Source organism: Sciurus carolinensis, chromosome 10 (assembly GCF_902686445.1).
Source record: "Sciurus carolinensis chromosome 10, mSciCar1.2, whole genome shotgun sequence".
Taxonomy (NCBI): domain Eukaryota; kingdom Metazoa; phylum Chordata; class Mammalia; order Rodentia; family Sciuridae; genus Sciurus; species Sciurus carolinensis.
This window is the reverse complement of record NC_062222.1, coordinates 85,984,031-86,128,209: the sequence shown is the minus strand read 5'-3', so window position 1 is coordinate 86,128,209 and position 144,179 is coordinate 85,984,031. Positions and strand designations below refer to the sequence as shown.

At 36.8% G+C, this 144,179-nt stretch overlaps 1 protein-coding gene and 3 pseudogenes across 4 annotated transcripts; 2 read left to right on the top strand and 2 right to left on the bottom strand.

Moving 5' to 3' along the window:
- The first annotated feature begins 7,746 nt into the window (after positions 1–7,746).
- On the top strand, positions 7,747–9,465 carry LOC124994276 (40S ribosomal protein SA-like; annotated as a pseudogene).
- Positions 9,466–28,848: 19,383 nt separating this feature from the next.
- On the top strand, positions 28,849–60,235 carry Ythdc1 (YTH N6-methyladenosine RNA binding protein C1). Of its 4 annotated transcripts, none has more exons than XM_047566424.1 (17): positions 28,849–29,236; positions 37,149–37,250; positions 37,563–37,891; positions 38,013–38,439; positions 42,244–42,333; positions 42,797–42,850; positions 43,473–43,567; positions 45,012–45,120; positions 45,214–45,331; positions 49,918–50,002; positions 51,025–51,191; positions 53,685–53,767; positions 55,072–55,108; positions 55,181–55,244; positions 55,354–55,416; positions 56,958–57,092; positions 59,212–60,235. In XM_047566424.1, exons 1-17 carry the CDS (start codon positions 29,209–29,211, stop codon positions 59,434–59,436), a joined length of 2,211 nt encoding a protein of 736 aa, XP_047422380.1. In that variant the 5' UTR covers positions 28,849–29,208; the 3' UTR covers positions 59,437–60,235. The 4 variants fall into 4 exon arrangements, with proteins under 4 accessions (XP_047422380.1, XP_047422383.1, XP_047422382.1 ...); XM_047566425.1 differs by having other exon boundaries at positions 28,850–29,236; positions 55,205–55,244; XM_047566427.1 differs by lacking the exon at positions 42,797–42,850 and having other exon boundaries at positions 55,205–55,244.
- An 18,480-nt stretch (positions 60,236–78,715) lies between these two features.
- On the bottom strand, positions 78,716–93,885 carry LOC124994275 (UDP-glucuronosyltransferase 2B31-like; annotated as a pseudogene).
- Positions 93,886–98,514: 4,629 nt separating this feature from the next.
- Positions 98,515–128,129, bottom strand: LOC124994274 (UDP-glucuronosyltransferase 2B31-like; annotated as a pseudogene).
- Positions 128,130–144,179: the final 16,050 nt, after the last annotated feature.

Below are 144,179 nucleotides of genomic sequence, written 5' to 3'. Positions count from 1 at the left end.
CAAAATAGCTTCTAATTATGTTTTGTATTTCGGTCGTGTCTGTTGTGATATTTCCTTGTTCATTCCGAATTTTAGTGATTTGGGTTTTCTCTTGTCTTCTCTTTGTTAGTGTGGCTAAAGGTTTATCAATTTTGTTTATTTTTTCGAAGAACCAACTATTTATTTTGTCAATTTTTTGTATTGTTTCTTTCGTTTCAATTTCGTTGATTTCAGCTCTCAGTTTAACTATTTCCTGTCTTCTACTACTTTTGGTGTTGGTCTGTTCTTCTTTTTCTAGGGCTTTGAGCTGTTGTTAGGTCATTTATTTTTTGAGTTTTACTTCTTTTATTAAATGCGCTCCATGAAATAAATCTTCCTCTAAGTACTGCTTTCATAGTGTCCCAGATATTTTGATATGATGTTTCTTTGTTCTCGTTTACCTCTAAGAATTTTTTAATTTCCTTCCTAATATCTTCTGTTATCCATTCATCATATAGTAGCATGTTGTTTAATCTCCAGGTGTTGGAGTAGTTTCTGTTTTTTACTCTTTCATTAATTTGTAACTTCAATCCATTATGATCTGATAGAATACAAGGTAGTGTCTCTATCTTCTTGTATTTGCTGACATTAGCTTTGTGGCATAATATATGGTCTATTTTAGAGAAGGATCCATGTGCTGCTGAGAAGAAAGTGTATTTGCTCTTCGTTGGATGGTATATTCTATAAATGTCTGTTAAGTCTAAATTATTGATTGTGTTATTGAGATCTATGGTTTCTTTGTTCAATTTTTGTTTGGAAGATCTGTCCAGTGGTGAGAGAGGCGTGTGAAAATCACCTAGTATTATTGTGTTATGGTCTATTTGGTTTCTAAAATTGAGAAGGATTTGTTTAACATACATGGATGAGCCACTGTTTGGGGCATAGATGTTTATGATTGTTATATCTTGCTGATTTATGCTTCCCTTAAGCAGTATGAAATGTCCTTCTTTATCCCTTCTAACTAACATTGGCTTGAAGTCCACATTATCTGAAATGAGGATGGATACTCCAGCTTTTTTGCTGAGCCCATGTGCATGGTATGTTTTTCCCCATCCTTTCACCTTTAGTCTATGGGTATCTCTTTCTATGAGGTGAGTCTCTTGCAGGCAACATATTGTTGGATCTTTCTTTTTAATCCAATCTGCCAGTCTATGTCTTTTGATTGATGAATTCAGGCCATTAACATTCAGGGTTATTATTGAGATATGATTTGTATTCCCGGTCATTTGGTTCATATTTAAAATTTTTGACACATCTTGGTTCCTCCTTTATTTGACTGTTCCTTTAGGATAATTCCTCCCTTTGCTGATTTGCTTCTTTGTTTTTTATCTCTTCCTCATGAAATATTTTGCTGAGAATGTTCTGTAATGCTGGCTTTCTTTTTGTAAATTCTTTTAGCTTTTGTTTATCATGGAATGATCTTATTTCATCGTCAAATTTGAAGGTAAGTTTTGCTGGGTATAAGATTCTTGGTTGGCATCCATTTTCTTTCAGAGCTTGAAAAATGTTGTTCCAGGCCCTTCTAGCTTTTAGGGTCTGGATTGAAAAATCTGCTGATATCCGTATTGGCTTCCCCCTGAATCTAATTTGGTTCTTTTCTCTCACAGCCTTTAAAATTCTGTCTTTATTTTGTATGTTAGGTATTTTCATTATAATGTGCCTTTGTGTGGGTCTGTTGTAATTTTGTGTATTTGGAGTCCTATAAGCCTCTTGTCCTTGATTTTCCATTTCATTCTTCAGATTTGGGAAATTTTCTGATATTATTTCTTCAAATAGATTGTTCATTCCTTTGGTTTGTTTCTCTAAGCCTTCCTCAATCCCAATAATTCTCAAATTTGGCCTTTTCATGATATCCCATAGTTCTTGGAGATTCTGTTCATGATTTCTCACCATCTTCTCTGTTTGTTCAACTTTGTTTTCGAGGTTAAATATTTTGTCTTCAATATCTGAAGTTCTGTCTTCCAGCTGTTCTATCCTATTGGTTATGCTTTCTATGGAGTTCTTAATTTGGTTTATTGTTTCCTTCATTTCAAGGATTTCTGTTTGGTTTTTTTTCAATATCTCTAACTCTTTATTGAAATGATCTTTTGCTTCCTGAATTTGCTCTGTTAACTGTCGATTGGTGCGATCGTTCAATGCCTGCATTTGCTCTTTCATCTCATCGGTTGCTTCCCTAATCATTTTAATTATGTACATTCTGAACTCCCTTTCTGTCATTTCTTCTGCCATGCTGTCGTTGGACTTTATTGATGTAACATCTAGATTTGTTTGGGGCATTTTCTTCCCTTGTTTTCTCATATTGTTCAGGAATCAGTGGGTCATTAAGATATTGCAGATTTCCTCTATCAACTTATAATGTCCCTGAAGATTGCTAGTATATCCCCTCTTATCCTTCAGTAGCCTGAAGTCTTGGAGGAGGTTGATAATGCAGAGCTCCACGAAGAAGCTGCCTCTCTAGGTGTGGTAACCCTCAGGTGGCGTATATTCCCTGCTAGTGGGCAGAGGTGCCTCCACTTGTTGACCAATGGTCATCCAATGGGGAACTAGACTGAGGACTGAGGCAAGGCCTGTTTGTGCCTATGTCTCTGGCTTTACCGTCCCTGTGGGAAAACCTCCCCCGGCAGGGAAGAGTCACTCGGTGGGGACGTCTTGCTGGTCAGTTGCCCTCCTAGAGGTTCCCCTCAATCTACAACTACCACCTGGGCTGGGCTGTCTTCCTCTGCAACGATCCCAGGGGCCCGGACCTACGTCCTGGGCCTGGGAGCCTCACCCTACGCAGGCGAGTCTCCTTAGGCTGCCTCTCCCAGAGAATCTGCCCGCCGCCCTGGAAACTTCACTCAGCCCCTAGGCGTGTCTCTGTGCGGCTCCCCCAGCAAGAAGCCACCCAGCCCCTGGGACCCTGCTCCGCACCAACCGCCCGGCCATGCAGCCCCCCCCCAGCCACCACCTGGAGCCCCGCACAACAGCTCCAAGACCCAGAGACCCGCCACACACCCCCTCCCCCGGACAGCCACCCGGCCCCCGACGCAGTCACCAAGAGTCCAAACAACCCACCCCGGGTCTCCTCCTCCCGCCAACCACCCGCAGCCCCAGGCAGTCACCCCAAGTCCAAGCGACCCGCCCTGCTCCCCCCCACCCCCCCGGGCAGCCCCCTGGGCGTTCAGGAGCGGCGGCTCCGAGACCAGGCGACCCACCACGCTCCTCCTCCAGGCAGGCCACCGGCGTTCAGGAGCGGCCCCCCCCCAGTCCAATCAACTCACCACTCGCCTCCTCCTCCCACAACCGCCCGCGGCTCTGACGCAGTCACTCCCAGACCAAGCGTCCCACCGCTCTCCTCCTCCAGGCAGGCCACCAGCGTTCCGGAGCAGCCGCTCCGAGTTCAAACAGCTCGTCATGCAGCTCCTCCTCCGGCAACCGCCCACGGCTCCGATGCAGTCACTCCCAGGTCAAGCAACACACCGCGCTCCTCCTCCTCCTCCGGGCAACCCCCCGGCACCCAGGAGCGCTGGCTCTGAGTTCAAACAGTCACCACGCAGCTCCCCCTCTGGCAACCACCTGCGGCTCCGATGCAGTCACTCCCAGACCAAGCGTCCCGCCGCGCTCCCCCAATTCCTCCGGGCAGTCCCCTGGCGCTCAGGAGCGCCCACTCTGAACTCAAACAGCTCACCACGCAGCTCCTCCCCCGGCAACCGCCCGCGGCTCTGATGCAGTCACTCCCAGACCAAGCATCCCGCCGCGCTCCTCCTCCTCCTCCGGGCAACCCCCCGGTGCCCAGAAGCGGTCGCCCTGGGTCCAAACATCTCGCCACGCAGCTCCCCCCCAGGCAGCCGCCCGGAGCCCCAGCGGCTGCTCGAGTCCAAGCGCTAAGCTGAGCCGCCTCCTCTACGATGATCCCAGTTGTCCGTGTTTATCGCTCCAGCGGGGGGAGGGGCGTCTCGCCGAGCAACTCCACTTCACAACTTCCCTGCGTTCCGGGGCTACCGCCCCATCCGGGACGCCTCCCCAACGGGAGAGACTCACCCGGCAGCTTTGAGTTGGTCCCAAGTCTCTCACTATCTCCTCTTTTGAATCTTGCGTCCTGGAGCAGTGTCAAATGCAGCCGCCCTCTAGTCCACCATCTTGGCCCCCCTCTCCATTTTTTTTCATTTTGAGACAGGATCATGCTAAATGCCCAGGCTGTCCTTGAAGTTGGTGATCCTTCTGCTTAGGTCTCCCAAGTCACTAGGATTGCAAAGCCCAGCACAATTATTATTTATTAATCGCACAAATAGATATATTAAATTTGGTTACATAACTGATTGTGTATAATATCTTTGAATATGGAAGTTATTGTATTTGCCATGGTAAAACTTGCTGGTTGCTGTGAACCATTATTCCCAAACTTCAAAGACTTAAAGTTGCAGACCAAAGTTGGTCTGGCAGCTGTGTTCTGCAGCTCTCAGATGTTTACTTAGTGATGTTCCACTTTTCTAAAACCCTTTGATTACAGTCTCAGGACAGTAGAGAGAGTCCAGTTCTTCAAGTGACACAAATGATTTATACCTACATTTTATTTCCCAATGACATCACTGCAATCCACTTGATCTAATTGAGAAGCTTTTAACTACAGCATTCCTATATGCCCAAGAAGTGGAAATAACATAAACACAATGGAATATTATTCAGCCATAAAAACGAATGAAACTATGGCATTTGCTAGTAAATGGATGAAACTGGAGGCTATCATGCTAAGTGAAATAAGCCAATATCGAAAAACCAGAAGTCAAATGTTCTCTCTGATATGTGGATACTGACTCAAAGTAGGTGGGGCTGGGGGGTGGTTCACAGGATTGGACAGGGAGAATGGGGATAAGGAAGGGAGGATGGAAATAGGAAAGACAGTAGAATGAATTGGACATAACTTTCCTATGTTCATACATGAACACACAACCAGCATATCTCTACTTCATGTACAACCACAAGAATGGGAAGTTATATTCCATGTATGTATGACATGTCAAAATACATTCTACTGTCATGTATAACTAAAAAGAACAAATTAAAAATGAAATTTGTTTTGGTAAACAAAATTAATTATATAGAATGCAAGGTTAGATAATTTTCTCCTCTATCAACTGGACACAGACTTCTGCTAATTTCTTAGTGCTAAATTTCCCCATCGAACTACTTCCCCTGTGATGTTTGGTACTATAGTGAGGTCACAGAACAGAAGAAAAAATAAAATCAATGTCACTACAGGGGATATTCTATGGAATGAACTAACTAAATATGAACTCCATTAGTGGGAGATGGGGGCAAACAAGTGCAAGATTAAGTAATACTAGTGGGATTACAATCAAACCCAAGAGTTATGGAAACTTTATGATTCATGATCAAAATTTACTGTGAGTTATATAAACATAGCTTCTTAAATCAGTATATTAAATATCTTTGATCAGTGGGAAAAAAGAAGTGGAAATAAGATTGGTGAGCATCTAGGAAGTTTCTATCACAGTCCTTTTTTCTGACCACTCATCCCTTTTATTCATACTCCCGCACATGGAACACATTCACCCCTATGGCTAACACGAATCCCCAGTCACTGACTACATTAGCTCCAAATTCAGTCTTTCCAGTTGTTACATAGTCCTTTCCATTTGATTAAGATGTGATGCCCCAGGCTCTGCAGACCTATGAAATAAAAAGACAAGTAAGTGGATTGCACCCAAACACATATCTAATTATAATAATGGACCTGGGATAAGATAACCACAATTAACACTTTCATTGGAAAACTGTTTTGGGACAATTTTGAAATCCTAGCAGGACTCCTTTATTCAATGTTCTCACCTTCTGGAAGATTCCCCTTCATCCATTATTCTTCTTGGCCACATCTGGTGTGAGTATTGGGGAACATGCCCCTTTTAATGGCTCTATATATTTAAAATCCTGCGGTCTGCTTGAAGATTGGGTACAAAGCAGGTTGTATTAAATCTTAACATCCTTAGTGTATTTTATTGTGGCTTCATAGTTCTCTTGCCAAAATAATTTCTTCAAAAACTTGGCAATTTTCAATCTATAGTCATGTACTGCATGATGACATTTTTAGTCAAGAACAGAAGGCATATATGATGGTTGTCCTAAAAGATTTTAATGGAACTGGCAGAAATCCTACCACCTAGTGGTGCTGTAACTATTATAACATCATTGTGCAATGCATTACTCACATGTCTGTGTTGATGCTGGTGTATACAAACGTACTGTATTGCCAGTTGTATTAAAGTTCAATACATACAATTATACACAATATATATTTGATAACGAAAGTAAACAACTATGTTCCTAGTTTACAAATTTATTATATTGTACTTCTATCACTATTTTAGTGTAATTCTTCAACTTAGATAAAAAGTTTTCTATAAGACAGCATGCTGTGACACCTTGCAACAACCTCATCTTATATCTCTTGCTAACATTATGAAACAGCTAACATTATGAAACAGCCACGTTGAGTGATTGACCAATACAATCCAAGTTTGTGTACACACCTTCTGTGATGCTCACACAAAGATGAAATTTCCAAATGATGCATTTCTCAGAATATATCCCTGTTATAAAGCCATGTGCAATTCTATTTGTTTCCAGTCAGATCCATGTGCCAGTAACAACACACATATAGTTTTTTTGTTTTTTGATTTTTTTTTTTTTTACCTTAGAAATGATTCCAGTTAGATTTGTGTTGCTTCTTCACTCCATGGTTCCTCTTTCTTTTTTGGGGGGGTGGCGGGGGGGCAGGGGTACCAGGGATTGAACCCGGGTATGCTTAACAACTGAGCCACATCCCCAGCCCTTTTTAATATTTTATTTAAAGACAGGATCTCACTAAGTTGCTGAGGCAGGCTTTGAATTTGCAATCCTACTGCCTCAGCCTCCTGAGCCTCTGTGATTATAGGAGTGTGCCACCATGCCTGGCTCATGGTTCCTCTTTTTATTTCATGGTTATCATCTTGGGACTATCAATAGAAAAAGATGTGAAGAGCCTAAACGGATCTTTTCTGTGAGTACCTTTATTCAATGATTAAGTCGTAGTGAGCATTTAAAAAAATCATTTTAAATTAAATTTTTATTGATATATAACATTGGCTTTGTTTTTGGTTGTTTAGCCTTTTTTTGTATTGAATATTGCACTGGGACACTCTAACACTGAGCTCAATCCCCAGAACTTTTGTTTATTTTTCATTTTGAGACGGGGTCTCACTATGTTACCCAGGCTGTCCTCCAATACGTGATCCTCCTGTCTCAGTTTCTTGTCCTGGTCCTTGGAATACAGGAGTGCACCATGGTGCCCAGCTTGATATATAATATTTGTACATATTTATAAGATATAATATGATGTTTTGATTTATGTATTATATTGGATGATGATGAACTCAGGTAATTAGCATATTCATCACCTTAAACTTTTTTATTTCTCTATGAAGAATACATTCAAAATCCTCTTCTTAAAATATTCTGAGATATATAATTAAATATTGTGAATTATATTCATCCTGCTGTGCCATAGAATACCAGAACCTATTTCTCCTAACTGTAACTTTACACCTTTTTTTGGTACCGGGGAACTGAATGCAGGGACGTTACCACTAAGCCACATCCACAGCCCTTTTTACATATTTTATTTAGAGAAAGCGTCTCGCTGAGTTGCTTTTAACTCACAATCCTCCTGCCTCAGCCTCCTGAGCCACGGGGATGACAGGTGTGCACCACCTGCCCCATACTTTACACCTTTTGATCAACTTCTCCCCATTCCCCACCCTAGTCTCTGGCAACCACTCTTCTACTGCCAACTCCGATGAGAAAAACTTTTTTAGATTTCTCATAAGTAAGACCAGGCAGTATGTGCCTTTCTGTGCCTGGTTTATCTCACTTAACATAATACCCTCCAGGTCCGTCGTGTTGTCATGATGACAGGATTTCATACTCTCTTGTGGATGAACAGTATTCTATTAAAAAACAATATGGAGGTCTCTGCCTCTAGAAAGTTGTATATAAAAACATTTTAAAAATTATAAAGATATCAAAAATTGAAATTATTGCTAGTATTATAATAATGCAATATCAAGAAAATAAGATTAATAGATTCTTGAGATTCTACTTTGTATTTATTCAGATTCTTTGTATTTTTAATTTATAGACTGAGAACACAAAATTGAATCAATCACTTTCCATTTCATTTCATTTCACACTATCAGCATCCATGCAATACATGCTTTTCTCTTTATCCTTCCCTCCACCCCACTGGAGATTGAAGACCGGACTGCTCCATCACTGAGCTGTAGCACCAGCCCTTTTTGTTTTTTACTTTGAGACAGGGTCTCAGTAAGTTTCCCAGGCTGAGCTTGAACTTTTGATCCTTTCACCTTAGCCTCCCAAGTCTCTGGGATTAGAAGTAGGTGCCACTAAGCCCAGCTCCAACATTTGTCTATCATTTCTATGTTTATTTAGCCCACATATATCCTCAAAAATAAATGTATAGTATTTGTGCACTACCCAGGGAGGGGTCCACATGGTGTTGTTCTTGATTCCTATCATAACTTAAAGGGAAAGTGTCACAAAGACCAGAGCCCTTGATGTCCTGCAAATGAAGGAGGATGTCTTCAAATTTCTTGCAGCAGGAACCCACTTACGTGGTACCTACCCTGCTATCCAGGTGGAACCATATATCTACAAAAGAAAAGGAGATGACAGCTACATCATAGATCTGAAAAGGACCTGGAGAAACTTCTGATGGACAACTTGTGCCAGTGTTTCCAGTGAAAACCCTGCTGACGTCAGTGTCATATCCTCCAGGGACACTGATCAACAGGCTGTGATGAAGTTTGCTGCTGCCACAGGAGCCACTCCTATTGCTGGCTACTTCATTCCTGGAACCTTCACTAAGCAGATCCAGGCAGCCTCCTGGGAACCATGTCTTCTGACCCCAGGGCTGACCACCAGCCTCTCAGAAGTGTCTGATGTAAACCTACCTACCACTGCTCTGGATAACACAGATTCTCCTTTGTGCTATGTGGATATTGCCATTCCATGCAACAACACGTAGTTCTCTCTGTGGGTCTGATATGGTATATGTTGGCCTAAGAAGTTCTGTGCATGTATGGCACCATTTCCTGTGAACACCCATGGTAGGCTATGCCTGCTCTCTACTTTTACTGCAATTCCGAAGAGATCGAAAAGGAAGAGTAGGCTGCTGCTGAAAAAGCTGTGACCAGGGAGGAATTTCAGGGAGTGCAAAATGCTCTAGTTCCAATGTCTACTTGTACTCACCCTGAGGTCCAAGACTGCTCTGAAGTCATGCAACACCTATCCAGCAGTTCCCTACTGAAAACTGGAGTGCTCAGTCAACCACTAAAGATTGGTCTGTGTCAGGGTCCTCTCTGTCACGTCCCGCGTGGAGGAGGAAAGGGTTGACTGCCAAGGAGGATGCTGGCGGTTTTTCTATTACCCAAAAAACTTATCTACTCAGTAAACACACAAGATCCAATACTCTTTTTTATGAGAGAGGGAGTGTGACAGGTCCCGTCCATAACAACTCTGGTCTCTTTACAACTGTTTATTTGTGAATTTTTTATTTCAATAGTAGGATACAAACTTCGTGGCATCTTCTTTCCTACTCCTGATCAGTTTTATCAGAAATTTAATCAATCCTTTAAAAGAAAAATCATAGAACTTTATTACAATAATGTAATATTTTACATAGAATTTATTGATCACGTTTTAACAAAATAGTGGTGAGGCTTATCTGGTACTATAATATGTCCTATAAAATCAATCTTTTAAAATATTGGGTCCAATACTGCAGAATATTTTTTAGGGACTTGCTTTCAATTAGCCGGTCTTGCCACTAGATGGAGAGTGACGACAATTTGTGGGTTTGTGGTCAACATGGCCTTTAAAAACAGCTGTTCAAGTATAATACTGTATGTGCAGGATTTTTGTCTTTATTTGGTAAAAAGTATTCTAGTTTCAAAAGTGATTTTAGAACAAGTTCCTTTTTCTCTAAATCACTAAATAGGAGTAAGACAAACCTTTTCCTATGTGCCTCTTCTAAATCTCCCCATACTTACTTGAGAAGGAAAGACAAGATGATTAGCCCCAGAAGTACTTGACCATTATCATCATCATCAGCATCTCACCATCATCTCACCGTCTCACCATTTCTGGCAGGGTACTGTATATTCTGCCTGCTAGAAGAAGGGAATCTGGGAGGTGTTATTCTAGCAGAGTGAAGATTCCCAGAGAGTTCATCTGGCCTCATTAAATCAGGGAAGAATAGTTTTATTCCGCAGCATCTCCGAATGTTAGACCGTTTGGACTTCCCTGAATAATAGAGCTCTTCCTTACAGAACTTCCTCCTTCCCATGGCCTGTTCTACGAGTAGCTGGACATTCATAGCCTGGGTCTCAGGACAAGTAAATCCAAACCCATAAAATTATACTGATAGATATTCAAATACTTATATCGCAAGTCTATGATTTGCATCTATATCCAATTGACAGTATCATAATTGAGTTATATAATCTTGCTTTTAAATTGAGGCCTACAGAATTCAACTGAGTTTAATTATAGAGTCATTAAAGAGAAGAAAATTTTTGATATATACATGAAAGAGCTAAAGAGGAGTTTTTACCTACAAATACAGAGCTACAAATACTGGTGTCACCAGATCTTAGAGTTATTTATTTCACTAGTAAAAATTACACATGAGCCAACAAAGAAACCAGGTTAAGTTTCCTACCATATGAGATTATTTATAAATTCATTTGTTATGGTTTGAATGTGAGGTGTCCCCCAAAAGCTCACATGTGAAACAGCACAAGTAGGTTTAGAGGAGAAATGATTGGGTTATGAGAGCCTTAGCTCAATCAGTGAATTAATCCCCTGATGGCAGTAACTGAGCGGCAGCTGAAGGCAGGTGGGGAGTGGCAGGAGGAGTCAGGTCATTGGGGACTTACCTTTGGGGTATATATTTTGTGTCTGGCCAATAGAGTCTCTCTGCTGCTTTTCTCCACCATGTTCTTTTGCCATAATGTTCTTTGTCACTTCGAGCCCTGAGAAATGAAGCTGGTTCTCTATGGACTGAGCCTCTGAAACTGTGAGCCCCCAAATAAACTTTCCCTGTTCTACAATTGTTCTGGTCAGGTCTTTTAGTCGCAGCACCAAAAAAACTGACTAGAACGGTATTGCTGAGAAATATTAGGAAAAACGGTAGGCCATTGACATAATTATAATTCACCTGTTGTGAGAATTAAAATGTTCAAACTTACTATCAAAAGAAACTCAAAGTTTTTAAATAATACATCATTTTATATTTTAAAAGTACTAACAAACGTATTAATCATGACTGACCATATGGAACAGGGTTGGCTGTAAGGAGCATAAACTCGTATTAAGTTTTCAAGAGGGCAATTTTGCAATCATCAAAAACTTGAAAAGTATTCATATTGTTTGACTCAGGAATTTATTGTATTTATTTGGATAGAGAAGAAATGTTCAAGCAACCTATAAATCTAAAATTCAAAGTATGACTAAATAAATTATAATATATTACACTGTTTTAACTACATTCAACTTATCTGTTTCTGTGTGTCAGATACTGGAAAGTAAAAAAAACTGCATTTCCCAGGTGCCCTCACAGGGTTGCAGACAGTTTGGGTTTCCATGAATCAGACCATGGGATCTGTGTAAACCTTTTTGGTGGTGTTTGCGTTATTCTGCCTGCCACTGTCCTTCAGGTTTGATGGTTTCCTGTGGCAGTGATGATTCAGTATCTCAAAACTGGCAGTGTAATTCTGACTGTGGAAATTCTTCCCAAAAGTTCACTTAAGCACCAGCTCCTACAATTTTGTGGTTTGTAAGCCATCTAATACCCACAGTAATAGATTCCTGTTTAATTATTTCTCCTCTAGGTTTGATCTGCAACAGAACCATATCCCATAGTGTATCTATATGGTAGAATATGGTACATCAGCTTGAAAATCACACTATCAAATAATGGTCAATGGTACAAGAGTAAATTCTGCAACTTTTTACTGATTCAAATTTATTTACTGACAATTTGTCAATCACTATTTTCTTAAAGGAGCTCTGCATTATTTTAGAGCAAACAAATACATGTGAGTAGACAATCTGAGTCATCTGCTTGCTGTCCTTATTCTTTACAAAAGAGGAAGGGAACATACAGCTTTCTTTTCCCTCTGCTCTGAAATACATCACTTCCCTTAGCAGGTAGAAGCAGCACAGTTGATTTCAGTTTTAAATGGTTATTTATTTTTTTCTAGTTCCCTTACCCTAACTGCTGCTTTTCATTTGAAGGATTTGAAAACATTTTCTAAAAATATTCTTTTAAAATTTTTTCTTCAAGATTTTAGAATTTTGGATAAATGTACTTTGTGCTCATGAGAATTAGAAGAGCTAACCTGATGTCCTATTTAGACCACTCAGGAAACCACCTTTACTTTAGTCCTCTGAAGTGTCAGGGGAGCAGTTTGGTATGTATACTAAGGTGGGAATTTGAGATCAAATAGTTCAGGGTTCATGACTGAGGTCTTGTCTGGCTAAATAAGCAAGAATTCATTTTTAATGATGAAGACTTCTTTAAAAATGGGAATTATAATAGTACCTTTCTCATGCTTGGGTTATTATGAAGATGCAATAGAAATAATACATTTAAATTCTGGTATATAAAAGTATACGACCCTAGGAATATATAAGTGGTGAAGAAATTGAACCTCCTTCTAATTCTGACTTTCCCTCTATATTCCTTATCTTTCTTAATAACATCTTTTAGATGCTTGATGAGAGCAGACATTATTTTCTTTCTCTGGACTAGATAAACTTTGGTTCTTTTAAAATAAGCAGAGAAAAGAAAATTTCAGAACAGCAATAATGGTAGTACTTCCTACTCAAGAATTTTATAAGTAGATCTATGGAAATTAAAAAATGAAATGATTATTAATGATAAAATTAATTATTAATGATATAATAAAATGATTAATAAAAATTTCTGCCTCAAAGGAGATAATTTAGTATTTAGAATGCTTCTCCCTTTTAAAGCAGCTAGTCATGTTCCAAGAACGGACCACTTACTGTGGGCAAAACTTTTTATCTTACCCATCTTTGATCTAAAAATGGGACTGTTTCTGGAGGCTGAGGCAGGAGGATCACAAGTTTGTGGCCAGCCTCATTAAAATAATGAGACCCGGTCTCAAAACAAAAAATAAAAAGAACTGGAGTTGAAGCTCAGGGGTAGGGTGCCCCTAGTTTCAATCTTTAATATCAAAATAATAATAGTAATAATAAAATAATAAGTGGGACTCTCTTACAATGCTAAGTATAAAAATAATAATTAATATTGTTATAGTGACCATTTTTTGAGCATTTACTGCTTTGTCGGATAACACACATGCTTTATTTGCTAAATCTGCAAAGTAATTCTGAGGAAGAGGCTCTGATTCACGTGTACCCTTACAGATAAGGACGCAGGTACAAAGAGGTTAACTTCACTGGTTCAACAAACTAAATAACTTTTAAGTGGCAGAGTCTGTCTTTGAACAGAAAGCCTAATTTCAAAATTCAAAAAAAGAGACATAAAATCTTTCTTAGTTGAGCTATCCACAACCTAATAACAAGGTGTTCTAATAATTTTATAGAAATTGGTAGAATTATCACTCAAAATGCAAATCCAATTATTGCCTTGAATCACTTAAGATGCTTGTTAAAAATGGCGGATTCCCAGACGTATAAATAACCTCTGAATTTGATCTCTAGGATGAAATCCAGGAATGGGCATTTTCGAAACAGTTTACTTGTAAACCTTTACACATTATAGTTGGAAAACTTCTGATCAAGAGAATCAAGTATAAACTAACTTATTTTGGCATGAAAACAACAAGACCTTGGGCAGTGCTTGCCATGTAATAACAAAAGCTCCCAGGAAAAAATAACGAGGAGACAAGGAGGGAAGGAAGTAAAGATGGTTAGTTAGGCTGCTAAAGTTTTGGATAAAATTAAGGCTTGAGATGGAGGCAAGGAGGGCAGACTAGATTCTCTACAGAAAGACTGCACATATTAATTTCAAAATTCAGTCTACTCTCTGCTCTGTTTTTCTTTCTCCAAAAGGTTAGGTAGCCCTTGGAAAACAACGTAATCATTAACTAAATGTAAATTTAACTAGTCAACTTTTAAATGCCATTTCCTCTTTCCCTCTTTTTATTGCACCTTTCTTCACTTGCACTGGCATGTGAACTGGTTGTTCTGGTCAAATGAGTCAGTGTAGATAGGAGCATTAACTTACAGAAGCACACTTGAAGTCCTTTAGAGGCATGTAGAGTCACAGGCACAAAAGTAGGTAGCTATGTCTTTGCATGTGGTGTGTGTGTGTGTGTCTCTCTCTCTCTCTTCCTCCCTTCCTTCCTTCCTTCCTTCCTTCCTTCCATCCTTCCTTCTTTCCTTCCTCCTCCTCCTTCTTTTCTTCTTCTTCTTTTCTTCTTTTCTTCTTCTCCTTCTCCTTCTCCTTCTCCTTCTCCTCCTCCTCCTCCTCCTCCTTCTTTTCTTCTTCTTCTTCTTCTTCTTCTTCTTCTTCTTCTTCTTCTTCTTCTTCTTCTTCTTCTTCTTCTCTTCTTCTTCTTCTTCTTCTTCTTCTTCTTCTTCTTCTTCTTCTTCTTCTTCTTCTTCTTTTCTTCTTCTTCTTCTTCTTCTCCTTCTTCTTTTCTTCCTCCTCCTCCTCCTTTTTCTTTTCTTCCTCCTCCTCCTCCTCCTTCTTTTCTCTCTCTCTCTCTCTCTTTCCCCCCAGTACTGGAGATTAAACTCAGGAATGCTTTATTAGTGATCTATATTCATGTGGAGTGAAGGCTATGCCCTGCTCTGAGTTACTCCATGATATATAGAACAGCAGTTTTTAGGCTTTGTTTAAACCTGTTACTCCATTGTGTGAAGCAGTAGTTTGCCATAAACTACTCCATTTTGAGTGTCAGTGCTGAGGTAGAATGACTCTATACCTTCTTTATATAAGGAAACAACGACCATCTGTCTGGCACAACCATAAGACACAAACTAACAAACAAATTTATCATGCCAATAAAAATGACCACCTGTGAAGTTACCAAATTAATCAGAAATACATGAATACATGGGCATATCCAACTCGTTCAGAAAAGTCAGGCCCATGAGCTTATTGAACACACCAGACCACTGAATGAAGCAAACCCTTAACTCATAGCCCCTAAAAGGAGGACCCTCCCCCCACCAGACTGTTCATGGTGATGCCCTGACTCTGTCACCTGGTCACTCATCATGAGCCTTGCCCAGGAACATTGCCATAGTGACTAACCTCCAAATCTCTGTCTCGGGTTTTAACAGAGTGCTGTTTCTCCTATCTGTGATGAACCCACTGTAAGCTGACATCTCAAGTTGACAGTGTGAAACTGCTGTGTTTCTGGACCTTGGCCTAGAATAAGGTCCTGTGCTTTGACAATTCTGCACCCCAAACAAGTTCTTGGGCTGCTTCGTAATCTTACTTAATCACTTACAGTGACTCTTTGCGTGTTTACCTATCCTTTGCCTTTGCTCTCAGTTCAGCCTCCTGAACCCCTAGGGCTGCCTAAACCTTTTCTTAGCCTTTCTGTAACCTATACATTTAGAATTGTGTGAAGTGTGATGTGTAACTTGAGTGTTATAGATGTTAGAAATTAAGACTGGATAAAAGAACTTGTGTTTACCTGGCTTATGACTACCAGGTGACCTGCAAGTATTCAGTGAACTGCCACTGATTAATACTGTATAGTCTGTGAAATTATTGTTATTCAACAAATTCTGACACCGTGGAAAGACACAAACATGTTTGGTATATGTTAATGACATATCTCACTCATGACAATCCACAGTCTTCTTTAGTTTTTATTTGAGAAAGGGTCTTGCTAAGTTTCCCAGGTTGAACTTGAACTTGTGAACTTCCTGCTTCAACCTTTTGAGCTGCTGGGATTACATGAGTGAATCACCATGCCCTGCTAATCCATACAAATTTCTAAATTTGAAATTTGAAAATTGTCCTAGAAGTTCTTTCAGAAAATCTGGCACAATTTAAGTCCAAACTTACTCAAGTGAGAAGTTTCTTATTGATTCTTTCAACTACTTCCACCCCTGACCCTCACTACTGATCAAAGAGAGAGAGAGAGAGAGAGAGAGAGAGAGAGAGAAAAGGAGAGAGGTATTATTTTGCTATATACCACTGACTAGAATAATAAAAGAATTAAAGCTAGAAAGAATTTTTAAAATACTAAGAGCCATACTTAACGTGTCTTTTTGTTTGTTTGTTTGTTTGTTTTGTTTGTTTGCAGTACTGGGAATTTAACCTAGGGCTTGCATGTGCTAGGCAAATGCTTTACCACTGAGCTACAGTCTCAGCCCAAGAGTCATACACAAAGTTTTATACTATTTCATACTCAAAAATGAACTTTCACATACAGAACTCACTTGATCTTCATACTAACTTTATGTGGTTGATTTTGTCTTCATTTTCTATGTGAAGGAACTGAAGCTATGCAACTTGCCCAAGGCCAAGCAAAGCTCTGTTCCAATTTCTTATTTGACAAATGAGAAAATGAAGGCATAATGAGAATAGTTTATCGAATGGATTGAATGAATTGATCACTGGCAGAATACAGACTTCCTAATATCCAAACCTCTTTTCTTCTGTTTATTCCTTTTTTCTTCTCTTCCTTAAATTCTTATTTGATTTATCTTATTATCCAGGTAGTCTCCTGGGGCTCCACAATAGCTTATAATTTATCTACCAATTATAATCATTATAAAGGAGATAGGTAGAAATGCAGTGGGAATGCAAAAGAGGCATCTAATTCTATCAGTTATAGGTTATTAAGAAAGATTTCCTAGTTGAAATGCAGAGTGCACTGAAACCTGTACAGTAAAATGGTGCTTCCCAGGCAGTGTCAAAAGAACATTCCAGAAAGAAGGAGCATATGAATAATTCATGGAGCTACTCCCCTGTGGTATGTCTCCTTAGTATTGCATATTAGTCCTGTAGTAACACCTCCACCTAGAGGTGTAAGTTAGCCATTGTCTGTATCTCGGTTCCCTTTCTCCTGCATCTCCCCTCCCCCACTGTACTGCAAATGCTGGAGGTGCCAGGGTCAGGAGTGGAACCTCACAAGGTTCAGTTTGCTGCCACCCAATAGAGTCAATTAATTGAGAGGCAGAGTGACAGCCAAAGAGATTTATTAGCAACAAGCTGACACTGTTGGAAGATGGTTGGCTCTTGCCTTCAATGACCATCTTATCTCTTGCCTAAGGGAAAATCTTTTATATGATTTTTCAATGGAAAGTATGTGAGTGCCAGACAGATGGGCACTTCAGTTGTCCACTGTTTCAAAAAGCAGTCTCCTCTGTAATGTAGACTGTGTATATTGCTTCTTCACATATGCTGGTCAGAATTGAAGTTCAGTGGTTATAAAGAAAACAGAACAAAGTTTCTGTGTTAATCAAAGTGTCTTGTGCCCTTGTGTCTGGTTTTTTTGTTATTGTTGTTGTTGCTGCTGCTGGTTGTGTGTGTGTGTGTGTGTGTGTGTGTGTGGTCAATAGGTGTGAACTTCTCCCTTAATATGGAACTAGGGAGTGTTAGGGAGGGTTTTATACATTCCTAGCTGACTTTAGTGTACAGTTAATATATAAAACAGAGCAGGCAAAGCAAAGAGAAACTTATGAAAAGAACTGGGTCTCAATGTGGGGGTGGGAGGTTGGGGGGATGTGCTTTCAGAGGCAAGATGATTCCCAAATTTCTTGCATAAACAAGTTAGTGAACAGTGAGGGGATTGTGGATCCATGGGGTTGCTGTTGAACTTTTTAAAACTGAACTAGGCAGGGCTGCAGGTGTAGCTCAATGTTAGAGCATTTACCTAGCATATGTGAGGCCCTGGGGTGGGGGACCAGGGTGGAATGAGCTACTCTTGAGACATCCAAGAAAAGATATCAAAGACACAATTGACATTAGATGAGAAATCTGATTGAAGTAATCTGTGCTGTACAGATGGTACACATGGTGATTAAATCACAGGAGTCAGACCATGCCAAAGGAGAGCTATTTACCTTTCAATTAACTCAAAACAATCTTGTTTACAAAAATAAGCAAGTATAACACAAGTTACAGTAGAATCTAGGAAGACAGAACAAAGTTTCTGTGTGATAAAAGTGGCTTGTGCCCTTGTGCCTTTGTGTGTGTGTGATATTTAGATTGTGAATTTGTCAGAGTTCAAATATTTATCCAAATGTTCATTATTTACCAACAGAGAACAAATTGTATAAGCTATGGAACAACTGAACATTTCTTACCATGTTATACTATCATCATGCTAATATTAGTATTTCATTTTTTACTCTACGTTCATCCTTTTTCTTTGTTTTTCTTCTTTTTTTTTTCTTTTTTGCAAAGGACAAGAAACAACTTCAGGAATTTTAAAGGAAAGGGAAAATTATTACAAGTAAGTAAGGTTATCAGCTTACGCCTGAGGAGAATGTAGTCAGGCCTCTGGAAACACTACCTCTGAAAACTTAATTTAGTAACTAGTTAATTAGTTTTTATAGTGCTGGGAACTGAATATAGTGGTACTATATCACTAAGCTTTATCTCCAGTCCTTTCTTACATTTTATTTTGAGGCAGGGTTTCTTGAAGTTGCTCAGACTGACCTTGAACTTAAAATCCTCTTGTCTCAGTCTCCTGAGAGCAGGGATAACAGTCATGTGCCACCATGCTGAGTAGAAATCTATATTTCTTTAAGACAACCAAAATGTGTATTTCCCCATATCTGTTTTCCCTTTGTATCTCTTTATTATTCTTAATGAAAGATAAATCTTACCTGTTCTTCAGATCACATTATGGTGATCTGAAGCTACTAGCTGTAGCTTCAAATATTCAGGAGTTATAGTTTCACTCACACAGAGAAAATTATTTCTAGTCTAACTCATTTCCAAATTCTGAGGCAAGTGGCTTGGAATGTATTCCTATCCCTACTTACTCTCATCAGCTGTGGCTAGGTTATAAGAGAATCTCATATAAACATAAGGGACAGAAGGACAGTGGTGTGCTGGAACCCAATCACGATGACTTACAAGAAACAAATTCCAGAAAATTTGAAAACTGGTTATTAATACAGGGATTGTTAAAAATCAAATTATATAAGCTTACAGTTAACAAATATTCAAGTAACAAATATTCAAGTAACAAATATTCAAAACTTACCACTTCCTCTTTCTTTCAACTAAAATTTGTATTATCTGTTTTTGAAGTTATTTACATTTATATCTATTACAGGTATGTGATAGGAATACCATAAAATGAAATGGTCACTGTGGTGCATATTTGTAATCCCAGCAACTTGAGATGCTGAGGTGGGAGGATCACAAGTTTGAGGTCGGCATCAGCAACTTCATGAGACCGTGTCTCAAAATTAAAAAATAAAAGGACTAGGAATTTAGCTCAGTGATATGGTGCCCCTTGGCTCAATCCCCAGGATTGATCCACCCCCACCAAGAAAATACATAAGCTGGTGTGTTACTGCACACTTATTCCCAACTCCATGCTCACTGATGTAATGTTACCTTGATTATTTGAATTTTTTCTTGGCAGGAGTGTTTATACCACAGAAATTGACAGACATTACAAATAGTTGTCCCCACTTCTGGACAGCTTGTTGTTAAACACTTACCATCTCACCACTGGCTAAAGGAGTAATTATCAGAAAATACCCTTTACCATCAACTAGTTGTATAGTAGGCAGAAATAGTAGATGGTAGAGTTCACGTTAATTGCTTACACACTAATTCACACTGATTCACACTGATTTCTTTGCACTAATTGATTTCATAACATAATTGATCCCAATATACTTGTTTCTTCTACAATTTTTGACATTCTAATTAAGTCATAAGAAAGCTGAGCATATACCTTGGTTGCCATGATTATAGTTGAATTATTCATGAAAATTTAATTCTTCATGATATTTAATTATTTATCATTCTGCTATAATCTGAATGTTTATATTCTCCCAATATTCACATATAGAAACTCCAACCCTCAAGACAATGGTATTAAATAGTGGGGCCTATGACAGGTGATTAGATGATAGGGTAGAGCCCTCAAGAATAGGGTTAGTGTACTTATAAAAGAGGTTCCAGGCAGCTTATTTGCCCCTTCTGACATGTTAACACATAGCTGGAAGATTTTTGTCTATGAGGAATTGGGCCCTCATCAGACAAAATCTGGTAGCATCTTCATCCTGAACTTCCTAATCTCTAGAACTGATAGAAATCAATTTCTGTTGTTTATAAGCTATATGGTCAATGGTATATTGTTTTAGCAGTCTGAACAAACTAAGATACACTAACATACAAATGTTATTGGGGTTCAATATCGACCAATCCCCAGAGTGTCAAAGTGCACACGCGATAATGCAAGACACACAACGAGGTTTTGCTTGGACTGCAACCAGCCTCTCAGACCACTACAATGGCTGAGTGGGGAGTGGCCCCAAGGGGTGAGAAAGCACTCTATTTAAGAGATTTTCAAGCATTCACACACAAAGACCTGTATATTATTGGTTAACATTTGAACAGCTAAACATTTGTCCTCTTTGGTTGGGTCCCGCCAATCTATTTGATTCTCATTGGGTCCCACCAGAACTGAACGGTCCTGGAGGAAGAAGGGAGGAGGGAAGGGGTGAACTATGTAGGAGATGAGTCAGGGGTAGGCCCCCTTGTCCTTGATAGATAAGGTTCCTGGGCAGCTGCCCATTTCTTGGACAGATATCTCTTAATAGCCTTGATAAACTCCGGGGGGCCCAGTACGTCCTGTTTGTCCTGTATTGGCTCTTGAGGGTAGTACCTGTGCGCCCTTTCCTGGGGGGGTTTTATGGGCCAGTTCCCGAAATGGCTTGTTCATACAACATGGCTGCACAGATGTCACCTTGTTCTCAACAATGTATTCCTTATGGTAGAATTTGTTCTTGAAATGACTCATAATATTTCCCTAATCTAATTGTCAGTGACAGTAAAGGATAGAGATTAAGTACATAGACCCTGAAATCAGAAAAAGTAGGTTCACATTGTAATACATAGGTCCAATCTGTAATACATAGCAATGACATTCAATGTAGCTGTCTTTAAACTGAAGGTTTGCCAGGCATGATAGTGCATGCCTGCAATCCCAGTGGCTCAGGAAGCTGAGGCAGGAGGATCACAAGTTCAAAGCCAGCCTCAGCAACTTAGCAAGGTCCTAAGCAACTTAGCAAGATCCTGTCTCAAAATAAAAAATAAAAAAGGGCTGGGGATGTGACTCAAGATTAATGTAGGCTATCCCCTGAAAGCTCATGTGTGAGACAATGCAAGAAGATTTAGAGGTGAAATAATGGGGTTATTAGCACCTTAACCCAATCAGTGAATTAATCCTCTGATAGGGATTAACTGAGTAATAACTGAAGGCACGTAGGTTGTAATTGGAGGAGTAGATCACTGAGGGCATGCTTTTGGGGTATGTGTTTTGTGAGCTGAGCTTAGTCTCTCTCTGCTTCATGGTGGCCATGTCCAAAGATGCTTTCTGCTGCTGTACTCAGCTATGATGTTCTGCCTCATCCTGATTTCTGAGGAATGGAGTCAGCGTCTATGGACAAAGACCTCTGAAACTTTGAGCCCCAAAATAAACTTTTCCTCCTTTACAATTGTTCTTGTTAAGTGTTTTAATCACAGCAGTGAAAAAGCTGATTATAACAGAAATTGGTAACAGGAGTGGGGTAATTGTTATGACTAATCAGAACATGTGGTTCAGATGCTTTTGGAGATTTTTGGAATTTGTGGGAGGAATTTTGGAAAGTTTAGCAAGGCGAGATGGAAAAAACTTTAATTGTGAACAGAGTTTAATGGATATTTCTGGTGGGAGCTCAGAAGACCAGAATGCCAATAGGGCTGAGCACAGTAAAGACAGGGCTCAAGAGTTTTGAGAGGAAAAGGAGGACTCTATTGAAAATTGGATTAGCAGTCATTTATGTCACATCCTGCTGAGAAGTTCTATGTTTTTCCCATGTTCTGAGACTTTCTGTGAGGCTGACTTTAAAACTGATGTATTTCTTAATCTGGCAGAAGAAATTTCTAGGCAGCAGTTTTCAGGGGATGGCACAGATATTACTTGTGGTTTTATCTGAGTTTATTTTGACATTCAAGAACAGAAAGCAGAGCAGACAGATTTGAAAAACTTGGACTTGCAAGGTAGGAGTAAAATGAGACTAGGGAAGTTGTTAAAGACCATATAACCACTAAAGAAATGCTAAATACTTTGCTTAGAGACAATAAAAGAGATGGCTTGAAGGCATCTCAGGAAATGGCGTGATCATACCCATCTCAGGTTAAAAGGAGTAAAAGTAAAAATGCGTTTGGGAATAGACCAGTGGGGAACACTGCATGCATAGAGGAGCTGAGGAACTTTTTTCAACATGCTCAGTCACCTAGGAATTCAAAGGTCAGGGTTCTGGAGGATAGACTGTTGCTTGAGGTGGTGTCAGACCTTGGCATTAACCATGTGGTGCTGGTTCTGCAGGAACGGAGGATGCTGGAGTTAGGGGGTCATGGAGGCTTCCACCAAGTTTTCAAAGGAGACCAGGTAAGTTGCAGCAGGATCTGAGTCCCTGTGGGCTGTCCCTGAGTAGACAACGTGTGGAGATGTGAGGAGGAAGCCAAAGATGTAGTAGAGACTCCCAAGATTAAGAAATGTCAGTACCATGGAATGTCTGCGGAGGAAAGCCGCAGGAATTCAGTAAAGACAAGCCAAGAGAGGCCATGTGGACTGCAACCCGAAAAGCCATAGGGGTGGAGGTATACAAGCCCTTTGCAGAAAACATAGAACTATGGGACTTGTTTGCCCAGCTGTATTTCGGTCTTGCTTTGGTCCCATTCCTTCTTTCTATGCTCCTGTTTTTCTAAATGGAAATGTTTACTCTATCCTTTATATTTTAGATACTTTCAAATTGCTTTTGATTTTTACAGGAGCTCACAATGTGAGTTTGTCTTGAGTGTCAGAGACCTTGGACTTGAACCCTTGGGCAATCTTAGACTGTTTTTTTAGTCAGTTATTATGCTGCTGTGACTAAAAGACACGACCAGCACAGGTATAGAGGAGGAAGAATTTATTTGAGGGCTCTCAGTTTCAGAGATCTTAGTCCACAGAAGGCTGGCTCCGTTCCTCAGGGCTTAAGGTGATGCCAAACATCATGGTTGGGAAAGGGTGGCATAGGGAAGCAGCTCATATCATGGTAATCAGAAAGCAGAGTGTCTCCACTTTCCAGATACAAAATATATACCCCAAAGTCACACCCCAATTCCAATTTCCTCTAACCACACCTTACCACTTCAATTACCACTTAGTTAATTCCCATCAGGGGATTAAATCACTGATTGGGTTAAGACTCTTACAATCCAATCATTTCTCCTCTGAACCAGGAAGTATTGTCTCACAAGTGAGCTTTTGGGGGGATACCTCATATTCGTAACAACTGTTGAGACTATGGAGACTCTTGGAAAAGGACTAAATGTATCTTTCATTGTGAAACTGTCATGAGATTTGGGGGCCAGGAGTAAAATGTTATGGTTTGATGCGAGATACACATCATGTATGAGACAATGCAAGAAGATTTAGTGGTGAAATGATTGAGTTATGAGAACCTTAATCCAATCACTGAATTAATCCCTGTTGGGAATTAACAGAGTGGTAACTAATGGCAGTTAGGGGGTACCTGGATGAGATGGGTCATTGAGGGCCTGCCTTTGGGGTATATATTTTGTTAGCTGAGCTTAGTCTTTCTCTCTATGCTTCATGGTGGCCATATCCAAAGCCATTTGGCTCTGCCACACTCTTCTGCCAAGATGTTCTGACTCACCTCCAGTCCCAAAGAATGGAGTTAGTGGTTTATGGATTAAGACCTCTGAAACTGTGAGCCATGAATAAACTTTTCCTCCCCTAAAATCGTTCCTGCCAGGTCTTTAGTCACAGCAGCAAAAAAGTTGTCCAAAACACCTGTGGTCCCAGCTACTTAAGAGACTGAGGTACGAGAATCACTGAGCCCAGAAGTTTGAGATCAGCTTGGAAACAGTGAAGGTTAGAATTAAAAAAAAAAAAAAAAAAAAAGTAATACAGAAGACTCAGTAAATATTAACTAGTTACTTTAACATCTAATTGTCTGGTATGTTTCCTTCATCTCTAGTTTCCCTAATTCTCCCCACACACGTGTTTGTGGGTATGTATATAGATATATATTCTTCAGTCCTATATTAAACTATAGCCTCAATTTAATAGGCCATTACTCAATTAAGATTTCACGGTTAGAATCTCAAGTATTTATTTACCAAAAATGTACTTTGAGTTTTCACATTTGCATTCTACAAATATTTATTGAGCAGCTATTGCCTTGTTTAGTAATGGAAAGAATAAAACAACATATGGTATAAAGATCACACATTTGTTATTTTCCTAAAGACTTTCACAATTATTTACCATTTTTTCCTTATAAATACTTTGTAGAAATCGTACCACTTGGCACTCAGATTACATGTATCCCAATTTTGGTTCAGAAAGTAGAATGGCAGTTTTAAGAGAGGTTACTGCGCACCAGAAGATAAACACGTTGGTCCAGACAGATATGTCTGGATATCCATATATACAAGCAATCACAAGAACAGTCTGAGAGGACCAGACAGCAGGTGTCTTGAGACTATAGAGGAGGTATTGTTCGCTTACTGGGCTGTTATCTTAAAAAATAGTCTAATGCAAGGTATACATATTAATTACAGAAAACTGATTAAAATTAAAGTTAAATATCAAAAAGCAGATTGGGCTCTTTTATAAGGAAAAGTGAGGAACCTACTTCACAGTCTTTTAGCTAAGTGCCAAAATAAATAAATAAACAGGAAGATAATTTACAATATAGAATATTCTTGATTATCTCACAAGAGTTTTGCTGTCTCAGGCCAGATACTATGGTGCAGGCTGGTAATCCCAGCTACTTGGGAGGCTGAGACAGCAGGATCACAAGTTGGAGGCCACCCTCAGCAATTTAGTGAGACTCAACAACTTAGCAAGACCCTGTCTCTAAATTAAAACACAAAGAAGACTGGGGATGTAGCTCAGTGGTAAAGAACCCTTTACCCCTGGGTTTGTTCAATCTCCAATAACCCCTCTGCCCCCGCCAAAAAAAAAAAAAAAAAAAAAAGAGAGAAATGAGGCTGTAGGAAGAAGAAGTCAATGAGAATATTTATACATATGCAAAATAATGATACAGTGTACTTAAAAGAGAGCAGGGAGAAAAGTTACTTTGACTACATCATTTGATTAGACTTGAATGAGAGATAAGAATAAAAAATTAGGTGGTACCAAAAGGTTTAATAATTTATTTGGAAGAATAAGGAGCTATCTATATGTTGAACAGAAAAGTAGCATGATTGCAATATTTCAGAAAGATTGTTCTGGTGATTTTAGGCCTGATAGTATGGGTCAAATAGGAATCAGAACAACCAGTTAGGCAATCAATTTGAGCAGTAACAATGAAAATAGGACAAATAAAGAGAACTAGCAACTCATTCTATTTCAGCAAAGATAAAAGATGGCTTATCAAAAGTACCAGATAACTCTGGTTTGGAGGGACTTTAAAACCTATCAATATTTGGATGAGTCCCATCTCTAGACTTGATTTTTAATGGAAGGACACAATAGTTTTAGGACAGAGACATATCTATAGATGTTTATTATTTTCACTCTCTACTAACAAAAACAACCAAAAAAAGTTCTAAGCACTGCTGATATTTCTTTTACCACCTGTAGCCCAGTTTTTGAATGCAAATACTCTCGGGCCAGAAGCCAGTGTGGCTGGCTTGTGGTCTCTGGGGCAAACACGGAAGACTTAGTCTTGTAACCTATCTTGTGGACATGATCAGGTGCTTTCTTTAAAGGTATGGGAAGGCATGCTCTCCCTTCCTCCCTTCCTCCCTCCCTTCTTTGTTTCCCTAGGTACTAGGGATTGAACCCGAGGGCACCCTCCAACTGAGCTACATCCTCAGCTTTTCTTTTTTTCTTTCAGTTTTTAATTTCAAGATAGGGTCTTGCTAAATTGTTGACACTGTGAGCTTGCAATCCTGCCTCAACTTCCAGAGTTTATGGGATCACAGACTTATGCACTGTTCCCAGCCATACCCTTCTATATTCTACCAGTTTACTTCGAAACAACTCTGTCATATAATTTCATCTGCAAATATTTGTGTATCTTGAAATTACAAGAACTTTTTAAAAACTAACATTACAATTAAAAACAACTAACTACAATTCCTCAAAACCATCAGGAATTTACTCGGTATTTAATATATATATATTTATTAATGTGTGTTCATATATTCCAAACAGTATCCAAACAATTCAAGATGTCCATAGTGTCACATTCCCTCTGAAACCTACTAAGGAAGAGTATCATTACTTGTCTCTTCCAGTTTTTGGTTTTTGCTTACAACCCTTGGTATTTCTTCGATGTATCACTCTAATATCTGCCACTGTTGTCACATGGTAGTCTTCTCCCTCTGTGCCTGCCTCTCCTCCTCTAAGGACTCCAGTCTTGTTAGATTAAGAGTCTACCCTATTCTGTATGAAATCATCTTAATTAAGTACATCTGAAAAAAACTATTTCCAAATAAGGTTTAACTTTGAGGTACTGCAGGTTAGGACTTCAACACATTATTTTGGGAGAACAAGGTAATACATAACATCTATGCACTACAATTGGTGTATGTCTTTTTATGTTTTAGTAAATTTATTTTAATCTATAGGTTGTCCTTACATTTTTTTCAATACTGGGGATTGAACTCAGGGATGCTTTACCACTGAGCTATCTTCCTAGCCCTTTTTGAGAGAGTCTCATTGTGTTGCCCGGGCTAACCTCAAATATGCAATCCTTCTACCTTAGCCTCCCAAAAGCTGTGATTACAGTGGGTGGCACGGCATCCAGATTCTTCCACCTTTCTTTACTCTTATATCACATTTTATTTTGGAGACACTCGTTTATCTGTCCTATAGTTTCCTGCTGTCTGGATTTTGCTAATGGTATTTCTGTGGAATTGCTTAACATATTCACTGGTACTCTACTATTCCCTGGGTTCCTTAGCCTGGGCTATTGGCATTTGATCATGGAATAATTATTTGCTTATTGGGGTCTTTCTTGTGCACTATAGGATGTATAGCAGCATCCCTGGTTCCTACCACCTGCCAGTAACACTCCCATTGAGGGAACCACAAATTTCTCTGAATATTGTGAAATATCCCCTGGGGCATCACCTCCATCTCTTCTCAATCCCACGATATCCTACAACTTCTATCTAGAACCACTAAGCTAAAGTCTTTGTTCTGGAATAACCCATTCCCCAGTATATGAGAACCAGCCCCAAGGTATCATTGAGACCAAAGAAAACAGGCAGATAGATTCAAAGTTGTTGAGTGCTATTTATTAGGAATCCACTGACAGTATCATGGTTGTGCAAAACCAGATTCCCATGATTTCGATCAGAAGATGGAGGCTTATGAAGTGGTCAAGACAAAATCGACTTCATTGAAGCCAGAATGTAACTGGTTTATCTCAAGCTAGTATCAGGTCAGGTACACCCCTGGGGTCAGGTTCTGGTCACAAAGCTCTACATTCTACTTTAAAGATTTTTGTCTATTTATAGTGTGCTAGGAAACTAAGTAGAGGATACCCACTAGGGTTACTCAAGGGTTAAAATCACTGTGGTTATAACTTAAGATTGTTGCAATCATGGCAAGTTGAATCCACACAGTCTTTATGACATCCAGGTTCAATTTTTTGGCAAGATTACTTTGTAGATAGTATATGTACTTCTATCAGGAGGAAGATAGCATCTGATTGACTTTGTTCTATTAATAAGCAGCTGGCACAGTGGGTATGTCATTAATCCCAGGGACTCAGGAGGTTGAGGTAGGAGAATCCCAAGTAGGAGGCCAGTCTCAGGATCTTAGTGACAGACCCTGTCCCAAAATAAAAAATAAAAAGTGACCCAGTGATAACATCCCAGTACCTCCCCCAAACTGCATTAATCTTTTTATTTCATTGATGTTTGTAAAATGGTAACGTCCTAGTTGTTACTGCTTTGCTCTGACCAGGTATTAGCTGTAATGCTTCAATCACTTCTCATCAACGACCTGCTTGATAACCCTGAAATATGGTTCTACTTTATTTTAAACTTTTGTTTCTTTCATAGAATTCACAATTTTAAATGTTTACTTATACCTTGCCTCTAACTAGATTGTAAACTAAGCTTCCGTGAGGGCAGAGAACAGATCATTTTTTAAAACTATGTATATATAATATATATTATATACATAATACAGATCAGAAATGAATATTTGGGAATAACTAGAAACTTAATAGTTGAATGAGAACATCACATAACATTGTTTTTAATTCAGTCTCTTCTTACCTAACCTTTCAAAGCCTGCCAGCTCCTCCACTAAGAGTTTCGGGTGGGAAGTTCTGCATCACTAGGGAGTATGCAGCACAACACCCTGTCCGTAAACAACCTGGCGACTAACATTACTAGAAATAAGGCAGGTTCGGGGACATCCGGGCTGCGGAGGGCGGGGCGACGTGCTGACGCCACGCCACGCTCCCTTACCGTCCAGCCTCTGCGGCCCTGTCCGCACTGTGACGTTTCCAAAGAGGAACGGAGCGTAAACAGCGCAGGGCATTTCGGGAGCGGGATTGTTTCACGCAGGAAGCAGGCTCCATTTTAGCGCCGCCCGCCGTCGCCATCTGTTTCTCTTCCCACCCCCTTACCCCGCCCGTATCTGAGCCCCAACGGGAAGGCTGGGCCTAGGCCGTCGGAGGCTGGAAAAAGGGAAGGGGATAAGGGAGGAAGGAAAGAAGAGGGAAGAAAGGGTGAGTCGAGGAGGGTGAGTGGTAGCGGCCAAGTGCGAAGCACGCAGCTCGTTGGACGGACTGACGGACGGGCTCGTGCGACTGCTGCCGCGGCTGCGGCGCCCGCGTGAGTCGCGTCCCGGCGGCGGTGGCGGTAGCGGCGGCGGCAGCAGCGGAAGCCGGAGGGGAGCAATGGCGGCCGACAGCCGGGAGGAGAAAGGTTAGTGCGGAGAAAGGTGACGGGCGGAGGCGGGGTCGGGAGTGTAGTGCTGGAGCGGTGGTCCTGGTGCCCGGCGGGGTGGGGATTTAGCCCGTCTGGCGCGGTGTTGGTCACCCCCCCCCCCCACCGAGACACTTGGACTCATTGGCGGAGAACCAGGCCTGCCCTTTCGTCCTCAGTCTCCATATGGCCTAACATTTCATCTCGCATAGGGTTTTTCTTTGATCCAGATTCCGCTCCTGACTTTCCATTTAGCTGTCTTGGGAGTGGCTGAGCGAGGACTTGTTCTGAGTTGCAGGCCCCTGGGCTTATTTCCTGGTAGGATTATGCGGATGTAATGCGTATTTTCAGAACAACGTTTTTGTTAGACCAAATTTCGTAAACCCTTAATGCCACAGTCAACGCTGGTAGTCTAGTTAAGTGAGAGTGTTTAAGAGGTACAGGTGGATTGTTAACCTCGAGAAATATCTACAAATAACTTCTGGCTGTTACTGTTAAATAGGGGAAGTGGCAAGAATAGGCCGTTTTGTTCATAGTTTTATTTTTTAAAGAATTATGCTTGAAAATATAATTATGTGACTCTTAGGCCTTTCAAAAAAAAAAAAAAAGCACCCTGGCAGCTATTCTGCTAGAAACGTGCATATCTTCTAGGGAGGGTACAACCAGGAGCAAGTACTTGCAAGTTATGGAGAGTTGGAGGGACAAAATGGATGAACCAATGTTGGATGAATACCTGTGTGCAGAGTGGTCTAGGTTGGCTACTGCCTTAACATCATTTTCTACCGTTAGATTACCTTGTTAGCCTTGGAACAATTCTAGGTCATGAAAACATCATGGAGTTGCTGCACTGTATTTCTCAAGTCTCTTATGTGTGGCTAGCTATTTTGAGCTGGGAATTTTTTAAGTGGGTTCTGGAATCAGTTTGCATTAGGCCTGTGATCCTCCTAAATTTTTTCTGGTTGCTGGCTCAGGAAAGTCTTTGTTTCAGTGAATGACTCTGTGCTAAGAGTAAGCTTGGGAGGTGGAGTTGATGGGAGTTATGTTTAAGATAATGACCTTGTCCTAAACCAGTTTGTTGATTAGATTATAGCGGTTTGATTTTTATTTTTTCTATCTTGAAATTTCCTGAAGTTTCCCCCTTTCTTGAGAAATTCAGAAGAATGTGAACATGGAGGTATGAATGTTATTGAGTAAAGGAAACTTCTTTTTAAGTGAGATGATGTTAAACAACAAGAATTTCATTCAACATTTGATGGCCAGGGTGTAATTTATGAGCTACATGTATGGGTGGTTTGGTGGTTGTGGTAGACCAGATGAACCAGACACAAAAATGAGTAAAATTGTCTGTTAAGATGAAGATACTTACAGTCATAGTGGAGAGAGTAATGCACATTGAAGAAGAAAAATGATATTGACTTAAAAATTTTACTTTAGAAATGGATTTAGTGATGAGGTCAGTCAGAATAAATGAGAAGTAGTATTATTGAGAAGTAGTAATGTTACCTATCAGTAATACTTGGGATGACTTTCCACCTTTTGGAAAGGTTTTTTGCCTGGTGTTTTTATCAGTGTTTTGTTTTGTTTTTTTTTTAAACTTAATTTCCATAACTGAACTCTGTTTTTAAGATTCTGATATGTGCTTATATTTACAGTTTAAAACAAAGATTATTTCTGAATAACATAAATTTAGCACATACTTATGGAAGTGACATTTAATTTTTGAAGGGTTCTAATCTACATCACGTATCACTTGATCATTGTTATGCACAGAATTATAAAGGATCAGTATTTGACTCATTTCTTAAACAAGGAAAAGTGGGAATATAAGTACTTTAGTGTCATCAGTTAACTTCTACAAAACATTAGAAATTTTATAAATATTAACCCCGTAAGAATCTTGGTAACACTACAAACTTTGAGTCCCTTAAGATTCCACAAATCATGTAAAATTTGAATTGAAAAATGAGTGTAAGTTGCAGAAATTTGTAGTAATTGTATTATTTATGGAACGTTAAGAAGATTATTGTAGAGTTCTTGAAATACTGAGCTTTGTGCATTAGCTATGTAATAAACATTAATTTCTGTAATGCTTCTATGATACTCCTACCTAGAAGCTGAATCCTACATAACTGGACATATTGCCAGTTCCCTGTGATTCCTGTGGTAGTTATTTGTCAAAAAAGTGGATTTGAAAGATGTTGCAATGTGTTAATCAACGGTAAATAAGTTTTTCTGTATTAGGAGAAAATACACATCTTTTCTTTTACCATAAACATCTTGTTTTATTGCTTATGCTCTTACAGAGTTCTCTGTAAAGAGCATTATAAAAATATGAACCAAAATGTATATGCCCTTACACTTTCTAAAGTAACAAGTGTTCCACATTACTAGACTAGAAGCTCCAAGAGGGCAAGAAGTATGTTTTTAATGTTTGCCAGGAACCTTTTGTGCAGTAATTGTGCCTCCATGCTTAAATATTTGAGTGATTGGACTTCATTAATAAATGACTAGTTAAACCAGTTCAGTAGTGCATACCTGTAATCCCTGTGACCTGGGAGGCTGAGGCAGGAGGATTGCAATTCAAGGCCAGCCTGGGCAACTTAGAACCAAACCCAATCTCAAAATAAAACTTGGAGAGGGGAAGTCTGGGGATGTGGGTGAGTGGTAGAGCACCCGTGGGTTCAATCTCTGATTCCACAAAGGGGAAAAAAAAAATGGCTAGTTATATGATGTGTGAAATATAAAGCCCAAAGCTGAGAGTTTGTTACAGACATAAACACACAAGCATGCATCTTACGTTGTTAAACACACACATATATACATACCTGGCCTTCACTATTTAAGTCCTTACAGTTGCCTTTCCAATTCTCTAGTTAGGGCTCCAAAACATCATACTCTATGTAACTGATATCTGTTTTTATTCCACGTAAAATAGAAGTAACATGGAAAATTAAGAATATAATCCTTAAACTTCAGTTGACCTGTTTTGGAAGGTAGAAAATTTGAATGGGATGGAGAATCCAAGTCCATACTTCATTTAGAAGAATGATAGTTTTGAATGACAAAAAGGTATTTGAGAAACAAATGTAAAATGTACTTTGCAAGATAATAAAAGGAGAGGTTCCAGGAAAACTTGCTCCATTGCCAAATCCCACTGAAACTATGTAAGTAAACTGAAGTTTAAAAAAGTAGTGTGCTTTGGTGCATGTGTTGGTAAACAAAATGTGTAGTGTATTTAACCTCTTTCTTTAAAATTTCAGTCTAAGCTGCCGCCCCCAAAACCCCATTTTATAACGTATAAGCTTCCATGGTTAGAAAAATGACTTTGTCTCAGATAAAGGTTGATTTTCTACACTTTAAGTTAAAATTTTTGTCTTTTTTGGGCTAGGAATTTCAAGATTAAGCTAAATTTCTGGTATAATGGAGAATGCATTGAGTATGAATTCAGAGTTGAGAGGTTTTGTAGCCTTAGAGGCTACACTACTTTGAAAACCAGTTCACATATTTACCTAAAACAAAAATCCCACAATTAAGCAACAGAAAATTTAGCCTTTTTACTTTTAACATCATTTCAACCTTTTAACAAACTAAAAACAATGGTTTTTGTTCTTATTTCCTTGTTTTACTTCCTATACCTGGAAACCAATGTCTTCATCTCAAGCAGTTTGTGGAATTAGCCAAGCTTGAGCTAGCTTGTATCAGTAAATATAATGCAGTTCATAAGCATAAGGTACTGTGAATGTAAACATTAAAGCTAGCAGTCTACTTTTTAAAAAAAAATTGGAACAACATTTTAATTTGGTTAACTTATTTATTGCACTACTGGGGATTGACCCCAAAGGCACTTTACCACTGAGCTACAACCCCAGTCCTATTTTCAAGGCAGGGCTTAGACTTGTCTCAAACTTAAGGTGCTCTTGTTTCAGTTTGCTGAGTTACCAGGATTAAAGGCATATACCACCTCACCTGATTGAGGCAATATTTAAAAGTCAGGTAATTCTAAATAAAAATTTGGACTTGGTATTACAATTGAAAAATGTGGAAGATGTGACAGTAGTGCTTGCATTCTGTCAGCACAGGAGATCCACTGGAATAGAATTGTCTGCTTGAGCCTTCCGACACTCTTACAAAGTAGTCATTAGCCCCAAAATAACATTTTAGTCAAAAGTGGACCTCATATATGATGATGGATCCTTAATATTTTATCAACTAATGATGTTGTACCTTCCTTAGTCTGTGAAGATAGACACTTCTGCCAGCAGTAAGAAAGTGCACACCCTCCCCCCCTTTGAACCTGGATAGGCTTTTATAATTACCTCTGTGACTAAAATACTGTTCTAAGTGTTGTTGGGATCTGCCTGGTCTTTTCTGTGTTGGAACACAGACATTTAGATCCTGAAACCACCATGTAAGAGATACCCCTACCCTAAAGCTGCCATAATGAAGTTGCTATGGGGTGAGAAATGCTGTCCTAGTGTTTTGAGTCTTCCAGCCCAGACCCTAGCCAGACATGTGAATGAGCAAGTCTTCTAGGCCCAGTCATCTGACTGCAAGCACATGAGAGAACCCTAGTTGATTCCCAGAACCACGAATAACAGTGAAAAGTGATTGCTACTGTTTTCACCCACCAAGTTTTGGGGTGATAGCTTATGCAGCAGTAATTAGGACATGCATATACTTATTTTATCAAAGAAAGAATTTGGTTTTGTCTTCTGGACCAGGTTTTACATATCATGTAGCTTGGTCATTATATAATCAAGAGGGACTGGTCAAGTATGTTAGGATCTGATTGTGAAAAGGAAAGACTATGGGTTGAAAAAGTGCATCAGTAGATTCAAAGAATTGTCCTTTCATTTTCTTAGGTACTAATCTTTTTGTTCTTAAGACTTCTTATTAGAACTGGAGTTCAGAAATACTTCAACTTTGCTAGTACCTAGCTCTTAAGGGACAGCCCAGATGGAGAAAAGTAACTTAAAATGTGGTAATTTATATCAGGGGTTAGCAAAACTTATTTATAAAGGGCCGAATAGTCTTTGTGAGCAACAGTAGTCTCTGTATTTCATATATGTATGCACATGTATGTATGTATGAGACACAGGATGTGACATGTAGGTGTATCACCTTAAAGAGATAATTTTTTCTTTCCAAAAAGGATATTCCAGTGATGATTATCATCTTTAATAGCTGCAGCTTGTAAGACTATGTGAGAGAATGTGTGTGTGTGTGTGTGTGTGTGTGTGTGTGTGTGTGTATGTATTCAAACACCTTAAAAACATGCTTACTACTTGCAGGACATACATAAATAAGTCTTGGGCCAAATTTGTTCAAGATTTAGTTTGCTAATCTTGTGATAAAACTACACAGGTTATGACTCTAAGAATAACATGGATACAACTATATATGCCATCAAGTGTGGATGCTACAGATGATTTTTAGTATTTTTAGTATCAAATAAATTAAAAGTGTTGTAATGTTGGGAATACTGAGTTTTCTGATGTCCTAATTTCAAATTAATTTAGTGCATACTACCTTTAGATTTTTGCATCTGTGTTTTGTACTTTATATATCGTTTAAAAGTGCATTTAGTGTTCTTTCATTAAGTGACTGTACGTTTTGGAAGCCTGAACTCCAGACTTGCATCCTCTGTACTAAACAGATATATTTGGTCAACTTGAGCTTCTGAGCTCCTTTTTAATCTGCAAAGTAATGAATGATAAAACAGTCCTTAATTGCCTCATATGATACGTCTATATGATATATGTGAAAGTACTAAAATGTTCAAGTGATAAGATATTTTATTAAGTTAACATTGGTTAATATTTATTACACTTAAAAAGTTGGTAGCTGCTTTCTAAAACTATAACCAATTCCTGAATTTGAATTTGTTTAAACTTTTTTAAGCAGTAAACTCTTTTTAAAGGAGTAATATGATTTAGGTACGTTGCTGAAATTTAGCATACTTTTTCTTTATGTAGCACATTATATAATTTCATGTGAATGTTTAGGCTTTTGGGGTGATATTTCTAATTGAAATCATTGACTTCATGAAGAGATGTGTATATCACTATAACACTTATTTGTTTTTGATAGTTTTTCAGTTTTTGTCTTACACAAATGTATTTGATTCTGTCAAAACTTGTTGATTCCACTTTACTGATTGGAGAACTTTGAGCCAATAATTACTAAACATCTGCAAAATTTGTATTGCTGCTATCAAACTGTTTTAATGTTTTTAATTTTTTACCGTATAGAGCCTAAATTTGGTACTTGCCAATATTCAGATCTTGAGAGAATTTTTTCTTTAATGAAAACATAAATCTAGATGAGAAAAGCTTTTTTGTTTGGTTTATCGTGATTTTCAATGGCATTTAAAAAATAATTGAACAGAAATACAACTCATAAAATATTCATTTTGGGAAAATAGTGAAGTATTTATACCACCCAAAAAATCAGTTGTTATGCTGTTCTAGACATAGTAATTTTCAAATATCCTTAAATAGAAACAGTTACCATTTGCATTTTCTGTGTAACCATGCTTTTCTTCTTATTGCCTGTATTAACTTTTTGAGGTCTCTTCAGTCAGGAATTTCTTTTTCCCTTTAGGGAAATTTGAAAACCATCTAACTTGACTGTAGACTCCATGCTAATCAACTTCACTTTGAGTGGGCTTTGCTTTTTGGCTATAGCCATAAATATACTTATTTTGTCGTATCAGTTTTATAACTTTATATGTCCTTTGCCACTGCTTAAATTCGAAAAGATTTTTTTTTTTCCCTGCAAGGTGCTGGGGAATCGAACCCTGGCCCTTGTGCATGCTAGTCAAGCACGCTACACGATGGGCTATATGGTCAGCACCTCGAAAAGATTTTTGATATTGGAATACTTAATGTTAAAACATTTACCATTCTTTAGTGCATTATACTAAAAAAAGTCAATTGAAGGTGGCATTTATATATATTTTTAGGATTGATTTTGTCCTGTGTGATAGGGTAGGGAGACAAAACTGAGTTCTAAGTTTTTGTAATCATGGATTATCAACATAGTTATATAGTTGTTTTTTCTGAACAAGTGGTACTTTTATAGTCTATACCAGTATCCTCTAAACTTATTTGATTGTATAGCACATCAATAGTTTTTTTGTCTTTTAACTTTTTAATTTGATATAATTTCAGATAAAAAGAATACCTATAGGAATATGACAAAGAAATTTTTATAAACTTCAGTCACATTCTATAAATGTCAATATTTTATTGCATTTTGCTTGTCTCATTCTTTGTCTTCCTCCATCCCCCTTTTCTCTCAGAGTATGTGCATGAATATATGCACATAGGCACACTTTTTTCCTTGAGTATGTGTTTCCTAAAATTAAGAATTTGCTGCTTAATCATAGTATTATCAAAATTAAAAAGAAACACTGATAATCTGATCTACAAACTTTATTTAGATTTCATGAAATTTTCCAGTTACTATCAGAGCATGGACTGTATTCAGTTATGTCTCTTTAATCTCCCTAGAGGTATTTGGATGCCCTTTTATTTTGGTTTGTCTGATGTTTCCTCTCATAATTCAGATATTGTGTTTTGTATAGGAATGTCATAGAAGTTTTTCTATTCTTAGTGCATCATACCAGAAGGTTCATGATGTTGCTTTGTCCCATTACTGGTAATATTGTTACTTGAACAAGTTGGTGTCTACTTTTTTTTTTTTTTTCCATACCTTATGAGATGTATATTCCTAACTTTGTAGACTAGAGCTCTGTACATATATTTTACCTTGTATGGTTTTATAGGAATTAATATTGTGTTTTGATCTGAAATAAATGCTCTTTAAGGTTTATGTTCTCATACTTAAGTACTCAAAAATAAATGCTTAATGATAATGATTTTCCCCTAATTTTTAAATTTATTTGCAGATGGAGAACTTAATGTTCTAGATGATATTTTAACTGAAGTACCAGAACAGGATGATGAACTTTATAATCCAGAGAGTGAACAAGATAAAAATGAGAAAAAGGGTATGTGAGATTTCTTTTGTTACTGTTAAAGCACCAGTGTGAGGAAGTAAAATTTCTTAAGAAGATGATGGTACTTTTGTACTTTCTTCGAAGTTAATACCAAAAGTGCATAAAGTTATGTTCCATATAACAGAACCTATACCATATAAATGAGTAATCTATATATATTTTTTAAGTGTACAAATTTAGTTCAATAGTTTTCTCTTAGATTAATTCTAGAGTGAAAATGTTTCAGAAGACATTTTGAATCTGTAAGTCTTTGGTGAAATTAATGGAGTACTTTTATATGTCTTTTAAAATTATATTTTAAAGGATCAAAAAGGAAAAGTGACCGGATCGAATCTACTGACACAAAACGACAAAAGCCTTCTGTCCATTCAAGACAATTGATTTCTAAACCCCTAAGCTCATCTGTTAGCAATAACAAAAGAATAGTTAGTACTAAAGGAAAGTCAGTCACAGAGTATAAAAATGAGGAATATCAAAGATCTGAAAGAAACAAGCGTCTAGATGCTGATCGAAAAATTCGTCTATCAAGCAGTACCTCCAGAGAACCTTATAAGAGTCAACCTGAAAAAACTTGTCTACGGAAAAGGGATCCTGAAAGGAGAGGCAAATCTCCTACACCAGATGGTTCTGAGGTAGTAAATATTATTGCAATTATAAAACAGAAAGCAGTTCCTTTTGAGGGTTTAGAACTGTTTATTCATCTTGGCTTTGTCTGTTATGTGACTGCTGATTCCCTTTTTCTTTAAACATCAGAGAATTGGGCTTGAAGTTGATAGACGTGCAAGCCGATCCAGTCAATCTTCTAAGGAAGAAGTGAACTCTGAAGAATATGGCTCCGACCATGAGACCGGCAGCAGTGGTTCTTCTGATGAGCAAGGCAATAACACTGAAAATGAGGAGGAAGGAGTAGAAGAAGATGTAGAGGAAGATGAAGAGGTAGAAGAAGATGCAGAGGAAGATGAGGAGGTGGATGAAGATGGAGAGGAGGAGGAGGAGGAAGAAGAGGAGGAGGAGGAAGAGGAGGAGGAGGAGGAAGAGGAGGAATATGAACAGGATGAGAGAGACCAGAAAGAAGAGGGAAATGATTATGACACTCGAAGTGAGGCCAGTGACTCTGGTTCTGAATCTGTTTCCTTTACAGATGGTTCTGTCAGATCTGGCTCAGGCACAGATGGATCAGGTACACTGTTTTATATGTAAAAAAGTTTAAAAAAAATTTTTTTTAAGGACCTGATTGGTTTTGTTCTTGAATGTGTTGAAATTGGAGTATAAATTTTTGAGGTTATGGGGGATGTAAATAAGATAGTCTTGTAATTTTGTTGTTGTGGTTGTTGTTAATTGTATACTGTTGGGTATTAGCAATACATTTTGAAAAAGATTTACGTATCAGTAAAGGTATTTCTTGACTCCAAACTGATTTTTTTTTTTTTTAAATAATTTAGCACAAATCCAATTGTTTCTCTATATGGAAGAATTATTTCAGGTTTTAAGTAGGGTTCTTAGGATTTTCATACAGTTGACAACTTGTTTTAATACTGATGTACTTCAAGTATATTTACATGGAAGCTTCCCACTAGGTATTACAGCATTTGCATGGTAGAATGATCCTAGATTTTCATCATGTGACAGCAAAACCAAACTACTACTTCCTTTTTTCTTTGGGATCACAAGCTTACCTTTCATTTCTATACCTCTAAGTTGACAGAGACAAGGGTCTTTAGAGGGCCAATGTGTCAAGGTTTTAAGATGGGAAAAAATAAAATAAAATTCTTGTGCAAAGATTGGATAAGTCATTTTGTATCATACTTCCTCTACTTCTATTTGATCCATGATACGAAAATGTCGTCTAGTTGGTAGTTGAAATCACTAAGCTGAGGGGACCCTCTCTTTGGGGGAAATTATAGAAATCTTTTTTGAAAAATATTTCATCGTAGAATTTTACCATTGGTAGTACTTTATTAATAAATTATATTTGATACGTATAAATGTTAGAGCAGATGGCCAGCTAAAAGGTTTTTCAGCTTTTATTCACTTTGTGTTCTGTGTTTTAGAGTTTAGACTTATTTTTTAAGGGGTTAAAAAGTTTAACCAAATAAGGTGAATAGTTGAATTTGATATAAAAATTTCCAAATCTCTCTTCCTATCATGCTTTTTGCAAACTAATGGAATATATATATGTATTATAATTTATAATGGATAGGGAATAAAAGAATACATCAGTTATATGGATGAATGTTCTATTATTGTCGTGGGTGTGTGTTCTCTATCACGCATGGAGGTAGAGAATATTCTTCTCTTTGTTCCTTTTCTTGCTTTTTGCTTACTCGTATGCTAATACTGGGGATTGAACCCAGGAGAGCTTTACCACTGAAATATATCACCAGCCCTTTTTATTTTTATTTTGAGACAAATTCTGGCTAAGTTACTGAGTGCGTTCTCTAACTTTGAATCCTACTTTCTCAGCTTCTGGAGTCATTGGGATTATAGGCATGCACCACTGTGCCTGGCTGAGAATATTTCCTAAACTTCTTTTTGCCATCTCTGTTAGGAACATATTTCTCATTCTTGAATGCTGGCATTAAAGTCAAATAATGTGAACTTATTTAAATGGGTAGGATCTGAAATAATTTAAATGAGCTTCAAGATAAGCCAGTTCAATATCAGGACATTTGATGATACTTTTCAAATTGAATGGTAGTCTATAATTTTTATAATAAGTGTCTATTAAAATTTGGTTAAAAGAAATGTACTGTTTTAAAAGAGATACCTGGATGGATATGGTGGTGTACACCTGTTATCCTAGCAATTTGGGATACTGAGGCAGTAGGATTACAAATCCGAGACCAGCCTCAGCAGTGTAGCAAGGCCCTTAGTAACTTAGTAAAAACTGTCTCAAAATAAAAAGGACTGGAAATGTAACTCACTGGTAAAGCGCCTTTGTTCAGTCCCTAGCACCCCACCCCGCTGCCCCACAAGAAACATGGAATCCTTACTTTCCTTATTATTGGAAAGTTTTTCTTAGAAAATTTCTTATATTGAACCTGTTTTAGATACTATATAAATTGCATGCACTTATTTTTCTTAACAGTGTTTCTTTATAATACATGCAAAAAATGTATGGATTTGTAACTCCTTGATTGGGAGATGTCAGTTTTTAATGAAATACAAGGGATTATAATTTACTTGTAGTTACCATAACACTTCTAGACTCCAGTTACTTTATTTCCTCAGAATTTTTAGTAATTTACAAAGGCTACACACTGGTTGATAACTTTTTTTTAGATGAACATCTTTGTTCTTGTGATCTGAGAATAATAATTGAGGGACAGGCCCATACACTTAAGTTACTTATGCAAAAAAGATGAAAATTCTTTGGAGATTTCTCATGCCACATTTAACAGTATAAATACAGTTGGACAGGATTTTCTGTTATTTGTTCCGCATTTTCTCAGTAAGAGATTTTTTTAGTACTTTGAACTATAAGGCATTCTTTTTAATGCTTCCCTCAAGTTTTATCAATTCCTGATGCTTAGAATCTTAGAAGGAAATATCCAAGAAGAAACAATTGAAACAAACATCACAACTTTTTAAAGAAATAATTTTTTAAAACCCCTAAGCTAGCTAAACCTATGACCCCCCCCCCCCCTTTTAAGAATAGAGTAAAAGTATCTTTTTCATTTACTCAGTAAGAATAGAGCTCAGGGCTTATAATCTCATGTTTGAAGACATTGAGTCTAAATGTTTTGCTGCTCAGGAACTGTTGGGCCCTGGTCAAGTAAGTTGAGGTTTCCTCATCTGTACATGAGAGTATCTCATGAGTTTGCTCTGAGGATTAAAGGAGATAATACATTTAAAACTTCTGAAGTAGTTAGCTGTTATTATATAGTAGGATATTGTGTGTGTGATCGCCGATTGTTCTTTTTCAGCTTTCCATTGTTTTTATAAAAATAGTGTGTGCATTTTCTCTCTTCATACCCTTTATCTCCCAACTGAAGAGTTAAGGAGCTTATTATGATATGATTAAAATGACAAGAGACAGAAGAGCTTAATTCTATTTTTAAGACTTCTTATAAAGTTCCAGATAAGCTTGAAATGGTTCTTATATGATGGGTTATGCACACTTTTCTGTCCACTGAAGATTCTTGCTTTTCCTATAGTAATACATAGATTGTGTTACTACCATTAATATTTTAGGCATAGCCTGCAGTAGCGGGATAATCCCCAGCAACTGGGAGGTCAAGGAAGGAGGATCTCAAGTTTAAGACCATCTTGGACAATTTAGCAAGGAGACCCTGTCTCAAAAAAAGGGCTTGGGTTTTAGATGTAGCTCAATGGTAGAATGCCTCTGAATTCTGTCCCCACTACCCCACCACCCCAAAGATTTTAGGCATGATTTTAAGTTAAATTAGAAAATAAGGAATCTAGGGAGGAAATGGTTAAAGGGAATGGCATTGAAGAAACTAATGTAATGTGCATTGGCAACAGAAGGGAATCACTAATTTTGGTGTAGCCCCCCCACTCCCCGTTGAAAAGCTTTGGTGTCTGTTGCTCGTCAAACATCTTAAGAATCAGAGTTGAAATTGTGATAAGGATGGGTGCGTGGTTAAATAAACATAAGGACTTAGAACTGTACTACCTGATACATAGGAGTAGTTACACTTGCTTTTTATAGTTTTTCCTCTTAGAAGTTTATTTTGGACTGTCTGTATATGTGGGGCAGTTAAGTACTTGATTTCTGTTACATTCATATTTTTATTGATTGAAATTTGTGAACGAGACAAAGTGTCCTTTATTTTTTAATAGTATTTGTAAACTGGAACAACTGAGAAAATAGAGGGCATTAGAGAATAAGCAGTGACTAATACCTCAGACCTTTATGAGAACCAGATATATAATGATAACATTCCCATTTGAATACTTGTGTTGGTTTTCATTTTATGTTGTGACATTTTAAAACTATTGTTTGGAATTTTTTAATTTTTAGATGAGAAAAAGAAGGAAAGAAAGAGAGCTAGAGGCATATCACCAATTGTTTTTGATAGAAGTGGAAGCTCTGCATCAGAGTCATATGCAGGTAATACTATTTTACTTCTGTGATCATATCTGACTGATTCTAATGTAATCTGCTTTAGAAAGTGTGTGGAGGCTGTAGTTTAATGTGAACTTGTTGATGTCTATTAGTATTGATTTTTGGCATGTTCGGTGTAATAATTCTAGAGGAAATTAAGCTTTTTCTTATTTTAATCCTGTTATGTTACTGCTTAAGTGGAATTTTCACTTTTTTTTTCCTTGGAAGATGATGATTCAGTGACTAGTTTTCTGAGTGGGAAACTGTTCAAATATATTTTTAAAAAAATTCAAGCAACCCAAAAAAACAAAAACACTCGTACACATTGAGAAATACATTTTTTGTGTGTGTGGGTGCGCCAGGAAGAATAATTTGTCTTGAATGAGAATTTTATGTGACAAAGACTGTAGAAATTTTGTCTTATCTCTATTAAGCTCAATCTGAACAAATGTACTTTGGCTAAATACAGGTTCAGAAAAGAAGCATGAGAAATTATCATCTTCCGTTCGTGCTGTCCGAAAAGGTATCATTTAAATTTGAAATTGTTTTCATTGCATGCTTCATAAAGTCATTATTTTGCCTTATTGGTTCTCCATTAATAGTTGTTTTTAATGTAGTAATGTTCCGATATATTGCTTTAAGGAAAAAAATACCTTACATAGTAAGGTTCATGTTCCATGTCCATAGAAAGTTTCATGTTCCTGCATATTAACAAGCATTTCAGGATATTTTAGTTTTTGACCCAGTGAGCTGGTATGTGTGCGTGCGTGCACGCGCGTGTGTGTTTATATATGTATATTTAACAAGTTTTAATGGTCTAGTATCAATCTTTGAATCTGATTAAAAAATTTACAAAAAATTCAAAACTTAGTAGTCATTTTTATACTATAATATTATGGATCTGATATATCGGAACATCACTAGATTAGGTTTACATTCTTGTACAGTGCTGGTTGTTTTTTTCTTAGCTTTGCTGATATTACATGTTGTGGCTGAGCTTTTCAGATTGGGTGATTATTGAGTTTTAAAAGTTTAGCTGGGTTCTGGAGGTCTGATTTCAGTTAGTACAGTTTAAATCATTTTGTGTGATAATCATCTGTGGTTAATCAATTTGGATTTCTTTTTTCTCCCTCCCCTCCTCCCAGATCAAACCAGTAAACTCAAATATGTACTTCAGGATGCAAGATTTTTCCTCATAAAGAGTAACAACCATGAGAATGTGTCTCTTGCAAAAGCTAAGGTATTGTCATTAGTTCTGTTTAAATCGTCCTAATCTTGAAATTTTTAAATTGAAAGGTAGACTTATCTCCAGTTTAATAAGATATTGTGATTTTTATTAAAACGTTAAAGATTTACAGCCCATTTTCCTCTCGGGCTCTGGTTTATGGCTAGTTAGGCAACTATTAGTAATCTGAGGTCTGAGTATTATAATTTGAGGAGACACAATGTTCAGTGTTGAAGGACTATATATAATTCATACTGTTAAAGGTCTGTTTTTATTTCTATATCCAGTTGCTAATATATTGTACTAATACTTGTAATACTTTTTTAACTTAATTGGTTTTTGTTTTCATTGATGCTTTTGTTTTATACCTTGAGCTTCTTTATAAAGCTAAACATTCCTTTATGTAGATTCTTTATATTTTTTAGAAGTTAAATTGCTTGGATTTAGAAGAAAAGGGTTAGCTTTAAAGTTCCACCTATGACTGTAGAAGATATGCCCAGTTCCTATAGGATATTGTGAACCTAATTTTCTTTTTAAGAAATCTAAAATGTATTTGTATGTTATACCAGCTATTGTAATGTTTTGTACTTCAAGGTTTCAGTTGAGTAACAACATGTTCAATTGATCATCAGAATGTTAAACTAAACATTTTTCTAACTGAATTTTTGTTAGTATTAATATTCTTCTTCTAAATGAAGTCCATTTGCAAACACAGGACAATACACCAAAAATCCCATCTAGTAGTATATGTATTCTCTTACTCAGTGTAAGTAGAATTAGGATGAAGTAAATTTAAGCTCTTAATATGCATTAGAAAATGTAGTTTGTGTGAGCTGAATTAACTTTTGCCTTACTTTACCAATCCATCTCTTTTTATCTTTCATGAATGAAGTATTGGTTAAAATGTTTCCAGAAATCAGTAGACAACTACGTTTTAGTGTTTTAGGTGTAGGTGAAAACATAGACTTCTTCAATCTATTGATATGTAAAAACTTGAATTTAAATAGAAAAGTTTGAAAAATGTGAGATTTGAAATTCATCCTATTTGGTTTTACTGATAATTATTTAAAAATTTTTTTTAGATACACAATTTCAGGAAGATGAACATATAAGTTGTGATTAACAGCATGTATTTTTACTAGAGCAAATGGTTATGATTTTAAAATAACACTGTGTAAAGTTTCATTATATAGAATTCCAGCCTTTAAAATTTATCCCCAATTCTACTAGTTCCTTTAATGATTTTGTAAAATTGGTAGTTTTCTCCACTGTTTTTTTTTTTTTTTTTTTTTTAAGTTTTTCATGAGCTATTCCTACATTATTTTGACAGCTAATGAAAATAAGACCTTTCTTTATTCTAGTGTTGAATTTAAAGCACACTGAAGTCAGCAACCTTTGCTCTTTTGTAACTATAACTGGGTTTACAGTTAATTTCAATTTGTGGTCTTTATTTTTATAGGGTGTGTGGTCCACGCTCCCTGTAAATGAGAAAAAATTAAATGTTGCATTCAGATCCGCACGGAGTGTTATTTTAATATTTTCTGTCAGAGAAAGTGGAAAGTTTCAAGGTAAGAATAAAAATAATTTGGACATATAGAAACATTACATTAGCATTAGTTATATTAGCATCTTCATATTATTTTGTGATATGATTCCCTTAGGGTTTGCAAGACTTTCTTCAGAATCACATCATGGAGGATCTCCTATACACTGGGTGCTTCCAGCAGGAATGAGTGCTAAGATGCTGGGAGGTGTCTTTAAAATTGACTGGATTTGCAGGTAAATTTTACCCATTAGTGTAAATAATTAAAGTTGCCATTGTTTTGAATGGGCTGCCATTTGGAGATGTTAAAATTCAACAGTCATTTCATTTATTCTCTCATTCTTCTCCACCCTCTTTTTTTTTTTTTTGGCAGTGCTGGGGATTGAAATCAGGGCCTTGTGCTTGCAAGACAAGCACTCAACTGAGCTATCTCCCCAGTCCCTCCACCCTTTTTTTTTTTTATGTCTTTCCTAGATTGCTATAAATTCATGAAATTTAGCAGTGTTAAAAACGACTTCACTTTCTCACTGCCTTCATATTCTGTTATAGGATGCAAAGATTTATTTAGTGAAGAGCTTTGTGTATTTCAGTTGCTTGGAATATTGTCATGTTTGTAAATATAATGGATTTAACATCATTTATTGTGGAATGGGGAAATAATTACTATGACTTGGCTAATAATTTTGGTTATAATATAGTTTTGAACAATTAGGTTTTTTTAGGGAACTTAGCAGTTCATGTTTAGTTGAGTTTTTGATCTTTGAAGCAGGATTAAGTAAGGCTTAATTGTTTATGAGAAAAAGTCAGACTTATTTGAACACTGAGTTATTATTATTTTTAGGCCCCTACCAAACCATTGTACATAAACTGCTAATTATGTAAGTCAACTTTTCATGGCATGCACACATCTTGTTACCTATAAAATTGATTTTAAAAACCTACAAAGCACTGTATGAGTTCTTTGTTATAAGTTAGGGTTAGGGTGCTGGATATTAATAAGAGTGCAATAAATGGTTAAGAAATAAGAGGAAAAATTGCTCTTTATATTCAGGAAAGCAACATGAGTATGGAAGCAATGGTGGGGGGAATATAGAGATTGGATAGAAACCTTTTTGTGTGTGTGCGAGGTAGACAGGAAGAACAGAAGGTAAAAAGTGACGTGAACTACCCTCAAGTATGAATAGTGAAGAACGGTGAAGACACATGGGTAATGAAAGAGTAGGAATAGTGTGAGGGTGATGGTTGAGTATGCAAAAGAGTAGTCATCCCATCTTACTTTCTATAAGAAAAATATTAACGTCATCTAAATTTTCCTAAATAGAAAATTGGTTAAGTAAGTTTGTGTTTATCTCTTAAACATAATATTATATAGAAAAATTGTTCATGTACCAACATAGAAAGATAAAACAAATAAAACAAATACATAGTTATACATAGTTATAATGTCAAAATGTAGCCTGAAGATAGTGAGACTTGGCATTATCCCTCTATTCTGTTGCCTCCTTGGGTTATATGTGTGTGTGTGTGTGTGTAAAATTTGTTAGAAATTAGAGTTGTAATTATAAAGTATGTGACAAGTTTTAGGGGAAACAAGTTGATGAATCTTTAGCAGAGCGATATTATTATTATTATTATTATTACTATTACTATTATTTTATTTGTGTGTGTGTGAGATTGTAAAACCAAAGAAAACATTGTTGTAAAATGTTTGGAAATGACGCTTTCTTGGGAAAAGAGACAAAAATGATTATATCCATTTTTAGATAAGTTAAAGTGGATGTTTTGAAGGTTACTTGTATTAAGCTTTATTTTCTCATTGATAAGGATATTTATTTCTTAATTTTAGAAGATGAGTTTCATTTATTAATAAATTAATCTTTATTATTCCTCTTCAGTGACTTACTACTTTACTAACATGTTTGAAACACATAGAGCAACAGAAAATATAAAGACAGACCCAAATAGTCTGTGGTACTAATATTGTGTGCAAAATTTTGGGTAGAACGCTTTGGGCTCTTAACTGGTTTTTAGCAAATTTTAGATTCATCAAGAAATAACATTGTAAATAAGGCTTTCATTTTAATTTTTTAATCCTCTTAAGTTTTGTTCAAGTGTAATTGTGGAGTACTTGACAGTTTTGGAGGGCACTTGATATTCCTTGGTATAAGTACCTTGAATGTTCCAAGTGTAAGTTTTCTGTATATAATAAGAATTACATTTGATTCTCCTGAAAATAAATTTTAATGAGTGTAAATGCTAAGGACTTTGCTATAATAACATTGATTGCTATTAATATTCTTCCTTTTCAGATATGGTAGTCATTAGAGTTTTATTTAAATGCTCTGTGGATTTAATAACTAAACTCAAGTTTTTTGGGGGTGTAGTCCATGGACCACTTGCATCAGTCGTGTCTGATTGTTAAAATGCAGAATCCTGAGACCCCATGTAATGTGTGGAATCCCTAATGGCTTAGGTACTTTCTAGTCACATAAGAAATTTCAGACCAGATAAATGTATGTTACCAGATACGGAAGGCATAAAAAGTGACTGATTTCAAGTTGCTGCCTGGATTTAGCTCAAAATAAGGTTTCACAGTTTTCTTTGATAAACTGGCTGAGATATAAACTAATTTGTCCAAAAGGTGAGCAGAATCTCTTGAATCAAGTTAGAGCCAGGGCCACCAACGAATCTTGACCCCAATGATGCATCCGAGTTGGCACATGCCTCTACTTTGGATCTTGGGCATTCTATTACTAATACTTAAGTGAGAATAGTAATAATATGGTAACCTTCCTATGTTTTATTGGCTGAAGGTTTTCATTTTTTTTTTCCTGTAATTGTTTTAAACTGGTAGGTAGTTTAGAAGAAAAATCTATTAAAATATTGGACAAAGTACAAATAAATATTAATGAGAGCTCTGCCTCTGAATATTTTAATCTTTTGGTATGTTCTTAAAGATAATCTTTCTACCTGGAATAAAGGTTGGAGAAACTGCTGTTTTTCTTATTCATCTTTATATGCTCTTTTTTTGAGCAGTTTCATTTGTGTTGTTAGGTACAGTGAAAATTCATTAGTTTGACATTTGTTTATGTATGAGTAAAATCTTTATCAACTGATATTTTTATTATTCCTTGGCAAATAACAAGTGCTTATTATGTGTCATCTTTGTGTTCAACATTGTTAGGTTGAAAAGTAGCTATGAAAATAACAAAATTCTTTTTAAAATTTGTTCTTTTTAGATATACATGACAGAAGAGAGTATTTTGACATATTATATGTTCATGAAGTATAATTTAGAATATAATTTTAGGATTCCATTCTTGGGGTTGTACATGATGTGGAGTTTCACTGGTTATGTACTTGTGTACTAACATAGGAAAATTATGTTCAACTCATTCTATTGTCTTTCCTCTTCCCATCTCCCTTCTCTTCTCTTTCTTCCCCTTTGTCTAATCCAACGAACTTCTATTCCCCCCCTTCCTTTATTGTGTGTTAGCATCCACATCTCAGAGAGAACATTCAGCCTTTGGTTTTTGGGAATTGGCTTATTTCACTTAGCCTTAGACCTTATGCCCTGTGGTGTAGAGAACTTAGAGCCCCATGTTATTAGTGCTTAAGGTAATGCCTTTTAGTTTTAAGTTGATGACATAATTGGTACACATGTAGCATATGCAACTTCATGAATAATTTATTGTGTAACTCAAGAACCATTCCATGAGTTGTGAATACTCCCTTCTTAATGAGGGAGCACACTTCCTTCCTGCAGCTCTGAACTTAGGAGAGGGACACTTGTTTTTCATTTGATGTTAAAGTTCAATTTCCTACTAGTTAATAAGTACAAGTGTTTGAATACACAAGGAGTATATTAAATGTTTTATGTGTCATTTCATTTACAAACTACATAAGCAACAGTGATAGAAATAGTCATCTCCTTATTTGTAAAACGAAGCAACTCAGGCTGTTGAAGCTGGGGTTTAAACTGTAAATTGTCTTGCTTCTTAATTAAGCCCATGCTTTGTGTGTGTGCATGTGTCCTTTTTTAAAATTTTTTATATTTTTAAGCCCATACTCTTAAACACTGTACAAAGGTTCTTGACTTAGTGTAGCTTGACTTTTTTGATACAGTTCTGTGAAAGTGATAATTATTCAGTGGAAACCATAATTCAAATTTGAATTTTGATCTCTTCCCAGTCTGGTGATATTCTTGTTTTGCTAGATAGGTTGGTGAACTGTAGCTCCCAGCCAGTGTTGCAGTCATAAGGATAAACAACCAATACTCTATATTGTACCACATTGCTAAGCTGCATTTAGTAGGCTGGGTGTATTAAGTGCATATTCGACTTGAGATATTTTTTAATTTACCATGGGTTATTGGGATATAACCCCATTATATGTAAAGGAGTAGCCGGACATAGTGGCACACTTGTAATCCGAGTGACTTGGGTGTCTGAAACAAGGAGGATCATGAGTTTGAAACTAGCCTTAGCAACTTAGTGAGACCCTGTCTCAAAATAAAAAAAAGAGGAGGTGCTGGGGATATAGTTCAGTGTCAAAGCACCTACAGTTTAATTCCCAGTATATAAAATAAATTAAAAACAGGCAAGGAACTTCTGTTTTTTGTTTTTGTTTTTCAAGGAAACTGAAGAACACAGAAGGGTCTGTTCCTGGGGCTGTTTGTAGGGGATATGCTGTACTCTGTGGTTTTAAAAAATTTTAGTCACATTTGTCACAGTTTAAATAGGGGTTCAGTACTGTAGTAGTTTAAGTATAATCCTTATTTGGGTTTTACAAAAGAGTGTAATTGATACTATTTTGTATTTAGGCGTGAATTACCCTTCACTAAGTCAGCTCATCTTACCAATCCTTGGAATGAACATAAGCCAGTAAAGATTGGACGTGATGGACAGGTTTGTTATTTTGATTAATCCTTTAAAAACATAAATTTGACTAACTGTATTAGAAATCTTGACATTTTAAAACACTTTAAACCACTTCTGAAGGGAATGAACTATGAAAAACTAAGGGGAAATATTCTTATTTGGAGTTTATGATAATGACTTAACTGTTTCAGGAAGATAGCTATGTTGAAATATAGATAGCTTTATCTGGTACTTTCATTGATAAAAGGAAAATGATCAAAGTGGTGTATTTTAACTTTTTTCATAATACTGTCATTTTTTAACAGATTCCACACTTGCATAACATGTTTTAGAATAGTCATTTAACATCTTTGCTGAAGTTTTTTTTAATAGAAAGTAGACTTCTGAAAAGGCACACACACACTTACACCTACACACTCAGATGTTAAAGTCTAAAATTGTACGTAGTGATTGAAAAGATATACAAACCTTTGACCCTCATAAGCTCTCATAGATAACAATAAGTAGTATGTTTTCATCCTCAAAAATGAAAATGTTGGTAGATGAAAATAAGACTAAAGTTTTAAAGTTTAGTCTGCCTTTGTAGTTAATCTATTTCAGTGTATTAATTGAAAATAGCATTGAATTTTTAAATGTAAGTTTGTGCCTTTGTAATTATTCTGATAATTATCAAAGTTTTTAGCACACACACTAACGTGTATTTTTCCTTTACTGTATTAAGATTGATGGCTTTGTCCTGATACTTTTGTATTTTACCCAAAAGAAATATTCCTTTGATTTTAGAGGATGATTGTTAAAGAGTTAAGCAGCGGCATTTGTGTATTTTACTGTGAAGATTCTACACTTTTAATTTCTACCCTTCATGAAATACTTTGAGAAGGTTTTCTGAATCTTTCATAATACTTTTTGATATTTTACTGGAATCTCATTATCATCAGCCTTGGGAAGAAATCCTCCAAGTCAGTTTTTGTTCTTTTACATCAGGAAAATGCAGATCTGAAAAGGGTTCTCCTGTTTTTCTCTTAAAAATTGCTACTTTCCTATTCCAGGAAATTGAACTTGAATGTGGAACCCAGCTTTGTCTTCTATTTCCCCCCGATGAAAGTATTGACTTGTATCAGGTCATTCATAAAATGCGTCACAAGAGAAGAATGCATTCTCAGCCCAGATCAAGAGGACGTCCATCCCGTCGAGAACCAGTCCGGGATGTGGGAAGGTTAGAAACGTTCTTTGGACTGATAATAGGCACATGTATCAGGATAACATGATGGAGGAATTTGATTCGTCAAAAGTTTTTCCTGCGGTAAAGAAGAAAGAGAAAATCCTCAAATCAAGCTGCATGGACTAGTTTGTGGCTTCATTGAGGATTTCACATGGTCACCTTGGTCTCAGTCATTTTTCAAGAGGAAAATGGGGATCTTTCCTTATGCAGAAAAAATTATTTGCTAAACAGTGATAATCAGTTTAGATTAGTTAGTACTCTGATAACACAATACACAAGTGAAACGAGGTAGGCATTTGTTGCTAAGAACAGGCTAGAAAGGAGGAAGAGGCGGAAGTCTTTATTTGCAAAAATTGTTAATATTTTGTAAAAAGCCCTTTCTTTCAGGTGTGTCTCTGGATAATCATTATCAGATATGGGACTTTTATAAAGGATCACTAATATTTTTTCAGAAGATGACGCCTCATTTAGAGGATAAAATATTTTAAGTTATTTTGATATTCAAGAAGAGCATTATTGGGACTGTTTGAAATTTTGTCACCGTGATGTGTTAACCCCATTGCCAAATATTCTCTAACATGTACCCAGTGAAATCATACATCTTGCCGAGCTTCTGAAAACCATAGGTTCTTTCCAAAGGGGATCAAGTGGCCCTGGGAGACCCGGCAACAAACCAAAACGAAGGGCTGTTGCTGTGTCTGTTTACAACTTTTCCAGATGCTGGCAGTACCTGTGGACTTAAAGTGTTTTTTAGAGGATCGCCATGGTTATTGATCACTACTTTATGAACTTAACAGCATTTTCCAGGAAAAGGGGGTTTAACTTGTTACAGAATTGGAGAGAAGTCTTTGCAAAGGACTGATTTAAGCCCTTCTACCCAACACCTTCCCCTGTATAGATTTGCATACAGCTAAATCTAAAATATTCTGCTAAAGACTATTGGATGTATGGTTGATGGGATGAAACCTTTGGTTAAGTTTCCTTTTGGTGGAAACATCCTGCGGTAGGTACAGATAATACAACAAGAGCCCCATTTCATTGAGCTTAAAAAGGACACTGTCGAGTAGGTAGGAGGAAACCTGGCAGAGCCCCTTACTTTTGGCCTAAAAGGACTGAGCACCAAGATGTCTTTTGAAGTTTAAGCTAAAAGGTTTCCAGTGCAATACAGTTTGTACAAGTGAAGTTTTTACCTCAGTTTTGCAATGGACTGCAAACTATACTTATTACACCACTACACCTTCTCAAGCCTGCCAGGGCCTCCATTTATGTATGTGGCTTACAGCTTAAAGTCAGTAGTTGGACTACTATATGAACTGTTACTATCATGTTTTATACCGGTCGTAAATGCACTCCCCAAACTACAAGAAAGCGGTATGTTTATTTTTTAAACCAGCTTTTAATTTTCATAGTATTTATTGTAGATAAAACTGTTTTTATTCTGTTGGGGGTGGTTGGGATTATTGCACTTTGCAGTGTGAGTGAACCTTGTATTGCAAACATTAATAAAAGCAGTCAGTGTTCAGAGAAGTAGCTGAAAAAGCTAGTGATGCTAGGTTATTACAGTTTTTATTTGACATTAATGTTAAAAAGACAAAATTTACTAAATTTTTCTAAAATTTTGCTTAGCTCTTTATTAATGCCAAATAAATTGCAGTGTATTTTATGATGTTACATTAACCATCAAGATTTATGAAAGACAATAAAGAGCAACCCTCTGCAAACAGTAAAATTTCACCTTATAAAGAATATACTTTGAAGTTTCATGAATTCTGTTAAAGCTTATGAGCATTACTGGCGAATTTATATTGTCTCTGGAAAAAAATTCCCTTAATTTCTTAATGTTATTAAATATAGAAAGAATAAATGCTAATAAGAAATACTGAGAAATTAATTTTTCAAAGTACTAAGATTTTATTTAGAACTTTCCTGTACAGTAGCTTCCTAAATACTACTTTCTGTGTGATCATATGAAAAGTGTAATTTGTGCAAAGCAGAGGGAAAATATTTATGCAGTTCTTAATTTTGTGTAGACTTAAACTAAAATGACATTAATAACTTTAAATACATAGATTTTAGATATACTTATTGTATAATGATGGTATGATTCCCCCACCCACCCACCTTTCTTTTTCACCTGAATGGTGGCTTTATTTGAGAAAGTGTTTTGTTAATCTGGATATATTTGTTTAGACTTCTAAAATAATGATTTACATGTTTTGATCAGATTACTCTTTGTGGCTGTCTCATCATAGCATGATATTGCAGAGAATGCCTACATCCAGTGGTACTTTCAAGGTTTGGTTTGTAGGAAATAGTTTGAAATTACAATTAAGAATTTTTAAGATAATTTGATTACAAAAAATTAATATGTTATTTAAAGGAAGTAATGGGCTATTCTTTGTACTTATCTCTGTCAAAAACTCTTGCTTTGCTGTTTGTTTTCCCAGCAGTTTTTGGTTTAATTTCTAATGTGTCTAATTTGTGTAGGCGTCGACCAGAAGATTATGATATTCATAACAGCAGAAAGAAACCAAGGATTGACTATCCCCCTGAGTTTCACCAGAGACCAGGTTAATATTTTATAATCCTGCAGATATTTGACTTAAAATCATTAAACAAAACAAAACAAAACAAAAAATTTCTACCATAATCCTGTAGTTTTAAAAATGAAGACAATTTAGGACATGACTACTTAAACCTTAGGAAATTATTAATATTTCTTATTAATTAGTAGTTCTTCCCCTGCTCTGATAAGATTGTTTAATCTGTTCAAGTGTGAGTCATCATAATCTCTTAATTATCTGAAATTGCTAATTTTGCAAAAATGGAAATATATCTGCACACGGGTTCAAGATTTAAATGTAGTTAGGGTAAATAGTGACTGTATAGTTTACTATGTTTTTTTGTTTCTGTGATACTTAGTGTTTTATTATGTTATATAGCTTTAATTGAAAATTGAAGTTATATTTTATTTTTTTAAATAAAAAAGCTTCATAATTTTGCAGAAGAATGGAAAATATCTGGTTTGTAATCTAACTGCAGCTTTTCAGTTAGTCTACTGGAATTTTTATAAAAGAATTTTTATTCAAGAAAGGATTTACTGACATTTTTATAAAAGAATTTTTACTCAAGAAAGGATTTATTTAGAACACAGTGATAACACTTGTAAAACTGGCAGTTTGGGACTTGGCAGTATAGTGCTCTTCCATAATAAGTGGCTTGATGTAAGCCTTATTCCTTCCTAAAATGGGGTATCATGTTGCAGTAGTGCAAATAGATTTCCCCCATTAACATGGCAACTCAAATATATTTATGCTTTGGTTTGCTGGCTTTTTAGTAAAAGAAGCTGGGGAGAAGGATATTTATTTTCTCTTACCGTGGTTTTTTCATTTAATATGTATACATATTCATTTTTGCAACTTTTGCAATTTGTTACCCTCCACTTTTGAGTTCCCGTTTTTAAAAACATCTGCGGTTTACTTAGCAAGGCCTGTATGTATTCAGTGTGAAAGGTAAATATTTGCTTTAAGAAAATCCTGTTACAGTTTCCTCAAGATAGTTCCTCTTCTCTTTACCTTTCCTGTGGTACACAATGAAGAAATTTTTTCCGTGGCAGGATTTGGGCCATGAATGTAGAAGATGCATATGAAAACCTCTCCAGTAGTTTACAATTCTGTGATATCACTAAGTTAGTTACTTCCTAGATTATCTCATTATCTAAGAAGAAAATTTGAAAATGGAATAATAATAATAGCAGCACTTAAAGTACATATTTTATGGAAAGTATTAAAACAAGTGGTAAGGAAGGCTTAATTGTAGTGCCATAATAAAAATATATAAATTTGATTTACTAAAATGCTTGATGTTTGAACAGGGTATTTAAAGGATCCACGATACCAGGAAGTGGACAGGTAAGTTGGGTTCACTCTTGCTTAGCTTTAAATTACATTCTTGGAACTAGTTTATGAATTACCTGAATTTAGTTTCACAAATCTTATTCCCAACAGACGATTTTCAGGAGTTCGCCGAGATGTGTTTTTAAATGGGGTAAGCATTACCTTTTATATATTTAATGTAGATAAAAGCAGGGTCTGATTTGTTTTATAGTCCTGGGATGATTCTTATTCATTATTGACATTATCATGTTTTATTTTAGTCCTACAATGATTATGTGAGGGAATTTCATAACATGGGACCACCACCACCGTGGCAAGGAATGGTTTGTATTCTATTTTTTTCACTGAATTTAATTTGCAGTTCCTAATGCTTTTAGTGCTTCCGTGTAACCTGATGATTATACTTATCTGTTAAGAGACTTAAAATACAAATTTTGAGTAAATTGCATGCTCTTTGTAAAGCTAAGGACTAAAGAGTATTATTTGTGTTAATAATCTAAGCATAATTGAGATTCGTATTAGGGTATTATGGTTAGTGTGAACTGCCTGGGTTTAGATATATACCCTTCTCTTTCTAACTCTGACCTTGAACAGATTTCATAATGTATCTCATTTGTAGAATTCTATTCTTTGGCCCATCAAACCTATTTAATACTCTGTGCAGGGCAATACTTGCTTTAGGTATACAGTGGTGAATAAAATGGACATTATGCCTGTCCATTTATAGCTTAACATTTAATGAATAGCGTCAGTCTCATAGGATTGTTGAGAAGGTAAATTTGCCAGAGACACCTAAATTTAGTTTAGCGCCCACTCTGATACTCAGTAAATTTAGTTTTCTATTCAAGGTAAGATTGGTTAAGTCCTGAGAGTTCCTGATTTTTAATAATTTCCATTCTTTAGGAATACTGGATGTTTTAACATTTTATTTTAAAAGTTATGTGTTATGTGACCTCTTCATTTGACTTTTGTTTCACTTAAGATACAGAGTTTTATACTACTGCATAGAGAATTTGAGATTTCTTTCCTTTGGGGTCTATGAAAATAAATTAAAATATTTAATATATGAGCTTGATATTATGAAAGTAATTTTTGTGCTTTATTCATTTTATAATGGCATTCAAAGGATCCTTGTCTTCTGGATTTGTTTTTTGAGAATAGATTTGTGCATAGTGGTTAAACAGGAGGTGATGGGTCTCATGATGGTCTCGAAAATGCTCTGGATGCAGGTGTTCAGATGGAGAGATCCCTCATTACCATGTTCACAAAGAAACACGTGACATAGTTCTTTTAAAAATTTTGTGACTCCAACAGGACTGGAGACACCAAAAATACTCTGATGAACAGTAGTATCAAGTGATGATAATCATCAAGTGATGATCAATGATTTTTGTACTAGGATGCTTGATGTACCTGTGGTGCCCTTAACTACTAGCACTGTGACTGTAGGCAGTTTACTTGGTGCCTCATTTTTTTTTCCCCCCATCTTATAAACTAAGAATTTTTACCTATCTCATAGATTTTTCTGTGACAATTAAACGAGCAATATTTAAAGTGCTTTAGGACAGTACCTGGCTCTTAGTAAACACCATATGTTTACTCTTTCTATTAGAATTTAAATGATAGAAGTAAAAAAGTATAAACATGTTGAAATCTTTAAAGATGTGTGACTAGAGGGATTATCACAAATATTTTGTTTTCAACAAACAGGATATTTTGAAGAACTTTAATGCCTTCAAAGTAAATGACTAGTATAAAAAATTAAATTATTTGGGGTTGGTGCTTTGGGTGGGGGTATTTCTAAAAATGGCTTATTTTCAAGGATATTTGGCAGATTCTAATGGTAGTGGTTTTCCATTTTTAGCCCCCTTATCCTGGAATGGAACAGCCTCCACACCATCCTTACTATCAACACCATGCTCCACCTCCTCAAGCCCATCCCCCGTACTCAGGACATCATCCAGTACCACATGAAGCAAGATACAGAGATAAACGAGTAGTAAGTGCATGAGAATGCAAAGGTGTGAGGGAACTACTTAGAATTCTGTAGGTAATTTAAATATGGGGGTACTATATTATGTTTAATGATAAACCATTTTATATTCTTTACACCATTTTGGAGTAACTTAGTCTTTTTTATTAAAAATGACTGATGAATAAGTCTTTGGATTATTGAGGCAGACATTTCTTTTGCTAATCAAATCAAAAACTGCTTAAGTTGGAGTAACTCCTACATGTATAACTCTTAGATAATATCAAAAATAAATAGTACCTGGGATATTTTTTTTCTTCACTGAGATCTTAACTACAACTATGTAATTAATATTATTACTAGGTATTAGTAGGTATTACTAGGTTTTTATATATTCTTTCTGTTTTTATGGTGTTGATGGTTTATCTTAACAGATAATCTTAGAAGAATAACTCTCTTTAGTAATTGGCTCTGATAATTACATGATTATTCGATGTGCTTGATGTATAAAAGGTTTTTTTTTTTTAATCACCAGAATAAACGAAAGCTAATCTCTACTTCTGAGCTTTCCAGGTTTTTATTACATTAGTAGACTTTTTTTTTTTATTCCATTTTATTTTAAAAATTTATTTTTCTGTTTTTAGAGTTAGTTTTTTTCATTTGTTTTTTCTTTTTAGTTACATGTGACAGTAGAGCACATTTTGACATATTTATACAAACATGGAGTACATCTTTTTCTAATTAGGATCCCACTTAGTATTTTTTAAAAGTGGAAATTATCTTCTGGTACTTGCTGGAAGGGTAATTATTATGCTTGTAAGTTTGATAGTTTTAATTGTTTAAAAAGGATAAAAATAGTGTCATCCCCTCCCCCCCAAATAAAAAAATCTTGTTAGGATGAGGAGTTTGTACAGGGACTGAGCATCTTTTATCTTCACACTAAGCTGAAGAACATACACATTCTAGTTGACCAGGATAATAGATTCCTAGCCCATTTTTGAGACTGTGTTGTCATTTCTTATTCTTATAAGATAGTAATCATTCAAAATAAAATCTTAAACAGGACCTTTAATATTACATAAACTTTTTTGAAAATTCTAATGAATGGATTTGAAAGTGGTGGACTTTTTTCATTTAAGTCACATAAAAAACTATATAGAACTATGTATGATGAAATCTTAGTTGAGTAGATGGGTTGTGATACCTTAAAAATGTGTTTGTAAGTGACAGCCTGATTTTTAAAATAAGTTTTTCTAGGATTCTTTTACTGAAGTATATTTGTACTTTTTAACAAATTATGTTTTATGGAATTTCGTGGTAGGTTTTTAAATTAATGTGTATGCATACATTCATTATGCTTATGTAACATTCACATATTCCTTACACATGAAAGGTACTATGGGATTGTTTTGAACCTTATGTTCTGTACATTTAAGCTGACTTGAAAACAAAACATTGAGTAATTAAAGGTGAACTGAGAACTGAGAGTAAAAAGCTTAAACTAGAGCAGGGGTCAAGCTTTTAAAAGTAACCATAACTTTTACTTTTACTTTGTTGTTCACCTTACCCTTAATTTTTCTCTTCATCCGTCAGTGCATTGTTAGCTGTGTGTGTGAAAGGCCTCTTAGTCTTACTAAAGTGCTTATTTTCTTACAGTTCATCAAATTTCATGAATTATTTGTAAATAATTTCATCTGTAAATTGTCATTAACAATTTAGTTTGAAAAAAATCTGGAGCATAAGACTTCTTAAATCCACCTTAAGAGGGCAGAGTTAAATATTTTGTAGAGTTCAAGGAAGGTAAAAAGGGTTAGTCTGTGTATAAAAAAACATTGACAATGTTTAGCATAATGGGTAAATATGATAGTTGATAGTCATGACCAAGAGTTTATTTTGGCCTAAATCTCATTAAAGGGATAGGTAGAAGAATCATTAAACTTGAATAGGAAATTGCATGAAGAAGCTTGAATTATCTGTGGCAAATGTCTAATTAGTGAGCCATCAGGATTCTTTTTCTCTAAACAGTCAAAATATATGTTCTGTGAATTAATTCATTATTACATTTTTCTAAAATCTTCCTCTTTGCTAGTGCTTTTCAAACATTTGGCATGTTTAGCCCAATTTTTTCCTTTCTTCCCTTCTCTAGCATGATTATGATATGAGAGTGGATGATTTCCTTCGTCGCACACAAGCTGTTGTCAGTGGTCGGAGAAGTAGACCCCGTGAAAGAGAGCGGGAGCGAGAACGAGACCGCCCTAGAGATAACAGAAGAGACAGAGAGCGAGATAGAGGACGTGATCGAGAAAGAGAAAGAGAGCGATTATGTGATCGGGACAGAGACCGAGGGGAGAGAGGTCGATATCGAAGATAATGCGCTTTTGGAATCTCTGAAGATAAAAAAAAAAAAAAAAAAATCTTTTTTTTTGTTTTTTTTGTTTTTTTGTTTGTTTTTTTGGTGTGTGTTTACAAGTAGTAAATTTATTTTCAGCTGTCTACTTAAAGTCCATTGTGTAGAAGGATTTATTATTACCCCCCTTCGTTCCAAGCATGCAGTATAATAAGAACTGGAAAAATTCAAATCCTCCAAAAATGCACAGTTGGCAGTTAAGTTGACACTTTTATTGGGGCAGAATGGAACAGTCCAAGAATGTAGATATTGATTCATTCTCCAAAAATGTTCATCTTATAGCTTATTCATCTAGAGTTATATTTTTTTGTTCGTTTTCTTTCAGATCTTGATAACTGCCATGGTATTTTGCTTTGAAGTGTTTCTACATGTAGTTGCACATGGTTCAGTAAAATAATGCTGCTATCAAGTATGCAAATCTTGAAGTATGATGGTTTGACTATATGGCAGTGTTGTAGCAGCCTCTTGGTTTCTCTTTTCCCCTCTTTTTTAAAAAAAAACTTATAAAGTCACTTTTATTTTTCTTTAGTCTTCAATGATGAGAGCAATATTACGAAGACATTGCTATCTAATTTTTAATCTTTTTAAAGAAAAGATTCCTATGTTCAGTAGCATGGTTGATGCTATTGTTTAGCCTTCCCCTCTAAACTGTATACATTGGCTTGGAATGTTCACAACTTGCGTGTGTGGCAGCAGAAGATAATTCCCATATTCTACATTGCTACTGTTTTGTATAAAATAAATTGGTAAAGATTGACACTTACCTGTTGTTACTTTTTTTCTTGTCTGATTGCCAGTTTATCCTATTATACATTAGTAGACATAAAATAATGCTTTCTCTAAAATAAGAATTTATGCAATATCGTAGAATTATGTTGGTATTTTGGTTAAGTTTATATATCTGATAACATTTTTGGGTCTACCATGATCACTGATTTATTCTCTTATTCATTTTAGATTTTCTGTTTTTGTCTTCTATAAGTGAAGTACTTTGTAGAGTTTTCTATTTTACTTCCTAAATGGACTTAAAATTTAGCCCTCCCACAGTTATTTTCATATATTAACTGTCAGTCCCTCCCACTGGTAATAAGCTGTAATAGAAATAGAGCCACATAACAGTTTATTGAAGAATTTTTTGCATTTCAGGTTCTTGAGTTATATATGAAATTTTGTCCTGTATAAAGTTGAATTTTAAATGTTTGACTACTTTGTTTTGTTTTTTAAACAGAGTCTGTGCCCCAAGACAGTAAGTTTTACATTTAACCCGTATTTATTGGCCTGAGAAGGAGAACATAGGAGCTTCACTCTTGAATATTTAAAAACTATACTTTTACTTCCTTCATATTCAGATCAGCATTTAGAATATTTTCCTTTGCACTTACATAGAATAAATTTATTTGCCTATGTCAAAAATAAAGCCTGCAGATTTATGTTAAATCTATGCAGTGTGGTTCAGGAAAGTACATTTGACTTTTTAAGGAAACCATGGTTCTAGCTTTGGAATTGCCATTTATTGTTTGATTTGGATAGTTGGTGGTGGTAAAAATGCCTTGGCCACTCCTATAGGATATTTAGATCTTTCCTTGTCTTACCATTAAAAGTCTTGAGTTCTTGAACACGTCGGGTTTATATGTAGTAGAGGAAGAAAGAAATGTGAATAGTTGTGAGCACTTTTCCAACAATGTTAGGATTCCCTGACCCTGAGGTAATGTTGGTTTGACACACAGAGATCATTTTTCCTGACTTTTTTTTTTTTAAGGTACCAGGAATTTAACCCAGGTCACTTAACCACTAAGCCACATCCCAGCCTTTTTTCTTTTTTCTTTTGGAATAGAGTTTTGCTGAGTTGATTAGGGCTTGCCTAAGTTACTGAGGTAGGCCTTGAACTTGGGATTGCCTTCCTCCTGCTTCTGCTCCTGAGTTATTGAGATCACTGGCATTGCCACCACATTCAGCTTATATGATTTAAAATTTTTCTTGTTTAATTTGGATAGGAAATATTCCTAAGGCAGTTGGATGCACAAAATTTGAAGCGTTTGGGACAGAACTGTCCCAAGCTTAGATCCCAAGTTCCTAATAGTAGGGATAGGAATCTTAGCATAAACAATTCATAGTATTCTTTACTGTCATTTAAGTCATTTTTATCTCTCTACTTTTCATCTCTCCTTTCCTTTGCTTCCAAATCTTATTCTCTGTGTTGCTCTTTTAGTTTTTTCTATGTCCTAAACTTGAATGTGGCATCTGAAAGACTTACTCAGTTTTTCTTATAATCATGGTATAACGGGTCAGTAAACTATTTTAGATGGTAGGTCTCTCTGAGGACAAAGGAACTCTGTTTTAAAATTATGTTGTTAAAACAGGTGACTATAGTTAATCTTACAGTATTACCAAAGGATTTTTAATAAGGTTAATGGTTCTGAATGTGAGCTCAGTTTAATCAATCATAACCTGTATTTTGACTGGAAATATTAAATTGGCAAACAGCTGATTTGTGAAATGTAAAAATGCCTACTTCCTACAGCATTTGTAGTGGTCAGAAGTTGAGAATTTTTATACAAAATTAAGAATCAAATGGTTTTTATGGAAGCATCCAATTTAGGTTAAAGAAATTCTGTATTTCTTTACTATGGAAATAATCATGTATTTTGCCTGTGTAAATTGTGAGAATATTACTGGGATTTAAGCTCTGAACACTCAATTTTTAAAAACTTTTATTTTCTTAAGTCATTTAAGTGTTCATAAAATATTTCAGGTATGCAAACTGCTTTTTAGGGATTTTGTATAAGGTTAAATCCCCATTGATGTCATTTCTGACTTCAAATCACAAATATATTTTCTGCAATAGAAAAAAGGTTTATTCAAGAACTGGGACGCTTCTTGTGTTTGAGAAAGATCTCTAGAAATATTCATTATCTTTGCTATGCAGTTTTCTATCTTCACTGCCATGGGTGAGATAATTTGAGAATAGACTCCATCAACTTCTCATTTTACTAATAAATTATAATAGTTAACAGTGAATGTCATTGATTTCTTATAATAACATCGCTTCATTCATTTGTTCTTCCAAGACGGGTCTTTGCTGTCACTCAAATATCTTTCCCACTCTGCCTGAACCTATGTGATTCAAGTCCTCAGAAAATGGACTTGCTTGATTGAGTAATCTCCATTCCTTTAGGAACTCTTGGTCAAGGCATTCATTTTTCAAGATCTGAAGACTGGGAAGTTTATGGTACTTAGACAAATGAGAGGATAGGAGACTTTTTCTGAGGATTTCTGGGAAAGAGCTTTACTTGCTTATAGGAGAGGTCCAGTAAAAGAGATGCCTTTCACCTCCGGGCACTAAATTATGCAAATATGAAGCATCAGGGAATTGGTTTAAGAATAAATAGATAAAGCCAGAACTACCATGCACAAGAGAATGTTTTGTTACTTTTCTACTTCATTGGAGAGGAAAGACCCTGTAAGTACAGTCATTGACAAAACATTGGGAGGAAATCATAGATATGAATAAAACAAGGTATAATTATAGGGACAAAATATATCCTGCTATAACCAAGTAGTACACTTCAAGTCACAGGGATATATTTTGCAACTGAATTTTTCTGTCTCTTCTGTTTTGAGTTGAGGAAAGATGCTCAGAGTATATTGGAGTGGGAAAGGATAAATTAGTAAAGGAGGAATAAAGAGGGGGATAACTGGGGACTGGGGGGAGAGCTCAGTCGGTAGAGTGCCTTGCAAGCTTGAGGCCCTGGGTTCGATCCCCAGCATGGCCAAAAAAAAAAAAAAAGGCGGGGAGAACTTCTGTGGTGCCATATTCCTCATCTTTCTGGTAGGCGCTTGTGGACTTTTAACAGTCTAGCATGTAGTGAATGAAGCTCAGAATTTGAGCTACATTGTTTTACTTTAAAAGTCCACAATCTTCCGAGAAGGAAAGAACATTTCTCCTCTGGTAGTATGTTTTCTGGTACGATCTGGGAAATAACTCCATATGGGATGTTGACAGGAAAGAAGGAAAGAAAATTATTTTTTGTGTGTGGGGATAGAACTCCAGTCCTCAAGCACTTAATCAGTGAGCACTATCCTCAACCCTTTTAATTTTCAAATTGTCACACTAAGCTGCTCAGGCTGGCCTCAAACTTGAGATCTTCCTATCAGTCTTTCTGAGTAACTGGGATTACAGGTGAGCGCCACCACACCTGGCTTCAACAAGTTTTTAGAAATTGTTATATTGAACCTTCTTAGAGCTTCCAGTTAAAAATGGAGTGAAATTATGAACCAGTACAGATTTTGAAAGTATGTTTAATTAGCATGTCAGTAAACTTAGATTTAGCAAACTTACCAAGTACTTCCAGTGGGACATTTTGGGAGATACATAGATATAATTGAATGTCTATCTTGAAAGGTTTTTACAAGGAGATACATGTTTATGGACAATGGATTCTGGAATTTGGATGGTGAAGCAGCATTGATTGGAGAATTTAGAGATGCCGAAGATAAAAAGGGTGACGGGACTGGAAAATGAAAGTGAAATTAAACTGTTAGAACCAGATGGCCTGAAATTATTTGCTATGGTTTTACTTTCCCTTTCTGTAAAGTAATGCCCTGGAAAATTTCAAAAACAATACCCATTAAGATTGCAATAGTAACACACATGCCTTTGAACAAATACTAAGAAGTACAAAAGAAGGTAATAGTTTGACTTTCCGTGCTAACTTATGCAGGTAACCAATGTGATGATTTTCCCCCAGATGTTTTTCTAAGCTTGTAATATTTGCATATATAGTGATGTGTGATGTATGTGGTATGTACAGTCATGCACCATATGAGGATGCTTTAGTCAGTGCGAACTGCATATATGACTCTGGTCTTAAAGATTGTATCACCTGGCGAGGCTGTAGTCATCTTAGTTCGTGTAAATACTCTTCATGATGTTCATACTGTGAAGAAATTGCCTGATTGCATTTCTTATCATAACACATGAATTTGTATATATTTCTACCCAAAGCTTTTTTCCACTAATATCTTCATATCAAAATGTCTTCATTTGATTATTTTAGGGCAGTTAGAGAATTTTCCTTTTATTACAGTGCTAAAATGGATAATCTTGTGTATGTATTTTTATACTTACATTATTTTTTTGTCAGGGAGAGATCTAGAAATGTGGTTTGGTTGTTTTACATTTTGATAGAATATTGTCAAATTATCCTCCAAATAGTTGTACCATTTTACCAGCAGTCTGTGCGATTTGGTGGTTTACTATATAGTCTTGTCAGCATGGGAAATTACAAAATGCTTAAATTCCTGCCAACCTGACAGAAGCATAATGCTATTTCATTTTTGTACTAATTTGCATTTTCCTAATCTGTAAATTTGAGTATTTTTTCCACAAATTTAACCATTGGTATTTCTTTTTTCTGATAATTGCCTATTCTCATCCTCTGTACATTTTTTTATTATAATTTGTATGTATGAATGACTGATAAAGGATATTGATTATTGGCTTGCAATATGTGCAATGTTCTCTACTAATGTGTGGGTTGTCTTATTTCATTTATGACATCATCCATAAAAGAGTTTGCCTCTGCTGGAAGCAGTGGTACGTGCCTGTAATCTCAGCAACTGGGGAGGTTGAGGAGGAGTACAAGTTTTGAGGATATTCTCAGCAATTTAGGAAGCCCTAGGCAACTTAGCAAGACCCTATTTAAAAATTAAAGAAAAAAAAAATTTTAAATTCGGGTATGTAGTCCAATGGCAAAAGCATTTGGGGTAAATCCCCAGTAATTCCCACCAGAAGTTTGAATCTTTAATGCTTTTAAATATGTAAATTATTGCAGTTTTTTTTTTGAGGATTTGTGCTATTTTCAAGATTCTGAAAAGTGTTCTACAGATATTTTGAAACTTAAAGTGTATTTGTTAACATTTAAATGTGTAATCCTGTCTGAAACTTGTTTTTGTGATGATAATGACATGGGGGATCTTATTGAATAAGTGCCCTAACACCATCTATAATATGGCAATTATGTCTAAATGATTTTAGACACCCCCTTTTTCACATGAAGTTTCTACAGAAGTGTGGGTTTAACTTGAATGTTAGACTGTTCATTGATATGCACATCTGTTTCTGTACCAGTGTATTAATAGCTATGGTGTACTAACAGCTACAGTCTATTAGCATGTTCTTCAATTTTTTTCTTATTTTTGTGTGAATGCTATTCTATAATAGCATTGTGTAATTCTTTAGTGCCTCTTGAGAATACTTTGTTTTTAAATAAGTGTATTGAACTCATAGAATTATTTGATGAGAGTAAGACCTTCACAGATTCTTGCTATCTTCTTGCCTAGATAGTAACTATTTAACAGTTAAGAGGTATTATCACATTATGGGTTTTGATTTCCCTGATGATTAGTGAGATTTAGCACCTTTTCATATACCTGTTAGCCATATTTATGTTGTCTTTGGAGAAATGTCTATTTAGGTCCTCTGCCCACTTCCTATTTGGATGATAATGATTTTTGCTATTGAATTGCCTGAGTTCCTTATATATTTTGGATTTTAACTCTTTATTAGTTTATAATTTTCTCCTGGCTATAGGTCACCTTTTCCTTTTGTTAATTGTTTATTTTGCTGCAGTATAGTCCCACTTGTTTATTTTTGCTTTTGTTGCCTGTACTTTGGTGTCTTATCCAAAACATTGCCAAGACCATTGTTAGGAGATTTTCTCCTGTTTTCCTCTTGGAAGTGTGTTCTTTTCTTTTTTTTTTTTTTTTTTTTTTTTTTGATTTGTTTTTTTGGATAGGTAATTTTTAGTGTAAAATTTAACTGGTTTTAACATGCGTTGATATTGTATTCTGCACCTTTACTGAATTACTTGAGGTTTCACGCATGTATAATTTACATTTTTCTATATGTAGGATCATGTCATCTGCAAATAGGAATATTTTCTTTTCTGATTTAGATGCCTTTTATTTCTTTGCCTTATCTGATTGCTCTTGCGAATACTTCCAGTACCCTGTTGTATAGAAGCAGTGAAAGTAGGCATTCTTGCCTTGTGTTGGATCTTACCGGAAAACCTTTCAGTTTTTCTCATTGATTATGATGTTAGCTGTGACCTTTTCACATGTGGCCCTTATAGGAACTTCCCACCTACATCTAATTTGTTGAATGTTTTTATCTTGAAAAATGTTGAACTTTGTTCTCTCTATGGGGATAATCATGTGGTTTGTATCATTCATTCTGTAAATATGGTATAGCGTATTGACTAATTTGCATATATTAAACAACCTATGCCAGGCATAAGTTTTGTTTGCTTATAGTGTATATTTTTTGACATGTTGTTGAATTTTCTTTGTTACATATTTTGTATCTGTGTTCATAAGAGATACTGATATAGTTTTCTTGTGTGTCTTAGTTTGTTTTGGTGTTGGCTCATAAAGTGAATTTGGATTATTCTTTTTTTTTTTTTTTTTTTTTGAGAGAGAGTTTAAGAATGATTGGTATTAATTCTTTTGAGATTTGGTGAAACCCAGCCATTAAAACATCTGATCTTGGGCATTTCATTGTTGGGAGATTTTTAATTACTACAACAGTCTCTTTGTTTTTGGTTTATTCAGGCTTTCTGTTTATTCTCATTTCAATCTTGTTAGTTTTCTAGAAATTTATTTATTTCCTCTATCCAGTATATTGACATATAAGTAAGTTATTCATAATAGTCTTTCATGATCCTTTGTAATGTCTCCATTTTTGTTTCCTATTCTATTTGTGTATTCTCTCTTTAAAGTCTTAGTCTAAGTTTTTCAATTTCATTTCATCCAAAACCTAACTCTTGTTAATTTTTTCTGGAGTTTTCCTGTTCTCCTTTTGATTTATTTCTGTTCTGATTTTTATTGTTTTCTTTCTTCTGTTAAATTTAATTTCATTTTATTCTTCTATTTGTAGTTCCTTGAGATTTCCCTCCCGTCCTCCTTCCCCTTTTCCCTCCCTTCTCCCATTATCCTTCCTCTACTAGAATTCCTTTCGCTCATCTATTAGTTTGTATTTTTTATTGGTTCTTTGTGCTATTCTATCCTTCCTTCCCTTTCTTTTATTTTACTCTAGCTTCCGCATATGAGACAAAACACTTGACCTTTGAGTTTCTTAGTTTGGCTAATTTGACTTAGCATTATATTCTCCATTTCCATCCCATTTACTGGCGAGTGTCATAATTTCATTTTTTTTTTATGAATGAGTAGATCCATTGTGTGTCTGTATTTTATATATTTATATATATATAAAACCACAGTGTATTAATTCTATTGATGGGCATCTGGGTTGATTCCATAATCTAGCTGTTATGAATTGTGCTGCTATAAACAATGATGAGACTATAGTAGTAAACTGATTTTTAGATCTTTTGGGAAAATACCCAGGAGTGGGATAGCTGGGTCATATGGTTCCATCTCTAGTTTTTTTCCATACTGCCTTCCAGAGTTGTGGTACTAGTTTGCAGTCCCACAAACAATGTACAAGTGTCCCTTTTGCCCCCACAATGTCACCAGCATTCTTGTTTTCTTGATCTTTGGCATTCTGACTGGAAATGAAATCTTTGTGTTGTTTTGATTTGCATTTTCCCGATTGCCAGAGGTGTTTGATATTTTTTTCATGTATTTGTTGGCCATTTGTGTTTCTTCTTTTGAGAAGTTTGTTTAGTTCTTTTGCCCATTCATTGATTGGGTGAGTAATTTTTTTGATGTTAAATTTTTTGGATTGTTTGTATATTCTGGATATTAATCCCCTGTCAGAGGAGTAGCTGGTCAAGATTTTCTCCCATTCTGTAGATTACTTCTTCAGTCTTTTCATTGGTTCCTTTGCTGTGCAGAAACTTTTTAGTTTGATGGCACTTACTGATTCTTGGTTTTATTTCTTGTGCTTTGAGGGTCTTAAGGAGGTCGGTGCCAGCACCTGTATGATGAATTGTTGACCCTGTTTTCTTCTAGCAGTTGTAAAGTTTCTGGTCTAATTCCTAAGTCTTTGATCCATTTCAATTGAGTTTTGTGCAGGTTGAGGGAAAGGGGTCTGATTTCATTTTTCAACATATAGCTATCCAATTTTTCTAGCACCATTTGTTAAAAAGGTTGTCTTTTCTTCAAGAGATATTTTTGGCAAATATCAAACAGCTATAGGTATGTAGATTTGTCTCTGTCTTCTATTCTGTTCCATTGACCTTCATGTTATTTTGATGCCAATGGTTTTGTTATTACAGCTCCATAGCATAATTTCAGATCAGGTATTGTGATGTCTCTTGATTTGATTTTCTTGCTTAGTATTACTTTGACTTTTCTAGGTCTCTTCTTTCAAATGAACTTAAGATTTTTTTTTCTAATTTTGTGAAGAATGTTATTGGTATTTGATGGGATTTTGTTGAATCTGTATATTGCTTTTGGTGGTATGGCCATTTTGAAAATATTGATTCTGCCTATCTAAGAACATGAGATGTCGTTCATTATTCCTTCAAACTAACATGTATATACATGGTTACTTGTTTCAAAAGAATTAATGTAGTTGAACATTTTTCTTTCTGTCATAGTAGTACTGGGGATTGAACCCAGGACCTCACACATGCTAAGAAGGTCTCCACCACTGAGAAATTTTGTTTTTGAGATGGAGTTCACTAGCTTGCCCAGGCTGGTCATGAACTTATGAACCTCCTGCTTTAAGACTTGAGTAGATGGGATTATAGGTATGCACCACCAACACCTGGCTCATGTTTTTTTTTTTTTTTTTCCTGTTTATAGTTTTCTAATTTTTTGGCCTTTAAGTGGTGGCATGATTGCATAGTTAAAGTTTAATGAAAAAAGTAATTGTATCTTTCTTGTATATTATTATCTATATTTATATTTTGGACGTTATTTCTTTTATTTTTATTTTTAGTTTCATTAATGATTATTGCTAAAATGGATTTTGTCATAAGTGTTTTTTTTTTCTTTTTTCCATAGTTTTTATTGGTGCATTATATTTGTACATAATGGTGGGGTTTGTTGTTACATATTCATACATGCACACAATATAACAATATAATTTGGCTAATGTTATTCCTCAGTATTTCCCTTTTTCCTCCCCTATAAGAAGAGTTCTACAAAATTTTTTCCATCTTACAAAAACGAATTAAGTCTTTTTTCCATCCAGTTGTTCAAACGTATATCTTGTCAATCAAAAGAACTGCTCTTAACTTGGTTTATTTTTTTCTTGGTGTTTTACAGTTGTTCTGAATTCACTATTTAAAGACAAGATTTTGAGATCTTTTGGACATATAAAATACTTTATATCATAGGATCTAACAATTGTCCTATATGATATTTAGGGTTTTTTTTTTTTTTTTTTTTTTTTTTTTTAGGGGGTACTAGGAATTGAACCAATGGACATTTTACTACTCTGAACTACATCTCCAGTCTTTTTTTTTTTTGAGACTGTCTTACTAAGTTGCACAAGTTGGCCTTAAACTTTTCAATCTTCCTGCCACAGTCTCCTGAGTTGCTGGAATTATAAGCATGTACCACCACACCCAGTCAATATTTGTTTCCTGATTCCACCTTCAAGTCATTTCCCTATGTGTTATAAGGAAAGGATTGGTACTTTTCACATCAATATCCTAGGTATTGAAGTAGTTGCAACTCTGTTATGAGGAGATAAGGTTAAACAGTGAGAGATCTTATATGTTACAGGAAGAGGGACATCTACAATATAAGGTACTTTCTACATTATAATCCAGAGGAACTCGACTGGGCCCCACTTGCCAATCCTAATTAGAAACAGCCTCTTCAAGTCGTCTTTTTAATCAATTTCAGTGGTACATTTAATAAAGGAAGAACTCAAGCATATTAAAAAATATGTAAAAAGTGTCTTTCTACTCAATATTTTATTGGGTCACATATTTTTAGATAGGTAGCTAGTTAGGACCATTCAGAATTTCTGAAGCAATATTTCCTTTGAAAAGTGTTTTGTATATTGTGAGGAGTGAACTAAATTTCCATGCTGCACAAAGAACTTGACTAAACCCTGAGCTAAGGTGCGCGAACAAAGTTTAAATCTATCAGTGACCCAAACCACCATGCTGAATATTTGTTCAAGCAAATGGGATTCAACTCCAAATACATAATTTCCAACCCAAGCTTGTCAAGCCATTTCAGTAATTTTTTACTTACCCCTCTGTAATTTTCCATTTCCACAAATCTTCAAGAACCGTTTTGGTCTCCCTGCTTTTTACTTACCTGTTCCGTTTGCTTCCTTTTTGTTCTCCCTTTAAGAACCTCAGTTGCAATTTGTCTTAATTGGAGTGGAGTTCAGTTTATACAGGAGTCTCTCTCCCCTACTACAAGTCAGAATAACATTTGTCATGCCATTTTTAAGTAGTGTCATGTTCTGCTTTTCTTTGACAGGAAAATATATTATACTTGATTGCATTTTATTGATATAGTATTTCTGAAAGCGTACAGTGAAATTATAAGACATCATCATCTCAGATCAATAGGCTAAAGCTCCAGTGAGTCTCCTTTAAGAAATTACACATCAGAATTAAAGTAGATTTATTTGAGAATTTTTGCAATTAGAATTGTACATTGCTTAATGTTGAACCAAGATTAAATATTTGGGAAATCAAGAAGGCACATGTCTTGGAAAACATGGAAGATAATCTTATTTGATAGTTGACCGAATTAAACAAAGGTCTTTCATGTTTACTGACCTGCATGCATTTTTTTTTTTTTTTTGCACGGTACTGGGGATCGAACTCAGGGCCTTGTGCTTGTGAGGCAAGCACTCTACCAGCTGAGCTATCCCCCCAGCCCCTGACCTGCATTCTATTTACTCTTTTTCTATTTTCCTATCTTTGCAAACTTTTTAATCAAACAACCATTTATAAAGAGGAGTTAGAATTACAACCTCAGGCCACTGCAAAATTGTCACATAGGCTTTTGGCTGTAGGCTGTGGATTGTAGCTGACTGTCTCCTTTGTCAATTCAGAAAACTGCTAGATTAAGAGCCTTTAGAAATAAAATGAGAAATGTACAATATAAGGCACCGAAAGACGCAGGGTGTATTTTTTTCTAGAAAACATATACATGAAACTGCATTACATTTGATTTCATATCTCAGAGTAGGAAGCACCTAAGTCCAATGTGAGAAAAGTGAAGGCTATGTGGAAGAGAGAATGTGTGACCTGAGACTTAACAATGAATGCAAGATCGGTAGATGGAAAAAATGGAAGAGCATATACTGAAAAAAGCAGCAACATGTGCCAAACAAAACAAAACAAAACAAAAAAACCCCAAAAACCAAAAATGGAGATTCATGTAAAATGCATTTTTTTATTTAAAGAAATGGTGAATTCACTTAGTATTATAGTGTGTCCAGGGGAGTGGGGTGGAGTGGGACTTGACTCAGAGGAAGGAAAAAGTCTTTCATAGTGTGAAATGTTATGACTTCATGATAAAGATTGTGGATTTTTTTTCCATAGAAAATACAAAGTCACAGATAACAAAAAGGGATTGCTATTTTTCAGTGGCATTTGAAATACCCCTATGGTACATAGGGGTAGGTATAAGGTTGCAGAACAAAGAGATGAGACAATCCAAGAAGTTTTTGGAAAATTCTCAATTATAAGTAAGTACATTTAAAATAAAGGACTTGGACTCTCGTCATAGGGAATGTAAATGTGTATAAAGAATGCTAAACTCTTATAGTTTATCTCCCCCCCCAGAACTGGAAAATTACTATAAAACATTTAAATGTTCTCTTTGAATTTTCTATTAATAAATATTCAATAAATTTCTTTCCTCTTGAACTATTATCAGTCTGATGACTGTTATGTTTTCAGAATTCCTAGAATATTACAAAGAAGATCATGTTGGGGAATCTGTACAGCAGAGGATTGGGTCCTAAGGTATCTGGTATATTGGCACCAAATATCTGTATGACTGATTAAAGAAAATATCTTATTATTTGAGTTAGATTTCAAGTTATAGCATGCTAGAATTCTAAAGATATTAAGAGATCACAGTAATGCACTTAATATGGCAGATAAGGAAATGAGTATAAGAACTGCTGAAACTGATATAAATGGGAATATTCATAGTTCCTGTATGTGTGTGTGTGCTGTTTGTACTGAGGATGGAAACCAGGTGCACATAACCTCAGCCTTTTTATTTTTTATTTTGAGGCAGGGTCTTACTAAGTTGCTTAGTGCTTTACTAAGTTGCTAAGGCTGACCTTGAACTTGCAGTCCTCCTACCTCAGTTTCCCTAGTTCTCAGTTTCCCTGTAATTCCCTGGAATTACAGGTATGTACCACCATGCCCATCTCAGTGTTTATTTTCATATGGAATCAAGGTGTGGAATGTGATCTTAAAATTTCATAAATAGCAGCTTAGGCAAATGAGATTACCAAGACAAATTTGAATATTTAAGAAATTGTTAGGCAATCCTTGAAACTCCAATGCAAAAAACCAAAGAAAAATTCTAATGGTTTACACATTTACTTTTTTGTACATATCTATTTTTGGAGTAAGCTCTCATTTTCCAAATTAAATATAACTTTTTAATTTTTTTTGAGTGACAGGAGAGGGAGTTTACTCATGTCTACTTGTTCATAAGATAATTAGAATTTTAGAATCTTGATTAATAAACTATTACACAGTAGGCCACCTGTGAGAATTAATTGTTTAAAAATTTAACTTATTTTTAGATACAAGTTACTAGACACTAATTATAAGAATAATGTTAAAGTGGCAATTTTTTGACAAGAATATAGTGTATTAATATAATTGCTGGGTTTATAAATCCTTGAAATGTAAAATAGAAGAGCCCATTTTTAATTTATAAATAAATCATATTTATTTATAACAATAAATAATTGGAAAAAATCCAATAATGCCATGATGCTAAATTTTATTCAACTGACATTTAACACTTTCATGATGTAATAATACATGGAATTAACAGTAGTAATCAGTGTGGTCCCTTATGGCCAAGGCTTTTTCTTTTTCCCCTGGTGCTAGGATGGAATCTAGGGCCTTGAGCATGCTAGGCAAGTACTCAAATCGCTGAGCAGCATTCCCATCCTTCAAGACTTTTCTATTCCCAGTACCAAAGTGAGGTACTGATTTTGAAATTCCCAAGCATTCCTCATAAACTAAAGGATCATTTATGAGTGTTTAACTTATATGTGCTATGTGAGTGTTAAACTATCTTCAAGTTCTAAGCAAAAAATAGACATAGGTAATTAGGAGGCAGTATCAGAAAGAAAACTGAAATGTAGCAAATGCCTATAGACTTCAGGTGAAAGTATGATTAGAAAATAAGTTACCATATATTTAACAGTGGGGAGTATCTGATCTTCCCATGTCATGCTTCTGCTAGACTTCTTGTATTTCCTCTCCTTCCTTAGTAGAAGGAGGTATACATCTGATAAGTTAGAAGAGAGTCCTGTAGAGCCACATTTTACAATGCACAGGGTACAACTTAAAGGCAGGATCCTATCTCCACCTTTTATTACATCATCCAGTTTTAGACATTGACCAAGTCCAGTTTTCTCTAAAGCTAACTGACTGGGCAGGACCTAAACTCATAGTTGGTGAGCCCTATCCATCCTTTCTCTGAATAAGCCTCTGAACAGCACACTGAATAGAGTTTTTCCAAAATTTAAAGAATGTTCAAGTGGCTGGGATTTAGTGGTCAAGCCTAAACTATACCATTCAATTCGCTTTTTCAATACCTGCTCAACATTATTGTGCCAGTGTTTTAGTCAGCTTTTTAACTGCTATGACTAAAAGACCCACCCAACAATTTTAGGGAAGTAAAAGTTTATTCGAGAACTTATGGTTTCAGAGGTCTTAGTCCATAGAAGGCTGGCTCCATTCCTCTGGGCTCAATGTGAGACAGGACATCAAGACGGAAGAGTGTGGCGGAGGGAAGCAGCTCACCTGCAGATCAGGGAGCAGAGACAGGTTTCCACTTGCCAGATACAAACATATCCCCCAAAGCACACCCCCAATTCCCACCTCCTCCAGCCACACCCTACCACTTCAGTTACCACTCAGTTAATCCCATCAGGGGATTAATTCACTTATTGGGTTAAAACTCTTACAATCCAATCATTTCTCCTTGGAACCTTCTTGCATTGTCTCACATCTGAGCTTTTGAGGGACACCTCACATCCATAGTATTACAGTTAGTATAATTATTCATTAAACTAAATGCTTTTCTACCAACTTCTAGGGTATAGAGTGCTCTCAGTAATCTTGTAGGGAAAAGGGCAAATGTCAGGGCAGGATCTGGTGCTTGCAATACCTGCATACTACCAATTTCATGCTGCACTTGGAATTATACTTCTTTTTGATTGTGATGTTAATGACAAAGCTATTATCAATCAAAACCACTCATTTTAGCATGTGCCATGTTGTAGGGTGTGTGTGTAAGTTTTTTTTCTTAGAGTGGCTTCTGAAATATATTAGAACTATTATAACAGTTCACCTTTAACTCTGGAAATATCTATAACCAGACTCTGTAGAGGGTAGCACATGTAGGGATTTCAGGCCAAAGTACAGAGGAACGAAAGTTCTTTGAGTAAGCAAACTCCTCAGGACAATAGCCCTTCTGTTTGAATAGCATAGAAATGCTCTGCATCTCCTCTGTCCTTGAGGCCTGGAGACATTATCTTGTTATAATAACCTTTGGTAGTAGTGGACTCTGAGAGGCAAGCAAGTTATATGATCTGCACATGCACAAAGCTAATTGCACTATGTAACCTAGTGTAAATTGATATGACCCTGGAATAGATAATAAACTGAACTGGCTTTCCCATGAAGCCACTTCTTGCTGTCTGCCATCCTGTGGGCTTGCCTCTTTATTGCTCTCCCTTTAACCTTTATAGCTGAACTCCAATTAACCTTTACAAACACCATTAAGTTACTTTAATCTGTTTTAAAACTTGGGCAAGGAGTGATACAATCACATTTGCCCTTTCTTCTGTCATGTTACTATTTTTTTTAAGTTTTTATTTTTAGTAATAGATGAATACAATACCTTTATTTTATTTATTTAGGTGGTGCTGAGGATCGAACCCAGTACCTCTTGCATACAAGGCAAGTACTCTACCACTGAGCAACAATCCTAGCCTCCTGTCATGTTACTACTGACCACAGAGAAAATACCACAATATTTTTATTATAATCTGGGCAAAATCATTTCCTGTGAAGAAATAATTTGCTCTTCACAAAAGAACAATAGCAAAGCAAACACTATTGAAAGGATTAGTACAAATGAATAAAGACAAAATCAAGTATTATCAAGATTTATTTGGTGGAAGATGACCCTCAACTAATTATGAGTTTACATTCGGATAAACCCATAGTAAGTTGAAACTATCATAAGTTCAAAATGCATTTAATATACTCAATCTACCGAATATCATAACTTAACAGCATAAGACACTATGGCTCATTGTTGCTGTGCAACATTAGTAAGAGATTACCATACAGCATATTGCTATCCTTGGAAAAGATCAATATTAAAACCTGAAGTATGGTTTTTACTAAGTGTATATCATTTTCACACCATTGTAAAACTAGAAAATTGTAAGTCAAACCATCATAAGGAAAAAACTGTGGTTGTCAATCTTTTTCATTGTCAAAAATATTTAATTTAAAATTTACTATCTTAAGCATTTCTAAGCGTACAGTTCAGTAATTATATTCACTATAAATTAATTATATTCACTATAAGTATGATTGTTTTGATGCAAACATCGAGAACTTTTTTTACTTGCAAAACTGAAGCAATAGAGCCGTTAAACAATTCTCTATTTTCCCTTCCAGCAATCTCTTTCCACATGTTTCCTGGCAGCCACCTTTGTAATTTCTCTGAATTTTATTAGTCTAGATACCTCCTATAGGGGGAATCAAATATCTGTTTCTGACTTAGTTCTTTTAGCACAATGTTCTCAAGTTTCATCTATATTGTACCACGTGTCAAAATTTCCTGCCTTTTCAAGATAGATGACCTGTCATTGAAAATATATATGTAATATGCATAATATATATATATATATATATATATATATAAAATGTGTAAATATCACATTTTGTTGGTGGATTTCTCTGACCATAGACGCTTTTGTTGCTTCTACCTCTTGGGTTTTATTTTTGGTTTTAGAATATGTACAAATATCCTTCAAGATCTGAATTTCAATTCTTAAGGGTATCAATTCAGAAGTGTATTGTTAGCTTATTTGGTAATTTGTTTTCATTTTCTTGAATAACCTCCATTTTATTTTCAGTTTTCCCTACTTCTTGATAGGCCTAATCACTCAACTCCTTTGGAAGGAGATGTATGAGGTTGATTTCCTCATTGTGTACTTGTGGAAATATTTGTGTGTATGGATAAGCTAGAAAAGAAATAGTGCTATTACATAGCAGTTATGTGTGGGGGGGATACTGTTAGAAAATATTGTACTCACATTTTTCATTGATGATATTAACTGCAAATATATATTTTTGGAATGGGGTCCCACAGCAGGGATTTCACCTCCTTTAATTCTCTGTAATTATTGTCCTACTAAATCACTTAGACTTATTTTAAACAGGTAGTCTGATGATTATTTTAGTCATTAGTATTTTAATTTCCTCACTATGAGCACAAAGTAAAAGTTATGATTAAAATGATTTTATATTTGTTTTGGCTTAATTCTATAATCCTTTGTACCTATGTCATGAAGAATGATTAAATGTTTCCGTGTAAGTGTTATGGAGGATGTAGGACAATAAACTACTGAGAAAAGAAAAGAAAATTTGACATTCTCTTTTAAAATATGTATTATAGAGTAATAATCATTTTGAACTACCACAACCTTACTGCATTTTACAACGTACTTATAAGGTAGCTAAGTGACACTGTGCCTTCTTTTATAAAAAAGTTAACATATATATGTACATATATATCAGGAAGGAATGAAAATTCAGTAAGTGTCCTTAGTACTTCTACTACCAGTTCTATATTATCACAACCTATAGTTGAAATCTTAATCTATTTCCAAAGACTGAATATGAGTTATTCTCATACACTTATTATGTGAACAGGACATTGTTTTAACTGGTTAAGAGGAAAAGAGAATGAACTTGTGAAAACAAAGACGTTCCCACACAGTCCAATGTTACAGTAGGAAGCAAGTAGGAAACATCCTATTTCTCATTCGACATACCTTCCCTAGAAATGACTTCAGCAGGAGGAAGGTAAAATCTTACCAGGTCCTGAAGAAGAGAAGTGATGCTGAGGCTGAATGCTCAAGCCGAACTACCAGTATCCCAAAGCCAAAAAGAAGGGCAAATCTTGACACACACTTTTAAGTATCGAATACCTTATTCAGAAAAACACTACAAAATTCTATACCCAAATGAAGTTAAAGCATGCTGAGTATTTGCAAATCTATTGTTAATATTATGAGTAGACTTTTGAAAGTTTTTGTATCCATGAATAAATTGTGAACCATAGTCCAACTCAGTAAATTACTATTGTATAACTTGTAAATTCCAGCAGTAATTTTCAATAGACACAGATATCTTTATTATTTATATTTTTCCCTGATCTGTTTGATCTGAAATATTTCTAACTCTTTTTCTTTTGGGGGATAGGGTACCAGGTATTCAACTCAGGGGCACTACACCACTGAGCCAAATCCCCAGTCCTATTTTGTGCTTTATTGAGAGACAGGGTCTCACTGAGTTGCTTAGTACCTCACCTTTTCTGAGGCTGGTTTTGAATTCTCAATCCTCCTGCCTCAGCCTCTGGAACACTGGGTGTGGTACCATGCCTACCTATTTCTAACTCATAAACAGGTAGTATATCTCTGGAAAATAAGCTTTGCCTTGATGAAGTAAGTTGTGAAAAGTTGTTTTGTCATCAGGAAGGAACCTGGTTCAGTTTCTTCTTGTGAAAGGAAATTGGAGGAGGTCCATCTGTCAGGACTCCCAGCTTCAGGTCTAGATATAACTATGCCCTTTTTTTCTTCTTTCCTGTTTTAGCTAATTTCTGGCAACAAAACAGACAATATTTAGTGATGATGAATATCACAGCTGCCACACAGGTGAGCAGGAACCCACCCACATCCAAAGAGTAGTACTGGAGCCAGGAGAGGTCATGGGCAGCAACCCGGAGGTATTTTCTTAATAAACTTTCATAAACTTATTTTCTATTGAACTATTACCTTCCTGATTGACTGTTACTCATGTTTTTGAGATTTGTTCTCCTGAGTCTTACCAAGAATGTCATTCTGGGGAATCCATTTGTATAGTACAGTATTGGGTCCTAAGGTGTCTGATTTCTTGCCATCAAATCTCCATATGACCTGTAAGGGTAAACCAAACCTCTTATTAACTGAGTTAAATTTCAAATTATAGGATGTTAGAATTTTAGTAAGATTAAGAAAGAAATCACACACTTAAATTCCTATTCTATGAAAGATAAAGAAATGAGATCAAGAGATAATAAATAAAAAGAACTATTAAAATGGGGTTGTAAATAGAGGACATAATTTTCCTGTATTTATTTTTATATTTAATCAAGATCATGTACACAGTAGCTTCACATAAGTAGTAGACAAATGAGTTTATCAATATCAAATACAAATATTTAAGAAATTAATATATATAAATCTAGAGCATAATGTGTAAAAAATTACTAATGGCATATTTACTTTGTTTCCCAAATCTTGTATTTTATACTAGTTCTCATCTGCTAAGTTTGATATTAACCTTTTTCTTGGTATGTGAAGATTGCTTATAACCACTTTTTCCATAGGTTACTATTATTTGGTTCTTGTAGAGTCACAGTTTCTAATGCACAGGATCCCATTTCTACCCTCTTAAGAAATTAATAGGGCCAAGTCCATCAGGGCAGACTGATTGTCCCTTCTAAGTCTCGTTGGTGGATACTTAGACTCAGGTTAGTGAGTCCTGGTCTTCCTTTCTCTATGTAGCACCATGGAAAGCATCATGAATAGGCCTCTTCCAACATTTAGGGGAAGAATCGAGGCTAGGATTACATAGGATGATGATGTTGTATGATGCTATTCAGATTTTTCATTACCTGCTATTGCTATTGCACTGATACAGTTAATAATATGTAACTCCATACTGATTATGTCAGTAGTGTGTACAGTGTCCTCAGGAATTCTTCAAGTAAAATGAAGAAATGATAGGGCAGAATTTGGAGATTATTCTCTATCTCCAATACTCTTAATACCAATTTCACACTGCATCTGTAAAATGTATTTCTTTTGGAGCACAATATCAATACCAAAGTATTATTAATCAAAAATGCCCTCTTTGCTATTTTAGAATTTGCTGTGTATATTTTTTTGTTTTAAAGGTGATTTCTGAGATAAATTTGTGCTATCATAAAAAATTTCTGTAAACAGAATCTTTACAAAATTTAAGAACTAAATAACTACTTATTCAGTAGTTCTCCACCATTAGGGCACTTTATCTAACCTTTTGTGGAATCTGGGCAAGGGCTGATGCAATCATAATTGCCCTTTCTTCGGTCATGTTACTGACTATTGACCCCAGAGAAAACACCACAACGCCATTCTCTCCCGAGCTCTGGATAAAGTTTTCCATTTCCTGTGAAGGCAAGAATTTGTTCCGTCACAAAAGAGCAAAGGCAGAGCACAGAGTATTGTAAGATTTGGTATAATCATTTAAGGAGAGAAATCAAGTATTAACAGGAATTATCTTTGGTTCTTTTAAATATTAAGTTAAAATATATATAATATATAAGGAATCAAATATTAATAGGAATTATGTTTGACTCTTTTAAAAATTAAGTTAAAATATACGTGATATAATATATAGCCTTAACTATTTGTAAGGTGTAAAATTCTGTAGTATTACACATACATGTATTTCACATTCCTATACAAACAATGTCCAGAACATTTTTATTTTTCACACAGGAAATCTGTGTAACTGAAGCAAGTACTTCTACTTTCTGTTTCTATGAAACTGACTAGTCAGATAGTCATATAAGTGGATTCATAGTATTTTCTTTTTTGACAGACTAATTTTACTTGGTGTAATGTTCTTTAATATTGTAGTATTTGTCCCAATTCCCTAAAGTTTTTAAGACTGATATTTTTATGTACATTTTGTTTATCAATAAATCCATTAATGAATAGCTAGGTTGTTTCTACCACTTCACTTCCAGGAATAGTTTTATGATTGTCTTTGGGCCAATATTTTGTCACAATTCTTTATTCAATTCTTCTAGAATCTACCCAGAAGTGTAATTGGTAAATCATAAATTTATTTTGAATTCAGTCTTGGTGTGTGTGTGTGTGTGTGTGTGTGTGTGTGTGTGTGTTGCCAGAAGTTGAATCTAGGGCCCTTACACATGCCAGTCAAGTGCTTTACCAGTGAGCTACACCCCCAGCCCATGTTGTCTTTTTAAAAAAAAAAAACTGGGGCTGAGAAGATAGCTCAGTTGGCAGAGCGCTTGCCTTGCAAGCACAAGCCCCTGGGTTTAATCCCTAGCACTGTGGGGAAAAAACAAAATTAATAACAGTTTTATTGGAGAGAGATTTCTTATATGAAATACCTTCCCTTTATTATGTATATATATGCAAGTTATTATGTATATTATGCAAGTTTATATTTCTGTGTGTGTGTGTGTGTGTGTGTGTGCACGCTTGTTCAAGCAAGAAATGAAATAGTCATTATAGACTAGCGAGGGTGTTTTTCTCCTTGACCAAACTCTTGTTGCCCTCTCTAAAATAGCTTCTCCTATAGGAGTGGGCTTTTGCACCTCCGTTTTGCATGTAGTGTTTGGATATTTTTCTTTGTGTTGTCATATTAAGAATCCTCTAAATTTGAGTCTCATGAGTTTAACTAGAATCCGCCAACACTGATATCTAATATTGTACATTTGACATAAGATAGTTTCAGATTTCTCGAACGCCTTCCTTTCCAGATATTATACTGGCCTGCCTTCAGCAACTGTCTTGTTAGGTCTCTTTGGTCAGAATCCCTGCAGCCCCTGATGTTTCCTCTTAATAACTTTCTATCCACTGACCCTCACCTTATACCTTTTCTATAAATCTATTCTTTTCTTTGTATTCAGAGTTGAACTTAATTTATCTCTCTTTTCAACAAAATCCAATTGCAGTGGTGCCTACACTTATTGTGCAGATCCTAAATGAAGTTTGCCTTATGGCCTTTTAACGTTTGCCATTAATAATTTTTTTCTTTAACAATTATGATTCTATATCTCAGAAAGGGTGAGATTCATCCCTAAAGTGCTGAATCTTTCATCCAGGACCTTAAGTGTGCATCTTTAAAGTCTTTGCCTTCACTCCCAACTGGTTAATTGGCTATCAATTGGGGAGTACAACTCCTGAAACCTTGCCCTGAAGAAACATCTATTGACTTGGGTAAGGGCAGAGCATGTTTTTCAAGAACCTCATTATTCTCTCTAAGCTGATCTAGAGTCTAAGAAATTGGATGCTAGGTTATTCTCCTAGGGGTGGGTCTCAGTTTTAAGAGGCAGGATTAGAATCCTAGGCAAGCAGCAACTGCTTACAATGACAGGCATCTTTTTTAAAAAAAATTTTTTTACAGACTGCATTTGGATTCATGGTACACAAATGGGGCACATCATTTCTTTTCTATGGTCTTGCACAATGTAGATTCATACCGTTCGTGTAATCATGCATGTACATAGGGTAATGATGTCTTATTCCACCATTTTTCATACCCCCTCCCTCTTATTTCCCTCTATGTAACCTAAAATTCCTCCATTCTTCTCTCTCCCCCCACCCCCCTACCCCCATTATATATCATCATCCTTTTATCAGGGAAAACATTTGGCCTTTGGTTTTTTTGGGATTGGCTTATTTCACTTAGTATGATATTCTCTAATTCCTTCCACTTATCTGCAAACTTGGAATGGACCCACCTTTTGACCCAGTTATCCCACTCCTCAGTTTATACCCAAAGGACTTGAAATTAGCATACTATAGTAACACAGCCACATGAATGTTTATAGCAGCTCAATTCACAAGAGCTAGATTGTGGGACCAACCTAGATGCCCTTCAACAGGTGAATGGATAAAGAAACTGTGGTATATATACACAGTGGAATATTATTCAGTCATAAAAAAGAATAATATTATGGCATTTGCAGATAAATGGAAGGCATCTTTGATGGAAAGGTACCTGTGTACTTTGCTGGCTGTCTCTCTTGAGTGGAGATAATTCCCTGACTCCTGGGCTAGAAAATTTCTTTTTGCTTGTCTAGTTGTGAGACCTAGTTATTAATTTTCCCATGAGAACACATTAGTCAAATGAAAGCTCTTTTCGAACCCCTGCTGACTTTGTGCTCTGATTACTCTCTCTGCTTTCTTTCTTGTTGGTATGATTTTAGTACAGAGAGTTTGGATCTTTAAGGTTACCAAGGGACATCTAAGATGCTCCCAAACATGCTCCACCTATTTCTTCTTTCTTTAACATGTCATCGTCTCCTCAGGTCTATAGCAAGGAGACATCGCACCCTTTGCTACGTCTCCTTCAAGGTCTTACCTCCTCCCTCTGTCTGTGCCCCAGGGCTGCTCTTTTCACTTCCCTCCTTGACCCCTCTGTTCCTACAGTTACAGTCACTTGTTCCTCTGTCTCAGGCAAGGGCTCCTAAGGAACTCAGGATCCTTACAAAGCAAGTACTTGAGGTTGAAAGGAAAAAGGCTAATTAGAAATAAAATGAATATGTTGTCCACTTAGGTGGGCCTCAAAGACATTTAGAGGGTCACATTATAGGTCCCTGGCCTATAATGCAGACTCCTTTAAAAGTCTTCTTCACAGATTATTTTAGTTCCAAGAAACTTTACCCCCTATTGATTATATAATTTCAACTTCTTGCATTTTTTAAATCAGAAACACAATTCAGATGAAATACTAGATAATAGCAGTGAGTCTTATATTACAGTGTTGCCTGATTCTTGGCTACAATTTTAGAATGGAAGCTAGAGGATCTCTGTGAGTGTTTATGTTTATGCATGTATGTTTATGTATGCATGTTTGTGTTACAAGTTACATTTATATGATATTTTCTAAGCTCTAAATGATATTCCTAATGAAATACACAAAATCTCTGAATGGCTTTCTATTCCAACTGACTGTGAACACTTACATAAATTAAACATAACTAAAATGACCAGAAATGTAGAAAGACCCAAATACTTTCAATATTCATGTGACTTGAGTAAATCTTTGGCAAATATGACTAGTTTGATGTTATGGTTTACTGAGAATAAAAATTTCTCAGTTATCAGCATAAGTATAATATGAGCTTATGTATTTATTCTACCTTGGTTTATCAGTTCACCTATGGTTACGAATAGTTAACAAGGAAATAACTTGAGATGAAGGCTAGCATTGTTGCTGTTATAGTATGGCTTACTAAAACTAGTTTCCAAAATCTTTTTATTAATTTGATACCTTAATGACATACTAAGTTAAATAAAGGCATACATGTTTATTACATGTGTAGTTCATTTCTAAATAAAACAAACTACTGAAACACCTAAGTATGTATGTATTTAATTTTTAATTTTTAATTTTTTTAATTTAGCTTTTAATTTTTTACAGACTGCATTTTGATTCATTGTACACAAATGGGGTACATCATTTCGTTTCTGTGGTTGTACACAATGTAGATTCATACCATTCGTGTAATCATACATGTATAGACTTTTAAGCTCAATTATATTTGGGATTGTTAGGAAACATAAGAAATTCTTGAATGACAAAACAGTCCTATAAGAAAACTTGTGTCACAAAAACATTTTCTAGTCAAATGGACTTCCATCAGATCTTTAACTTCTGCAGTTTCATGAACCTGCTAACCCTAGATCAAGCAGACTTGGGAATGAATGATCTGATGAAGGAGGATAATATTTCATGACATTCTGTTTTGAGATTTTGCTGGAATTTGATGTTTTATTTTCATGATTCTAGGCACCCTTTTTCTTTTCTCTTATGGTATCTTTCTACATAACAAATTTGTAGTTTACACTTTTGTTAATGGGAACATTTATTGACTTCTCTTTTTCCAACCTCTGCAGTATTTACTAAGTACTCTTGGCATTGAAGTTGAACTCCGGTTTCTGATTTGGCTCTCCAGTCTTCCCAGTTTCAGGAGACTTCTAGAAGTCTAATCTGATATTTCTTTTGAAAAGATCTGACAAGGCAAACCCCAAGAGCATTATGGTCAATTTCCATTCTTGCTGTGCTGGTGAAAATAATCTGTCCAATCCAATGAAACCAAGCATATTTTGTCAGGAAGAATTACCTTACTCTATTTATCATTGATCAGCAATGGAGTTGAGTGGTTGTAGGTGAATTTTATGTTACAATGGAATACCATGACACACCATTTTGTGTTATTTTAACATGTAAATTGAAGTGGGTCATATTGTGTTCACCTTACTCAATTTTCAATTCTAGGTTCCTCACCAAACTAAAGTATCCATCATTTCTGTTATTTTAATGACTTGGACCACTGGGAACAAAACTCCAACTTCCTAGATGTTTCTTGTGACTCTCTAAAGAATTCCCACCAGTGGAAGCTGGATGGTTTCATGCTTTGCTCTGAGAAATCATCATGACTGTGACATTGATGTCTATGCCATTACCAAAAGCACTTAAACTGCACATCAGGAAATTTGTCAGTTGTGATGTCTTAGCACAATGTCATGTTTCAGCAAGAATCTTGTGATATTGTTTTGGCCAAAATTTCCCTGACTTCTGATGTTTGTTCTTAGTAATCTTTCACCCACTGACTTTTACCCTGCATCTTTACTATAAACCCCTTCTATTCCTTATTGTATTCAGAGGCAAACCCAATGTGTCACAAAACCCCATTGCAATGGTCCTAATAGGATTGTCCTTAAAATAATCTGCCTTACTAACTTTAAGCTTGCTAAAAAATGTCATGGATTTTTCTTATTTAACTATTGTGGGATAGGGACAGAGAACACCTGTACCCAGAAATTTCACTTATCATGTTATTAGTTACTAGTATATATTCTTGAAAGGATCTTATTTAGCCTTTAATTATTCATCTATATGGTTCTACTAAGTCACTTGAGTTTATTCCAGCCAGGTTACCTGAAAAGTGGTTAATATTTGTGATTAGTGTCTGGGACACTATGAAGATAGTTCAAAAAGTAAAGTACATTGCATTGAGCTAACTCATTAAAAGAATAGAAAGTCAATAACAAAATATTACATCTCTAGTATAGACTCATATCATTGGCAAATTGGGATAGTTTGAGCTCTTTTTTTTCCTGTTTATATCCCTTTAATGTCTTTCTTTTTTCTAATTGCTCTGGCTGGAGCTTCAAGGACCAGAAAGCTTCTAGAACTAATAAACAAATTCAGCAAAGTAGCAGGATATAAAATGAGCACCCATAAATCAATTATGTTCTTATACACAAACAATGAATCAACTGAAAGATAAACTATCACATTTGTAATAGCCTCAAAAAAATAAAATACTTGGGAATCAATATAACAAAAGAGATGAAAGACCTCTACAATGAAAAGTACAGAACACCAAAGAAAGAAATTGAAGAGTACCTTAGAGGATGAAAAGATCTCTCATGTTCTTGGATAGGTAGAATTAATATTATCAAAATTGTCATACTACCAAAAGTGCTGCACTGTACAGATTTAATGCAATTCCTATTAAAAGTCCAATGATGTTCTTCATAGAAATAGAAAAATCAGTGATGAGATTTAATTGGAAGAATAAGAGACACAGAATAGTCAAAGCAATCCTTAGAGAGAAAAGTGAAGCAGGAAACATCACAATACCAGACATTATATTATACTACAGTGCTATAACAACAAAAATGTCATGGTATTAGCACCAAAATAAACATGAAGACCAGTGGAACAGAATAGAAAACACAAAGACAAACCCACATAAATACGGTTATTTCATGCTAGACAAAAGTGCCATAAACATACCTTGGAGAAAAGATAATGTCTTCAACAAGTGGTGCTGGTGAAACTGGAAATCCATATGTAGCAGAATAAAATTGAATCCCTATCTCTCACCCTGCTCAAAACTCATCTCAAAATGGATCAGAAACCTAGGAATTAGACCAGAGACCCTGCAACTAAAAAAAGAAAAACTAGGCCCAAATCTTCATCAGGTGGGTTTAGGACCTGAATTCCTCAACAAGACTTCTAAAGCAAAAGAAATAAAATCAAGAATCAATAAATGGGATGAATTTGAACTAAAAAACTTCTTCTCAACAAAGGAAACAATTAGTAATGCGATGAGAGACTCTACAAAATTGTAGAAAATCTTTACCACATGCACCTCAGCTAAAGCAGTAATCTCTAGGATATATAAAGAACTCAAAAAACTTAACACCATAAAAGCAAGTAAATTAATCAATAAATGGGATAAGGAACTGAACAGACACTTCCCAGAAGAAGAAATACAATTAATCAACAAATATATGAAAAAAGGTTCAAAGTCTCTAATAAGTAGAGAAATGCAAATCAAAACTATTCTAAGATTTCATCTTACTCCAGTCAGAATAGCAATTATCAAGAATACAAGCAACAATAAGTGTTGGGAGGATGTGGGGAAAAAGGCACACTCATACATTATTGGTGAGACAGCAAATGGATGCAACCACTATGGAAAGCAGTATGGATATTCCTCAGAAAACTTGGAATGGAACCACCATTTGACCCAGTTATCACACTCCTTGGTTTATAGCCAAAGGACTTAAAATCAGCATATTACAGGGATGGAACTACATCAATGTTTATAGCTGCTCAATTCACAATAGCTAAACTATGGAACAAACCTAGGTGCCCTTCAACAGATGAATGGATAGAAAAATGTGGTATGTTTATGATGGACTATTACTCAGCCCTCAAGAAGAATGAAATTATGGCATTTGCCAGTAAATGGATGGAGCTGGAAAATATCATGCTAAGTGAAATAAACCAATCCCAAAAAACCAAAAGCCAAGTGTTTTCTCTGATATGTGGATGCTAATTCACAATGGGGGAGGGGGCTAGGGAAGAATAGAGTTACTTTAGGTAGAGGGAAGTGAAGAAATGGGAGAGGGTATGGAGATAAAAAGGATAGTAAAATGAATCAGAAGTTATTTCCCCATGTAAATATATGATTACCTGACTGGTGGTATTCTATGTCATGCATAGCTAGAAGAATGAGAAATTATACTCCATTATATATGAGGTATCAAAGTGCATTCTACTGTCATGTATAACTAAATAAAACAGAAAAATTAATAAAAAAGGAATCAATAAGTGAGATGGTATGAGACTCAAAAGCTTCTCCACAGCATAGGAAATAATCAAGAGTATGAACAGACAGAGCCTACAGAATGGGGGAAAATCTATGCCACCTGCACCTCAGATAGGGCATTAATTTCTAGGATATACAAAAAAATTCAAAAAAACACCAAAACCCTACAACCAGTCAATAAATGTGCAAAGAACTGAAGAGGCACTTCATAGAAGAAGAAATATGGATGGTCAACAAATATATGAAAAAATGTTCAACATCTCTAGCAATTAAAGAAATGCAAATTAAAACTACTCTGAGATTTCATCTCACTCCAGTCACAATGGCAATTATCAAGAATACAAGTAACAATAAATGTTGGCAAGACTGTGGGGAAAAAGTTCATTTATACATTGCTAGTGGCACTACAAATTGGTGCAACTACTCTGGAAAGCATTATGGAGAATCTTCAGAAAACCTGGAATGGAACCACCATTTGACCCAGTTATCTCACTCCCTGGTATATGCTGAAAGGACTTAAAATCATCGTAGTACAGTGATACAGCCACATCAATGTTTATAGCAGCTTAACTCACAATAGCTAAGCTAGGAAAAAACCCTTCAATAGATGAATGGATAAAGAAGATGTGCATAGACACAATGCAATATTACACAGTCATAAAAAAGAATGAAATTGTGGCATTTGCCAGTAAATGGATGGAACTGGAGACCATCATACTAAGGGAAATAAGCCAATCCCTGAAAATCAAAGTCCGAATATGCTCTCTGATATGTAGATGAAAACACATAACAAGGTGAAGGAGGGAAGAATAGAAGTTAATTGGGTTAGACAAAGGGGAATGAAGGGAAAAGGGGATGGATAGAAATAGGAAAGACAGTAGAATGAATTGGACATAACTTTCCTGGGTTCATATATATGTATATATACCCAACCAGTGTAACTCCATGTCATGTCCAACCATAAGAATGGGATCTTGGGCTGGAGAGGTAGCTCAGTCGGTAGAGTGCTTGCCTTGCAAGCACAAGGCCCTGGGTTCGATCCCTAGCACCGCAAAAAAAAGAAAAATATATAAATAAAAATTTAAAAAAAAGAATGGGATCCTAATTAGAATAAGTTATACTCCATGAATGTATATATGTCAAAACACATACTACTGTCAAGTATACCTAAAAAGAACAAATTAAAAAAAAAAGAAAAAAATTGTGATTAGTCTTTTAACTCTCTGATCTGAGTATTGAGAAACTTTAGGTATACCGGAGATGAATTTTATTTATCTTCTCTCTGCTCTAAAAACCTTTATAACATAATTTACCCCTTGTCAGAATTTCCTAAATGTTTTCCCAAATTATTCTCCTTTTGTTGGGAGTTTAAGAATCACTGAATTTCAGGAGTCTGGCATTTTGGCTTAGAATTTCTGTGAAATAGTCCTAGAAGTCCTATTAATGCTCTAGAAATACACATGTGTAGCTCTATGTTTGTGTGCCATGAGTCCAAGTCTGTTTACTTATGCCACCCCTCAGCCTGAAATCACACTTTAGTATTGTCCCAGTAGAATGTACTGTGAAGGGCCCACATCATCACCTTACTGTGGTCTGCAGGACATTTGTATGCAGTGGTAAGAGGCCCATCCACCTTTCTCCGGGGGAGATCTGGGAACCCTCTTAAGTACCCTACTGCACCTGATAAAGCTTCTGGCAAAGAATGTTTCCTGCAATTGCTTGAGAATCATCTTAACATGTGTTCCCTTAGCCTTGCTTTTTATATTCTACATAAGAATAATTCTGTCTTGTTAAAAACTCTTCTACCACAAAATGAATGGAGAAAACCAACACTTTCCTGGAAATTTTGTCAAAACTATATATTCATTGGGGGGTGGTTCTTTCAGTTTTTAATTCATTGTCGTTTCTGTTTTTTCCTAAAACAATGAACGAAATCCACTTGATTTATTTCTCTTCCTAATCATCAGTTAAAGCATTGTTTAAACAATGTTTTACAGGAAACACCAAGAAAAATTTACTAATTTAACAAACAGACCCTGTGATAGCCACAGCATTCACCAAAAGTATAATTTTAACCTGAGGCATCATCTTCATTAGGAGGATATATTTCTAAGATTCCCAGGGTGCGTCTAGTGGTTATATGTGATTCCATTGACCTGTAACAATATTTAACGTGACTTACATAACAGTGTTTTATCTCACTGATGCTCTGCTCAGAGCTTCCTTCATTTAGGCAGTAGAAATTTTTTTCCTACATTATTATCTAGTAAATCTCTTTTTATAGATTAACACTGACAGGGATTAATTCTTGTTCTGCAACACCCTCATGGAAATAAAAAAAAAAAGGCTCATTATAAGACAGTTTGAACAAGTATAAAATAGAAAATAAGATTTACTTATAATCTCTATGTAACTATACCACTGATTTAAAATTTCCATTTTCAGGGCTGCAGATATAGCTCAGGGGTAGAGTGCATGCTTAATATGCACAAAACCTTCTGTTTGATCCCAAGCAAATACACACAGAAAAAAATGGCATATTTTTATTTTGTCCTTTGCTCTATTCATACAACTAAATGCATTCATATGGGCCTGGCTTGTAGCTTAGTGGTACAGCACTTGCCCAGTGTATGTGAGGCTTGGGATTCTTTCCTCAGCACCACACATGTACACATACAAAGAAATATATGTCACATATATTTAGAAAACTGTACTCCTATTATATATACCTTTTTATCTTCCAAGAAAATAGTACTTTTACTATATTTATTAATTTGGTTTTTTATCTGCTTCTAAGCAAATTTCTATTATGGCTAACAGTAGAGTTGAGTATTCTTAGATAAAGTGATTATTATAGTATCCATGTACACAATGTAAGCTTTTAAAACATTCCTCATGTTATACATCTAAATTACTTCTGATGTTTCTTTTATTAACATAAATAATTATGTATATCTTGTTTATTTTTCTCTGTATAATTTTTATGAATTTATTGTGCAAGTGGCAATATGCACTTTTTTCTTTTTCTCTTTTATTATAATTATTGATTCACCCATAAATAATTGTGCACAATTTATGGAGTATAGTGTGATATTTTGATACATGTGTATAATGTGTGATGATCAAATTAAGGTATTAGCATGTCCATCACCTCAAGCATTTATCAGTTTTGGGTTGGAATTTTCCAAATCCTCTTTTCCAGCAATTTTGAAATATACAATAAATTAAAAAGTGTGCATTTTTAAGATTCTTGATGCATTTGTCTCAAGAATATCCGATTCTTCCAAATTTGCAGAAATTTCTGAGAATCTAGTAATTAATGAAAACTCAGAAACTTGGGAGCAACCAGAATTCATTGTAGTAAGAGATAAGAAGGAAGATTTAACAGTGACTTGGATTTGAATCTCCTTTTTGCAACTTCATTGCAACTACTATTTCTAATTATCATGAGTAGGCTACCTTTCAACCTTTTTGTTCTCTTTCTGACCCCACTCTTGTCCCTTCTATTGACACTGACATTTCCATTTAACACGAATGGAGAAATCTTTTAAAAATAGGATTGGTTTGCCCAGAACTTCCATTACTCTTAGGTGTGCTTTTGGAATTGAATTATATATAGCCTCAAAGATTGGCTTTAAGAAGAGATATTTGGATTTTAAATGCTCAATGAGATCAGATACAATGTTACTGCCAACAAAAGGGTAGACAAAAAGAATCTCTTAAGTGATCACTTAATAGTGAATTCAAAAATGCTTTCTGTCTGTTGGAATCATAAAGGTGTGGTATTTGTTAAAAATACATTAATTCTTGTGTTTTTCATATTATCCTAAATACTTATAGAATTCTTTCATAATCATAAGCTAAGGGCAGCCTGCAGATACAAGTGGTAGAAATTAATAGCTATTCTTCAAATATGCAAAATTTATGCTCTTTGTTAAGTAACTGAGAAGGATATATTTCTCTATCTCTTTCTGCCAGGCAGTTAAGAGGTGGAGTCCTATGTTCCCTCAGGCAGTTTTCCTGAGTTTCCCCTATTGCCTTGGGGCAGACAGGAGATACCTGTGGTCTTTCCTTATTATAATATTTCTCACACAATTTCTCTTTCTTGTTCACAGTTTTTCAATGTAGAATGAAAGGTATTTGGGAGCAGAGACTGTGCTACTTCGTTTCTCTGCATATCCAGAACTATCCGATGGTACATGCTAGTCACTCTTCTGAATTAATGACTAATATTTTCTTATATGCTGAATAATGAAGACCTTCATTTAACTGATCTTATCTTCAAAAGTCCCCCAGGTTTTCCTTTTCTACTGTAACAAAAATGAAATTCACATACTTATGTGGCATAGACATGTAAGAATTTCTATATACAGATCTCTTTGCCCTATTTCTTATAACTTTTTTTTTTTTTTTAAACAGTGAATGAGACATTCTGAGGACAGGGAATCATTCCTGGTGAAATTGCAAGGACAAGAAACATCCAAGTGGAAACAGGTTTACCTTAGGCAGAGGTTTGGCAGGTCTGCAGTGGAGTCCTCCAACAAAATCAACATTGGTAGGTTTGGGCGAGGAAATTCCAAACCCCAGTAGGTGCGAATGAGCCAGATATCTGCTTTTGCCGTTGTCTCTGACAATGTAGTAGGTCATCCTGAACAGGAGAAAGAAGACTAGAGCTGTAGAACACTGGGAAGTTGTCCTGTGAAAATGAATTTGCCTGTAAAAGTCTGAAAGAAATTTCAATAATGAAACAAAATATGTTTGAGTGTCTGATTTAATAAAGTTAATGTGTGTATTATATATATTTTAAACATGTGTTGCTCATATTTATGTGGACATATATGAAAGACACAAAGTGAGAGATGAAGTGACAAAATATTTGAATTTATAAATGAGGAAACTAACCTACAGATATGGAGACAATTTCCTCAAAGCCACATAGATGATTGTTCTAGAAATATTTGTAGAGGTTCTTGATCTACATTCTACACTCATGAGGACATTTAGTGACATTTAAAGCTATTGCTTTTGAAGATGAAATAAAATGGATAGTAAAATGATAATAAATGTGTGTGACTGCCCAGAGAAGTCCTCAGTGGTTTATTGTTGTTGTGTAACTTCCTGCTGTGTACAAAGATTTCTGACTGTACAATTTAAGCTTTTCTATAATGTTTTGAGTTTGATATATTATTGTGATAAAATATTTTTATTTTAATCACCATATTTTTTAAAGATTAATTTCTCTGATTTCATATTCCTTCAGACTCACCCTCAAAGGCAGGACAGATTTTAGAATTTACATTACCATTAGAAAACAGGACTTACCTAAAACTTCACTGTAAAAGTGATTCCACTTCTTCTCATTAAAAGTTTGAAACCAAAAATCAAAATAAAGCACACACAACGTGTTTTTTATCTGCTCCATGAATGTCACTTGATCACTTAATTCTGACAGAATAGCAGGCACATAGGAAGGAGGGAATGAAAGTCCTGCACTATATTTTTCATACTTGTAGCCAGGATAAAAGCGGTGAGTGTACACGAATGGTATTTTAAATAGTTCAGCTAGCAGCTCACCACAAGGACCAAAGGCATCTGGAAGAATGACATCAAACTTGGATTCACGTAGTTTTGTCATAAAATTCTTGTTGAAAACTTCTTCTTTACAGCGATTCTCAAAATATTCAGAATCTTCCCACAGAATTTCTTGCAACAATGAAAAGTATGTCCAAATTGATTATTTTGGCAGTTCATAAATCAACTTCCTGATTTCTTCAATGTAATAATACTCTATGTCATTTCTAGATACTGCTGTAGGGTAAGTCTCAAATTTAATAGCAGATCTTCTTCAACATAAAACGAAATGGCAGCTGAGGGTCTCAGAAGAGTCACCTCATGACCCCTCTGGACTAGTTCATCCAATATTGTCTTTACATTGATCCAATGCCTGAATTCCACTGGCCACACCAGCACCTTTGCACAACTTCCAGAACCAAAGTGACTACTCAGCTGTAGCAGCATCAGAACTGCAGTCATTTTCATAGACATCCTGGTGAAATGCAAGGTTTCCTTTCACATTGGATTCCTGCTGCTTTTGCCTATATCCATGCAGAAATCTTTAGTTAAAGTATAACTTTACACACCAAAGTAAATACACTAGTAGACAGAGTCTCTGACTGCCAAGTGAGAAAAGCAAATGGTAGATGTCCTCATGTTTGTGTGAAAATGTGCAATGATTCCTTTATAAGTGCTTTTTTGTAGTTAAGAGGTGATGACCTTACATTTGTAAGTCACTATAGTTGAGGTTTTAGAATAATGTAAAGAATAGCAGAAAAGTGAGATGTTAACTTTTGTTTGTAGTTTGTGGAAATGTAGTCATAATACTGCTGAATAGCATTTGGGGATAACTTCCTTCAGTGGATTTTTTTTTTTTAGTGTGGTGGCAACTTTGTTTTTACATATTGTACAAATCACGTATTGTACAATTCACCAATAAAAAGCTCAGTGGTCCATAGTACAATCTCAGAATTGTAAACCACCACTGCAATCATGTTTAGAGCACTTTTGTCTCTTGGAAATAAGCCCTATGCCTCTATGCATTCTCCTTGCTCCAGTTCTAAGAATCTGTAATATATTTCTTATCTTTATAGCACTGGGTAGGGAATAGCATCAAAGCTATTTAGGTACAGAATGTGAACCATTAACCACTATGACTGTGCTATATGACTCAATTTCCTGGATAGTAATTGTTTTCAATATGTTATATTTTTAGTCTCCCCTTTATATACCTATGTATTAACTGAAAGAGTAATACATAAGTATAATTAAAATATGTCAATTTAATGTTCCAGTTATCTATCACTGCTTAACAAACTGCCCACAAATGTAGAGGACTAGAACAGCAACATTTGTTTTGTTAACTTCTCTCATCGTTTGGTGTGTTGACTGAGCTCCGCAAAGTGGTTCTGACACAGGATTTCTTAGGTGGATATAGTCCTGTGTTGGCAGGGATATAATCATGGAAGGTCATTCATTCATTTATATGGTAATTGGCAAGAAAAAGTCAAATTGATGGTGGGTTGGAACAAGTGGGACAATTGTATCTCTCCACTAAAAGGTCATTTATCATGGGGGGCTTCTATTTTGACTCAGATTCTGTAGAGAGTGGAGAACTGAATAAAAGAAATGGAGAGACAGAAAAAGGACACAGAGACAGAAACTACAGGCAGAAAGAGAGAGAGAGAATGTGTTGTCTTTTCTAATAGAGTCTTTGAAAATAAACTGTGACTTTTACTGTATTCTCTTGGTGGAGGGAGCTACAAGCCTTGCTGAAATTCAGTAGGAAAGTTCATTGAGATGGGACATGGTTTGTTGAGGAGATTGTCAGAATATTTGTAGTCATATGTGAACAAGCCACACATTTTTGAAGTCTCTAACAAAGATCACCAAGTCACTATAAAATACATTAAATATTGATATTAAAAGCCAACTAAGGGCTGGGGATATGGCTCAGTTGGTAGAGTGCTTGCCTTGCAAGTACACAGCCCTGGGTTCAATTCCCCAGCACTGCAAAAAAAAAAAAAAAAAAAAAAAAAAAAATCCAAGTAAATTCATTGTGAACTTAGATTTTTACAGGTATAGAAATTTAATAATATATTTATTCATAGTTTTTTGTAATTTTTTTACTTGTGCTTTTCAGATATACATGCCTGTAGAACATATGTTGACATACATGGAGTATAATTTATTCTAATTAAGATCCCATTATTGTAGTTGTATATGATGTGGAGTTTCACTGCTCATGTATTGATATATGAACCTAGGAAAGTTGGGTCTGATTCATTCTATTGTCTTTCTTATTCCCATCCCCCTCCTTCCCCATCATTCACCTTTGTCTAATCCAATGAACTTCTATTATTCCTTCCCATACCTTGTTGTGTGTTAGCATCTGCATATTATAGAGAACATTCGGTCTTTGGTTTGTAGGGATTGGGTTATTTCACTTAGCATGATAGTCTTTAGATTCATCCATTTACAGGGAAATACTATAATTTCAGTCAAACTAAAAAGTTTCTTCACAGCAAAGAAAACAATCAAGAATGTGAACAGAGAGCCTACAGAATGGGAGAAAATTTTGTTGCCTGTACCATAGATATTTTAAATATGAAACGAGTGTCCTAAAAGCAGGCCCAGTATGGAGAAATTGGCCAAATTCTGGCCCCTGAATGACTCTAATATCATATTATCAAACTGATAATATGATATCAAATCTTATAGCTTTCTATCTTGAATCAATTTGTTTATTTTACAAAATAGTTTTAAGTCACATGATTGATTATAATTTATTATTGTGGAAAGTCCAATGCTACAGAAATACAAAAGTTTAACATTAAAATTCTGTGTATTTTTCCAAATTATTTACTGTGTATTTATACAGGTTGACATATATTTTACTTCATTCCAAAGTGTTTTTTAAATTTATGACTTTAAGAAAATCAATTTGACAAGGACAATGTTGTTTTCTACCTTATAAAATTAATCATAAGAGTGTTTTCACTGGTAGCCATTTGAATTCTAGGGGGAATACCCCATAAATATATATGATGATGTGCAGTTTATTTCTGCTTGAGATCCCTAAATAAAGATTTTTAATAGCAAAGAGGACTTTTTGATTTGATTCAAAAATGTTAGTCCACATTATGTTTTCTAGTCCACATTATGTTTTCTTACTCAGTGAATTATGGGTTATGATTTTTCTGAGAAAAATGTATTGATTTCATTTCTGTTTCCTACATATATATCATTCATCTTTTGAAAAACTTTAAAAAATTAATTGACACATAATTATACATACTTATGGGGTAAACTATGATATATCAATTCATGTATAATGCTTAATTATCAGATCAGGGTAACAATATATCCACCACCTGAATATTAGTCATTTCTTGTTTAAACATTCAAAATCGTCTCTACTAGCTATTTGAAATATGCAATTAATTGCTGTCAATGTTACTTATCCCACTATGCAAAAGAATATTAGAATTGTACTAAGTATAACCACACCCCTGTTTTTCACCCTCCTTTCTTCCCCTTCCTCTTTACCTTTTTCTACTTTTGTGAGATCGATCCTTTGTGCTTCTACAAATGAGAACATAAGTTATTTGTGTTTCTGTGCCTGTTTGATTCCACTTAATGTGCTCCACTTCTATTTATGTTGGTGCAAAAGGCAGGACATCACTATTTTTTAAGACCAAGTAATATTTGATTGTGTTTAAAAAATACATTTCCTCTGTTCATTTATCCATTGATGGGAACTTAGTTTCATTCCATATCTTGGCTACTGTGAATAGTGATGTAAGAAACGTGGGAGTATATATATTTTTTTGAAATACTAATTTACTTTTATTTGGATTTATACCAGTAGTGAAATTGCTAGATCACATGATATTACTCTTTCTGGATTTTCCTTTTCTTTTTTTCTTTTTTGGAATTTCCATACTGTTTTCCACGACTATACTAACTTACATTCATGCTAATGGATCCTTTTCTCTGGATTCTTGCCAGCATTGTTTTTTTGTCTTTTGATAATGTACAATCAACTGCTGTGAGATGATATCTAATTGTGGTTTAATTTGAATTTTCCTCATAATTATCCATATTGAGTATTTTTTCATATATTTGTTGGCCATTTGTATATTTTCTTTTGAGAAATATCTAATTGGTTTTCCCCCATTTTTAATTGTGCTTGAGATCTATCTATCTATCTATCTATCTATCTATCTATCTATCTATCTATTTATGTACCTATCTATCTATCTATCCATTCGTCCATTCATACTGGGGATTGAATCCAAGGCCTTGTGCATGCTAGGTAAGTGCCCTTCCACCAAAATAAATCCCCAACACTTTTTCCCTTTTTTAGTTTTTTGCTAAACTACCAAAGCTGGCCTTGAACTTGCAATTCTCCTGCCTTAGACTTCCTAGTCACTGGGATTACAGATCTGTCAAATATTTAACAGCCTGGTGAAATTTTTCTTATTGAATTTTGTATTATTAAGCATGTAGAAATAATTATATTTAAATTCAAGAGAGTTTCTACTGGGAAATGACTTTAGGTGAAAGAAGGTAAGCATTTCTCACATCCTGAGGAAGAGAAGTGATGTAGAGGCTTGATATATAAGAAGCACTACCAGTCTCCCAAAACCACATAGAAAGGCAAATTCCAATTATTGAATACCTTATTCAGAAAAAAGTTAAAAATATAAAGTTCTGTACCCAAGTGAAGTTAAAGCATGCTGAATATTTGAAAAAAAATATGTTGATACTTTGAGTAGACTTTTGAAAGTTGTTGTATCCAGGAATAACTTGTGAATCATAGTCCAGCTCAGTATATAATCATGATGTAAGTTGTAAATGCCAGCAGTAATTTCCAGTAGGCACTCATATCATTTAATTATTTTTATTTTTTCCCAATTTTCCCCATTATCCTTTGTCCTGAAACATTTCTAACTCTTAAACATGTAGTATATCTCTGGAAAATAAGCCTTGACAAGGCAAATCATGAAAAGTGGTTTTGTCACTGAAGGAAGGAGCCTGGTTCACAGCCACTTCTTGCAGGAGTAAATTGGAAGAAGTCCAACTGTCAGGACTCCCAACTTTGGGTCTAGGTTACAACTACATCCTTATTTTCTTCTTTCCTTTTTTAACTAACTTCTGGCAACAAAACAGACAACACTTAGTGATGCTGACTATCACAGTTGCCACGCAAGCCAGCAGGAACCCAACCACATCCAAAGAATAGTACTGGAATCAGGAGAGGTCACAGGTGGCAACCAAAAAGTATTTAGCTCTTTTGTGGAGCATGACAAACTTGATCCAGAGTATGGCTTGATCCAGAAGATGGCTCAATCCAGAGGCTTCACAGGATGATTGTAGTGAATTGTGGATAACCTCATAGCATTCTCTTTAAAGGATACACATAAAGATACCAACTTTGAAAAGAAGTTAATTTGCATGAGCATATCAAGTCATTGAAAAGTTTTTCAAAACTATCATTCAAGTGATTCAAAATAAATGTCATAGAAGTGGTGTATTTTGCTTTTCTCTTCATGCAATGTTTGGTTTTATTGGAAGTTTCTCATTTACAAATATTTTTAAAGTTACCATAGAAGGTCTGGAGGGTAAGTTAAAGATTTCCCATAAGAAGAAGTGGTTATGAACAATTCTGAGTCCAATTAGCAATAAAGGAAAAAAAATGAAATGTGGGAGTGATTATTTTGTCATTATTAAAGAGGAATCGTGTCTTGCTGGTGAAATGCCTCCTGACCAGTCCCCTACTGACAGTCTTCTACTGTCTACTTCCTAATGTCTACCTAGTATTATTAATTGTTAATACATGTATCCAATTATGTTACCATCTTTCTCAATTTCTATCTGGCTTCTGAACACCATTAGCATAAAATCCAAACCTGATCTTGGGATGGAGGTTTCTAATTGGTCAGACACTGGCAATGTTTTCTGCTTTATTTTGTTCCTGCTCATTCTGTCTAGAAACATTTGTCTTCTTCCCGTTCCCTGATGACACTTGCCTGGGCACCTTCATGCTTTCAATCCTCCCCATCCCTTTCCTTGGGCATCCTTACCTGCAGCACCACATGACACTCATATGTCATGACCGAGGTCTTGGCTTATGCGTCACCTCTCCTTGGGGCTTTTCCTGGTCATATTAGCATAGGAGCCCTAGGCATTCCTTCTATTGGATAATGTTTATTTTTTGTATTTGTTTCCTAAGATTTTAAAACACAGAAATATTATATTGTGTATTATGTCCCAAATTTAAGTATGAAATACATAAAAATGCACATATCCTAGGTGATCAGGTGGACATTTCACAATTAGCTTGGTAACTAGAAGGATCATGAGATAGAATATCACTTTTTTCCAGAAGAAGCACTGCTTATGACTACTTTTAGTCACTACTTCTTTCCCCAAATTAATTATGATCCTGACTTCTAACACATAGCTTGGTTTTATTTGTTTATATATTGTCATCATATGGTATATTCTCAATTTTGCCTCTCTTTTGTGTAGGAGCTCTGGTTTATTTCCATTGCTATAGAGTATTTTATTTATGAAAATACATGGGTTATATTATTGTTTTATGTAAATAGACATTTGAGTAGTTAATATTTTTTTGCCATTGGTAGTAATTCTGTTATAAAACATTCTTGCAAATTATTTTCAGTTAACACATTTAAATACTTCTTTTGGGTATATACATATGAGTTGAACTACTGAGGCAAAAGTTCTGATTAAGATCTTTGTTGATTCTGAATTACTTAGAATGGCACTCCTTAACTTCCATATTTTAGAAATTTTAAAAGTTACCCCTTGTATCCCACTATCTTCTTCTCCGTAATGTAGTTTTAAAGTGGTACTCTGCTTAAGGAATAATACTGTTGGTAGCAATAATGATTGCTGAATTAAGACCATCATGCTATCTAGATACTACACATTCTACAGCATCATTTTGCTCTGGAGTATGAAAAAGGTTACTTTTTAAAAATTTAGTTTATCAAATATTATGCAGGAAGTTTTAATGTGCTTAAAAGATACCATAAAGAAAAATTTAAAAATAAATTCATTTAGAATGGTAGAAAATATTTACAAATCCTACATCTGCTAAGAGGCTTATATTCATAGCCTAAAGGGAATCACTACAATCAATAATAGGAAGACAGTACAATTAAAAATGAGTAATGGGGCTGGGGAGATAGCTCAGTCGGTAGAGTGCTCGCCTTGCAAGCACAAGGCCCTGGGTTCGATCCCCAGCACCGCAAAAAAAAAAAAAAAAAATGAGTAATGGATGGGAATTTGTTACTCAAGAAGCTGTATTAATTGCCAATAAGAACATGAAAGAATTTGCTTTAGCCATAATGGAAATTCAAATCAAGGCCACAATGAACTGTTCACTAAGAAGTCTATAATAAAAAGAAGCAGATGACAACGTTTTAGCAATTATATAGAGAAATTATCACCTTCTTATACTGCTGTTTGGAATGAAAAGTTTGCAACTGCTTTGGAAAAAAATTTGGTATGTTTTTATACACAAGTTCCCATATGACTCAGAAATTTCATTTGTATTATGTATCCAGAAGAAATGAAAAGATATGCTTATACAAAGATATATACATAAATATTTATAATTACCAAAATTGGAAGAAACAGACAAACAGAATATATATATCACACAAATAAATTGCATGTGCTATATCCAATCATAAAATATTATTGAGGGAGAAAAGAAAATTCTGATGTATGGCACAACATAGATGAAACACAAAATATTCTAGTAAAAAAAAGTAGGTGTGAAGAAAATAATGAGAATGGTATGTTTTGATGAACTATCCAGGAGAGGATAATTGACAGAGAAAACATAAATGGTGATTGTCTAGACTAAGTTCAATGCCATGTCACATGTCTTTTGGTGATAAAATTTCCTAAAATTATATTGTTATGAGAATTTCATAATCCTGAAAACACAGTAAGTATATTTGAATTTGAGATTTCTACTTTAAAAAAGTAAATTTTATATATGTGTGTTATATATCATTAATAAAATCTGATAAAATAATTATAATAAAATGAAATTTTGAGCAAAAATTTAGTTTCAGTAATTTTATGTATAGAATTGACATTTGTCATATTTCTTCAAATTCATTATTCTTTCCTCATGTAGATTCCATCATATTTTAAAAAATATATCCTTATTGCAAATAGCTTATATATATGGCAAATATTTTGTGTATGCCTAGAAAAGTTGCACTGCTAGATTTTCCATGTAATCTATGGGGTCAATACAACTTTGAAATAGTTACTATCTTGAGCTAGACAACAATCCTGAAATACTACAAGTTCATCTGTTCGGTTGAAAATAAAAACAGATTTCACATGGGTTAAATCACTTAAATTCTTTCAAAATTAGCCTCTGGAAATGTTCTGAAATTCATACTCACTGATAAGAAGACAATCATTCTATGAATACTACCTAATGACAAATTTGCTGTCCTCATGAAGGTTCATTCATACCCATGCTCAAGGCCTTGAGAAGATCTGCATTTGGCAATGTTCTGAAGTCTAATAGCTGCTTCGTTGGCCTTCATGTGAGCAATGCTATCAGGTTGATCTGCAAAGGAATGCCCACCATAGGGATCTCATGGTAGATTGCTTCACAGACATCATTAGTTCCATTGTAAGTTATAAAAGTTTTTGTTTTTAGATGATTTAGGATTAAGTGAATGCCAACAAAATTGTGGATTAGAAGTCTTATAAATGATATGAGGAATGTGAGTAAAAGGCATTAAAGGGGGCGATGTGCTTTAGATAACAGATTATTGTAACCATGATCCCACTTTGAGATTTCTGTCCTACCTCTGAGGATGAAGCACCTAAGTCCACTGGAGAGGTAAGTGAAAGCTACATGGAAGAGGGGGCATATGACTTGAAACTTGAAAAATGAACACAAGATTGACAGGTGGAGAAAGTAAAAGAAAAAATTTGGGGTTGAAGAAGCAGCATGTGCCAATTAAAAATAAGCTGCCAAGGGCATGTTAAGACATTTTTTCACAAACAAGTAGTGAAGTCATTGAGTTTGGTCTGTAGTGTGTCCAGGGCAGCAGGGAGTGGTGATGGTGGGTGCTTGATTGTAAGGAAGGTGAGGGTACACTTCATATGAAATATATTACCACTTCATGGTAAAGATTCAGGTTTTATGTCCATAGAAAATGAAGAAACATTGGTAACAAAAGCTATTTTTAAATTGGTATTTAAAATACTTCTTCAGTAGAGGAAAGTGGAAGTTGTAGAAATACCAGACTCAAAATTCAAGAGTTGATGGAAAAATTCTTGGAGAGAATATTTGAAAAATATTTGAAAAATATTTGAATTCTGGTCCTAAAAATTATGACTGAGTATAACAAAATGACACTTTTTATAGTTTATTCTTTCCTCATCCTTAGGACTGGAAGAAAATATAAAGAAGTTAGGTTTCAAACCCAGGGGCACTTTACGACTGAGTGACATCTCCAGCCGTTTTATTTTTCATTTTGAGACGGTTTCACTAAATTGCCTGGGCAGTCCTTGAATTTATAATCCTCCTACCTCAGATGCCAGAGTTGTTGGGATTATAAGCATGAACTATCATGCCAGGCTTCATATGAGTGTTTCAAACAACAGGTGTTTAATAAACTTTTTTCCTGTTGAACTATTATCATCCTGATGTGCTGTTCAGGTTTTCAGTATTCATTCTCCAGAGTCTTACCAAGAAGTTCATGCTGGGGGGATTCCCTTGTATGTTGAGAGTAAGGTCTTAAAGTACCTGGTTTCTTGTCACCAAATTTCCACAGAATCTCTTAAAGAAAACACCTACTCTATGACTTGTAATTTAAAGTAAGAGGATATTTGAATTCTAAAAAAATTGAGAGATCATGAGGTTCAACACCTGACACATGGAAAAGCATGAGTCAGCAATTTTGGTTGCTTTTCACCCAACAAATTCAACCATCATCTCTGGGTCTATTAAGGCCAGCCTTCCTCTCTATTTCACAGATCCCCGAAGCCAATTTTATTCACTGAACTTTCCTCTGTCTGTGCTCCTCCTTCCCTGCTACCACCAGCAAACCTGCCAACCTGAAATACCTTGAATGTGTTATTTCTTATATTATGTTGAAGTTTCTAACGTTCTGTGTCTCCATGATTTTCTTTTCTTGCTTTTTTTTTTTTTTTTTTAATTGTCCAAGTTTGAATTTCAGTAAATTCCCTTAGTCACAAACCTCACTGAGGATCAGTCTTCCTACTTTTCAAAACTTGAGCTAAGAAACTGTTGGCAAGTTCATCCATCCTCTAATCTGCCATCTTCTCCTTCCTCCTATACTATAGTTTTTTTGTTGTTGTTGTTTGTTTGTTTTAATGTACCAAAGATTGAACTCAAAGGCTCTTAACCATTGAGACACACATTCCCAGTGCTTTTTATTTTTATTTTTAAACAGGATCTTGCTAAGTTGCTCAGTGCCTCGATAAGTTGTGGAAGCTGGCTTTGAACTTGGGATCCTCCTGTCTTAGCCTCCCAAATTCTGGGATTATAGGCATGTGCTAACACACTAGGCTATACTATAGTTGTACATGGTATTACCACTGGATATCTCTAGGCAAAGGGCACTTGGAATCTTTGTACAATTTCTTACAATTTCGTGTGAATTCTCTTAAAATTTCTTTAAATTTATAATTATCTTAAAATGTCTTAAAATTTACAATTGTTGAATTTCTTTCTTTTTTTTACTTTATTTTTTTTGCGGTGCTGGGGATCGAACCCAGGGCCTTGTGCTTGTAAGGCAAGCACTCTACCGACTGAGCTATCTCCCCAGCCCCCAATTGTTGAATTTCTTGTTTAATTATCTTAAAATTTCTCAATTTTAATTTAATAAAGATCAGTTTTAGGCAAATGATGCTAGTTACAGTCTGAAATAAAATCTGGTGAAAGAAAATCAGCCATGGTGTCATTTAAAAGGGTGCTAAGATTTTATAAAAGGACACGCTGAGAGGGAGTCCTGAAATGAAAGGCACCAGCTAGTTACTGGGTACTCAACTAGCCGTGCACAAGGCTCACTTGAGTCTGAGCCTTAGGGAGATAGAGATGAATATGCCCTCGTATCAAATGATTCATGATCCTTCGGTTTCAACAGACAAATATTAAAACAATAAACATAGAGAGTGCTGCACTGACCTTGATTGAGCAGGTCAAGGGCAAAATTGGGGTGACAGTGGTGTTTAAAGAGTTCACAGATGGGGAGCATTTGAACTGGAAAAAAAGAAAGAAAGAGGATTTTTGCTTAAAAGAAGGGATAGTGAAGGGAATTCTATGCCAAAAGAACAACATTAGAGAAAGAGATGAAGAAAATTGTGAATGAGTTTGGAAAGTGGCTAGAGATTAAAATGGCATTTGGAGGAAGTGTGGGGCATATGATGGATGTACTCTAAATATTATGTTAAGAAGTTTGGACTTAATTGTGAAAAGAATGGAGGACTATTGATAATTTTTAAGAAGAAAATTATGAACATACTAGACTTAATATAGTGATTTAGGACATCCCTTCTTGGCTTAGGACAATTTTGTTTTTGTCTTCAAGAGAAACCCCATTTGCTTGAAGAATTTGCTTGTTTAACATAGCAGAAAACTTTTTTTTTTGTAAACAAATGTGATACATGTTGTTTCTGTTTGTACATGAAGTAAAGGCATACCATTTGTGTAATCATACATCTACATAGGGTAATGGTGTTTGACTCATTCTGTTATTTTTTTCCTTCCCCTCACCCCTCCCACCCCTCTTATCCTTCTATACAGTCCCTCCTTCCTCCATTCTTGCCACCTTCCCATCCCCCATTATGTGTCATCATCTGCTTATCAACGAGATCATTCGTCCTTTGGATTTTTGAGATTGGCTTATCTCACTTAGCATGATATTCTCCAATTTCATCCATTTGCCTGCAAATGCCATAATTGTATTATTCTTTATAGCTGAGTAATATTCCATTGTATACATATACCACAGTTTCTTTATCCATTCATCAAATGAAGGACATCTAGTTGGGTTCCACAATCTGGCTATTGTGAATTAAGCAGCTATGAACATTGATGTGGCTGTATCTCTGTAGTATGCTGATTTTAAGTCCTTTGGGTATAGGCCAAGGAGTGGGATAGCTGGGTCAAATGCTGGTGCCATTCCAAGCTTTCTGAGGAATCTCCATACTGCTTTCCAGAGTGGCTGCACTAATTTGCAACCCCACAAGCAATGTATGAGTCAACACTTATTGTTGCTTGTGTTCTTGGTAATCACCATTCTAATTGGGGTGAGATGGAATCTTAGGGTAGTTTTGATTTGCATTTCTCTTATTACTAGAGATGTTGAACATTTTTTCATATATCAACATAGCAGAAAACTTTTAATGCTCATTGTGGTCTTCAGGTGCCAAGCCAGGGATGTTTCATTCTTCTAGAACCAGCACAGAAAAGTGGGTGATAGGATCTGAATCTCGGATTTGACCCTGAAAAGAGAAGTCCATGTAAACTAAAGTGTTTCCCACCTTTGGAGAAATCCATACATTCGATAGTCCTAGATTTAGTGATGTATTTACTCTAAAATCCAAAGATTTCCTGAATCATGGAAAGGGGAATTTGCTTACTGTAGGATTCTACAAAGAACAGACCCTGTTATTTTCTAATTTTATTTGATACTGCATTGTCTATAACCCAAGACATCTATATTCTCCATGTTGAAATCTTTTATCAAAAACACAGATAAATATCTCTAAATTTGGCCAATATAACCATAAAATTAGACAGTCCTATGATTCTCCAAGATTCCAAACTATAAACTAAATAAACTCTAGTTAAACTCTCCAGACTCTGAATTATTTGATTCCTATAGAACTCTTGGCCATGTTCAGTGCCTAACTTCATCTTGCTGAATGTTCTTCAGCCTTAAACCATTACAGAAAGAGCCTCAGAAGTCAGGATCACAGAACCCACAGAGTCAACATTCCCACTTACTTCTGCCAGTCTTTAGGTCTTTTAATTATCCCTAGTTATTTTCTGTTTGATACATGTCCTGTTCACTCCTTGCTTTTAGTGTGTGGCCCTCCTTCAGTGTCTAATAAATTATCTCCTACAGTTTGAATGTGATTGTGCATTAGGTTCCCTTGTTCTGTTCATTTATTCATAAGGACTACTTAGCTTCTTTTGGGTCCCTAGAAAATCCTACTGATACCGCTAGTTGTCAGTGATGAGTTCTGCTTCTTCAAATTTTGAAGTTTGAACATTACAGAAGTGTGCTGAGGCAAGCGTAGAAAGCAATTTTTATTTAAAAAAAAAAAAAAAAAAAGTAGTAACAGACCTCTCCTGGGAGGGAGAAGGGGGCCGTGGCTGGTGTCCTGATTTCTCAAGAAGTGAGAGAGTTCTGCCTCTTTTATACATTTTAGGTTTTCTTTGTTCTCCTCCCTCTTCCCCTTTTCTCTGTGTAGGCCCAGGAGATGCTGGTAGGATGACCAAAAGGTGTGAAGCAGGATGGCTGGAAGGGCCACGCAGAGTGATGTCAGCAGCAGCCCAGAGGGCATTAATTAGCAGCTCCCTGTTTGTTCAGGGGTGCTTCATTAACAAGCTTCTGTGAGGGCAGTATAGGCAGGTAATCTTGGTAATCAAAGGGCTCTGGAGGCATTAACATTCCAATCTCCCAGGGACTGTCCTCAGCTTCCAGACTCAAACTGGCCTCCATTTTCATGATCCGAACTGAATACTTTTCTGCACTGATTTCCTGTCTTTAATTCTTTCTTCACTATTGCTATTTTATTGGTTTAGCCAGGCCTTATATCTATCAGGACCCAACTCACTTTTCTGTGTCTGTGAATTGCTTCTACTCCATGGGTGCAAATCTGGGGAACTTGACAAGGTTTTATTGCATCTAATGAACGATGATTGCGTTACACATTGAGGGATTAAAAACAACGGGCTACTATTAAGGAGGACTGATGAAAAAAACTGGCACAAAATACAATATGTATGGTAAAAAGCAATAGGTAAAAGAAAGAACAAAGGACAATGGTATTTCTATTAGTACCACGTGAAGAGGTTAGTGAAGTGGGTCATTTGACCAACAGAGAGCCTACATGTGGCAAAATCCTGTCTTCCATTGAATATGTGCATGAAACTGACATCCTTACAAATAGACATTTGCCTCTTCTAGACTCTTCACATTCTAAATATTCTGAAGAAAGAAAGTCATTACTTATTTTATGAATCATTGATTTCAGTGACAATTTTCCCAGAGATGTGGAAATAATGTTTCTTACTAGGGAGCTTGTGATCTTGACTAAAGAAATTTGCAAACAGGAGTGCTGGTTCCCTTTTCCTCCTAGTCCCTTCAGCTTTACCGCAGCAAGGCAGAGAACTCTTTCTCCTTGTCCTCAGAGTTAGATTCATCCTAACTCTGAATTAGGGTTTGGGGGTTGGCCTACCCAAGTGAGATGATACTTTAAAGAAAGACCTAATACTTGTTAATGCAAAAGGACCAGGCCAGATGCGCAGTAGGTAGTTGGAGGAGAGATGTGTTGAGGTGTTTCCCAGCAGTTGTGGCTGAGTTGATCTCTTTATGAAGAGACTGTAGAACTGAAATAGAAAGAAGAAAAAACATTATAACAATATGTGAAGATTAACTGTTAGGCGAGGGAAACAATTGTAGCATATAGAATGAAGACTAGCTTGCTAGTGTTAGGAGAATAATTTTAGCATGAAAGATGAAGACTAATTTCTTAGTGGTAGGAAAGTGATTTTGGCATGTAATATAGCTGAGGACTCTATTATTCTTAACTAAGGCCCAATCAGATTTAGGGTGTTCTTTCCATGATTTCAGTGGTCTGGTTCCCTTTGGAATATAGCAAGCTTGATTAACCTTGCAATCATATTTTCCTGATGGTTTAAACATTTCCATCCTGCTTGGCAAATTATGCAAAACAAGAACAGGGATACAATTAACAATGTAGTTAAGGCTAGTAATTCAGATATATGTGTAGGAAAGTACTTAAGAAGGGCTAAGGAAAGAAATTCCTTCAGCTAAATTGTGCCAAATTTCTTCACTATTAAAAGTAGGTATTTTTGCATTGACCACGGTCAGTCCTTGGGATTGTACTTTTAGCATATCACAAAAGGCATGAAAAGGATCAAGTCCCTGATCAATACGTACTTGAGTTTTCCAGGTTCCAGTAAAATTCTTTGAAATTGTTGAAGGAAATGAGTTGCTGGTGCCTGCCTGTGCATTGCCACCACTGCAGTAGATGCAGAGGTGATTATCCCAGCCAAGATAACAATGCCAGCTATTAGCCCTCAGGTAAAACGTCTAACACTTTTACAGGGAGCCAGGTGGCTATTGGCCTGTTGGGAATCATAAGAGTTTCTTGTGGACTCTCCCATACAGTTTGATTGACATATTTTTACAGCATCCAGTTCTCAAATTTAGCATAATATATGTTTTGTAAGGCATTATATTGTACTTGAATAGATCCAAACAATATAATATAGGGATTTAATATACATGCTGTGAGACAGGAGTCCTTATGAAAGGAAATACGAAGATGGGTAACATTTTCAAACATATTGTATTGAAAATCACCCTTTAAGATTCGAAAAACGGTCCTGAGTCAGACTTACTTTCCATATTCCAGGTGATCCTAAATCCTTTTAACCTTGTCTCTTACCATTCCTGATTGATTTACATAGAAACAGCATTCTTCCCTGACTGGTTTTGCAGGGCAGAAGATGCCAGGAAATACAACTGATTTTGAAAATCAGTACCAAATTGGTGACTTGTTGGGTATCTGCAATAACCTGTGCTATTTTTATAGTGAATAGAGGTTCCTAATCCTGCTGCTCCTGTGTTAATCCTGGTGGATGTTTTTAACCCTATGACTTAGGGAATAATTTTGGGGACTCTTCTTTTGGCTGTGGGGGTGATACCGCCGTTTACCGGTGACGAGTTCTGCTTCTTCTAATGTTGAAGATTAAGCACTAGAGAAGCACGCCAAGGCAAGCATATTAAGCAGGTTTATTTAAAGGGAATAATACAGACTTCTCCCGGCAGGGAGAAGGGGGCCATGGCTGATGTTCTAAAGTCCCAAGAAGTGAGCACACCCTGCATCTTTTATAGGTTAAAGTCTCTTTTGTTCTCCAGTTCTTTCCCCCCTTATCTCTCCTTCCTGCCTTCGTGACTAGGCCCGGTTTTGCATAAGTGAGAAGCCAAGGGCAGGGGGAGGGCCAAGGTGATTCAGGCGGGTAAGGGCCAGGGGGCATTAATTAGCAGCTCCTTGTTTGCAGTCCTTGATAAAGGCAGGTAAATTTGGTAATCAATGGGCTCCGGAGATCTTTGATATTCCATTCTTCCAGGGGCAGTCTCCAACTTCCAAAGGCAGATGGCTTCATGGCTTCATTTCCTTGAATTGACCCGATTTTCTATTTCTACACTAACTACCTGTCCTTAATTCTGGCTTCATTCCCCCCTTTAGCTATAGGAACTCCTAACTGCTTTAAGGAAAAGGGGGCGTCGGTCGTTCTGGCTGCTTCGAAGCTGAAAGGGGGCAGTGAGGGGCAAAGCAGTTTGGAGTTCCTTTTTTAAAAATCGGGTCAATCGAGGGGTCCAAGGTAGAAGTCTGGTTGGGGAATAGCAGGTTGTAAAGTCATCTGGGGGTGGGTGCTTCTATGATAGAAGAACAAAAAGACATGAGTACTGAAATGAGATCAGTACAAAGTAAATGTTGCAGCATCTGAAACTTGCCACTGAGTATCATGAAAATGACAGAAGTCAATCTCTCACCAGGCGGTGGAAGAACTGAGAAATTGTTCCCATAACTAGGCCTAGCAAAGGCTGGAAAGGACAAGGCCTTTATTTGGGAACTTTAACATTGTCCAGGTTATCAGGAATGTAAACACAACATTTAACTCTTAATGTCATAGATGTCCCAAAAAAAATATGGTTAAGCTACTTAATGTCATCTGATTTTTGTAATAATATCCCTTTATTGGTATAACCTGTGTTTAGTAGAGATCTCTATACTTCTGTTACTTAGGGCTAGATAATCATACGAGCAAACATAGATTAAATCTACCTGTGTAGCTTAGGAAGGTCTGCAGGCCTTAAACTGACTAAAAACTTCTGACTCTGGCAATTTCTCTTGATAGTTATCAGGCACATTTGCTGAAGAATCTTTTATTTGTAGCTTCCAGTCTCTATTCTAGTGGGCTAATACAAGTGTACATCTTAAGTTACATTTAACTATTATTTCTTTTAAATGCCCAAGAATGGCTATATTTTGGTTTTAACTGTTTTGCTGGGTGTCTAAGATCAAGCTGGTCAAATTGACCTGGTTCCTGTCTTGTTAAAGAGTCAGCTGAGTTCCCACAGGGGCCACTTGTAGAGAACTTAAGAGCAGCTTCTTAGCTCCACCAGTGCCATTGGTTAGGTGGGGTCTCCTTGATGAGGTGACTTCCTTTGGAAGCATTAAGGGATGTCTCCCTTTTTCCATGACCCTCCTTTGCAGCAGATGCACTGAGTGATTTTTCATCCTCTAGTCTCAACAATCTCCTTGATCAGGAGGTTGTGTGACCCAGAGTTGCAGCACTCCTTAGAGAAGTCCTCTTATTCCCTGGGTTCAGGCTGACTGAGAGCAAAAGATCCAAATACTGGTCTATCTTGCCTTCTGTATTTAATTCCAATCTCTAAGTTTGATCTTAATCATCCAGCAAGCCAGTCTCACCAGTCATAAAGTAAGAGTACTGGGCCTTAACTTTAATGTCCATAACTTTACAGTTATTTACCCTTTTATCTAACTGGAGTCTGCATTAGTTCTGGAAGTTACCACTATCTGTTAGGTGATGGCTTATTATCACAAGTTACCTAGGTTGCGTGTTCTTGAAGCACCTACTTCTGCAAAACATTAACAGGTAACAATTTTACAAAATGAAATTAGCAAGAGTAAAAATATATTCAGCTTGTATAATAGCTATGTTGAATTTTGACTGAGAACCACATTATATTCCCTATTTGAGATCACACTACTTTTCAACAAGAATCAATCTTTTGACTATAACTTTAAATAAGCTGAAGTCTGACTAACAAATAAATAAGCTGGAGTCACTCTAACATGCAGTAAGGTTGGAGGCAGAGCCTTATCTCAGGTAAGGCGTGGCTCTTTACAGATCTTAAGTGTTCTAATTCTGATGTTGATCTTTGCTTCCTCCTTAAATATCATGAAGCAGTCTACATATACTGTTTCCTGAGTTTATATAAACTTTATAATTAACACAATTTAACATTGTATCTAAAACATGAATCAAAGAAAGGCTGAGAGAGCTTTTAACTTTCCTTTTGTGTGTCAAAGTGGCAAAATATTTTCATGTTTCACAAAATTAACCTTTAAACAAGTCAGGCTCTAATGTTTAGAAATACATTTACATTTGAAATTCTTTATCTCAGTGTAAAAAGTAACAAATTTTACATATACCCTATTGATAACAGGTCCTATAATAGAACATTAAATGATAGAAATAAATCCCCAATAAAATTTACTCTTTATAAGTTTAAAATTACCATTACAGACAAGTTTAATCTGGAGAATAGCAGCTGGATAAATTCCCTGCTTTAAAACTTGTATACCTGAAAAATATGAACACATTTAATATACAACTAGTGACCACTTCACAATTACCTTGACACTTTTTTCTTATCAAATTTAGTTTTTAAAGAAAAATGTAGACTCTGTAACACAGTATAATACTCTAACAGTTGTTTAACCATAATTGTATAAACCCCAATTTTTAAGACTAATTGTTCTAAAGAAAAAAACTTAATAGACACAAAGTTAAGAGTAAATTAGTGTTTCTAAGAAATCCTTGCCATTTAACCATGTCATTTTACCATATAGATTATATGGTTTATATCAGAACATTAGTATTTCACTTTAGGAAAAACCTTAAATAGCTTTAGCTGTTTCACATACATACAACCAACTTAGTTACACGCAAACTTGTTGAAACTTGCCCTTTACGTACACAGACTTTCTTAGCACTTACTTAGACCCTCATGTATTTCATCACACAGAAACATTTCCTTTTCCCTTTTACTAAATATATTTCCATACCCAGAACCTTTTATTTTCTCTTTCCTATCTGTTGACCCTTTTTTGTTCATATTCTGAAACAACTCTTATGAAATTTCTGAATTTAGATAAATTGCTCTATTTTAATAAGATTAAATATTTTGTTGTTTATAGTACTCTAATTGAAACACAGTTGAAACTTTTGGGACCCTTTGTACATAGAATTGCACTTGTTAGGACATAACTCTTAGTAACCTTGTTTTTAGTTTAGTGATGACACAAAGCAAGTTTAAACCCTTTTATTTACCAACCTATAAAAACACCAATAATGTTTAAGTATGATACCCCATGGAATTTAAAGAGTTAAGAGTACTTGATGTTATTTAACAATTAGCATTTTAACTTTGAAAATTAATCAGATGTCTCTACAAACACATTTGAGTAATCCCATACATGTTAACTCTAATTCACTTATTCTGAAAAACCAAGAAAGCAGGCAAGTGTCCTGAACAGTATTTGCTATCTCTTTCCTGTTGAAGAAAAGTCCTAGAAACAATTGATATTAGACATTTTATTAATATCAATATTTTATTAGATTGACCACCTAGAGACTTGCGAGTTATTTTCAAAGACATTTTACTTTCATTAGTTTACCCAATTTGAATTGAACCTTTAAATCACGTGAATTAAAAGTATTTGGATCCATTTTTAAATTTTAATTTTAGGAGCGCTCAGTTTTGATACAGACAACACCAGACAGCACGACATACAAATAACACAAAATCAAAGGCCTTGTAACTTTATAGGTGAATCTCCATTGCAATGTAACAGATGTTCAAAAGCTGTAGTTGAATAAAAAAATAGAACTTATCAAAAAAATCATGAGCTCAAAAAATATATAGAATTAAAAAAAAACAAGAGTCCTGGAAAAATGATACGGCCATTAATTACTTTAGTAAAGCACCATAAAATTTACTTTTGCTGGAGTTTAGGTAAGGCTCTTTTTTTACCTTTTTTTCTTTGGGTTTGAGACCGGTCTCCTACTGAGCTTTTAGGCTTCCTATTTACATTTCAATGTAAGCCTTGACTGAGATCTGGAAGGATCTAACAGGTTTTAACAGAAACTTTGTGCCTAGGGTATTTTAGTCATTTCATTAGGACAGGTTGGATGTCAAAGAAAATTATGAGACCTTATTTTCCATTACTTTAGAGAATGAAGCTACTTTGCTAAGTTCCTCACTGAGATATGCCATTGGTTATTGAGTTGCCTATGGCTGTCTATCCAGGATTTATTTTCCCCTTTTGTGACAAACAGGTTAAATCTTGCTTCATAGGTAAGCTGAGGACAGGAGCTTGAAGTAAGGCCCCTTCCTGGGGCAGAATATTGTCCTATGGTGGCTATTTCCTGTAGTATTGAACCTGTTGATGACATAATTAAGCTTTATTTTTTGAGATCTTATAATTCCTATTAGCTAAGAAGTTTAGGAGTTCTGCAATGGCCTTTTGATATTCCTCCTGGGTGGAGACACATAAAGGATGTACTTTACTTACAGGAGAACAATCACAGAATGTTTTATCTCTGAATTTTGTTAAGTCCTTAGCTAAGGTTTGTCCGGAATAGGTGAGGGCCATGTAAATCCTGAGGCAATACTGTCTAGGTTAGTTGAGATACAGTATCTGGTTCCTCAAAGGCAAACAAATTGTTATTCAGAGTCTAGCATAAACAGGAAAAACCATCTTTTAAATCTAACAGTAAACCAAGCAGCAGTTGGAATCCAAGATAAAAGTGTATGGATTAAGAACTACATGGTGGGGGAAATTACTGCTTCATTATTCTAAGGTCTTAGACTAGGCAGTTTGCTTTTTAACTCCTAAAATGGGCAAATTGCATGGACTATTGCAAGGCATTAAAAGTTTCTATCAGTTTGAGTGATCTTTAATAAGTCCTTTTTCTTGCCTATATGTTCCCTTTTTTCTTTTTGATGTCTATTAAAACAGAAGATGCAAGCTGGAGAAGATCATCTGAGGATTGATCAGGGCCATGTGCCAATTTTGAAATTTCCTCTAAATATTTGGGGCTGACTAAATGATAAATTTATACTTTAAAAGTAGGTGGCCCTTTATGGATTCAGGATTCAGAGTGGTGTGCTTTCTTATTGCTTTCCTAAGTCTCTCCATGAAAATAGCAGGACTTTCCTGAAGGCTGCATAATAGTTTTTTTACGCATCCTACTCATTATTCGAATCCCAGTTAGGATGGTTTCTGGGAACTGCCTGTGCTCTAGATGGTTAATAGCATAATTTTCCAGGTGAGGTCAAATACCTGGCATAAGTTTTGAAACATCTCAATATTTATTAGGATCCTCCAAAAGCCTCCTTAATTTTTTGTCTATCTTAAGTTGGGAGGGTTCCCTCAATTTTCCTCCCTTAGTGGGCGATTCCTCAAGACTTTCTCCTCTCGTGGTAGAGATTATTGCTGTCAAGCATGGTAACATATGAAAGGCACTTTTCATTTGCAATTTAGCAGTATGCAGGCTAGTGGTGAACCTGGCAATACTGTTGAGAGAGAAGCTCCCATCTAAGTGAAGAAAAGAAAAATAGACCTCAGGCGCCCGCGCCGGAGACTATGTGTAGGGACGTCTCCCTAAGTTTGAGCTTCAATCCGGTCCAGAAAACCCGTCTCTCACTACCTGGCTTTGCCAAAGTATTTCTGGCCTCCTTCGGCAAAGTGCTAGGGTCCCTGTTTGCCCTGTGCTAGAGACCCTGGGAGGATTCAGACTTAAGGGCATTACTGCTTTCCTCCCTGCCACTATAAACTCCTAATTATGAAAAACGATGACAAAAGTAAAAAGTGTGCCTTTTGCCTATCTTCTTGCCCTGTAGACGAAAGGAATCTCCGGAGGGTGAGGGGACATCTATTGGTTGTTAGGTGTATAACACCCTTTGCTTGGAGGGTCTCACGGGAGGGGTTTTTAAATGCCTCCCTCTTGCAGCTTAAAGAGAACACAGTGAGCACATTTAAGCATGGGAACAGTAATGGGGAGACTCTAGATGGACTAGTGAAGGCTAACTATGTGAACAAAGGGAACCTGGGCATTTTCATACTAATCATCCCAGGCCTTAATCCTACAGCTTGAATTCCTAATGTCTGACCGGCAAGGGAAGGGGAGCATCCAGGAGGGAGTGGATGTGCGGGAGTGTTGTGCACTGTATGGCCCATACGGAGGCAAAGGTGATTGGCGCTTTCCCTCAGTGCCATTGTCTACCGATCAGCCTGGATACCCTTCAGGGCTGTCGGGAGGGGGAGTCTGGAGAAGGAATCTTTGGGGTCCACCCGAGAGTAGCCCGGGCCGAGAACCCCGCAGTTGCTCCAACCCTTCCTCCACCTCCACGCATCCTGGGCAGATCAGGACTAGGGACACTGTGTACTTGCGGCAATTGCGCTCCGGGCCTGGACAGAAAAGTAGGAAATGGCTTCAGCAGAGCCCCAACATGCCTGCAGAGCAGGGGATTGGAAACTTGCCTGGGCCGGGAAACCTCTCACCCGAGTCTTAAGGATGGCAGCTGCACTAACTGCATTTAAGTAGCCGACGGGTGCCCATTTTGCCCTCCAAAAATAAAGAGACAGAAAGAAAGATGCACCTCAAACAGATGTGGGGTGTGTGGAGAGAGAAGCTTACTTACCTTGGCGTAAATCTCGGTGGGACCTCCAAATCTGATACCGCCGTTTACCGGTGACGAGTTCTGCTTCTTCTAATGTTGAAGATTAAGCACTAGAGAAGCACGCCAAGGCAAGCATATTAAGCAGGTTTATTTAAAGGGAATAATACAGACTTCTCCCGGCAGGGAGAAGGGGGCCATGGCTGATGTTCTAAAGTCCCAAGAAGTGAGCACACCCTGCATCTTTTATAGGTTAAAGTCTCTTTTGTTCTCCAGTTCTTTCCCCCTTATCTCTCCTTCCTGCCTTCGTGACTAGGCCCGGTTTTGCATAAGTGAGAAGCCAAGGGCAGGGGGAGGGCCAAGGTGATTCAGGCGGGTAAGGGCCAGGGGGCATTAATTAGCAGCTCCTTGTTTGCAGTCCTTGATAAAGGCAGGTAAATTTGGTAATCAATGGGCTCCGGAGATCTTTGATATTCCATTCTTCCAGGGGCAGTCTCCAACTTCCAAAGGCAGATGGCTTCATGGCTTCATTTCCTTGAATTGACCCGATTTTCTATTTCTACACTAACTACCTGTCCTTAATTCTGGCTTCAGGGGTGAATGTCAGTTTCAGGAGTAAGAAAAATTAAGGTACAGAGGCCAGTTTAATTTTGGTAGGCAGGGATAAATATGAGCCTTGCAAAGAAAAAAGTCTCAGAATTTGGGGGGCCTCAGGGCTGTGGGACTGACATAAGTGTAGGTCTTAAGTTCCATTAAAACAAATATTTTGTTTTGTTTTTAATGCCCAGGCATGACTTTATTTTGCTTATAACTGTTTTGCTAGATGTTCAAGATCAAATAGGTCAAATTGACTTTGGTCCTATCTGCTAAGGGTTAGCTGAGTTTCCATAGGTGTCAATCTTGGGGAACTTGAGAGCAGCTTCTTAGCTCTTTTAGTACCATCTGCTAGGTAAGATCTCCTCAATGAGGTGGCTTCCCTTAGAAGCATTAGAGATGTCTCGTTTCTCCAATGACCCTCCTTTTTGCAGCAAGTGCACTGATTAGCTTTCCATTCTCCAGTCGTCTCATTAATCTTCCCTGATCAGGTGGTAACATGGCCCAGAGTTGCAAAGCTTCTTAGAGAAGGTCTCTCATTTCCTGGATTTAGGCTGACTCAGAGGGCAGGAACCAAATATTGGTTTTCTTGGTCCTTTTGTTTTAGCCTTAATCTTGATGCTTTGGTCTTAGACATTCAGCAAGCCAGTCTCATCAGTCTTAAAGTAAGAGTATTGGACTTTAACTTCAATGTCTATAACTTTACAGTCATTTACCCCCTGTATTTAATTGGGGTCTGTATTAGTACTGAAAGTTAACCTTATATCCTGTCTTGTAGGTGATGGCTTATTATTTCAAATTAACCCAGATTGTGTGTTTTTGAAGTAGTACCTCTGCAAAATATTAACAGGTAGCAGTTATAGAGTTTACAAAGAAAATACAAAATGAAATCAGCAAGAGTAAAAACATGCAGTTTGTGTAATAGCAATATTGAATTTTGGCTGATTTATATATTTTATACCCTGCTTGAGATCACAGTGATCCTTAAACAAATATTAATCTTTTGAATACAACTTTAGATGATCTGAAGTTTGGCCTACTTTGAAGTCATTCTAACATGCTCTAAGGTGGGAGATAGAGCGTCTTTTCAGGTAAGGTGGGGCTCTTTACAAATCTTAGGTAAAGTGTTCTAGTTCTGAAGTTGATCTTTGCCTCTTTCTTAAATGTCGTTTTACAAAGTTTGCATGTATTGTTCTCTGAGTGTATATGAATATTAGCTAACATAATATTCAAAACATGAATCAAAGAAAGGCTGAGAGAGCTTTTCCTTTTCTTTTTGTGTGGAAGAGTGACAAAATGCTTTCATGTCTCAGGATATTAACCTTTAAACAGATCAGGCTCTCATTATCTTTTAGAAATACATTTACATTTTAATCCCAGTGTAAAAAGTAACATAAGACTTAGGTTCAGTTACAGAACATTAAGCGATATAAATAAATCCCAATTAAATTTTCTGTTCCTATAAGTTTAAAATTACCCTTACAGACAACTTTAGTTTAGAGAACATTAGCTTGGTAAAAATGTTATTTTAAATTTTCTGCTTTAAAGACTTTTATGCCTGGAAGATATGAACGCATTTAGTATGCTGTACTGATGTTTTTATATTAATCAAGTTTAGTTTTTAAAGGAAAAGTTAGATTCTGTAATGAGGTGTAATACTTGACAATAACAGTTGTTCTTTGTAATCAGTGTTATATAGATCCTAATTCCTTTACGACTAGTTGCTTTAAAGAATAAAACTTAACAGACACAATGTTAAGAGTAAATTAATGTTATAAAAACTCCTTGTCAGTTTAACATATAGATTAAATCTTGGTTTTATATCAGTATATTAATATTTGACCTTAGGGGAAAACCTTAACTAGCTTTAACTGATTGTTACACATTTATAACCTACTTAATTGTCAGGGACCAAGAAGTTCTTATTCTGAGAACATTCTGATCTTTACAATAAGCAGCAGTGCCCCTCCCTTCCCGCCGGCGCAAACTTCACCTTCCCGCCGGCGCGAACCTCACCTCCCGGCCGGCGCGAATTTGCACCCTATCAGGAACCCAGCAGAAGAACACAGCCAACCAGCCTGCACCTTGTCACACCCCTCCTTCCCTCAGTATAAATACCCCTGTGTGAACAATAAAAATTTGCAGCTTGATCAGAATTCCTGTCTTGCTGCCTCTCCCTGCGTCTCTTGTCCCTTCATTCCTTCTCTCTCAGGTTTGCGGTCCCGTGTTGATGTCCCGCGGGCCGGGACAGTTGGCGCCCAACGTGGTCGATTGGAAACTTTGAGAAGCGGAACGCTGCCCTCCGGGGAAGACTTGGCCAAGCAGGATTCGGGATCGCCCTGGTAGACGCAACCGGGAGTCAGATCCAGGAGGAGAGTGAGGTCAGCGCAAGGTAAGTGACGTACCATGGGACAAGCAGTCTCGTCACATGATTTGTTTCTGACGGGTCTCGAGGAGGCCCTCAAGACTCAGGGAGCGCGTGTTAAGAAAAAGGATTTAAGATTATTCTTTTCATACATAGAGGATTTGTGTCCTTGGTTTCCCCTCGAGGGATCGATTGATGGTAAAAGGTGGCTCAGAGTAGGAGACTGCCTCAAAGATTATTATGAGACTTTTGGTCCTCAAAAGGTGCCCGTCACTGTCTTTTCTTATTGGAATTTAATTAATGAGATTCTTAAAAGTTCACCCTTTGACAGTGGTACTTTAAAACTTGTAAAGATTGGGGAGCAGGCAATGCAATCTACCTCTCGCCCCCCATCGGCATGCCCTTCGGTTAGTATTCAAATGCCCCCTGCTCAGGCTTCTCAGGACCCTGGGACCCTCCCAGACCCTGGGAACCTCCCAGACCCCACCTTACCAAAGGAGTCCCCTAAAAATCCCCCTAAGATTTATCCGGTTTTAAATCCCCATGATGAGTTGACCCCAGAGGATGAGGCCACCCTGGAGGAGGCAGTGGCTCAACACCATTTTCCAGACCTGCCACCTCTTACAAATCCACTTCCCACTTATACACCCCCTGCCTTTCGTGCTCCGGTCCCTCAGGGACCTACTGCCCCCCCCAGACATTTTTTCCCCGCTTCCCTTGCCTAATCTAACCCCTTTACGCGAGTCTCTCCAACATAGGCGGGAACAAATCCAACTTTTAAAAGAACTAAAAGCCCTTGATGCCGAGCTTCGCTCACTGGCCTTGGGCACGGAGTTAACACAAACTGGCCCAAAACCCCTTAATACTCGTAAGGTGAAGCCACGTGGTCAGCCTGTTCTTGCCTTTCCAGTCACTTGCAGTCAAGCAGATCAGCCCCCCCAAACTGAAGCAGAGAATTTAGAAGGAAGTCAGGAAGAGGAACCAGGGGAGGAACAAGAGGTAGAACCAGAGAGGGAACAAGAGGAGGACCAGGAATCAGGGGATGAGGAGGAGCCCACCTCTGGACAGAGTGGAACCCTTGGTTCTTATAAAAGGCTGAGCCTCCGCTTTCTTGAAAGACTTAAAAAGGCTTGTACACAGTATGGCCCCACTGCACCTTATACACTGGCCTTGCTAGAGAACCATAGTACACAGTGGCTCACCCCTAATGATTGGAAATTTTTGGCCCGAGCCACCCTCAGTGCAGGTGACTTCCTGTTGTGGAACGCAGACTTTAGGGAATACTGTCGGGAAACTGCCCAAAAAAAATTCAACCAAGGCTTCCTCTAAATCCTGGACCTATGTTAAACTAGTGGGTAATGCGCCATTTGATACTAACCCTAAACAGGCGCGCTTTCCTACTGGGCTCCTAGCGCAGGTTCAAACTGCTGGTTTGCATGCTTGGAGACGGCTCCCTCAAAAGGGCTCGGCCACCACCTCCCTAGCAAAAATTCATCAGGGTCCAGACGAGCCTTATAGTGACTTTGTTGCCCGGCTTAATCTAACTGCGGAGCGCCTACTTGGACCAAGTGAAAACGAGAGCTCCTTTGTAAAATATCTTGCCTTTGAAAATGCCAACCCAATATGTCAAGATGTTCTTCGGCCCCACAAAGATAAAGGGGACCTTTCTGACTTCATTAGGCTGTGTGCCGGGGTAGGAACAGCCCATGCCATGGGTCTCGCCATTGGTGCCGCCTTCACCAAGGCCCTTCACCACCCTGGCCCACGTACTTGCTTTACTTGCAAACAACCTGGCCATTTTGCGCGAGACTGCCCAACAGGGAAACTGGGTCAAGGACCCATATTTCCTCAAACAGGGGCTAAACCACCTCCGCTCACCCTTTGCCCTAAATGTGGTAAAGGTCGCCACTGGGCCAAGGAGTGTAGATCCAAGACCAATGCCCTTGGACAGCCTATTCCCTCTAACTTCTCGGGAAACTCCTCTCGGGGCCAGCCCCTGGCCCCGACCACCCCCAGAGCAAACCCAGGGGCAATAAGGTTTGTTCCCTCTCAGACTCCCAGCCCAATCCAGGCTCCCTGTCCTTCTCCACAATCACCTCCCTCCAACGTGCTACCCCAGGCAGCGCAGGATTGGACCTCTGTGCCTCCACCGATACAATATTAGACTCTATGCAAGGACCTCAAATAATACCCACTGGGGTTGTAGGCCCCCCTCCACCTCATATGTGTGCTCTTATTCTTGGGAGAGCTCCTACCACCTTACAAGGTGTTCAGGTCTTCCCTGGCATCATTGATGATGATTACACTGGAGAAATTAAAATACTGGCCACAGCTGTTAACGGAGTAGCTGCCATCCCTGCAGGAACAAAAATTGCACAATTAATACTCCTTCCCCTCAATTCAGGAAATTCACCAGGAAACACAGCCTCCTTAGGTTCCTCTGATGTGTATTGGGTCCAACCTATCTCCCACAAAAGACCCACTCTTACCTTATTTATTGAAGGAAAGAAATTCCGAGGGATCCTAGATACTGGTGCGGATGCCACAGTTATTTCTCAAAAATATTGGCCATCAGAATGGCCCCTCACCTCATCACTAACTGACCTTAAAGGAATAGGGCAATCAAGAAACCCCTTAGTTAGCTCCAGGGTGCTTAATTGGACTGACACAAAAGATAACACAGGGAATAAAGGAACCGTTACCCCCTTTGTTGTTCCTGATCTCCCTGTCAACCTTTGGGGATGAGACATTCTAAGCCAAATGAAAGTTATTCTTGCTAGTCCCGACTCTTTAGTCACTCATCAAATGCTTCGTATGGGCTTTATCCCTGGTACAGGCCTTGGGAGGCTAGGACAAGGACAGGTTGAGCCTGTACAGCCCATACAAAAAACAGACAAATTTGGACTTGGGTATGTGGATTTTTAGTGTCGGTCCCTGACCCTCCTGTACCCCATGCAGACAAAATTATTTGGGAAACTCAAACTCCTGTGTGGGTGGATCAGTGGCCCCTTACCCAAGAAAAATTAGAGGCTGCCTCTATGTTAGTACAGGAACAGTTGACAGCCGGCCATGTGGAACCCTCAACCTCACCCTGGAATACTCCTATTTTTGTTATTAAGAAGAAATCAGGCAAATGGCGCCTTTTACAGGATTTGCGCGCTATCAATAAGGTTATGCGCCCGATGGGGGCATTACAGCCAGGCATCCCTACACCGGTAGCTATTCCTAGGGACTATTATAAAATGGTCATCGACTTAAAAGATTGCTTTTTTACTATTCCTTTACATCCTGATGACAGACCCTATTTTGCTTTCAGCCTCCCCCGCATCAATTTTCAGGGCCCTATGCAAAGATTTCAATGGAAGGTCCTTCCCCAGGGTATGGCTAACAGCCCTAGTCTTTGCCAAAAATATGTTGCTCAAGCAGTAGACCCTGTGAGAGAGCGGTGGCCACAAGTTTATATATTACATTATATGGATGATTTGTTAATTGCTGCACCTAATACCTATGATCTTAACAATTGTTATTTGGATCTCTATAAAGCCCTTACTGCCTTGGGACTTCAGATAGCCCCTGATAAGGTTCAAACACAGGACCCCTACACCTACTTGGGCCTCAAACTTCAAACTAATCAAATTCAAATCCCTAATATACAATTGCGTGTGGACCATCTCCACACTCTTAACGATTTCCAAAAACTACTAGGGGATATCCAATGGCTAAGACCATATTTAAAACTGCCCACCTATGTGCTTTTGCCTCTTAATGATATTTTAAGGGGAGATTCTGACCCTTCTTCTCCTCGAGAGCTTACTCCCGAGGCACAGCAAGCATTAATTCAAGTCACAGAAGCCATTGCTCAACAATTTGTTACACAAATATCTTATAACCTTCCTTTGGTTTTGGTTATATTACACACCCCTCATACACCCACAGGACTATTCTGGCAGCGGGATCCATATTTTAAAAATAAAGGTTGCCCCTTGCTTTGGGTTCATTTGCCCGCCACATCCTCTAAAGTTATTGCTGTCTATCCTGCTCAGGTAGCTTCTATCATTATTAAAGGTCGCTTGCTTTCTCGACAACATTTTGGCAAAGACCCTGATAGCATTCTGATTCCATACACTAAGGATCAAACCCAATTTTTGCTACAGACGAGGGATGAATGGGGTATTGCTCTATCAGGCTTTTTGGGAATAATCGATAACCACCTTCCCAATGACCCCCTTTTGCATTTTGCTCAGTTACATCCATTTATTTTTCCTCGGGTTACTCGGAAGGCTCCTATTCCACAAGCCCTTACTGTTTTTACAGATGGCTCCAGCAATGGCCGTGCAGCCTTTGTTGTTGATAATCAGCCCACCACCTTTGACACTGCCTATCCATCAGCACAGCTTGTAGAATTGTTTGCTATAACACAAGTCTTTATGACATTTTTTGATAAACCTATTAATATTTATACAGACAGTGCTTACATTGCCCATTCTGTGCCCCTATTGGAGATTTCACCCGCCATTAAGGCTTCCTCCAATGCAGCCTTTTTGTTTAACCAGCTTCAACGACTAATTCAGGCTAGAAAACATCCATTTTTCTTAGGACACATTAGAGCACATTCTGATCTTCCCGGTCCCCTATCACGGGGTAATGCTCAGGCTGATGCAGCCACTCGGTCCCTTTTCCCAGTTCTTATTGGATCCATCCGAGAGGCCACAGATTTACACAAACTTCACCACTTAAATTCTCAGAGCCTTCGGCTACTTTGTAAAATTACCAGGCAACAAGCAAGGGAAATTGTAAAAGCGTGTCCTGCTTGCGTTGTCTCCTTTCCTATTCAACATCTGGGTGTTAACCCTCGAGGATTACTGCCCAATCAGATTTGGCAGATGGATGTTACTCACTTTCCTGAATTTGGGAAAACAAAGTACATACATGTTTCCATAGATACCTTTAGTGGCTTTATTTTTGCATCACCGCATTGCGGAGAAGCTACCAAGGATGTCATTTCTCATCTTGTCTCAGCCTTTTCCATAATGGGAAAGCCAGCACATATTAAGACAGATAATGGCCCTGCATATACCAGTACCAAGTTCAAACAGTTTTGTGCCACTCTTCAAATCTCTCATACTACTGGAATTCCATATAACCCTCAAGGTCAAGGCATTGTGGAACGTGCACACCTCACCTTAAAAACCTGGCTTACCCGCCTTAAGGCCTCTTCCCTTGCATTTACCACTCCCAGGGATCGCCTTAATCATGCATTATTTGCTCTTAACTTTCTTACCCTAGACAATGAAGGACATTCGACCGCAGACAGACATTGGCATCCCTCTTCTAGTTCTGCTCGCCCATCTGTTATGTGGCACGATCCTTTAACAAATAAATGGAAAGGCCCAGATCCCGTCCTCATTTGGGGACGAGGCTCAGCTTGTATTTTAGATCAAGAACAAGCAGCCCCAAGATGGTTACCAGAACGCCTGGTCAAACAGGTCAATGATTTACCACAACCCAGGGACGGAAACCTTCCCCCTGAGGATGAATCTTCCTCTCTTATAGATGCAGCTAACAATCTATGCGAAAAATCCCCTGAATGACAGACCCTGTTCTTGCACAACCTCTACAGCAGTGGCCTCAGGTACTGCTGGTTTGGGGGTCTCTCTTACTCAATATACAAAATTATCCAGACAATTGATTTCTGATGTACAGATACTCTCAAGCACCATACAAGATCTTCAAGATCAGGTGGATTCCTTAGCAGAAGTGGTCCTACAAAATAGGAGAGGTTTAGACCTTCTAACTGCCGAACAGGGAGGCATTTGTCTGTCTTTGCAGGAAAAATGCTGTTTCTATGCCAACAAGTCAGGAATTGTTAAGGACAAGATCAAACAGCTGCAGGAAGACTCAGAAAAACGCCGACAAGCACTGGCTGATAATCCACTATGGACTGGATTCAGTGGACTCCTTCCCTATCTTCTTCCCTTCTTAGGTCCCCTCCTTTGCTTGCTGCTTATTGTATCTATAGGTCCTTTGATATTCAACAAGATCATGGCTTTTCTTAAAGCTCAAATTGAGGCTATACAGGCGAAACCTATTCAGGTTCATTACCATCGACTGGAGATGATGGATCGTGATGATGATCTTAAAAGACCATCACCCCTGTGAGCTGAACTGGACAGCCAATGACGGGTAAGATTCGTGAGAGCTCATACCAACCTAAGACAGGAAATGAGGGCTAGAGCCTCATTATCCAATGACGGGTAAGGATGCTGCTCTGCCACGGACAACCCAAGACAGGCGCAGTTCCCGAGGGATTGTCACTCCAGCTCTGTACCTGTTCGGGCAAGCCGCGCCCCCGCCTCAGCGCATAGCCTCTATCACCCCCTTAAAATATGGCTATCGAAAAATGGTCAATAATTTTATATAAGAAAGGGGGAAATGTCAGGGACCAAGAAGTTCTTATTCTGAGAACATTCTGATCTTTACAATAAGCAGCAGCGCCCCTCCCTTCCCGCCGGCGCAAACTTCACCTTCCCGCCGGCGCGAACCTCACCTCCCGGCCGGCGCGAATTTGCACCCTATCAGGAACCCAGCAGAAGAACACAGCCAACCAGCCTGCACCTTGTCACACCCCTCCTTCCCTCAGTATAAATACCCCTGTGTGAACAATAAAAATTTGCAGCTTGATCAGAATTCCTGTCTTGCTGCCTCTCCCTGCGTCTCTTGTCCCTTCATTCCTTCTCTCTCAGGTTTGCGGTCCCGTGTTGATGTCCCGCGGGCCGGGACACTTAATTATACATAAACTTGTTGAAATTTGCCCTTTACTTACCTTCTTCTCATTTACTGAGACCCTCATGTTGTTTATTTCATCACACAAAGACTTTCTTACTCAGAAATATTTTCTTTTCCCTTCTTCTAAATATATTTCCATACCTAGAATCCTCTAATTTCTCTTTCCTATCTGTTGACCCTTTTTTTTGTTCACACTTTGAAACAACCCTTATGAAATTTATGAATTTAGAAAAATTACTCCATTTTAATAAGAAGAAGTACTTTATGTTTATACAGTTGAAACTTGTGGACCCCTTGTAACATCTGTTTGACAATTCATGAAAATGCAATGTTAAAGTATATCATCCCATGGAATTCAAGAAGTTAAGAGTATTTGATGTTATATTTAGTAGTTAGCATTTTAACTTTGCAAATTAATCAGATGCCTCTAACAAAGACATTTATGAAGATTAATCCATATATGTCAAATCTAATTAACTTATTAAGTATAAGAATCAGGGCATTGAATAGTTTTCACTTAGTAACTTTAAAGACACAATTTATTCTCATTTGTTTACTCAGTTTAAGTCTAACCTTCTAAATCTTGTGAATTAAAGATACCTGGATCTATATTTTTGAAATATTAATTTATGAGTTCATTCAGCTATATGACAATTTTAACAAACACATGCAGACAGGACAATACACAGAATGAAAAAAGAGAGGGCTTATAGCTTTTTAAAACCTGTTAGTCTGAGAGCTAATCCTTGCAAATTGACCTCTGAACAAAGCAGAGTGTAAAACACCCCTAGGCATGCGTAATTAAAATCATGAGCTCAAAAAATATGGAATTTTAAAAACATGAGTACAAGAAAAAATGATAGGGCCATTAATTATTTCAGTAAAGTGTCATATAGTTTACTTTTTGCCTTAGATTAGTGTGAGTTCAGAGAGGGGGGGGGGGGGGGAAGAGAGCCCTGAAATCATTTTTCTGTGTCACAGTCAGCGAGAAGTTAAAGGGACACTTTTTTCTTTCCCTCTTAGTTTCAGGTCTCCTATTGAGCCTTCCATTTGCATTCCAATGCAAGCTTCAGTGTGGCCTGACCAGGGAAATTGCTGTCTGGGGTTTTTTAACCATCTTTTCCCCCAGCTGGTAATCAGACAATGGCTTGGATGAAGAAAATTATGAAACATTTTTATGCTCCTTACTGAGACATGCCATTGACTGTTGGGCTGGTCAGGGTTAAGGGAGGACATTTACCAGCTAGTTGTGGTCTTAAAAATCTCTTCAGAAGGGGAATATTTGCCTGCTGCTTGACCTTTCACCATCCCTAAAACTTGGGGGCTCCTGGAATGCATTATCTGAGGTGACCAGACAGTGGGATTTAGGTCCTCTTGTTCCAGGAACTCAGGGTATGGGACTTGGGAAGCTGGTTGCACTAAGGGGAGGGGTGTTTTCCCTGGGGACAGTCCACATTCCATTTTCCCCACTGCTCACATTTGGGCTTGGTGGGGGGCCTCAGATTAGGGCACACTCTTGCCCAATGCCCACACTGGAAACAGGGCCTAGGCATGTATTAGAGGGTCTGGTTGGGGCCACGAGCAGGTCTGGCTTTTGAAGCCTATGGATGGCTGAGGCTAGGAGCTGATGCTTTTTTCTGTTTGGTCTCATCTTCTCTGTTGTTAAAGGTCTTGAAGGCAGTATCTAGAAATTGCTTCTGGGAAGTCTGGGTGCCCTTCTCTAACTGTCTGAGTATTTCATGGGTATCAGGTGTAGACCTGCTAATAAATTGGACAGGGAGAAAGAGGATCAGCAGGAGTATGAAGGTCTAGGGTGGTGTATTTGGTAATTGAGTGAAGGAAAAAGAAAGCTTGGAGGTAGGGAACCTCAGACGACCTTGCCATTCTGTACATTTCAGACAATTTAGGCAATCAGTAATAGGTGATTTTTTTTTTTTTAATTTTGGAAAATTTCTTGATCAAAGGTTTTATATTTGGGCCATTGGTGCAGATCATCTAATTTGTATTGTGGCCAAATTAGAATGCTGAACTTAATGAGGTCAATTTAGGAGTTGAGGGTTGTAAAATTAGTAAAGAGACAGCCCAAGGGTTTGTCTCTGGGAACGCACAGGGTAGTTCCTGTAAGGAAAAATGCAGCTCAGCTCGGGACCTGTGGCAGTTCCAGCCCCTTCCGCGGAACTGCCACTGCGCATGCCCGTCTTAGTTGCGGATCAACGATAGCTCCCAGAAAAATCCACGGCGGACACAGGGCCTCACGCAAGAAACTTTATTATGCAGACAACTAGCGTATTGGCTCCGGGGTGAAAAGAAAGGAAAAGAGAAAGATGGCGTGAATGCTTCTCCCAGATATTGGAATCTCCCGGGCTGGAAGGAACCAATAGCAGAGGAGAATACTTGCAAGCTGGCTGATGAACCAATAGCTAGCTAGCATGTTAGGACTTACGTGGGAAGCAGGAATAGCTGTAGCTAGGCCGGAAATTCCTGTAATGTAAGAGTGGGGGGGGGCACAGATTGACAAGTGGTTGGGAGGTGGGGAGAAATGGCTGCACCTGAAAGAGCAGAGTATCGGTTTTGTATTACAGTTCCCCTATTTGGAGAGGCTCAATAGAAGTCACAGCTAAGGACAGAGAGTCCTCTGCACTCTTAAGCCATGGGTGTGCCAGTCACCAGACTGGACTCTTCCTACTGGGGAAATGGGGAAATGTCCTGACTCCAATCTCAGTGATGAGGGACCTCCAGGGTTCTGGATAACCAAAGGGTGGGGTATCTACCTGGAAGAAACCAGAAGGATGGAATCTTACCTCTCTGGAGAGGAGAGAAGGATAGTGTGGATGCAGAAGCAAAATGGCAAGGAAGTCCCTGATCCATGAAGTTTTGTTGGGTGTTCAATGGAAGGGAAGTTTGGAAAGGGGAGGAAGTAGAAATAGGACTCCTTCCCTGCCAAAAAAGGTGTTTGGTATAAAACCTTTTACTGTCCATGTGGCATAAAGCCACAAGAGTTTAGCAGGTGGTTGATACTTGGTACCCCTAAGGGCTGTTTGGAGTCAGATTTTTGACTTAAGACCTTTGTACAGCACCAGAGTCACTCTGGCCTACTGCCTTCAGTTGCTTTAAGCTTTTCTCTGTTCTTTTCACCAAACTTCTTCCACATAAAGTGGACAGCAGAGGGCGTAAAGGGCCTATGTTCTGCAGGGTGGGGAAACAGCCAGTTGGATTCAGCCATAGCTCAGATGAGCGGTGGCTGGGGGGACCCTGACTTTCAGAAAGCCAGGGAAGTTTCAGACACTCAACAGTCACTTTCCAGGCCTCCTCAGTCGTTTAACTGACTGTGGGGAAAGGGAATGGGTTTGGGGGTATGGGGAAGAACAAAATATTACCTTACTCCCATCTCCCAGTCAGGGAACCAAATGCTAATGCAAAAGGACCAGACCAGACTCAATCTTCATGGATCAGCTCAGCACAGCTTTTATTTGGAAACAGAGTGCCGACTCTGATGGACCCACTTTCCTGGTGGAAAAGGAGCCACTGGCCAAAGGGGGAGTTTAGGCTCCTATAGGTTACACTGAGAGGTGACTTAGTTAATGAGCAGTCAGGGTGGGCTAGCTTTACTGGATGGAGGGTGTGGGGTCAGCGGGTATGGGGTCAGTATCTGGGAAAGAATTTGTTTAGGGTGGATCAATGCTTTGGCCTCTTCCCAGAAACTGTCATTTCAGACTTGATGGAGATCTCCTTCCTCAGGCCCCTTTTGTCCATGGGAAAGTTAGTAACTCCTTCATTCCTTCTCCCTGGGCCACATTATTTTGAGATTTGTCATTTTCCATACTTACCAACCTTACTTATGAATGATTTTTTTTTTTTTATTTAAAGAAGAGGGGTAAAATCTTAAAATACTTTTTTTTTTTAAAGCCTAGAAATTAACATACTGACAGAATGTTTTAATATTCCACAACTTTCCTTGCAGGCATATGTCTTTATCTTTTCCTTAGTAAGCTCCTCTATTACTTAATAAAGTTTGTAAGTTTGAAACAATCATTCAAGATGATAAGGTCCCAATGTTTTTCTTCCCAATTCAATTCTAGGATCCTTTACATCTTGATATTTTTTTACTGTCATTGAAAAGAAAAAGATAGTCTCACTGTCCCAATAGATACTGAATATTTATTCACCTATCCAGTTTGCTGTTGTATTTTGTGTTATAATTTGCTTGTGCTACCCATCTAGGAAATAAAATAACAAAACATCCCTAACAGCAGTGCTATAAAACTCATTTATTCTATTTTTCCCATTTCCTGTGTTCTTCTGTGTTTACATTTCCTTTTTTTTAACTTGGAAACACAGTAATATTTCTATACTTTTAATGTTGACCCTAAAATTTTGCAGCTCCCATTCAAATATTATTTTATCAATATTAAAAGTAATTTGATAACTAGACAAATACCTTAACATGAGCTAAGTCCATTCTTACCTCCCCCTTCCTTACTTTTTACATCTTTAAGTAGAGACTTTTAACCTAAACAATAGGGACTGCAAAAATAATATTTATTTGAGATTAAGCAGAGAGCAACCCAATGTGAAAAATGAAAACCATGGAAAACCATAATCATATTAAAAAATCACAGAGTAAAGGGAAACTTTTAAAGGTAAAATGAGGAGAATTATGAAAGTTGTTTTGAAGTCACAGTTCTCAGCATCCTCAATGAGCAGTAACTAGGGTGACACAATCCAAGGTTGAAGAGTCATTGATGAGATATTCTCACAAAAGTATTTTCTTTCTTTTTAAAAATCATACATAGTTCCTTTAAATTAGAGCATTAGAGTTACACAGAGAAATTGTGTTCATTTTCACAATATCATATGTCCATGGAATTTAATTTATTCCATTTCAGTCCCTGTTCCTCACTTTCCCTCCTCTCCTCCTTTGCTTTATTGTCCTTCCTCTCCTCTACTAATTTTTCTTTCACTTACTTATTTTTGATCAGTGCTTTCTACAAATATATAAAGCAAAAGTATGTTGTTGTAGACTTTGCTGAAGGTTGTGGTTCTGTAGTAGTTGTGATGGTTGTTACTATCAGGTAAAGGTGCACGACATCACCTCTTTCATAACTCCCTGTCTTTTGTTGTTGTTGGTCCTGACATGAACAACTCCATTTTGATTTTGACAGCGTTCACAAAATTTTTAATCTTTTATGCAATCTTATTTTTTGCAGTGCTGGGGATTGGATTGTTGAACTGAGGGCCTTGTGCTTGTTAAGCAAGCGCTCTACCACTAAGCTAAATCCCTAGCCTGAGCTTATAAGATGTAATTTATTCTTATTAATATTAATGCTACTGCAATAATTACATAAATTTCATTTTACTGATGTTTTTCTCATTTTTGCTTGTATTTTTCTTCTTTCCTTTTGGTTTAATTTTCTTCTCATTGAAATTGCTCTTTGATTTAAAATATGAGGTAAGGGAAGAGGTAATTCTTTTCATATTTTATGTGTCTACATTTTTTCTGTACCTTGAAAATGCTATCATTGTGTACATATCTTGTGCTGATAGTCACTTTTCGCTAGCACTTTGAAGTATTACTCCATTGTTTCACAACTCTTATTGTTGAGAAGTCTGTTGCCAATTCAATTACTGATAGTTTGAAGGCAGTTCAATTGTTGTGTTTCTAGGGTAGCTTTTAATATGTTATCTTTGGGGGGAGCGTTGTATAATTTCACTGTGATTTTAGTCCTAGAATCTCTTTTGGAGTCAATCTGAAAGATTTAGTATGCACATTTTCTGCGCTCTCCAGAATGAATGAACCTTTAGTAAATTCTTTTTTTTTTTTTTTGGTGGTACTGGGGATGGAACCCAGGGCCTTGTGCTTGCAAGGCAAGCACTCTACTAACTGAGCTATCTCCCCAGCCCTAGTAAGTTCTTAACTAAGAAAAGGAGGTAGTTATTTGTTTCTCTTCCTTGAGATGTACTCATGAGATTCTCTAGTTGACACTGTTATTTCGATCTATATCTTTCTCATAATGCAAACCTTGTATTTTCTTAGTAATCCGTGTCCCATCAGGACTCAGTTGATCTGCATCCCTTCTTATGACAATTGTGAGAATGGTGATAGTTAGCTTCTGAAATAATTATCTATCAGTATTTTACTGAGAAAAATACTCCTATTATTTTCAACAAACACAGAGTTTCTGAGGTCAACATCTTTTCCCAAAGTATGTGAAAGTAAGTAATCCTGTTGGTAATGAGATCTATTTCAGATGAGACATAAGTATGGGTTGTATGTTTGTAATCTTACCTTTTCAAGCACAGGATCACACAATATTATTTTCTTTAAAGTTAGACTTTATTCACTTTTATTTGACATAAGCACTACTGAGACAAATAGTGGTTCTCAAGGATGATTGTGAAAATAAAAAATTGGGGAATGTGGTGTTTTGTGTCCTCTAGTGTAGTTGAGTCTGAAGCTTCACATGTTACATTCATCTTTTAATGATTTTTTTTTTTTTTTCAGAATTGTGCATGTAGGAAAGTTTTGCTGATTTTCAGTGAAGGCAAGTAAAAGGATTGTGACTAATAGTTTTTGTTTTAAATAGTGGACATTATATTCAACAAGACTAGAACTTTCAAAGTAATAATCCAGTGGTGAAATCTTGTTTTCTCATTGCCTAATGAAAATGCTTGGATTTCACCCCCATTCCATGTCCCAAATCCTGCTTAGGGAAACCAGCAGAGTGCTAGGTACTGATTTAGAGAAGGGAGAACAGGAAAGATTCTATGAAAAAATTTTGTCTGCCAACTGCTATACCCTCTTGTATTTCTTGCAATACTAATGTGAACCTGCTTCACACAATGCAGATGGCCCCTCGGTAGCTCAATTTCCCATGAATGGGGCCCAGACGCTGAAGATCATTTGAGAGCCCTGGGAGGGGTCCATCAGCCTGGCATTTTGCCTACTGGACTGGAGCCCAACACTACCTTTACTACCACAGGACTCTGAGGTGTTCATAAACCACCACATGCAGACTACCACATCACATGCGAAGGAAAAGACCAGTTCTACCCCGAGAACTTACTCCCCAATGTGCCAAGAACCACATTAGCATTCTTAATACCTTCCTGTCTGACGTCAACTGCCTGCCCATGAACCATTTCTGTGAATACCTAGGAAATCTGTCATCTGACTTGACCTTGCTAACACCCAAAGTAAATGATCGTTCCCTGTACTCCAGCTGCATTACTGCTCTTGTCACCAGTCAGCAGTGGAGTTGCTATCAGTGCTGGATGTGGGACTCTATTCACATTCGGGTACCACATTTGGATGAAAAGTCATGTACTCAACCACTTCACCAAGTAGTGAACTTCCACCCAGCCTTACTGGGTTGAGTAGAAGACTGATTTTGAGTGGCACGTTGTGAGATGTGACCGTGGAGTATGACTGAAGTTCTGTGGACTTTGGCTGGACAAAGGTGCTCACGTCAAGGAAGTAGGTGTGCAGGAGTGAACACCGTGCTGCTCTACACCTACTGATCCACAGGCCTCCTGCCCCAGCTACAATATTACTAAGTTCTGTTCCAATAAGCAATATGGCATCTGTCTCAAAATGCTGAAGAAGATTGATAGGCCATGTCTCACCTCTACAACTTTGTCTCCCTGAGGTATATCAGGAGGCTAGCTATTATTTTCAATACCAATGAAAAGAGACTTACTGTGAGGGAAGAACTACCTGCAGTAGGGGGCCCATCCTTCAAACTCAATGTTGAGACATGCTTCTTTGGTTAGGTTTTATTTGTCCCTTTGGGCCAGGAAAACAGCTTCTCTTCAAGAACTTGGACACATATCTAAGATCCAGGATTTCAGAATGTGGAAAATGGCCCACCCATATGGTCTTTTCAAGAATGGGAATAGAGGACTGAAGAGAAAAAGAGGTTATTATCTTACTCCAAAGTCGCAAAACCAAGGCAGATCTTTAGGATGTTTTTATTGCTTGTCCTATCATAGTTGGAGAAAAGAGATATCTGAGCGCTTAGTTAGTCCACTCAGGAAATAAAAGCAAGATATTCTCTTCTGAAGATTAAAAAAAAAAAATAACTGTTATTTCATTGATGATAGTCATGGTCATGGGGCATGATCCTGTCTCGTGTTTCACAAGGTGGCATTGCAGAATTTGTTGTCTAATTACTCTGGGCTTCAATGCCTGGCTTTTTGTGGAGATTCCACTTGTAGTTGAACAATTTCTTTTTTATATCATGTATTTGAGGTGGAGATGGGTCAAATATTTTTCTCAGTAGTTGAAATTTTAGTTATTATTTGTAGAACTGCAAATATAGTAAAAAAATACCTGTTGACACTCTGGTCATGATATAATAATGGCTGATGTTATTCAGTTATGTGTAAAGTCGTATGGAAATGATTTATCTATTAATATATCATATCAGCAAGGAGAGTTAATGTAAGCTTAATAAAGAAATTTAGTTCCTACAAAGAAAAAAAAAAAAAAAACCTACATTTAGGTTGTTTTAAGAGGGAAAGAATATATCCATACTGCAGAATTGAGATTAAGTCTTTTAAGTCAGAGAAATTAAATCTTTTCCTTCTTTCCTTGAATAAGGTTTAATATTTAATCTGTTCTTAACTACATATACCTTTTTCTTCCTTAATCAAATACCTCTCTGGCAAACCACATAAGCCATTCGCCAACATGAAATCAGTTGTTTTATCTATTTCAAAAGTATTGTTTACATCCAATTCTAAAATTTTAGAAGGCCATATTTTATGTATAAAATTCTAAAAATAATTTAGACTTTCTCTATTTGTAACTTAGGATTTTACATAATTGTCTACCCATCATACAAACACAATTTTTTTGTCTTATTTTTTCATTACCTTAGATTTATTTTTTGCTGTGTTCCTCTACTCAAATCAAATACATGAAAAATTTATTTCAGATTAAAAAATATTTTAAAAGAGAAAGATATCTTTACAGTTTTTGGCAATAAGGAAATTTCACAAGTAGCAAGTAAACGAAAATAATTGTGCAAGGCTTTAATAAAATCTAGAATTTACTTAATGACCAATTAAAATCCACATTTAAACTATGAAAATAACAGCATATTGTATATTCAAAATATTTTTTTTTGGTTTTGGACCATTATTTATACTTTTGTTCTTCAGGCATCATTAGTAATGAGCCTGCACTTACCCCTGCCTATTTTGCAGATGACAGGTGAGAAACATTATCACATAAGCTACAGAAGTTTGTTACTAAGACAATGAATACTTTGTAGAATATATTCATTTTAAATAAGAAAAAATCTTCTGTTTTAATAATCTCCAAGAAAATGTATAATACTCTTCATTCTGTTTTTGTTTTCCTTGACTATGACAAATATACATAGTACAGATTTAATGATAAGAAAATCTGTACTAGATGGGATGAACTGAATTTTCGAACTTGTTAAAAAATCTGTATTTAGATCCCCATTTGACTAACTTTAGGTCTGCAGGTGTCCTTTGTGTCTTTTCACATTGCAGGCATTCTTAATATTTACAAATGTTCCACTAACAAAAAAAAAGTTTTTCTCTAAGTCATACATTTATAAAGTAATGAGCTTTATTACTTGATACAAATAAGAGACACCCAGGTTTTTTATTTTTTAACCAACGACCCTTTATGCTTTATCCCTTCCTTTATTCAGAAAAATATCTTTAAATTTATTTTGAGTATATCGACATTATTTTAGCCTAAAAAATGCTAGATCTAGGACTTTTTTGTTTTGTTTTCATAGAATAACAATGGAACATCAAATACTTTCATATTTGTAGAAAATATAACCATATGAATCATAAATTCCATTCACATATTAGTGCTGCACAAGGGAAGAAGAAAGTTATGAGTGTTAGTAACCACACATTCTGGATTCCCATAATATTTTTCATTTCAGACATTTTCTATCCTTTTCTTCACTTATTCACAGGTAACTTTTAGACCATGTAGCAGCATTTTTTATTCAGAAAGTAGCACTGCACTGACAATTCTTGAAATGAATCTGGATAAAAATATCACTGTGGGCAATAAATTAAATATTGTTCACTTACAGCAGTCAACAGAATTCAAATGAACTTGTTAAAATGCATATTTCATGTAAAATGTTTGATGTACAAATTATGTAAAGGCCCTTTTATTCATAAGTAAATGCTATAATTGTGATTTTGATAATCATACTTCTCATCTCTCAACTCTTCTAATTTTATACTATCAAGAGCTCTTATTATGGAGAGGAAATTTTAATTTACTGAAATTAGTAGAAATAGCAGTTGGATAATTGAGCTAGGGATGTTCCTGAACTCTATTAAAAATGTAGTAATTTTACTTTGAGTATCTCACATTTACCTAGGAAAAATGATATGACAATTTCTCAGATATCATGAAGCATAGTCTCATGTCGCTTGTTAAAACTTAAATGAACATATAACAGATAGATATCCATGGTTAAACTATCTAACATTAATATTGTAGGTAACTGCTCAAAGTAACTGTCCTATGATTTTGCAATGAAGGATGTGTAGTAACTTTTGAGATATTAATTCAGTAAAATTATACTGACACATAATGTTTAATTGGCCCATCCCAGTGAATTACACAATTTTATAAAATATATACTATATTTAATGATTATAGTGACAAAACATGATCAAATGTGTATGTATGTGTATGTGTGTGTGTTTATGTGTGTATAAGCATATGAAAAAATTCCTAGGTAATATGTTGGGCTATTTATTGTCCAAACAGAACTCCAAGAAAACCTAGACAATTCTGCTTTTCTATAACGTCCTACCATATACTGACCCTAAATCAACGGATTACAAAGTAGAAATTGATACTAAAGAAGTTAAGGAATATTTGCCAGGTTATGGAGCAAAGTAACAAAGAACAGGATAGAAACTATTTTTGGTTCTGATTTTCTACCCTTAACCTCTAATATAATTGGCAAAAAGTGGTACAAATGGGAAAATAAAAGATATTTAAAAATGAGGTTGGAAAAAACAAAACATGGTTCAGCTTATGCTGGAAAGAAAGATGTGAATGTCTTGCACAGGTTCAGGGGTGAGTGCAATGCACCATCCTGTTCTCTATGTCCCGACCCTTGTGGATTTTCAGTGCATTCAGTCTAGTTCATAAAGTTACAGCTCTTCAGGAAAAATTAAAAACGATACCGAGAATAGCAAATGTGCCACCCAGATGTATTACAAGAGGTTTGACTTCTTGTTCTGTGTTTATTTGCTAGTTAAAGTTCTTTATTATTTCATAACCACAGAGAGTTATTTGCAGGGTGTATATTAAGCCATCGATGTCTATTGTAATACTATACTACAGCCAGACAATGTGAAATTAATCCTAAACCCAGCTCTTCATTTCTTAAAAACTAAATAAATCTTAAAGGGTCTCCTGGATCTCAAGATACTTAATATAAACTTTGGAAAGGTCAATAGCTATAAAATATAGCGTCACTTTGATTTTTAGTAAAACCAAAATGAAACCATTATTATTTTACTTTTCAAAAAAAAGGTGCATTTTGTTTTCTCCAAGTAAAAGAAAGTTTTTCATTATTTGTTTGTTTATTACTTGTGGTTTAGGGGATCAAACCCAAGACCTGGTGCGTGGTACGCAAGTGCTCTATCACTGGGCTACACCCATCCCAATTTATTATTTATTTTATATCTCAAATAATTAAAACCAACCATTTCAGACTGCTCTCCTTGATCTGCTTACTTCTTCCACTTATGAAAATAAAAATACTCCAAAGCATTAAGAATATAACTTTTTACAAAGGAATACATGAATATAATTATTTGCCAAAGCAAGTTGGGTAAACATCTAGAAGTTAGATGGAGGTAAGACAGTAGGAAAAAATTCTAAAGACTTGTCCAGCCATGAAGTTAAAATTTATAAAGATTTTTTTAAATGGTTACATTGTATTTTATTTATTGATATTTGTACACAGACCTTCACTCAATGTAAGACCTAAACCACTGAACACTTGCTTTTTCGAACTTCACCCAAGCAACGTATTAAATTGGAACCCTTATCAGGCTGAGATGAGATGAAGATCAGAGGTAGGGCAGGGTCTCCAATGCGGCAGAGCCCAGGGAGGGAGGAATGAGGGGGTAAAGGTTGGGAAGGTTGAAGTACGACTCTCATGATGATAAGGAGGATCGTTTTTGTGTTTTCCTGATGCAGCTTACGATCTCAGACCAAAGACACACCACTTAGAGAGCTCTTGCTTCTTTGTCAGGAGGCAGCAGCCACAGGCAGAAGTGTGGGTGGTAGAGGGGGCCTCACCTTTGACAAGGCTGCTATGGAAGAAAGACCCAGCCTGGGTTTCCTCTCCCTAGAATGAGGAGTGGGTGTCTGGTGCCCAAGTCCTTGAACTCCAGTGGAAAACAATAAGGGGCTGACCTTGCATTTTGTGGGTCAGAATGAGAGTGTTGATCCAGTTCCCAAGAGAGCAAGTCTCTTCCCCTCTTTTGGGGCCTAGAAAGGATTGCATGTGTGTGACTATGTGTGTGTGTGTGTGTGTGTGTGTGTGTGTGTGAGCTTGGGTGTGTGTTGGGGTGGGAGGGGGCGTGTATAGGTGGGAAGGAGACTTGTGCATAGGTGGCATTATTTGACAGACTTTATTTCCTTCTCCAGGGATAAGAGAGGCCAGACAGATGTATAAAACACACAACCCTCAGACAGGGCTTCTTTCCTTGGCAGCTAAATAGCAAGCCCTTAGTGGCACTAAGAGTCCTGCAGTCTTGGCTCTGAGACATCCGTTCTTTATTTTTCTGTAAACTCATTCATATTAACAATGAGAAAGAAAGAATAAGAAAAGATTGAGGCCCATCCCTTCAGCTCCAATGACCTTGTCCTGTCTAATCAGACAAACCTGTCTTTCTTGAGGAAGAAGAGAGTATTTTTGGTTGGTGGTTGCTACATAAGAAATACTTTGTGTAAATTATTATTTTGTGCAAATCTTTGTTTCAGTAATGATTATTCAACAAGCAACAAGTAAAAGGATGAATCCGGAATTGAATTCAAGTTCATCTTCCTGATATGGAAGTTCATAATCTCAACACTATACTGTTTTCTTACTGATGTTTGCTTACTTAGATGTTAGGTCAAATTAATAGAGTTAAAAATAATTGTGAGGTTAATTCCATGCCAGTATATACTAGGTACAATACACTAAATAAATCTAGTCTGTTTCCTAATTCTAGGAATAAAAATTCTTGTCAATATATTGCATAACTATGATCATTAATAAATACTCAAAATTCTTTCATTGATCAAAATCTTTATTGAGTACATTCTAAGGGCCAGAGCTAGCCTACAATATCTCAGGTATGGTTGTGCATGTCGTGCACTTTAAAATTCCAGAAGGTACCTTCATGCTACTGCAAACAACCTAGTATTCCTAAGTGAGATTTTGAAATACAATGTGTTTATGAAAAAGAAAGGCACATGTGTTGCCATCAAAGCACATTGAAAAGTGTTGTACAAGTGGTCCTTTGATTCTGAACACATCTAAGGCAGGAAGAGCCAAATTCCACTTGTCCACTTTTGGTATTTGCATTGATTTCCCAATGTGAAGAAGTTTTGTTTCAGCTGGGCATGGTGGCACATGCCTGTAATCCCAGAGGCCTGGGACCCTGAGGCAGGAGAATTGCAAGTTCAAAGTCAGCCTCAGCAATTTAGTGAGGTCCTAAACAACTTAGTGAGATCCTGTCTTAAAATAAAAACATATATAAAAAGGGCTAGAGATATGGCTCAGTGGGTAAATGCCCCTGGGTCAGTCCCTGATACAAAAAAAAGAAGTGTGAGGTTTCTTTCTTTTCTTTTCTTTTCTTTTTTTTTTTTTTTTGATATTGCTTTATCCAATAATGTTTCTTCACTGTTCCCCAGTAAAGAAGACTGAGGCCTGAGGTGTACAAGGATGTCACTATTCAGATGAGGGACTTCTGCAGTTGTGAAAAGGGATGAAGGAAAAGCATTCTGGAGACACCTGTGATTGTAACCAGACTTCTGAGAGGGAAGCAGATTCATCTCCATCCTAATCCCTGCCTTCTCAGGTAGATGAGGTAAGAAGACAAGAACTTTCAAAGATGTGACTCACCGTTATTTCTATTACAAGAGGGAAAAGATTGCTCTGTGCTTAGTAAATTTCATGGAAGCAAACAGTTGCATAAGAGACTGGCCTCTTTGGACTCATTCACAAGAAGAATAAGTACAGATACACACCCCCCCACACACACACCCACACACACACACACACACACACACACACACAGACATGCAGAAGCTGTTGGTGTCAAACACACACACACACACACACACAGACATGCAGAAGCTACTGGTGTCAAACACACACACACACACACACAGACATGCAGAAGCTGTTGGTGTCAAACACACACACACACAGACATGCAGAAGCTGCTGGTGTCAAACACACACACACACACACACAGACATGCAGAAGCTACTGGTGTCAAACACACACACACACACACAGACATGCAGAAGCTGCTGGTGTCAAACACACACACACACACACACACACCCACACACACACCCACACACACAGACATGCAGAAGCTACTGGTGTCAAACACACACACACACACACACAGACATGCAGAAGCTACTGGTGTCAAACACACACACACACACACACACACACACACACCCACACACAGACATGCAGAAGCTGCTGGTGTCAAACACACACACACACACACACACACAGACATGCAGAAGCTGCTGGTGTCAAACACACACACACACACACCCACACACACAGACATGCAGAAGCTACTGGTGTCAAACACACACACACACACACACACACAGACATGCAGAAGCTACTGGTGTCAAACACACACACACACACACACACACACACACAGACATGCAGAAGCTACTGGTGTCAAACACACACACACACATACCCACACACAGACATGCAGAAGCTACTGGTGTCAAACACACACACACACACACACACACACAGACATGCAGAAGCTACTGGTGTCAAACACACACACACACACACACACACACCCACACACACAGACATGCAGAAGCTACTGGTGTCAAACACACACACACACACACACACAGACATGCAGAAGCTACTGGTGTCAAACACACACACACACACACACCCACACACCCACACACACAGACATGCAGAAGCTACTGGTGTCAAACACACACCCACACACACACACACACAGACATGCAGAAGCTACTGGTGTCAAACACACACACACACACACACACACACACACACACACACAGACATGCAGAAGCTGCCCGTGTAGAACAAAGAAACTTGGCGAACTTGCATATGATTTGAAAATGTGTGCACCTTGATCAGAAAAATAAGCCAAATGTCCTCAAAATATAAATGCCAGCTACGAAAAAAATTGTAATCTGAGGGAAAACTTATCGGTGATTTGCCTAAAGTTTAGTAATTCCACGTCCAGGGCTTCTTCCTACTTTATATCCTTGTTTTCTACTCTTCAAAATATTAGAACATCCATTCATTTTTAGAAGGTTGTCTATTCAGGGTTTTATATAAGAATGATGTAAAAAAATCATGGGATGAAAAATATGCACTATGATAATTAAGATTATATGTGGCTAAAATTCAGAGTCCTTTTCCTCACCAATGCATATACGACAAGCAAACATGCATTGGGAGTTCTTTGAATACAATTTTATAAAAGCATCAAGACAGTTTCCTTTCTTACAAAAATGTGTTTTCTTATAAAAGAAATAACAAAAACCAAAATTTCTCCTTAATATCAGGCTCTCATGCAAAGACTAAATTGCATATAACATTGTACAAAAGATTAAAACAAAAATGGCAACTTTGGGAAATATTCATTCCATTAATAGAAGAAAAAATATGAATGTCTTTAATGGACACATAGCTGTCACAATAACAACATATATATTTTAATAGTAAAACAAGAATAAACTAATAGGGGGCGATCCAAGATGGAGACGAGAGGGTGACTGCATCTCCAGTCGCTCCAGAACCCAGGATTCAAGAAGGGGAGGCATTGAGAGACTTGGACAAAAACAGAGCCACGGGGTGAGTCTCGCCCACCTGGTGAAGCTCGGCCTGGGCGGCAGGCCAGATAGGGGCGGCTTATCAGAGCAGGGCAGGGCAGCTAGAGTCTTCCCCAGGTAGCCCGGCTCACTCCGGTGGTGGTCTCCTCCCACAGGGCCAGCTTCTCGGAGCAGGCCCCCCAGTGAGAGCCTTTCTGCACAGAACCAGCGGCAAGCTCTGGACTGCAGGCAGCTTCAGGGACCAGGACAGGGCAGCCAGGGACTTCCCCAAGCAGCCTGACTCCCTCCAGCAGGAGGTGCCTTTCAAGGCTAGCTTCTTGGAGCTGACTGCCCAGTGAGAGCCTTTCTACACAGAGCCAGCCACAAGTCCCGGAACCAGCGGAGAGCTCCGACCCACAGGCAGCCTCTGGGACCAGGGCAGGGCAGCCAGAGACTTCTCCAGGCAGCCCTGCCCCCTCCGGCCGCAGGCTCTTTCCACGGGGTGATCCAAGATGGCGGACTAGAGAGTGACTACTTCTCCAGTCATTCCAGAACCCAGGATTCAAGAAGGGGAGGCATTGAGAGACTCGGACTAACATAGAGCCACGGGGTGAGTCTTCCCCACCAGGTGAAGCTCGGCCTGGATGGCAGGCCCGGATAGGGGCAGCTTATCAGAGCAGGGCAGGGCAGCTAGAGTCTTCCCCAGGTAGCCCTGCTAACTCTGGCGGTGGGCTCGTCCCACACAGGCAGCTTCTTGGAGCAGGCCCCCCAGTGAGAGCCTTTCTGCACAGAACCAGCTCCCAGTCCCACCAGCGGCGAGCTCCGACCCGCAGGCAGCTTCAGGGACCAGGACCAGACAGCCAGGGACTTCCCCAAGAACCCCAGCTCCCTCCGGCGGTAGGTTCCTTTCAAGACCAGCTTCTCGGAGCAGACCGCCCAGTGAGAGCCTTTCCACAAAGAGCCACTCCAAGTCCTGGAACCAGAAGCAGGCTAGGGGCAGCTTTCTTCGGAAGCACTGCATTATCAAGTTCCTCCAAGACTGCAGGCTACTGAAGGCTGGGAGGTGATACACTGGAAATCTACCGGGACACTATAAGCCAATAGAGGAAATCTGCAATATCTCAGAGTCCCACTGACATCTGACCAATATGAGAAAACAAGGGAAGAACATGTACTAAACAAACCTAGATACTATATCAATAAAACCCAATGACAGCACAGCAGAAGAAATGTCAGAAATGGAGTTCAGAATGTACATAATTAAAACAATCAGGGAAGCAAACGAGGAGATGAAAGAGCAAATGCAGGCATTAAATGATTGCACCAATCAACAGTTAAAAGAGCAAATACGGGAAGCAAGAGACCATTTCAAAAAAGAGTTAGAGATACTGAAAAAACAAACAAACAGAAATTCTTGAAATGAACAAAACAATAAACCAAGTTAAAAACTCCATAGAAAGCATAACCAATAGGATAGAACACCTGGAAGACAGAACCTCAGACATTGAAGACAAAATATTTCATCTTGAAAACAAAGTTGACCAAACAGAGAAGATGGTAAGAAATCATGATCAGAATCTACAAGAATTATGGGATATCATGAAAAGGCCAAATTTAAGAATTATTGGAATTGAGGAAGGCTTAGAGAAACAAACCAAAGGAATGAACAATCTATTCAATGAAATAATATCAGAAAATTTCCCAAATCTGAAGAATGAAATGGAAAACCAAGTACAAGAGGCTTATAGGACTCCAAATATAAGAAATCCAGAAATCAAATAGACCACAACACAATAATACTAGGTGATTTTAGCACACCTCTCTCACCACTGGATAGATCTTCCAAACAAAAATTGAATAAAGAAACCATAGATCTCAATAACACAATCAACAATTTAGACTTAACCAACATATATAGAATATACCATCCAACAAAGAATGAAAACACTTTCTTCTCAGCATCACATGGATCCTTCTCTAAAATAGACCATATTTTATGCCACAAAGCTACTGTTAGCAAGTACAAGAAGATAGAGATACTACCTTGTACTCTATCAGATCATAATGGATGGAAATTAGAAATAAATGACAGAATAAAAAACAGAAACTTCTCCAATACCTGGAGATTAAATAATACACTCTTATATGA

Bases quoted from the DNA above. Each gene is read 5' to 3' on its own strand.
- Ythdc1 (XM_047566424.1), top strand. From the start codon at position 29,209: ATGGCGGCCGACAGCCGGGAGGAGAAAG. The intron at 37,892-38,012 runs GTAGTAAATATT...TTTAAACATCAG, and splicing joins CTACACCAGATGGTTCTGAG to AGAATTGGGCTTGAAGTTGA. The intron at 57,093-59,211 runs GTAAGTGCATGA...TCCCTTCTCTAG, and splicing joins GATACAGAGATAAACGAGTA to CATGATTATGATATGAGAGT.